Source organism: Macrotis lagotis, chromosome 5, assembly GCF_037893015.1.
Source record: "Macrotis lagotis isolate mMagLag1 chromosome 5, bilby.v1.9.chrom.fasta, whole genome shotgun sequence".
Lineage (NCBI taxonomy): Eukaryota > Metazoa > Chordata > Mammalia > Peramelemorphia > Peramelidae > Macrotis > Macrotis lagotis.
Window position 1 is genome coordinate 2,839,950 of NC_133662.1, and position 121,896 is coordinate 2,961,845.

A 121,896-nucleotide genomic window follows, 5' to 3' on the forward strand; every position below is an offset into this window, starting at 1 on the left:
AGCCTGTAATAATGGAATCAGGAGACCTCTGCAGACAGGGTGAGGATATCTGTTTCCAAATGCATTAATGGCAGCTCTGAGCAGACGAGAGGCTGAAGCTGTCAAGGAAAGAACCTGGGAAGAAGTAAAAACACAGAAAGAAATAAGATTAGGTATATCTGAAGACACTCTAGGTAGAGCATCTATCTTTAAGTTCCTTTAATGAAGGGATGGTGATTGTTGAGGGACTCAAATGAAGGTGAGGGACCCAAGTGAAGGCAAGGGACTATGGTAAGAGAAAGGCAGAGGATATTGCCCAGGAAGCAAGACAAACAAAATCATTCTTATCCATTAAATAGGAGAGAAGCAGGAATGCCAATCACCAGTCACCTTGCACTATGTACCAAATATACCCCTGCAAAGCCCCAAACTTCTCCAAATATCCTAAATCCCCATCACATACCTGTTCAAGAAAAATGTTCCTCACAAGTATGGTGGCACTGCTACAGCTGAGGTCTGGTGAGAGTGTCAGGAGTCGGTTGCAGAACTGCAGGAGGGCTGTATCTGAGAGCCGGGAGAGCTGCAGCTGTGAGCAAAGGTTCTCTAGCTGGAGTAGTGGGAAGATAGAGGGAGAGAATGATTAAGTAGGAAATCAGTACAAGGTTCAAGAATAACCTCAGCTGACCATCCCATAGGGCAAGATTGAGAGAACTGCCTACTCCCACCAAGTGAATCAGATGCAGAGGACCAAAGAATAACTCCATGTGCCTTCCAGTCCCGTTTATTTGATCCTTCTACAACAGATGAGAAACTGAGGTCTAGAAATAGGGATACTCATCACAGGAGAGATGGAGACAGACGAGATACAAATCCCAAGGTTCTCCTCACCTGGCTGGGGTTGCACTCATGGAGAAACTGCAGCTCAAGGGGAGGGGTTCCCTCTAGGCCCTAGAGGAAAAAGAATTATAGACTGTTAGTGCAGAAGAGATTTTAAAGTAATTTATTCCTTGTGTATACCCTTGGATCCAGCAATACTACTACTGGGTCCATACCCTGAAAAGATGATGAAAAAGGGTAAAAACATCACTTGTACAAAAATATTCATAACAGCCCTGTTTGTGGTGGTAAAGAATTGGAAATCAAGTAAACGTCCTTCAATTGGGGAATGGCTTAGCAAACTGTGGTATATGCATGTCATGGAACACTATTGTTCTATTAGAAACCAGGAGGGATGGGATTTCAGGGAAGCCTGGAGGGATTTTCATGAACTGATGCTGAGTGAGATGAGCAGAACCAGAAAAACACTGTATACCCTAACAGCAACATGGGGGGTGATGATCAACCTTGATGGACTTGCTCATTCCATCAGTACAACAATCAGGGATAATTTTGCGCTGTCTGTGATGGAGAATACCATCTGTATTCAGAGAAAGAACTGTGGAGTTTGAACAAAGACCAAGGAATATTAACTTTAATTTAGAAAAAAAACTGATATCTTATTGTCTGATCTTGTTATCTCTTATACTTTATGTTTCTTCCTTAAGAATAGGATTTATCTCTCATCACATTCAATTTGGATCAATATATACCATGGAAACAATGTAAAGACTGGCAAATTGCCTTCTGTGGGATGGGGGGCGGGAAGTAAGATTGGGGGGGAATTATAAAACTCAAAATAAATAAAATCTTTAAAAAATAATAATATAAATTTATTCTAATCTCTCAATTGACAGAGGAAGAAGAGAAGAGATAATCAGAGGCTAAGAGTCTTGCCCGGCCACAAAGCTTGTTGTGTTGAAAGTCCATTTCTCCTTGATTCTTGGTTTAGGGCTCTTTCCAATCAAGTACCTGTCTCCAGAATGTTAGACTTCTTATAATTCCCTGGGGCTTCATGCCCTTGTCTAATTTGATTTGGAGCTAGGGTCATGAGAGCAAAGGAATGGGGAAGATATCAAACACTTACTTCCCATTCAGTTTCCAGTAGTTCTAGCATTCGGGGCACCTGGTCCTAGGGAAAAGAGAAGTCAGTTTGGTTTCATTTGTTCCTACCTCCTTTCCTTGGGGCATCTCCCAGATCAAGCGGTCCCCAGAGACTAGCTTTTTTCTATCAATTATTGAATATTGAATATACACTCTTGGGAGAAACCTTGGATCAGTACTAGGGAAGAACAATCAAAAGAGAACAAATCAAGAAACCACGACCTTTTGAGAGAGGTCATGACATTTTAACTTGAAAACTGTAATTAGTATCTATGAAGTAAAGGATGTGCAAATAGGTTTCTGCTTTGCCTATCTCATGTATCTGTATGCAGTACCAAGAATGTATCTTGTAAAAACCCTTGATCCCCAAGGTTTCTATAATGGAAAGAATAATTGGATAATATCCTGGGTAGACATAAACTCACACAGTGAGACATGGAGGAGGTAGAACTCATTTTAGAGTTTAGATGAGGTGGGATCAGATCCTAGCTCTGTTGCTACTTATGACTTTATGCAGGTTACTTAAATGTCTCAGAGCCTCAGTTCCTTTATGGGTAAAAATAGAGGATTGAACCAGATGATCTCTGGCAATGTTTCTAGCACTAGATCTGTGGTTCCAGGTACCTGGGAGAGATTTCTCTCATTCTCCTGGCCTTCTCCAATCAATTTGTTCATAACCTTCATAATTCACCCTACTCTTTAATCCAAACAACACCCAAAGCCCCAAACCTAGCACCTTGATGATTTTGGGTAATTCCAGAACCTCAACCAGCTTCTCCTGCTGTCTGTCATCAGTCGGAATGCTTGCTGCTTCCAGAATGGGCTGGTCCCCACTGCCCTCAGTTCTTTGGGTTGGTTCCGGTACATCTGTGGCCCTCTCTTCAAGCTGCTCCTGCTCCTCCTCCTCTTTTTTTTCTCCTGTACCTTCTAGGGATCGAAGTCTCTTGGGGAACACTTCTCTCTCAGAGCCCTCAGGCTCTGGTTCAGGCTCCTTCCTGCGCTTACCAGGATGCTGAGTGCCCATATTCTGAGTCTCCCTGAGGTCCAGAGGATAGCTTGGCCTCAATCCTCTGCCTACATGTCCACAAAGTCTTTGGAGCTGTTCCTGGCACCCTTGTGTCAGTGGGGAGGCCCCCTTGATGATCTCATCTGTAGTCAGTTCCCTCTGAAGCAATTCTCCCAGGGCCCAAAGCCAGGCGTCCAGGTTAGGGTCACACTTGGCTGCCTGGAGTAAAAGAAGGAGTTCATTCTTGGGAAGCTCATTGTGTACAGTTAACAGCAAGCACAAGAGGTTCCTTTGGCATAGCTGGGGCAACTGCAGCAGCAGTGGCTTCCTAGGCAGGAGAGGGAAGAGAAAGCAGTGAGGGCATCACACTGAACAAGGGATCACAATGTGGGCAGAGGGTGGTGGGAGTACAAGGAAACTGATGGGCTGAGGTGTCTGGGGAGCAGACACTATAGAAGGAATGAGATTCATTCAACAAAGATACATAGAATACTTACTCTGTAAAAGGTCAGGGGGAACAGAAAAAATTCTAAGTCAGTATTTCTGCCCTTCTCTTTCAAGGACTCCCTATTTTATTACCTAACGGGGAGAATATGTGCCCATCATTATAACACAGGAAATAAGCTGTCCCACTCACAAATAGGTTTAATTCCAAAAGACTTTAGGCACATTGGTCATCTGAAACCCAGAATACATATTCATCCCTAAAGAATTATAAATTGTAAAGCATTATAAATGATACATTCCTTGGTTAACCGACAAAGAAGGACCACAGGGGAGTAGAACTACATATAGGATAAGCTCCGATTTTAGGTTCTAGGAGGAGAGGGCTAAATTAGACAGGAGAAAGAGAAACAAGAGATTTTCCTGCCCCTTTTCAGGGTTGGTTGGATTAGCCTATTATAAAGAATACAAAAGGCAAGTGAGCACTTACTACTAGCAAGGAATTCTAAGGGGAAAGACAAATCCATCTAAAACTACAGTATTAATATAAAATGAATAATCCAAGATCTTTGGTCTTCTTCCATTTCCTTCTGCAACAACCCCCCCCCCCCATTCCAGTGCCCAGGCTTCTCTACTATATTCAAGACTTGCCCTTCTACTCTTTCTCTCATTCAGGACTAACAACCTCCCCATCTCAAATTCCTGGATGACACCATTATTCTAATTCACTTCCCACCTAAATCTAATTTCAGAAAATTGTGGAAACTCCTGAACAAGCCTTTTAACTTGTTTTGTCTCAGTTTCCTCAATTGTAAAATGAGAATCATAATAACACCTACCTATAAGGGTGGTCATGAGAATCAAATGAGACATTCATAAAATGCAGTGTCTAGCAGATAGTTGTATGTCCTTCATTTTCAAAAAGGACCAATGACCTCATGGAATGAACTGGATTTAAATGAAGTAGAACTGCACAAATTCTTCAGCCTCACTGGCTCTTCCTTTGTCATCAAAGTCCAGTGGCAAGACAAGAGTCAGGATAACTGGTGAGAGCCCTGGATGCAGCATATGATCTTGGCCCCTTTGATGTCTGACCACACCACAGTATCTTGCTTCAGTTGCCCTCATGACTACTGGAACAAATTGTTCTCATTTACTCATTCCACTGAGGCAAATCATCACAAGTGTGGGGTAGACACTCCCTAACTCACCTATAGGTTTGTGGCATATCAGTTATCTTCAACCTAGTATCAACCATTTGCTAAGATATTTTTACCAGGAAGTAGCTGCTGGCCAGCCCCCCTTCCCCTTCGGAGTTCTGCTGATAAAAATAGGAAAGCAATCTGATTAAACCCTACTAACATTAATGTAGGAATGACTAAAAGTCCTTAGCTATCTTAAAAGATTACATTTTTTTTTCACTTTCACTCCTCTCCCCCTTCTTGTATACATTTAGAAAGAAGTCTTTTCCTGATTCTTGGGTTGTCATTGTTGCTGTTGCTACCTTTGCCTGCTTCATTTCCTCCTCCTGCATTTCTGTTTGGGGTGTTGGGATAGCAAATAAAATCTTCAGTTCTGGTTTTCTTTTTTTTTTTAGATTTTTTTCAAGGCAATGGGGTTAAGTGGCTTGCCCAAGGCCACACAGCTAGGTAATAATTATTAAGTGTTTGAGGCTGGATTTGAACTCAGGTACTCCTGACTCCAGGGCTGGTGCTCTATTCACTGCGCCACCTAGCCGCCCCTTCTGGTTTTCTTTCTAAAAAATATTTCATATTTTCTTTATTTTTGAATTCTATCTCTTGTCCATTTTTGGTTAGCTCACATTTGCAACATAGGTCACCCTGAGTTGCATTCTGAACTTCACTGCTCTTCAGAACACATTATTCCATTCCTCTTCCTTTTTCTAGTTGAGTACAAAATAATTTTGTATTATTTGAAAGTTCTTTCCTTTGTATTTGAAGGTCTTTCTCCTGATGGCCTCAAGAACTTGTTTCTGAACTGCATTGCAAATTAAGAGTTTGCAGTCTTGGGGTTTTTTCATTTTCTATGTTCAGAAGTTCTGGGCAGTTCTGATCTAATACTTTCTTTGTTATGTATTATGATTTTTTTGTCCTGATGTATTCTGGAAAAACCTATGATCCTGAGATTGTCTTTATGCATCCATTCAAGGTCAATATAATTTGCTCACGCAGTAAGTATACTTTTTTAAAAACTCTTTAGTTTTTAAATGTCCTTTTGTTTCTCATCTTCTAGATTGTTCTTCATTTCTGTATATCTGCATTCTCAATCTATTGCCATTTCTTTTGTTTCTTTGGTGAAGCTTCCCATTGCAAATTGTTTATTTAACTAAAAAAATTTTTCAATTGAAATTTTATTTTTCCAATTACAAGCAATGGTAATTTTTCAGCATTCATTCATTTGCAAATTTATGACTTTCACATTTTTCTACTACCTTCTCTTCCTCCCTATGGTGGCAAACAGCGAATAGTCTGGTAAAAGTTGTTCATGTATATTTGAGTTTAACATATTAACGTATTAGTCATGTTGTGAAAGAGGAATTAGAACTAAGGGGAAAGGAAAAAACCATGAGAAAAGAAGGAAAAACATAAAAGAAGTTTTAAAAAGTGAACATATGATTTCAGATTCTGTTTTTTTCCTCTGGAAGTGAATGGCATTGTCCACAGCAGGTCTCTTGGGATTATATTTAATCTCTTAATTGCTCAGAGGTGCTGCATCCATCATAGTTGATCATCTCATTATGTTGTTGTTAATAAATACAATGTTCTTTTGTGCTCACTTCACTCAGCTCAGTTCATGTAATTCTTTCCACTCATGATCTCATTGTAGATTCAAGTTTTTCTATTCCCATTATTTTTTGTTGTTCAGAACATAAATTCTGCTGATATTCTCTTCTCTCCTTTAAACCATTCAGGTACAATGTGTCATGACTCCATGCTCTCCTCAAATTTCACAGGAACTTCTGTCTTATCAAGTGTTAGGTCATCTTCCTTTATTTTGCTGCATTTATTCTGAAATGTCTCAACTCATTTACTAGATCTGGAGGTCAGATTTCCTTCTGATTTGTCAGTCTATGAGAGTTCTTTTTTTGGGAAATCTTTGCTACTTTTAGTCTCTCACTACCCCTGCCCCCCATATTCCTGATCACTTGCTTCCTGACTCCTTTCTCTCTGTAGCTTCTTGGAAGGAGGCTGAATCTCAAAGTGTCTCAATATCTTCCCATTACTGGGCAATTCATTGCTCTTCAACCTAAGTCTCTGCCCTGACAGATCTTTTAAGTGACTTGTCCAAGGTCACATAGCTAGGATTTGAACTCAGATCCTCCTGACTCCAGACCCAGTGCTCTATCCACTGGGCTACCTAGTTGCCTGCCCCCCCCAACAGACTTTTGAGTAATCAGAATAGGTCCCTGCAGGGGGATTGTGTTTTTCCTTCAGGCTTGGTGGTGTGTTGCACAGCCCCCAACATATATATAGTATTTTGTGCTGATGATCTGTCTTACTCCCTCTGTTCTTCAGTTCTCTGATCCAGTTCAGTCTATTTTCCTGATATAATTCAGCACTTTGTATTGCTGGTTACTGTGCTGTAGGCCCAAACAGTCTTTTGTTGTGGCCAAGCTACTGAGCCTGGGTAAACTTCTGGAGCCTAGAATCAGGGTCTCTCCATGGCATTCAAAAGTGGGAGGGGAGATGAGGTGTAGGACTGGGTTTTGCTGTAAAGTCTTTGGGTCTGCTAATGCAGCCTTATGTCCTGTACTATGGGATGTGGGTGAGCTCAGGTTCATGAAGTGCTTGGTTTGGGGAATTTTAGGGAATTCTGGTTGCTTTAGACCATGAGTGTCCAACCTTTTAGTTCTCCTGGACCACACTGCCCAACAAAAACTTGTAAAGGACTGCATAAAGAATGGTGTGATGCAAAGAATTTTCAAGATGCTTATATGAAATTTTTGTTTTATTTTTGCTTTTTGTATGCTTCATGTGGTAAAAAGTTGCTTATACAGATTCCCCAAAGGAGACATCATGAACAGTTCATGTTTGTGAAACGCCTAATATTTTTCTTTAGGTAGGTACAACTTGTAAAAGTCCAATAAAGATAATTTTTCTTTAAGTTGCATATCTGATTGCAACGATATACATTTTATCTGCAAGTTTGTAGGCAACATGTTGATGTCAACTGAGAATGGAATAGCAAAATACACTGAAATGCAGTTGATGTTTTCTAAAATCTTGAAATCTATTTTCAAAACCCCATAACAAAATAGTAATTAACATTGCATGCAATAAAGTTGTTTCATACAAAACGTCTTATGTCTTAAAATCATTATCTTTTATAACAAAAACAAAACTTCTGTACACTATGCTAGTTACAAGAAAAAGTCGAACCATGCTAGTTAAGGGTTAAGCTGGTCTGTGATGTTGCAATGTTGGTGCATACACTCACCCAATCATTTTCTGGTTACATGACATGCGCAGCATGAATGGACTTCGAGGCCTGCATATAGCCTGTGGGTTGGACACAGCTGTTCTAGACCATGTAAACAACTGAAATTGTTTTATCTGTGGCACATAATTTCTATTTTGAAGAGGTCTGACAGGTTGTGGGGATTGAAGAAAATGTCTAATCCATCATCTTGTTGCTCATGTGACCCAGGAATTCAAAAGCTTAATCCTACATGGTAGGATTTCTTATAATAGAATGAAGTGAAACATTCAGGTAGTATGCTGGAAGAGATTTTTAAGTATCTGGATATTTCCCTTCTACCACACTTCCTTTTTTAAGTCCCTTTTGCTCTTCCATATCTTTACATCTCCTTTTTGTGTCTTTTCCCAGTAACTTGTAAATTCCCTGAGGCCGTATCTGGCTTGCTTTCTTTTATTTTTTTTGTTTTGTTTTGATTTTTAGGTTTTTGCAAGGCAAATGGGGTTAAGTGGCTTGCCCAAGGCCACACAGCTAGGAAATTATTAAGTGTCTGAGACCAGATTTGAACCCAGGTACTCCTGACTCCAGGGCCAGTGCTTTATCCACTGCCATCTAGCAGCCCCTGGCTTTCTTTTTTTTTTTTAAATCTCCAATTTAGCCCAGGGTCTAGACTATAATAAGTGATTAATAAAAGTATATTGTAGTCTTCTCTTCCACCAATACTTCATCTACAGATTCTCCTAAATTTCCACATTTGTTTTACTCCTTAGGAATGAATATAAGACAAAGAGAAAAGGTTATATTGGGAACTGCCTGTATTTCTTCAGCATTGTCCAGTCAATTAGCATTGCTTATTAAGCTCCAAATGTGTGCAAACAGTATGTCTAATGTTTAGGCCAACAGGAAAGGCAAAAGACACCCTTCATTCTCACGTGAGAGAGATGATGATATGCAAACAGTAATGATGTTGTTCAGTCACTCTTCTTTTCTTGGCAAAGACACTGGAATCATATGAACTCAGGAAAATGAGTCTTCCTGACTCTATGCCTCAACACTCTATGCACTGATCCTGTACTCCAAAACTTATGTACCACATATAAATTTGTGTAATTGGAACAAATAAATGTTAATTGATTAGTCATTTTTCAGTTGTGATTCACTCTTTGTGACCCCATTTGGGGTTTTCTTGGCAAAGATATTGGTTTGTCATTTCCTTCTCCAGTTCATTTTACAGATGAAGAAACTGAGGCAAACAAGGCTAAGTGACTTGCTCAGGGTCACACAGCCACCTAGTTAGAAATTAGTGAAAATAAAGATGTAATTTTTTTTCCTGTCCAAGTTCACAGAGTTCCTGAAATCTATTCATAGTTTCAGGCATCCCTGGTTAAGAACTTCTGGTTTACCAATATGTACAAAAATATTTACAGCAGCTTTTTTCATAGTGGCAAAGATTTGGAAATTGAGGGGCTGCCCAGCAATTGGTGAATGGCTGAACAAGTTGTAGTATATGAATGTGATAGAACACTATGGTTCTATAAAACATCATTAGGGATGGTACTTGAGAATAGCCTGGAAAGATGTACATGAACTGTTGCTAACAGAAACATTGTTTGATGATCAAATAGGATGGACTTGTTCATTTCAGTAGTACAATAATCAAAGACAATCCTAAAAGACTTGTGATAGAAAACACCATCCATATCTAGAGAAGGAACTATGGAGTTTGAATGCAGACCAAAGTTTACTGTCTTCAATTTTTAAAATTTGTCTTATGTATTATTTTTTTTCACTCTAATGTTTTTTCTTCCATTTCGATTTGATTCTTCTTTCACAACATGTTTAACGTGGTAATATATGTAAAACCTACATTAGACTGATTTTTGTCAGGGGAAAAAAGCAGACAAGAAGAAAATGTGAAACTCAAAACATTGCAAAATATGATTGTTGAAAACTATCACTGCATATGGTTAGGAAAATAAAAAAAGAACTGAATTAGAGCATGCTTCGTACTTTTCCTCTGATACAACAGCTTCATAGATAAGTCATATTTATCTATGAACATGTCCTAACTCATTAAGGACAGGGGCACTTTTAATCTTTGAAGCCCAAATCTTTAGCAGAGAGATTTGTGAACTAGAGGTGCTTAATTAATAAACAGGCATTCCCTTGGGTTTTTTCCCAGGACTTTTTCTTTTCCGACTTTATGATTACCCTCTGGAGAGTTAATCAGTTCCTATAGGTTCAATGATCATCTTTAAGAAATTGGATGCAAGATTGATATATCCCTATTATGAATTCTAGTACTACTGTCACCAACTGCTAGGCATCTCCATCTGACTATCCAACAGACACCTTAAATTCAACATCTGCAAAACAGAACAAAATTCTCTTTCCCACCCCTCTTCAATGAAATATATTTTAACAGATTTGTATCTGGAAGGGAATTTTGATATCATTTAGCTCAACCTTTCTCATTTTACAAACGAAGAAACTGAGGCACAGAGAGATTTAATGATTTGCCCAAGTTCACTTAGGAAGTGGCTAAGCCAAAATTTGAACCTAAGTTCTCTTTCTCTAAAACTAGATCTATTTGCACTATATCAAATAAATGAAACATCACTAAAAATTTAATACTTCCCTATTTCTGTCAAAGATACTATAATCTGTATAATTACCTAGAATTGAAATCTCAAAATCTGGGATTTGTGTTGCTCAGTCTGTATATCCAATCAGTTGCCAAGTATTGTAGCTTTTAATCTGCTTTGCCTAGACTATTATGGTCTTTTCCAATTCGCCTTCTACCTAGCTGCAGCTTCCCACTCTTCTTGAAAAGCTTCACTATCTCTACCTCATAAAATCTCTGGTTTCCTACAAGGATAAGTTAGTGCAAGACTTTCTTGATCCCACACTTCAAATTACTTTGCACACATTTTGTATTACTTATTGGAATATTAGTGCAAGACTTTCTTGATCCTGTAGCCCAAAATTACTTTGCATGCATTTTGTATTACTTATTGGAATGTTGCTTCCATAGTGGAAACGCAGGTTAGGGGGATACTTCATTTTTGTAACCTGAGTGGCCTCTGCCGCAGCAGCTAAAAACAGGGCGTAAAAATGCCTGTTAAAATTGACTGCAGTTGTTAATAACCAAAATGATAAGCAGACATGCCATCTGGGGAAGGCCCTGAGGGCAGGGACTGTTTGTGCTTTTCTTTTATACTTTGTCCCCAATTTCAAACTGTGCCTTGCACACACAGTGAGCCTTTAATGAACACGTACTGAGTCACTGATTGGAGGGAAGAAAGGAAGCGAGGGGAGGCCCTGAGTGGTCTGGACAGGATAATTGCATCTCATTTTTTAGATGCTTCAAAGAAAGTTTGGAAAAAACTACCCACACGGACACACGGACACATGGATTCACGGGCGCAGACACGCAGACTCGCAGACACGCAGACGGACGCACGGGCCCACGAAGATCCCGCCTGATGGGCGCCTAGCTGGGGTGGGCCAGGTGGGGGGCTGCGCTACTTACAGCTCCAGGCGGTGATCGGGCCCCCGCAGCACCGGCTGCTCTTGGCTCAGCGCCTCCAGGAAGGGGCCCCAGCTGAAGGGCCTCTCGGAGCCCCCAGCCCGGAGCCTGTGCAGGGCTCTGAGCGCCCCCAGTGCCCCTCTGGGTCCGGACTGCAGCAGCTGCAGCAGGAGCAGGGCGGGCGGCTCCAGCCGGGCCCCGAGCCGCGCCGTCCACCCCTCGGCGGGCGGGCCGGGAGCGGGGCCGGGCCAGGCCGGCTGCCCGTGGGGCTGAGGGGGCGTCATGCCCCCACAAAAAGCATCTACCGCCAGGATCGGCGGCAGCGCGCGGTCAGAGGTCGAGGGTCAGCACCGCCCCCTTACCGGGTCACGAGACCACGAAGTCCCAGAAGCGGGAAGCCAGCTTTGCCGGCCTCAGGGTGATTGGTACTTCAGCCTCCTCCTCCTCTCCAATCTGCAATCATTTCCGGCCCCCTCGGCCCGCCCCCTACTCCGGAGGATGCGCGAAAAGGCGTGACTCGAAGCGAGGGCGTGGCTGTTACGCGTGTAATTCGAAACTCGCGACCGGTAGGAGCAGCACGGGGGAAAGGGGCGGAGCCACAAGGATTCGGGGCGGGGCCCTGGTAGAGCTCGGTGGTTCGGAACTGGGACCCGAACTGCACACCAGGGGCGGAGCTTCGGGGTCCAGCGGGCGCCTAAGGGGCGGGGCTAGCGCCGCGCGGGAGCGGGCGGGGGGCGGGGCCCCGGCTCCCGCGCGCGGAATGCTCCTGGGGGCGGAGCCCCGCTGGAGGCGGGGCTTTGCGTGCGCGGCGCCTGCGCCTGCGCCTGCGCCTGCGCCTGAGAGGAGAGCGAGGAGGACCAGCCGGCCCAGGGCCCAGAGCTGGGCAGCACCCACTTAGGGTTAGAAGGGACCATCCGCTCCCATCCTTTCATTTCACAGATGAGGAAACTGAGGCACGGGGAGATTTAAGCACCTGGGCAGCTGGCGGGTTGGGACCTAGGGCTTCCTGACTCTTGGATCCAACTCTTACAGCTGTGCTGCCATGGACCAAAGTCACTGCCACGGCCATTGAGAAGAGGGAATAGCTGCGAGGTGTTTAATTCGCATCCTCCTGACTCCCAGGCCAGTGCCCGCTGCGCCAGCTAGCTGCCCGCTGGAGTTAGAGTAACCCGGGGTGGGCAGTCCTTCCAGGCTTCCCTGAATTCCCATCCCTCCTGGTTAGCCCCAATTGATGGACGTTCACTCCACTTACCATTCTTTAGCAACATGGTAGAGAGTTGAGTGATTCTGGAAAGATTCCTGAGTGATGGTGGCCGACCTGCTGATAAGAGCAATGCCAGCTCCTCCTGAATGAGGAAAATTCAAGATGGAAAGAGTGAAAAGAAAAGATCAAGTATTAAGAGAAGTTTGTGGATGGTAAAGTCCTGGTGGAAAGTGAGAATAGAGGAGGAATGGGATAGGGAGAGTCGACCTCTGGCTCCATCTGGGGGCTGCGGAGCTGGGGAAAGAGGCCTGGGGAAAATATCAGTTGTTGGGGCCTTTGTTCCACAAGGCCTACTGCGTCATCTTTGTAGCTCCATCCCGGGATGGTGGGAAATGAGACAGGCCCAGAAGATAATGTCCCCTGGACACAAAACCTAGTGGTTTTCAAGAGCCACATTATGGAGTGTAGAAGAGTCAGGGTCATACATAGTATGTTTGATTGACCTTTAAAGTCTTCTTGCCTCTCAGGTTTCCTTTCCTTTTTTTTTTTTTTTGGATTTTTGTAAGGCAATGGGTTAAGTGACTTGCCTAAGATCACACAGCTAAGTAAGTATCAAGTACCCAAGGCCAGATTTCCTTTAAAGTTTTCTCATAGGAAATTGGGAGATGAATTAAGAGGTGGTATAAAAAAGAAAAAGAGTGTTTTAATATTACATCTTATTTATTCTACCTTTGATGTACAAGTGATATGCAAGTACATGATACTTTAAATTTTGAAGATAAATTTTAAAGAAGAGGAGGGGAAAGATAATCATTAAAATATAAGAACATGGAACATACTTGCCAGCTCTTCTTTCCCTAGTTTTAGTTCTTATGACTTGATGGAGAGAATTTGTGTCCCCCTTTTTTATTTTTATGCAAGGCAAATGGGGTTAAGTGGCTTGCCCAAGGCCACACAGCTAGGTTTCTGAGACCAGATTTGAAATCAGATACTCCTGACTCCAGGGCTGGTGCTTTATCCACTGTGCCACCTAGCCGCCCCTGTGTCCCCCCTTTTTTAAAAAATTTATTTTTGAATTTTATAATTTTCCCCCAATCTCACTTCCCTCCCCCCTCACCCCCACAGAAGGTAGTCTGATAGTTTTTACATTGTTTCTATGCTAAATATTAATCTAAATTGAATGTGTTGAGAGAGAAAATCATATCCTTAAGGAAAAAAATAAGAGATAGTAAAATTATATAATAAAATAATGGCTTTTTTAAAAAATTAAAGGTAATAGTCTTTGATCTTTGTTCAAACTCCACAATTCTTTTTCAGGATACAGATGGCATTCTTCATTGCAGATATTCCAAAATTGTCTCCAACTGTTGCACTGATGGAATAAGCAAGTCCATCAAAATTGATCATCAACCCCATGTTGCTGTTAGGGCATACAATGTTCTGCTTCTGTTCATCTGACTCGGCATCAGTTTGTGCAAATTCTTCCAGGCTTCTCTGAATTCCTATCTCTCCTGGTTTCTAATAGAACTATAGTGTTCCATAACATACATTTACCATAATTTGTTCAGCCATTCCCCAATTGATGGACATTCACTCAATTTCTAATTCTTTACCACCACAAACAGAGCTTCTCTGAATATTTTTGTACATGTGATGTTTTTACCCTTTTTATTGATTTCTTCAGTGTTTAGACCCAGTAGTGGTATTGCTGGATCAAAGGGTATGGCACATTTTTATTGCCCTTTGGGCCTAATTCCAAATTGCTTTCCAGAAAGGCTGGATGAGTTCACAGTTCCACCAACAATGTATCAGTGTCCCAGATTTCCTGAATCCCTTCCAACATTGTCCTTTCTGGGCACATTGGCCAGTCTGAGAGGTGTGAGGTGGTATCTCAGAGATGCTTTAATTTGCATTTTTCTAATAAGTAATGATTTAGAGCAATTTTTCATATGACTGGATTGCTTTGGATTTCCTCATCTGTAAATTGCCTCTGCATATCCTTTGACCATTTTGTGTCCCTTTAACTACTGCCCTACTTCCCCACCAAGGGTATTTACCTAAGGTAGAGCTTCAAGTTGCTTCTCTGGCAGCCACCTCTAGCTGAAGGAAAAGTTCTCACTACTGTTAGGGAAGGGACCCAACCTAACTTCTTCCTGGTTTACTTTAGGTCCTAACATTTAGGGCTTTCCCTAGAAATATGTCCTGGAAGCCTCTGGGATAATCTGGTCCTGATTCCAGTAGATCCTAAGGGGGAACAATTTCCCCTCCCTATACAAAGGCCCTCTGAGCTTCACCTGGAGCTGTGAAAACCAAGGAGTTCCTTTTTGCTCCTGTTTGTCCAAGCTTGAGCATTCTAGATACCTTCTCACTCTCTTAAGCCAGGTATTACACTGGGGTCCAAGAAATATTTACAAACCCAGAGGAAGGCCTCTGATACATATTAGAAGAACAAAGAAAAGGTTTTTAGAGCATGAGAAGCATGAATAATGAAAAATCTGAAAAACTGAAGGTAGTCACCATTGCAATATTGGAGACAGACAGAAACACAGACACTCCCTAGGAAGCTATAGCTGCTACTGATGTCCCACATCAGGGAGGCTGCCCTAAACCCAGTTCTTTGCTTCTCTATGCCATATAATAGAACCAGAATTAAATTCCTCAGACTTCTTTCTGGTTTCCCTGAGATCCATAGGAACACACATAGTCATTCTTGAAGAATTTTGTAGTTGACACTCCCTCAGTAAGGTAGCTAGGAGATTTTTCAAAAAAGGAATCCTATTTAGACTTTTAGAATCATTCCCTAATCAATTCATTTTAGAGATAGGATTGTCCTATGGCTATAATCAGATTTGCCTAAAGGGAAAGTTATTCTAATCATTCAGCCAAATACAGAAGACATTACTATGAAGGCTTCATGCTAGAACTTCAGAGGTAAGGGTTACAAATAAATAGTACTTTTTTTTTAGGTTTTTGCAAGGCAAATGGGGTTAAGTGGCTTGCCCAAGGCCACACAGCTAGGTAATTATTAAGTGTTTGAGACTAGATTTGAACCCTGGTACTTCTGACTCCAGGGCCGGTGCTTTATCCGCTGTGCCACCCAGCCGCCCCTGTAAATAGTACTCTTGAGAAGCACACTGGCTTTAGAATTTAGAACTAGGTTCTGCCACTCATTAGCAAGCAGAACATGAACAAATCACTTGCAACCTCTCTAACCTTAAAATGAATTTCCTCATTTGTAAAATGAGGCTAAGACTTTTACTATCTACTACATAAGCCTCCTTGGTTCATTTTAAGATCTAATGAATGCCATACTATTGACTGGCTAGAGAGGGCTTTACCTAATAGATGTTTGTGATGTTATTCATGCTGATATCAGAGACCTGTATTCCTGCTCTTCTTGTCTGAATATAGCAATAGGAGGGAGCTGAAAAGAAAACTGAATGAATTAACTGGAACTAACAAGTGGTGATCAAGCATAGTTGGTAGCACAAAGTCCTATTGCTGATTCCTGAGAGAAAGTTTGGAGTCAGTTCTCCTCCCTTTCATGTGAATTAGATTCAGCTATCAAAGCACTATCTATGTAAATGCAAGATTATAGAGATAGAAAAACTATTAAGTCACAGCAAGTCTAGGTAGGTAAAGGTAGTTCAGATAGGATTCCCATTTCTTAAGACAAGTCAAAAAGTCCCTGAAGGCAAGTGATTTACCCAAGGTCATATGGTTGGCAGAACCAGAAGGAAGGGCCAGGGGTCTTCTTCCTGACTTCCCAGTTCCTTGCACATTTCAATACCCTCTTTTTTTGGGGGGGGGGGGAGCAATCAGGTTAAAAGACTTGCTCAGGGTCACACAGCTAGTGAGATCAAATTTGAACTCAAAAGCTCAAAACTTCAAAGCCAGTACTTTATCTACTGAACCATTTAGCAGTGCCCACTCTACTTTTTCCTAGATTGTTGTGGTCCTTTGTTCTCGAGGAATCAATCTCACATTGTCAATGGAGGAGGGAAGGGGGGGGAAGGAGTCAGGGGAAAAAAACAAAGATGAGGTGCCACCTAATGGAGAGATAGGTAACACTATCCAACATCCTTGAGGACTTGATTGGGAGCTTATGAAGAGTCAGTGGAGCTAAACAGATGCCAGACATCAGCTCTATTGATTTAAACTAGTTTAATTTGTTTCAGAATCATTCCATAAAAAGTTAAAAACTGAGACCTGAAGAGAACAGCATGGTACATGACCTAGTCATTCATTTCTCCCACACTATCAATGTTGACCATAGATGACTTCCTTCTATAGAAAATGTTACTTATAGTCACCCTTCTCTGCCTCCGAAGAGCATCACTGGACACAGCCCATTTTATAATTCTCACAGGAGTCGTCAGAATCACTGGATACAGAATAGGTCATTTTCTTTATAGATATGGACATCCTGATGGTATGATCAAAGAAACAGATTTCTTCCTCATCTTCATCATCTGAGTTGTCTGATGGTTCCCTAGGAGTCAGCACCTGGAGGAGGAGACTGAACCGAGTTGACCCAAGCATCCCATTATTACCAGCCAATTTCCACCCTACAAATCCCCTTTCCCTGACCCAGCCTACTCACAGAATCCCAGTTCTTTGGCCAGGACTCAGGAAACTGGTGCTGGTAAATGCAGTCGGATTTGAAAGGACACCAGCCTCTTCCTTGGATGAAGAACTTACAAAGGATCTGGCTATGGAAGGGTATGAGTTGAGGAAGAGGACAGAGAGGGGATATAAAGGACAGCAGCATCAGTCTCGACCCCAACAGTCCCAGTGAAAACATTGAAAAAATCCTGTTCCATTTTTTTCTTGGGTAAAACTTGGTTCTATAGTTTAGGACTTGGAATGATTATTTGGGGAACTAAGGAATTGCTTTCTCCTGTTTAGCTTGGCAGAGTCAAATTCAGGACTCCATATTCCTGATTCAGCAACTCTCCCTAATACTGTAACATCCTTTGGATTTTGGAGTTCTAAAGTCCCAGTGCCACTGAGCCACTCGTGAAACAAAAGATTTAAAATAATTTCTCAGCTGTGACTAGACAGTAGATTCTGTGTTTATGTGTGAGTGTGGGTGTGGGGGGAAGAGAGGAAAAGAAACCCCTTCTCCACCTCCAAGGAACATGAGAAACTAAGGTTAAATGAGAGATGATTTGGAGTAGTGAGGGGATCAGCCCAGGGATACCATATGATAACAACCCCAGAGACAACCCTGAATCCTTGAGAATTGAACAGACGGGCAGCCCAGAGTAAAAGTAGGCTCCAAAGTGAACTAGAAATGTGGTATTAGACCTGTTCTCTAGGGTGCCAAAATTTGAAAGCCCCCCAGAAGGTTCTTAGTTCCTCCAGGGCAGGGATCAGTAAGACCACTTATTCATCTTTGAACTCTGCTGCTGTACTCTGGGACCTGAGCTGGTAGGTACCTTGGAACCAGCGGGGGCTTCTGAGCAGGGGGAGAATGGGTCAGAAACTGGACTCTCTCTAGGAAAATTATATAAGGGAGAAAATTATATAAGGCAAAAAATATATAATGGAGATTCAGAGGCAGCAAGATTGGCAAGAAGCCCTTATAACAGCCTAGGAAATGAAGCTGGAATGAGGTTGATTTGTTGCAGAAAGGTAGAAAATGAAATGAAGGGGTGGCTAGGTGGAGCAGTGGATAGAGCACCAGCCCTGGAGTCAGGAGTACCTGACCTCAGACACTTAATAATTACCTAGCTGTGTGGCCTTGAAAAAAATGATCAAAAAATGATCAAAAAGAATGAAAAAAAAATCAAAGAAACAGATCAAAGAAAAAAAATGAAAGAAATGACAGGATTTAGTGACTGGTTAGGTGTGAGGTGGTTCCTAAACTAGGTATGACTGCCACCTGGTGGCAATAATTATACTGCAGGGGACGTGCAAGTGTGTTGGATTTAAGTTGAGGGAGTCTGTGCAAAGTCACCAGCCTCATTTTTCTCCACTGCAGCCCTCTGGGTTCAGTGGCCAGATGACTGTAGATGACCCTGGATGCAATAGAAGACCTTGGTTTTAGAAAGCTAGTTCTTTCCTAGGTCACAGTTTGTCCATTCAGTTATTAAAGGTTGTGCAAGAGAGAGATAAGGCAAATATAAGGCAAAGAATGACCACTTCCAAAAAAGAAGAAAAAACTCAGAGTATATCACTGATTAAGGAAGGTGAAAAAGAAAAGAAACAAGGAGCCTCTTTTGCATAGTTCAAAAAAAGCAATCTTTGAGAAAAAGGCCCTCGGGTTTCTGGCCAAAACAGAAACTGCTTTTTAAATTCACTTTGAACTAATCAGGGCCCAAACAAGACCAAGTAGGCTAACCTATTGTTGACCAATCAGGGAGAGGCAGAGTGATTTGGGGGCCTGGAAACCGCAAGCAATCTTTAGTAGATCTTTGGGCAAAAGAAAAGGAAGAAAGGGAAGAGGGAGGGAAGGATGGAAAGTGGGGCTTGCTCCTTTTACTCACAGAGAATGTTCTAGGCAGAAGAAAACTTATCTAGCCCCAAACTCTTTATTTTAAAGAGGACAAACGAGTCCAGGTAGAGAGGGAGTTACCTAGAAAATTAGTGACAGAGGCAGGTCCAACCCAGGTCTCTGGATTCTCAATAGTGATATTTCTACTCTAAAGGAATCTAAGACATGATAGCTCATCAATGTATAAAGCAAGGGAGCCAGGTGGCACAGTGCCTATAATGTAAGGCCTAAAGTCAGGTCAAGTCAGGAAGACTTGAGTTTGAATCTTGTCTCAAAAATGCTCCCGGGAGCAGCTAGGTGGAGCAGTGGATATAGCACTGGCTCTGGAGTCAGAAGTACCCGAGTTCAAATCCAGCCTTAAGACTGTGTGGCCTTGGGCAAGCCACTTAATCCCATTTGCCTTGCAAAAAAAAATACCTAAAAAAAATACTCCCTGGCTGCATGACTTTGGGAAAGTTATTTTTATCTTTGTGCCTCTTCTGAAAAAATGGGGATAATAAAATAGCTTGTACCTTCCCCACAGTCATTGTGAGGGCTGAATTAATTAACATGTTAAGTGCTTCGCAAACTTTAAAGCAAAAATAGAAATGCTGATATTCCTTTTGTTTTTAAAAATTTTATCCATAATCCAGTTTACCTTGTTCTTTCCTTAAAGTTCTTGATGAGTTGTTCTTTCTTGGGCCCCTTGCTTACCCAGAATTTACAGGAGATAAAATAGTTGGACCTCACTCTACATTCTGGACAGGCCCTGCCAAGATAAGGAGATTGTTTTGGTGTGTATAGCACTATACTCTAAACCCCTTTTCTCAGCTTCCCCTCCATTTTCCATATTCTTTCCTTGGTTCTTTCTCTAGCTCCCCAGGGTCTTCAGCTTTGCCCTCCTTTTATCCTCCAAAGGCATTCTTCTACTCTTTGTTCCCCCCATGCCCAACCCCTCTTGCCATGGCACACTCACTTGGTGATATTTTGAGGGCAATCTCCTCGGCTTCTTCGCCAAGTGCGGAGACAGTTTACACAGTAGGCATGGGAACAGTTAGGCAGAATAGCAAAGAATCTGTCTGATGGGGGTTTGTCCCAAACCTTCTCCATACAGATGCCGCACACTACATCTTGGCTCTCCTCCTAGTTTAATAAAGCAACCACAACCCATGGTCAGCCCAACTACATTCTTAGCCTGCCTAGTCACCTTCTCACTGACCCCTCTAAAGAACTGAAGAGTACAGTTCCTTTCCCTTCTTTTTCCAAACTGAGTACAACTGGAAACTACTGAGTGGTGGCTAGATGGCACAGTGGATAGAGTACCTGAGTTCAAATCCAGCCTCAGACACTTAATAATTACCTAGCTGTGTGGCCTTGAGCAACCCACTTAACCCCATTGCCTTGGAAAAAAAAAACCCTCCTCCACTTTTCCTTTTTAATCCTACCTTTAGATCTGGAGTCTGGGTTCTTGGGAGCATAGAAACATGCAGATCTAGGAAGGAGTCTGGATGTGGTGTTGACTTGGGATCGAACTGGGGATCAGGCTCCAGGGTGGAATTAAGATTTAGATCACCAACTACAAGAAGAAAATGGCTTCAGTAGGTAAAGATGGGTCCAAGCCCTCTCCCCCATTTGAGGCTAAGGAAGGAAGCAGAATCTTATTGACCATAAATTCAAGTTCCCCTTTTCCAACCACTCTGAACTTTTGTTAACTCACATGGTATGTCCAGAGGGTGGGAGAAAGTGCTGTCAGTCTCTGCCTTTGTGCTCAGATGTTTTCCATTAGATCCCCTGCCATACTGGGCACAAGATGGGCTAAGCTCCTCAGGCACTGACTGCAGAGTGACCAGCTCAGAGGCAGACCTCAACTCTGGCCTGGACTCTGGCAGGGGAAGCTCTGGGGTGCATTCTGAGGAGCCTGGAGCCTGGGGGTGTTGATACCTATGGGAGAAAAAGAGGTAATCCTAGCTGTGGGGGCATCCCCCTGGGGAAAGGTGGGGAGGGGTTTCTTTCTGAATGCTTCCAGTGAGGCCAGCCAGTCTCATATTCTGAGTTTTGGGGAAAGCTGGGGAGCTAGTTGCCGTGACCCCAATGCTTCATTGGTTCAAGCTGGATAGGAGGGCAGGAATAAAGGAACCAGGGGTGGGGTAGGTGGCCAGCTCTTACCTGCACTGATTTCCATGAAAACAGAACCCCTGCTGAAAGTACCTGCAGACTGGAAGTGACTGTCTGTCATGGAAAAAGGGACAATTCCTTCCATAGTAACAGAATCCTCGGTTGAAATATCTGTGGAGGTAGATGGTACCCTTAGCACACAGGTCTGTAGCACCAAGCCTGGTCTATGCATCAAGGCAAAGTCCTGTCTCTCGCCTCCCAAATGTAATCATAATTCTCCATGACGTTAGAATGAATAAATAAGGATGAAAAAGGTCATAGAATGTTAATTAAATAATAAGTTGTAAGCAAAACTGAGATTTGAATCCAGGCCCTTTGATTCTTCATTTCTTGAATGACCATAGTTAAATCACTTTATCTGTCAAGACTTCAGGTTCCTTAATTATAAGAAAGGGGCCTCTTGAAACTATTTATAAAATAGTTTTTTCATTTGAGTGAACCCAAGTTCCCTTTAAATTCTAAATTTAAGATCCTATTGAATGAGAATCTTCTCCAGCTTCTCCAATTAGTAGTTATGAAACCGTGGTGACTTGGTTTTCTACCAATTGATGTGATATGTAATCTCAACTGGGCCCTCACTGCAACAAGGCAATCCTCTTACATGTCCCTAATTGATTCACTATGCCACTCACCTAATTGTCCCATTTCACCTTTTCCCCCTCCACCCTTTAAATAGAGAGGCAAGGGTCTCATTTTACATTAGAAAAAAACAAAACAAAAACCAGGGCTATTTTGTGAGATCTGGCTCCTCTCTCCTTATCTTATGTCACTCAAATGACTTTCCTCTACCATCTTCAATGGTTACCCTGTCTCACATGAAGAGAGGCCCCCCCAAGACAAACTGTCTTCATGTACAAGTGATCCCATTCCATCCTACATTCTTCCTACATATAGATTTCCCCCTCTGTCATTCCTATTCTCAAATCTAAAAAAAAAAAAAAAACTTATTTTGCTTGTTTGGAGGCATTGTGTGGTTAAGTAACTTGTCCAAGATCACACAGCTAGTAGGTACCTGATGCTGAATTTGGACTTAGGTCCTCTTAACTCTAGGGTCAGTGCCACCTAGTTGCCCAACCACTCTAATTTTGATCTTTAACTATTGGCTCATTCCTTATTTCCTATGCCTATAAACATGCTTCTGCTTCTTCTAACCTCAAAAAAAACTTCCTGCTAAATTAAAGAATCTCTGAGGTACCATCTCACACCTCTCAGACTGGCTAATATGATCAGAAAGGATAATGATCATTGTTGGAAGGGTTGTGGGAAATCTGGGACATTATTACACTGTTGGTGGAGCTGTGAACTCATACAACCTTTCTGGAAAGAAATTTATTTTGTTTTTTTGTGTTTGTTTTTTTTACTGTTCCTTCATATGATCTTTATTTGATTTTTTAACTAATTTATTTTTTATTAAAGATATTATTGAGGTGGCTAGGTGGCGCAGTGAATAGAGCACTGGCCCTGGAGTCAGGAGTCCCTGAGTTCAAATCCAGTCTCAGACACTTAATAATTACCTAGCTGTGTGGCCTTGGACAAGCCACTTAACCCCATTTGCCTTGCAAAAAAAATGAATGTTAAAACAAAAAAGTTCATTAAAATCAAATAAATAAAAATAAACATTTGTTAAAGATATTATTTGAGTTTTACAATTCCCCCCCATCTTACTTCCCTCCCCCCACCCCACCCCCCACAGAAAGCACTCTGTCAGTCTTTACTTTGTTTCCATGGTGTACCTTGATCCAAATTGAGTGTGATGAGAGAGAAATCATATCCTTAAGGAAGAGACAAGAAGTCTAAGAGGTAACAAGATCAGACAATAAGATATCTGTTTTTTTTTCCCCTAAATTAAAGGGAATAGTCCTTGAACTGTGTTCAAACTCCACATCTCCTTATCTGGATACAGATGGTATTCTCCATTGCAGACAGCCCAAAATTGCTCCAATTGCTTCAATTGCTCAAATTGCTTCAATTTGGAACTACACCCAAAGGGCAACAAAAATGTGCATACCCTTTGACCCAGCAATACTACTACTGGGTCTATACCCTGAAGATGATGAAAAGAGGGTAAAAACATCACTTGTACAAAAATATTCATAGCAGCCCTGTTTGTGGTGGCAAAGAACTGGAAATCAAATAAATGTCCTTCAATTGGGGAATGGCTTAGCAAACTGTGGTATATGCATGTCATGGAATACTATTGTTCTATTAGAAACCAGGAGGGATGGGATTTCAGGGAAGCCTGGAGGGATTTGCATGAACTGATGCTGAGCGAGATGAGCAGAACCAGAAAAACACTGTACACCCTAACAGCAGAATGGGGGTGGTGATCAACCTTGAGGGACTCACTTATTACATCAGTGCAACTATTGGGGACAATTTTGGGCTGTCTGCAAAGGAGAGGGCCATCTGTATCCAGATAAAGAGCAGTGTGGAGTTTGAGCAAAATTCAAGGATTATTCCCTTTAATTTAGGAAAAAAACCCAGTATCTTATTGTCTAATATTGTTATCTCTTATACTTTGTTTCTTCCTTAAAGATGTGATTTCTCTTATCACACTCAATTTGGATCAATGTATAACATGGAAACAAAGTAAAGACTGACATTGCTTTCTGTGAGGGGGTGGGGGGAGGTGGGGGAGGGAAATAAGATGGGGAAATTGTAAAACTCAAATAATATCTTTATTAAAAAAAAACCAAAATTTCCTGCTAGTTGTCATTCTTTTTTCCCTTTGTGGCTAATCTCCTTGTGAAGACTGTCTATGATGGATTTTGTCTCACTCTCTTCTTAACTTGCAGTCTGACTTTTGACCTCATTATTATCTGACTTCTCCAGTTATCAGTGAGATTTTAAACTGACAAATCTAATAATGTCCTTGTATCTTTATCTCTCTTCTACATGTCTGACCCCTCCTTCTCAGGGTTATTTGCTGGATCTTCTAACTGTGGGCTCTATTTTGGGTCCTCTTATCTGATTCTATATTATTTTATTTGGTTGTCTTGTCAGCTCCACCTTATCAGAATACCATCAATTCCATGAAGATGTTTCTCACATCTATTTATTTTTTTAGTTTTTGCAAGGCAATGGGGTTAAGTGGCTTGGCCAAGGCTGAACAGCTAGGTAATTATAAAGTATCTGAGGCCAGATTTGAACTCAGGTATTCCTGAATCCAGGGCCGGTGCTCTATCTACTGAGCCACCTAGCTGCCCCCCTCTCATATCTATTTATGTAACCTTTCTTGTCTCCAGCTGTCTACTGGATATATATCAAGCAGGATATCCCATAGAAATCCAACTTAGCAGGTCCAGAATTATCTCTCATTATCTCCCATTATCTCTCCCTTCCAAATTCTCTTCCTTTTCTAACTTTCCTGATGGGTCAAGGGCATCATCATCCTCCCAGTCATTCAAACACATACACTAGGGACACCTTGGCTTACTTTTCTTACTACTGCCACCCTCCCAGATCCAACTGCCAAGTCCTAATTATCGCTTTCACTTGCTGACTTTTCTTGATCCCTTAAGATAAGATGTATGTTCCACAAAGGTCTATGAGTAGCTCTCTCTCCTACCTCTCTCTCCCTTGACGATCTCATTGACTATCACAGATTCAACTACTTGCCTCTATTTAGATGCCTCCAAAAGCTTTACCTGTATCTCTGATATCCTTTTTGGGCCCGGAGTCTTCCACTTTCATTCAGTAGATCTTTTAGATACAGGTAGTACCAGCACCTCAAACTTATTCTGTCAAAAATCAAGCTTTTTTGCCCCACCTAAACTTATTCCTCCAGTGTAACTATTTATTACTGTTTTGTATATGTATATCCTATATTTGTATGTGTGTTTACATATGTATCTCCCACATTTATGAACTTTTTTATATTTATATATGAATTTTTTATATTTTCCCAAACATGTATAGTTTTAACAAGTCATAAATGAGCTTCCTAAAGAAAAAGTATTAGAATCATAGGGATTTGTAATTTAATTCTATCAAATATTTAAAGATCAACTAATTCCAAATCAACAATAAAGAATCTATGATGGGGGCAGCTAGGTGGCACAGTGAATAAAGCACCGGCCCTGGAATCAGTAGTACCTGGGTGCAAATCCGGTCTCAGACACTTAATTACCTAGCTGTGTGGTCTTGGGCAAGCCACTTAACCCCATTAGCCTTGCAAAAACCTCAAACAAACAAACAAACAATCTATGATGGAAGATGCTATCCACATCCAGAAAAAGAACTAATAAATATAAGTATGAATAGTACAGTTTTATATATATTTTGTGTCTAATGTTACTCTAATTTTGATATTACATATATATCAATATAAATCAAGTCATATCAGTTTGATATGATATAATAATGATAAATGATATCAGTATAAATGGGAGTCACCTCTAGGGCAGAGTGAGGAAGGAGAAAAACTAAAATAAAAAGCACATAGCAAAGAAAAGAAAAATTAGAAGGAACTACAAAAAAGCAGAGTAGCTTTGAAAATGATATGTAGTATTTACACAGGTTTTCCAAAAAAAAAAAGCAACTGTGAAATGGAAATTTGTGGTTTTATATTGAATCAATCCTCTTATGTGTTCTCTGTCTCTTTTTTTTGGTCTTTTGTCTTTAAGTTCAAAGTGATAAAAATAATTTTTAAAACCACCCATATATAGCATAGTAGTTACTTAAGTGTAGAATAAAGGAATCCAAGGTGAGGAAACCAAGGTGTAAAATTAGGAGGTGATAGTCAGCCAGAAAACTCCCAAGTCTTGGATTTTAGATTGAGGGTTTTAAGGCAGATTTTTTTTGAAGGGAGAGGAAGGGGGAAGAGGAAAGAGAAGAGATCGACAGAGCCAGAGAGACATGATTAAGGGCTCAAAGGCTTGACTGAAACCAAGAAATTATATCAGGAAATAATGAGAGAAGTTTGAATAGGTCTGTTAAAGTTAAGTTACGGAAGGTCATGAGAGCCATACAGTTTGTTCTGGATAGTTCACATCTCATTTCCTATGACTACACTCATTTTGACTTCTTTGGCTTTTCCACCATGCTCCCCTCAAAGGGAAATTTCATCATCTCATCAGATCCATCTGCCATGTTATTCATATCTTATTAGGAGGGTGGAGGCATAATCCTTTCTTTTAAGAAGAAACAGAATTAACACCTCATTGCCCACCAGGATGGACTTCTTTGGCCTCTTTACTATCATCTTCCCTATCTCCCTTAACTGGTCAAAACTTCTGCTCCACTTTTTCAGTTTTCTTTTGTGTTTTGTCTCCCCCTTCCATTATATTGTAAGCCCTTGGAGGTCAGGAACTGTCTTGTCTTTCATATTTGCATCTCCAGTACTTAGCATATTGACTAGAATATGGTAGGCTTAATAAATGTCTGTTGACTAAAAAGATATGAAAGAGAACCTGGGAGTTACTGAAAGCTGCTGAGTTTGGAGTCAATACTTGAATTAAAATCTCAGCTCTGGGACAGCTAAGTGGCACAGTGAATAGAGCACCAGACCTGGAGTCAGGAGGACCTGAGTTCAAATTTGGCCTTGGACATTTAATAATTACCTAGTGGTGTGACCTTGGGCAAGTCACTTAACCCCATTGCCTTGCAGAAAAAAAATTTCAGCTCAGCTATTTTTCTACATAAATAATCTTGACCTGATCACTCCCCCTTTCTGACCATGTTGCCTTATCAGTGAAATGAGATTGGAATCCAAGGAATCCTACTTGTTTGATGATTCCATGACCCTGTCATCATAAACATCCCCCCCAAAGTAGGAGTTCTTAATCTTTGTCCCACAGTATTCTTTTTAATTTATAAAATGTCTAGGAATATAAAGGGAACTAATTATACCAAAATGCAGTTAGCACAATATTTTATTTTTTTATTTTATTATTTTTTAAAGTACTCGACTTTTTTTTGGTTAATTTTTTGGTTTTTGCATGGCAAAGTCACACAGCTAAGTTAAATATTAAATATCTGAAGTTAGATTTGAACTCGGTCCAGGGTCACTGTACCATCTAACTTCCCCAAGCACAATATTTTAAAAAAAACTTAAGTTCACAGACCCCAGATTAGGAAATAGAATGTTAGGTGGGTTGGCAAGGGATGAAGTGGGGATGAGGTAGGTTATAGAGAAGGGAAACAGAAAAGCTCAGGATTTAGAATCCAAGGGGCAGCTTGGTAAGGAGCAGCTAGGTGCATAGAGTATCAGGCCTGAAATCAGGAAGACTTTTCTTTAGAGTTCAAATCTGATCTTAGACACTTGTGAGCTATGTGACCCTGGACAAGATATTTTACCCTATTTGCCTCAGTTTCCTCATCTTTAAAATGAGCTGGAGAAAAAAATAGCAAATCACTTCAATATCTTTGCAAAGAAAACTTCAAATGGGATCATGAAGAGTGTGGAAACAACAGAACAAACAACAAAACTTTTTGGTGATTATATGAGAGGGGAGGAAGGGCAGGGGGAGAAGACTAGAGGGTTTAAGGGGAGAAAAAAGGTCCAGGATAGCCAGGGAAACCAAGAGGGAATGGACAAATCCAGAATGCATTTCAGACTGTATACACAGCTCAGAAATATATACATTAATTAGGGATTCAGATATTGAATTAAATTCTAATTTCCCAGAGTCCTTAGGAAGGATTTTAGGGATCACCCAGGCCAACTCTTTTCATTTCATAGAATAGCTAAACTGAGAACCAAAGAAGGGGAAATGATTTAACCAAGGTTTCTTTATTGTTGGGAAAAGTACTTAGTATGCTTTGAGGAAATTTATAAACAGAAATTATTATTTGCTTGAGAAATGAGACTAACATAACTAGGTCTTCAAGCACCATTATGTGGATATTTGAGAATCACTGAACGATGAAAGGTGACTTTTTTTTTAAGGTTTTTGCAAGGCAAATGGGGTTAAGTGGCTTGCCCAAGGCCACACAGCCAGGTAATTATTAAATGTCTGAGACCGGATTTGAACCCAGGTACTCCTGACTCCAGGGCCGGTGCTTTATCCACTGCACCACCTAGCCACCCCAAAAGGGTGACTCTTAAAAAAGAAAAGGAAGAAAAAAAGACCTTTTCAATCTGCCAAGGTTTTCACCATTAAGTTCATCTTTGGGGTCAGGCACCATCTTCAGAAGGCTTCCATGAGAGTATATAGAAAAATTTTACTAGAAGCCTTTTCCAATCCTTTTTAAAGTCTTCTCTGTTAATTATTATTTCTTATTTATGCTGAATATAGCTTATTATATATATACATACATATATGTATATATCTTTACTAGCATGTAGTCTCCTTCATTAGATTATAAGCTTCTGGAGGGCAGAGATTGGCTTTTGCCTCTTGAATCTCTGGCATTTAGCACAATACACCTAATAGGGGCTTATTTTAGTAAGTTACTTTAAGGAGTTGTTGATTGATGGGATCAATTAGGTCAGGCTGTCAAGAAAGATCTTCCGAGGTGGTCCTTGACTAATTGACTTCTTACTCAGAAGGAGAGGAGTAAAATAAATAGACACGAAAGCCCTTTTTCAGTTCTAACAATGCATCTTTTCCATCTTCCCATTTTCTTTAGGCTACCCTACCCCAGTTATATTCTAGTAAGAGGCTTAACATCCAGCTACAAAGAATCCAAAATACCATCAGACATTTAACTAGGAGAGTCACTGAGTCTATTTTATAAAGGAAGAAATCGAAGCCCAGGGAAGTGATGGGCCTTGCCCGAAGGTCCCAAGAGGTTTTAAAATGGTTGAGCCAAGATTCTGACCCAGGTTCTGAACTAAAAATCCAGCTTGCTTTCCTTTATGGCCTGGCCCTCTCTCTCTCCCTCACTCCCCACCTCCTACCCCCAGAATAATTGGACTAATGCCTCTCAGTTGACTCTATTGAATTTCAAAAACTAAGGACTGAATCACTATTTGTATGCTCATGGATAAGTCACTTTACCCCTTTGAGTTTCACTCAATTGCTCTTGAAAAAGAGATTCAACTAAATGGAGGGTAGGTGTTGTGAGGAGATCAGTCCCTCTCAAATTTAAGGAACCCATCCCTACCCTTCATACCTGCACCGAGAACGAGAGTGAGGACCTTCATTGTTACTACTTGGACCACTGCTGCTGCTGTTGCTTCCACCACCAGAATCAGCCATCCAATCCGGCGTCACTGGAAAGAATGAATCCCAATTTTTTTGCCCACCAATTATTTATCCTGACCTAGCAAAGGCCAGACCAATGGGAAGAGGAGGTGCCTATCACTAATCAGCCTCAAGATTAAACAAAGGCCCTTCCCTTCCCCTAACCCACAAAGCAGCTAGGACCTGAACTAGATGGGATAGGATTGAGGAGGAAGCACTTGGAGATTCAATCAGTTAATATATTAAATTTGGCTTTAACATTAATTTGGGTTAACATGTCTAATTTGCGTTAGGAACTAGCCCAAAGTACCAGGGATACAAAAAAGACATCTGCTCTCAAGGTGCGCACAATCTGATGAGGCAGACATAATATATTTAAACAAGCTATATACAGGATGAATACAGAGGGACTTTAGAATTAAGAGGGATAAGGAAAGGCTTCCTGTAGAAAATAGTAAAGTCCAGCCTTCTCATTGGAATTTAGGAGCCAGGGAAGTCAGTAGGCACAGTTGAGCAACAGCCAAAGAAAATGCCCTGAGACAAGAAATCTTGTTCAAGGGAGAGCCAGGAGGCCAGTGTCACTGGCTTGAAGAATACCTATTGAGGAGCATGGCATAAGAAGACTGATAAGGTAAAGAGTGGGACTAGGCTCTGAAAGGCTCTGCCTAGCAGATTTGCTATTTGATCCTGGAGGCAAGAGAAGTCATCACAGCCCCCAATCCAGGCCTTTTTAAAAATGAGTCACCTGAGGATCAGACAAAGCAAACGTCTGACCCTTTTGAATGTGTGTATATGTGTGTTGTATGTGTTGTAATACGAAAAATTCTATGAAGTATCTTCTAGGTAGGAACCAAGTTCTCAGCATTCTCCTTATCCTGCCTCAGTATCTACTCCTAACACTGGGTGGGGCACTTGGTGAACTGTTCCCTAACCACGCAATCACAAGGTGAGTTCTTGTTGATTGGTGGAGATTGGAAGAAGCTGAGAAGAATAGTTTTTACACCTTGGGGATTTAACCCTATATGTGTCTTTGAATTCTAAATTCAATACAGGCTTTAGGGAGAAACTTGGGATTTTAAAAGACGCTATTTGAATTGAACTTGGAAAGGTGAGTTCTCCTAGGTCTTTTGAAAGAGGGGAGGAAGCAAGGAAGGTTCTATAATAAGAGGGGCTGGAATTTTAGCTGGGACTCGAAGGAACTCAGGGGAGACAGGAAGCAGAGACAAGGTGTAAATTCAATTTTAAAAAAAAAAGAATGATACTTTATGAATCACCCTTGGAGGTGCGATCAGGTAAAGGAGCAGAATCTGCAGAGCCCTTGAAGTCCAGATTTGGAACTATCACTATAAATGTTGGTGCCTTGGGATGACTCTTCATTGCCCTCCCAATTGCAGCCCTGACCTACACTAATAAATACAATTAATGAACAAATGTTCAAAATCTACTATGTTTGCCCTCATAAATTTCTATTGGGGGTGGGGTGTTGTGACATGTACATGGGATAGGGACTAGACCTGAATCTGATTTCACAGTTGGTTTTTTTTTAGTTGTTTGACTTTTTGTGCCTCCATTTGGGCAAAGATAGTGGAGTAATTTGCTAATTTCCTTCTCCAGCTCATTTTACAGATGAGGAAATAGAGGCAAAAGGGGTCAAGGGACTTCCTTGGGGGTCACACAGTAGGTAAATGTCTGAGGTTGGCTCTATTCACTGTACTACTAGCTGCCCTTTCATAGGTATGGGAAAACTCCAAAGCATGTTGGCATCTACAACCTTAGGAAGAGACTCAGACTCAAACAGAAATGAGGACCATTAATTGATGCCCTTTTAAAATGTAATATTATATTGTATCTTTATTTTGTTAACTATTTCCCAGTTGTGTTTTAATCAGGTTCAGGAGGCACTTAGAAGTATTGTTAGTGTTGACATCTCTGGCCTAGAGCACTGAGAGATGACCTGCCCTGACACATCCAGTATTTGCTAAAGGCATAAGTCTTCCTAGCTTTGGGGCTGGCACTCTATTTGCTTTTCTAACATGTACGGTTGCCAAACCTCATGAATTTTGGCCCTATTAAAGAATTAAACTATATATGTGAACTCCAAGGTTTGCCCTAATAAGGAACACATGGAATTAGACTTACTTGTGAGAGCCCCCAGGAGTTGGTCTTAAGAAAAAACAACAGAAATTTGGTTAACTTACATGTTTAATAGTTCTTCTAAGTTCTGCAGTCAAATGCCCATATGTGGAGGGGTCCAGCTAGGAACTAAGACCCTCAGAATGAGATCTTTGGACATACATTTATAAGAAATAGACAAAGGCTGATTAGCAATATCCAATGAAGTCACATCATATGTTATTGTTCCTTTCCTTAATTTCAGATGTCTGCCTCCTATCAGGTCATCAAGGCTCCCATCAGGGAGAAGAATTCTTTTAACTCAGGATGTCTGGGCCTAAGCACACAGCTGTCCATTAAGCATGAGATTCTCCTTTCCAGGATGTCATAACAGGGCACTTACAGTTGCTGTCTGAAAGATAATTAGGCAAGTCTCTTGTTTTCTAAGAACTTGGTCAACACAGATAAGCATTATACAAAGTAGGAAGTGAAGGGGGCAAAAGAGGGATCAAAGAATATTTGAGGAAGGAGAAGGTTCTGAGAGCCTAGCACCAGGCTATAAGGAAGAAAGTTCTTGTCTCTGCTTTCAAGCTTGGCTTGGGTAGGCCAGACAAGTACACATGAATTTCCAAATTTAAGACAACTATATGAGAGACAATACAAGACAGTATTGTCTCAATGAAAGGGCAAATAAGCAGTAGAGGAGTTCTGAGAATGGGAGGTCATTGAGGGCAGGAAAGGTGAGGGAAGTCTTCTCTGAGAGTGCTGGAGCTAAACCTGGTGAGGCAGCAAAAGTCTGTCTGCAAAGGCTCAGAAAATCTGGAGCAGATGTTGTCAGGGACACACAAGTCACCCTGAGGAAGTGACTTAACATCTTGTAACCTAATTTACAAAGGAAGACAACATGGCATTTTTTGCGCCCGAGTTAAGACCTTCATAAACCTGAAAAAAATTTTTCATTTATTTAAGGCAATGGGGTTGAGTGACTTGGCCAAGATTATATAGCTAGGCAATTAAGTGTCTGAGGTAGGATTTGAACTCGGGTCCTCCTGACTCCAGAGCCAGTGCTCTATCCACTGCACCACCTAGCTGCCCCCATTGCTCATTTCTACAGCCCTGTACCCTCTTCTGGTATCCAGTTCCCTGAAGCTGTATTGGACAATCCACTCACTATTGGGCCCTATTCAGGCCTGGCTTCCTCAGGAAGACTCTCATACATGAGGCCAACAAAGCTTATCTGTTCTGTGACCCACTGCCTCCTTGAAAAGTCCTGTGATTAAATATCAACCCCCACACCCCCTGTGACGATTGGGGTTCTTTAGCATATCATGGGTCCTATGATGGGGGGGGCATATTAGGGGCATATCATGGAATGGGTGGACCTCTTAGATTATAACTCAAACTCTGAGAGCCTATGAACATCCAAGAGGGAGGGGAAAGAGTTTCTGAAGGCCATAAATTACCTGACTTTGAAGGCTAATTTGTGCTTCACTATTTTTTTTTTTAGTTTTTGCAAGGCAATGGGGTTAAGTGGCTTGCCCAAGGCCACACAGCTAAGTAATTATTATGTGTCTGAGGCCAGATTTGAACTCAAGTACTCCTGACTCTAGGGCCAGTGCTCTATCCACTGTGCTACCTAGCTGCCCCTGTGCTTCACTATTAATATTCAATTACCTAATTGCACAATTTTCTCTCCCTCTAGCAGGTTTTTCTTTTCATTCATTTAGAACAATGTGGGGCTTGTGCTAGGATCTTCAGAACCCCTTGAGGAAGCCCCAGAAGAGACAGGGGAAGGAGTGCTCATAGCTTGATTTCAAGCCAGATCCTTGTTTCTTTTCCGGGGTTCCCTTGGGTGGATCTCTGAATGGACCTGAAACCCTGCCATTGACGGGGAAAGTGATGGAAAATTGTGGAAACGACCCAGAAAGGTAGGGAAACTTCAGTTTTTATCTTTCAAGGCTGATTCTAGACAATTCCAGGAAAGAAAGTCGTAGATGGGAGGCCAGAGGTTGAAAAGGCATGTCAGGGATGAGAGGAAGTGACTCCCCCATCCAATACCCAAGGAGAGGTCTTTGGGTAGGTTAGCTGGGACAGCGAAGATGCTGTCTAGGGTAAAGAGAAAACTAAGTTCATCAGATACTGCTATTCTGAATGGCCACAAATCCCCATCCAAAGACAGTCTGTCTGGTGGCCAAGGTTTAGGTCTGAGGAAGTGAACCATAACGTACCTTTAAATAAAGAGGAGGTGGAATAGGCAACATGCCAGATAATTGGGGATGCTAAATTATTTCTAAGCAAGTTAGAAAAAGATAAAAAAAAATAGGTGGGATCCTCTGGCTGCTCCTAGAGAGAAGGAGGCTAACAGCGGGCCCATGAGGAAAGGGAAAGTCTGGAGAGAGGAGAAAAAGAAATGCTTTCTAAATTATGGAAGCTGATTGGATCCAATGCTATGTGAGTGGGTTTGAATGTTCCCAAGGGAGTGTGTGTATTTGTTCTGTCCTGTCTTGTGTATGTGTCTCTTTTAGGCATTTCTGGTTCTGCAGACCCAGCTCAAGTTTTAAAAGAGGGCTAGCTGGGAGTTGGGCCCAGGAGTTTCAGAAGGTGGGGGAGAAGGAAATAGTGTAGTGTGCAGCGGCCCCACGTGGAAATGAGCCCCTCCCTCACCCTTTGGTACTGGGGTACTTTGCTAGGTGTGCAGAGTTTAAGGGGAGGGGGATTCTTAAAGGAAAAAAAAGCAAGTTGTGCTTTGGGGAAAGAGTTTAGAAGAAGTTCAAGAGAAGAAAGAACCTTTAAGGGGAAGAGTGAGAAGTTAGAGGAGGGAAGATTTCCTATCCTTATTGGTTTCTCCCCGGGTTGGGGGAAGGGGTGGTAGGTTGGACACGTGGTGGTCTCAACCCATCCGCCATCTTGTGAAGACATGAACCCCTAGACTGAGTCTACCTAAATTCCCCACCCACCTGTGGAGGGAGGGGGGATAAACAGGAGAGCTCAAGTGCTTAAGCCTTAAAGGGAAAGATCCCTCTACAGGTGGGCTATGTATTGGAAAGAAAAAAAATGTAAAAGATCCAGGGGTTAAGAGACTCCTTTATTGAAAGGAAATCACATTTAATGACTATCTGCTGGCCATGTGGTCAGAGTGATGACTCTCATTGTTTTTAAAGTTTCTGAACTAGAGTTTTAGGAAGTGCACTGAGGATTTTAAAAGAGGGATACTAGTGTTGTAACATTCTGACAAAATTTGTACAGAATGGGAGGAATTAAATAACCTAGATTCTTAAATTAGTTTGGGAATAAACTATTTTAACACTATTGTAACTTTTGCAAGTAGTTAAGTGGTTTGGGATTTTAAACTCTATTGTAACACCTTTGGTTAAAGAAAAGTGGTATTGGGTTACTAAGAAGAGAAATACCTAGGTTGTCAGGGATGTTTACCGATGTCTTTTGGGACAAGCTCTAATTGGTTTTAGATTTTTTTTTGTCTAATTGGTTTTAATGTTAAGTTTAATAATGCTAACAATTGTACTTTTATTTTGGATAGAGCCTTTGGAATATGAGTGCTGGATTCTCTGTATAAGGTACTCTAAAGTTTTTATCAAACTAAGCTGTTGGGAAGTTAGTTGAATTTTAATTACATTGGGGTTTTAAATGTGTCATATGTATGAGATTGGATTCTGAGAATCTGGGTAGAGACAAAGTGTAAAGAACATGGGATATTCATTTTGCTCTTGTTCTAAGGGAAATGAGATGTTTAAATAACAATCATAATGTTTAATGTATATTAACAATGCATGTTTAATTTTAAAGAAGTTAAGAATGTGGACTTCTCTCTTGGTAACTGCAGGTGGCTGATGGGGGGCTCTGAACAAATTGCAATTGTAGGCCCTATTGAAAGGTAACTTAATGATGAATAAGATGTTTTTATCAGTCATGTGATATTCTTTTGTAACTGCAAAGAGATTATATTTGCAGTATTTAGTTATTCTTGTGAATATGTTATTTAAATACTGTATTGTTAAAACCTGGGATTAATGTGATTGTTTTGAAGGGCAATAAGGAAAATATGGAAAAAAAATACGACCCTTTCTGGGATAGATCTGTGGGTTCATGAATAATGTAATTATGGAAGGATTGCTTGGTACAGTCTAGTAATTTGTGTGCTACTGTTACTCTTATTGCTGCTCTGTTATAATGAAATTAATAATGCATGTTGGAAATTTAAGGCTACCTAAGATTGTTTTAATGGTTTTAAAGAATTCTGAAAAGTAATTTGTATGTTAGGGGGCGGCTAGGTGGCTCAGTGGATAAAGCACCAGCCCCAGAGTCAGGGGACCTGGGTTCAGATACTTAGTGATTGCTTAGCTGTGTGACCTTGAACAAATCACTTAACCCAATTGGCGTGGAAAAAATAACCATTTGTATGTTGAAGTTGGTTAGTATGTAAACAAGTTTATGTATAGAAGTTTCTAGCTATGTATGTGAATTGGGAATATTTTGGATCTATATATGTATATTTAAAAGCAGTGCTTGTTTGCTTTGAAGTATAAAAGCACTCTATAATATAGGAAAGATAAACACAAGATAATTTGATATTTCTCTGTGCAATCTCCTGGACAAAGGAGGCATTTATTTGTTGTAAGAGATACAACAGGCTAGAAGGAGATTTCTCTAGCCAAGGTGAATCTGATATGTCATTCTTATAGAGGTGGAGTAGATATGATTTCAGATAAAGGGATGTCTCTAGTAAGAAGTGGGAGACAGGTCTGCAGGGCCAGTCATAGTTAGAATACCAGGTTTTAGGCAAAGACCCAGGAAGGATAATCTGAGCTTTAGGTAGGGGTTTCATTAATTGGGACTCCATTTAGATTATAATTGGAATTTAGTGAATTGCATTCACTGGAAGTTCTAACTAGGTAAAACAACGATTTTAGATCACAGAACTTTTAATTTTCTCTTATGTCAGAAACCAAGATGGTCAACAAAAGAAATTCTACTGGGTAAATGTCATGTTCTTGGAGCCAAGGAAGCCAATGGGACAAGGATGTCAGGTGACAGGGATGGGCAGCTGAAGGGGCAGCTTCTCAGTATGGCTAAGGTTGGGCCCCTTTGACTTGATTTCCCCAAAATGACATTTGGATAATATCTCACCTGGAAGAATAAATCTGGCCTGACATTTGACTTACCCATGTGACCTTTGTCTGGACACTGACATTCATTACCCATAAAGGAAATTTCCTTTAATATCCTGGAAAGTTTTAGGTAAATTAGATCTAATAGCTAGAGATGGGTTAAGTGTCTGGCTCTGACACCTGCTATCAGCTACATGCTAAGATAGGAATTAGGTTTCCTTAGTTTTTGTATTAGAGTTTTGTATTAGAGGGGATATTTAGGTAAGAAGAATGGGAAATTCTTAGGATGATTAGTTTCAAGTTCTAGTTTAAGGAAATGAGTGTGTCAGATAAGTATACCAGGAAAAGGAAAATATGGGAATATTTGGGAAAAAAATTCATTTTGGTTATGGATGTTTGACTCCTTACTGTAATGAAAGCAAAGGTTAAAATTGTTTTATTTTAAGCCAGATGCTGGGTACTCTTAGAACAAAGATGACTGTTGAATGTATGTGTATGGAGCAAACTCCCAGTGAGAATGATCACATTGACTGAAGCTTGTAAGTTTGCTCATGTAGTAAAATATTAATGGAAGTTTGTGTTAAAAGTGAACTATATGTCAATATGGCAATAAGGCAAAATGTAAATTGTAATAAGCTCCAGAATCTCATTGTTTAGTGATGGAAACGTGCTTTGATCTGAATAAGATGTTAAACAGTTTCTCTACCAGAAGACAAGGTATCAAGGCGTCAGAGCTGGAGAGGACTTTTTGGAACAGATTCAGAAGATGCTGAAGGACATTGGATGTCTCCAAGGGAGAAGAGAGGAGAGACACTGGACCAGTTATCTCCACCATCTCTCACCTACATTGTTTATCTGTAACTTCCCCTTGACTCTATAAGTGTGACACCCCTACTTATGCTCTTCTCCTTACAGGAAAGGAGGAGGGCAGTCAGGGTGAAAATGTTCTTCATTAAGAAAGAGGGACATTATTGGGTGGCATTATTATAGCTATGTGGGTCTGTATAGGGAATGAGTCCTATCTCTGATTCAGACAACAGGGTGTTAGTAAAGATGGGAGGAGAGTCTAGCTGGCAGAAGTCAATGCCCCGTCTTTTGGTGTGGCTGTTGGACTTGCCATAGTTCACAGCAGTTTGAGAATTGGTCTTGGGTACCCCTGGGTCTGGCTAGATTCTCAGTCCCTGGTCAGGGGTGCACTGTGGCACAGAATTCTGATCTAGAGGAGAGAGATACCAGTGGCATGTGGCCAAGTCAGTTCAGGGTGACTTGTTTATAAATGACTGGCCAGGATAATTGCCTGGGGAGTAGTAAATATCTGGACATGTCCAGAAGCAGGGCACATATATTCAGGACTCAACAAGATAGGTGGCCTTAGACTCATGTGAGATGAATGATGGTACCTGGATCCCTTGTGAAGATGCACAAACTGGGGCGTTTGTTAAGGGAAACTGATTATGAGTTAGTATGGACTTGCAAGAAAAGTGCTGAAATGGCCATTTGCAAGAAAGATAATTTAAGGAACATCACTAGGTATATTAGCTATTCTTGATTGATCCAATGACAGAAAATCAGGAATTTAGTTTGATTAGTTTTGGAGCTGGGAAGACGTTTCTAAAGACATTGGTATAAAAACTTGCAGTGGAAGGAAGTACAGCAACTTTGGAAATGTATCTATTATCATGATGATTATATGGCCTATTTAAGAGGGCCCCTTGGAAGTAAAGAAGAGGACCAGTATTATCCATTTGTTGGAAACTATTCCTGACAGACCAACTAGCACTAGAGGGACATTATTGGATTTGTAGGACTACTGCCTAGACCCAGTTGTCCAAAGAGTTGGTCAGGGAGTTATCTAGACTTAAGGGCAGGGGTGGCTAGGTGGCGTAGTGGCTAAAGTACCTGGGTTCAAATCCGGTCTCAGACACTTAATAATTACCTAGCTGTGTGGCCTTGGGCAAGCCACTTAACCCATCTGCCTTGCAAAAAAAATACACACAAAAAAACTAAACTTAAGGGCAGAGGATGAGAGTTGGGGCTATGGAACCCCAGTTTATCCTGAATAGACCAATAAGACTCCAAGTTGTAGTGGAAAAATTACCAATCACACAGCTAGGGCCTTGGACTTGTTGGCTGACCAAGTAAGAGAGGCGAGTATTCAACATAGATTGGTACTAGACTACCTGCTGACTGAGGAAGGAGGAGGCTGTGGTAAACTGAACTTGTCAAGCTGCTGCCTAAAGATAGATGACAATGGGCAGGTGATAAAGGAGATAACCAGGGATATTAGAAAGTTGGCACATGTTCCAGTCCAAACCTGGACAAGCCCATTTAGTACCTCTGAGATGAATTGGTTTACTGGTTCATGGTGGAAAGTTATTGGGTATCTTACTATTGGCCCTAAGTGGGAGAATCCTTATTAGCCATGTTTGTCTCCCATGTATGATCCAGTTACTAACTCAAATAGTACAAGATTCTATCAGCAAATTAGGACTGGTATATGGCTTTAATAAGGAAGAGGTAAAGATATTGATAGGGAAAGTCAGTCCTATCAAGGATGAGGATTGTGAATTAATTTGAGGAAGACGCTGCTGGTGAAGTGTGAAGACCAAGTTGTTGTTAGAAAAGGGGGAAGTTGTGAGAAATGTAGGGTGTTGGTCTTCACAGGTTGTAGAGGGGAGCCCTTAGGGAATCCATTATAAAGGGGGAATGACTCAGACAATCACAAGGCTAGAAGAGTTTTCCTAATTCCATTTCAGGGATAGGAAACCCCAAGTCTGTGCAATTAGGTAACTGAATATTAACCCACACACCCTCTGTGACGACTGGGGTTCTTTAGCATATCATGGGTCCTATGATGGGGGGGATCATATTAGGGGGATATCATGGAATGGGTGGACCTCTTAGATTGTAACTCAAACTGAGAGCCTATGAACATTCAAGAGGGAGGGGAAAGAGTTTCTGAAGACCATAAATTACCTGACTTTGAGGACTAATTCATGCTTCACGCCTATATGAAGTACCTGCACCTTGTAAGGTGTATCTTGCAAGGTTCATGAATAAAATGTACAATTTTCTCTCTAGCAGGTTTTTCTTTTCATTGATTTATAACACTCATCATCTTGAAAGATCCAATCAACCTTTGTTACTCATACTTCAGTCACCTTTGCCCCTTTCCTATTTTTCTGTGTTAGATTGTAAGCTCCTTAAGGAAGTGGGCTTCCTTCTCTTTCCTCCTCTGGCTTCATCAAATAATTAAAAAGCAGCATGGGCTCAAAAGTCAGTAAGATCTAGGTTTGAATCCTGCCTTTAAAACTAGCTGTGTGCCAGTTTGGATCAAGGTACAACATGGAAACAAAGTAAAGACTGATAGATTGCTTTCCGTGGGGGGTGGGGTGGGGGGAGGGAAGTAAGATTGGGGAAAAAATTGTAAAACTCAAATAATATCTTTAATAAAAGTAAATTAAAAAAACTAGCTGGGCAAGTCACATATCTGCTCTGAGTAGTCTCAGTTCCCTCATTTGTAAAATGAGGATAACTGTTTTGAGGTTCAAATGGGATAATGTATATAAAGTACTTTGAAAAATCTTAAAGCCTATATATTCTCTCTGATACCATACCTCAAAATCTATAGTCTTCCATTCTTTATCCCCTCCCTCAGTCTATGAGGAAGAGATAACTCTCTTTGCCAAGGCCAGTTTTTCTATTTTTCCCTTGGAATAATTTCTTTCCTCCTCTGGAAGCTTGCCCTTTCAAGATGTCCTTTTCAAGGCCTTCTGATCCACTGGCTTCTGAGATCCCTAAAATCAAAATATCCTCCCAGTTTTTCCCCAAATCTCCCACCAGCTCCACTGTTTTTGGACTTGTTACTCTCCATCATCCTGGCTCACTGTGTACTGTCTCTCCCTGGGTTAGTCCTCCCCTTTTCAGTTTCCTTTTGTTTTTTTCTTCTCAAAATAGATTCTAAATTCCTTGAGGGCAAGGGCTTTGTTTTCAGATTTGTATCCCTTGGGCTTATCAAGAACCAAAACAAAGTAAGGGCTTAATATTTATTTGTTTATTTATTAGTTTTTTTTTGCTAGGCAAATGAGGTTAAGTGGCTTGCCCAAGGCCACACAACTAGGTAACTAAGTGTCTGAGGTCACATTTGAACTCCTGACTCCAGGGCCGGTACTCTATCCACTATACCACCTAGCCACCCCAGTGCTTAATATTTGTTGATTGATGTCCCTCATTTTAAAAAATCTTTCACTTGACTCTGCCCCCCTCCCTTTAGCTCTAGTCCTCTCTAGCTTCCTAGATAGAGCTGGTTACACTCACTGAATCCATTCTGAATCCTTTGCGATCCAGCTTCTGAGGCCATCAGAAGGAAATTGCTTCCAAGGTTAACAGGGTTCTCTTCACTGCTAGATATGATGGGGTTTTTTCCATTCTCCTTCTCCTTGACTTCTCAGAAGCATTCGATCTGTTCTCTTCTTCCTTAGCTTCATGACAGTGTTCTCTTGAGGCTGTCATCTGACTGCTCCTTTGCTGGATAATTTATACAGTTCTTTAAATTTTGCCGAGTAATTTTAACATTTCAACTCCCTGGGAGGTGCTATTACCCTCACTGGACAGAGACAGAAGTCAAGTGATTAATATAGACTTACACAGCTACTAAGTATGAGGCTAAATTTGAACTCAGGTCTTTCCTTCTCCAGGTCCAATCAGCTCTCCATCTGCTTCTTGTTAATTGTCTTTAATCCACAAAACACAAACAACCTCTGTCTGTTTGTCCTGGGCCCTCTTCCCTCTCAGTGGTATCTTTTGGTTTATGAGGGTTCACTTGTCATTTTGTAGGCAACTCCTGTATTTTCTATTCAGCCCAAATTTCTCTTGAATTCTACTTCTACTTCTCTAGCTGCTTCCAGGACAACCCCACCAAGGATGTACAGTATTATGCTGAATTCAAATTCAAATGCAACATGGTCAAAATGAAATTAATTATTTCTGTAAAACTATCCTGGTTCTGTAGAGAGCACTATGTTCTTTTTTTAAATTAATTTTTATTAAAGATATTATTTGAGTTCTACAATTTTCCCCCCAATCCCACTTCCCTCCCCCACCCCACCACGGAAAGCAATCTGTCAGTCTCCACTTTGTTTCCATGTTGTACCTTGATCCAAATTGGGTGTGATGAGAGAGAAATCATATCCTTAGAGAAGGGACAAGAAGTCTAAGAGGTAACAAGATCAGACAATAAGTTGCGTTTTTCTAAATTGAAGGGAATAGTCCTTGAACTTTGTTCAGACTCCACAGCTCCTTATCTGGATACAGATGGCACTCTCCTTTGCAGACAGACCAAAATTGCTCCTGATTGTTGCACTGATGGAATGAGCAAGTCCTTCAAGGTTGATCATCACCCCCATGTTGCTGTTAGGGTATACAGTGTTTTTCTGGTTCTGCTCATCTCACTCAGCATCAGTTCATGCAAATCCCTCCAGGCTTCCCTGAAATCCCATCCCTCCTGGTTTCTAATAGAACAATAGTGTTCCATGACGTACATATACCACAGTTTGCTAAGCCATTCCCCAATTGAAGGACGTTTACTTGATTTCCAATTCTTTGCCACCACAAACAGGGCTGCTATCAATATTTTTGTACAAGTAATGTTTTTTACCCTTTTTCATCATTTCTTCAGGCTATAGACCCAGTAGTGGTATTGCTGGGCCAAAGGAGAGCACTATGTTCTAGCAGACAAGAACTACAACCTCAATCATCCTTCCTCCCTCACCATATATATAACCTGTTGCCAAGGCTTGTTGATACATTACCTAAAGTTCTCCAGCATTAAAGCCTTTTTTCTACACTCTGCCTTATTCACCTATTCTCACCCAGATTTCTGAAATGCCCCCCCACCCCAACTTGATCTATTTCCTTATCTTTCACACTGCTGCCATGACCTCTAATCAGACTATCCCATTTGTCTCCCTCTCAGGATCTCAAGTTTCCTTCAAAACTCAGCTCAAATATCATCTCCTATGAAAAGCCTTTCCTGATTTCCTCCCAACACTAACCCTAATTTCATTTAATTATTTGAGTCCTTAAAGGAGTGAGTTGCCCGAGGACAGGTCACAGCAGAATTAAGCAGAAGCAGAATTAAAAGTTGAACTTAGAGCCTCAGATGTTAATGGAATGCTCTTTCTAAATCAGGCTGCTTCTATTTCTTGCCTGGGCTTTCCTAAGAGTTGAAGAACTTGGCCAAAGGTCAGAAGAGGCATCCTGAGAACAAAGGGACCAGCTCCCCAAACCAGAAGAAATTGGGACAACAAAAGGAACTCATTTATTGTGGAGCTGCTGACAAGTATGGAAGGATGTAACATTCAAAGTCTCAGGAGGTGAGATTTATGATCTTGCCTAATTCTCTAGTTATCTTATAGGTGTTCATTCTGTATTTCTTACTCTAACACCTCTAACAGATATCCAGTGGAGCAAAATGTGGTAATGCTAAAATCAGCAAAGATAAGAAAAATCTTGAGCAAGTTATATGACCCCCCCCCCCCTGCATGGATGTTTACCCTCTGGGAGAGCTTTTAGCCGCCTTCTCCCCAGAAACCTGCAAAGGAAGAAAAGTGCCAAGGATCCTAATTTAACCCCGGGGGGGGGGGGACTACAAAGGACAAAGTCAGTTTAGGGTCAGTTAGCTCTTATATATTTAATTCCCATTTATTTAGAATTCCATCAATCTGTGTACACTATTTATATTAAAAACAAAGGAAGCTGGGGATCCTAGCAAAAATATACATTTCAATTTTGGAGATTGTTATGACACAAGGGAGAGCGGCAGCTTTGAGCATCTGCACAGTGGGGGCTGGGGGGGCAGAAGGTGGGATGATCAGGCACAGTGTCTTCCTTCACAGCATCAGGCAAGGGCAGGGCCCCCCACAGGGAGTGTGCAAAGCCTAGGGTACCTGCCCCAGCAGGGGGCTGTGGGGGAGGTGGGACTGGAGAACCTGCCTCAGGAACTTCTGACCTCAATACCAAGTCAGGGATGGACTTGGAGAAGACAGAATAAAAAAGGGATGAGGTGGTCTGCTTCCTCCTCCCCCCCAAAAAAAGCCTAAGAAATGGGAAGAGGTAAAGTAGCCAGGATTTCCTTTCTTCCTCTATTTCTCCCCCACCCCACTCCCACCCCATCAACCCAAGGCTGCCAGCAGCCTGAAAAGGCCCCCTAACGTGTGCTCCCACCTCTGTCTTTGAGGCTGCCAAGAGCCCAGCTTTGATCCCCCTGAACTGGGTTCCAGTCCCAGTCCCAGTTCTGCCTCTATGACCTTAGGCAAATAATTTCCTCCTCAAGGAATTGGAGTGGATGGTCTACTGTTTCTCTTAGGTATGACTTCCTAAGCATATTCCTAAACTGTGTCCCAGACCTTGGGGCCTACCTCAAAGGTGAGAAGCCAGTTTTAAAAATGGCCTGGCCCTCTCTCCTGGTGGTGGGAGTGTAAGAACAGGTCAGGCGTTCAGGAGGTGGTTCTCCGAAGCACCTAGATGCTAATCTGGGACAGATCAACCTGCCTGACCTCCTCAGAGCCCAGTGGCCTGTGGGCAAGATAGGTGGTAGTGGTAAGCTTTGAGGAAAAGGTTCATTATAGGCTACATTCCCACCCCCAATCCCCACCCTCCTTAAGCTAAACCCTTTTAATCAGGCTGTGGGCAGGCTCGGCAGCTGCTGAGTCCATAGAGGTGCCCTGTTCACTTGGACTTTCTTGTTTAAACTCTTTCAAGAAAAGGGAATGCAGCTCACCTAGTAGAAGAGCCTGGCAGTTTAGAGCCCTGTCCTGTTTGGGGAAGGGGAATGAAACCTGTGATTAAAGTGAATTCAGTGCTTGTAGTAGGTAGGTGCCAGCAGGGCGGCTCTTAGGAGTGCAATGGGGGTGGGGTGGGGGTAAAGACTTGGGTAGCAGCACCAGCTTCTCCATACTCTATGAAGAAGGGGGAAAGTTAAGCTCAAACTCGCTTCAAGACATCTAGGTACTAGTTAAGAGAGTCTGGGCAAGGTAGTGTATACTATGACTTAATAATGAAATGTGGGGGAGGAGATTGATAGGGCTGTATCTCAACAATTGTCACAGTGGGAGGGAGAACATCTGACCTAGTCTTCTGTCTTGGGACTCAGCCTTCAAAATGAGTTTAGCTCTAAGACCTGCTCCAGGCAGGACTGTGGCTCTCCTTTCAGTCCTCCCCCAAACACCATGATCCTTGCTGCTCTCAGAGATGCCCACCCACCATGCTCCTGGACATCAAGATGAAGGGACATGTTAGTATCCAGCTCCCATGTCAGCCAGCACCAGAGGCAGTACCAGCATGGAAGACCACGCTAAAAGAATAGAAATGATGCTAGGCATCAATGTGACCTGCTGCCAAAGCCCATATCTAACCCCAGGAAAGCTATTCACAAAGTCCAAGGCAGTGAAGGGAGCCCCACATGGATTTCTGCTGGGTGCCCTGTTTCTGGTCTGTGCATTTCTTCCATGTTCTAAGGGACACTACTCCCAATCTCATTCATCAAATTTCCAGGAGAACTGGAGAGGAAGCTGGAGACAGCTGGGGGAATGGCATAGTTGGGCTCCAAAGGAGAATGGAATCTGGTCAATCACTAAAGGCTTGAAGGAGAACAGGAGACCTAGAATCTACACGCAGCTTAGTGTTTCTTTGGGATGTCTCACACAAGTCTTACATTATGGAAATAGAGCCTGAGAAACTTGGCACCTCCTCCACCTTTCTGTCCCAGGAAAATGGAGGGAATAGATAGGCCTCATCCAGCAAATGGAAAAAAGGAGAGGCCCATTGTAGTTTCTTGCTGGTGAGATAATACAAACCTGGTTCTTAGAGACAAAAGAGGTATAAGGGGAGAGAGAGACTGACCGAGTGTGTATGCACACGCATGCACACAAGCCCAAGTGTAAGTCTGGACTACTCCAGGAGTAATGCCAAGTGCCTCTGGGCAAAGTCAACGGAATCAGGATGTGGACAGTGCTTCTTCAGGCCTGCCCACCATGTGTCCTTCAGCACCAGGGTAGTAAGTACCTGGATAGCTCACATATGGCCTAGACCAGCCCAGGCAACTCTTTTGTCTCAGGGCTTCAGTACATGTCCTTATAGATCTCCTGAAGGAGTGGATGCAGTGAGGTCTCAGTTTCAGTCTTTTTGATTTTCTGCATTATCTGGGCATGCTCTGTCACCAGCTGCCTTAGGTCAGCCATTTTCTGCAGCAGCTTAGGGAAGAGGTACTGTGCATCAGGATGATTGGCTTGTAGGTGAAACTCCAGGGCCCTTAGAATGTTGTCTTGGATCTCCTCCACTTGCTTGACATTCATGAGGCCAGGGCGATCTATGGGGAGAAGGAAGTGTTTGGGGAGGTGGACTTGGTGGCAACCTGGATGCTCTCCTGGGGTGTGGCCAATTACATGGTAACTATTCACCTTTCTCTGTGGCAAAACGCTTACTCTCTGTGTTCCTTAGATGACTGACAACTACTTGGCTGCCTTTTTAATATGGGATCTTAGGGGCAGGAGACAGGGGCTATCTATCCTCTTTCTGAATTGGATCTGAAGGCATCCCCTAAAATGTGTTCTGCAGGTAACGTCACTCACTTATAACTGAACTGATTCTTGTAGGGTGGAAGGCAACATGAGAGAGGGAAAGGGAAAGAGCATCAAAGTTGGAAATCTAGATTTGGAGTCTTTGATCTGTCCCTTACTCGCTATGGTAGCTTGGGCAAGTTACTTCGTGTCCCCAAGCCTATTTTTTCACCTCAAACATCACTAACCTTATAGGTCAGTTGTAAAGACTTCAGTGTTATAATACATAAATGCTTTAAAATTAGCGCTATTACTTATAATGCTCATCCCTTTTTCTAGAACAAAGCTGATAAGACTTATCCTGCAAGCAAGAATAGTATGGTCTGGGCACTTTGGACCCAGAAAGTACCACATAAACGTGATATCAGTATCATGATTATTACCTCTGATGAGAACAGTTCTATCCTTGAAATGAATAAAATGGACTTGGGAGGGAGGGATTAACATGGAATTCAGAGGGCCTGAGCTCAGATCATAGCTTCCCACCAGGGTGACTTAAGACAAAGCACTTTTACTTAATCATTGTGGACCCAAGTTTCCTGAACTGTAAAAAAAAGTGGGGGGGTTAGTCCATGACTGTTAAGGTCCTTTCCAGTTCTAGATCTATGATCTTATGCTCTCCATTCCGATAGTAAATCTAGGCTTGTTTGCTCACCTCCACAGAGGATGATGGCAGCGATGAAAAGGGCCAAGTCGCTGTCATCTAACTCCAGGGCGTTGAACTTGACAGCAAATTCAAACTTGGGCTCGATGATCTCACTGAAGGGTTTGCGAAGGCTTCGAAGAAACTCCCGGGTCACAAAGCCATTGCCATTAGCTACCAGGAGTCCATCCTTGTTCATAATGGAGGCCAGCATGGCAAAAATGGCCTCATGGACACCATACTTGAGCAGGGTCACCTGGTCATTCAGGAAGAGGCTGACAAAGCTGGGGATGCTCTTGGCGAATTCAGTGAGCTCTCGCACTGTTTCCACCGTGGTGCACTGGCAGCGGTAGAACACGTGCACACTCATCTCCTTGTACTGGGGAAGCCCATTCACCAGCTGCTTCCAGACTAGTCCCTTCTCTGCCTGCCATAGCGTGTCCATGTCGTGGATCACAAAGGGCTACAAAACCCCAGCAACCCCAACCCCCCCCAGCCTTAGTTAGAAGTGGAAACTTTGCGTGTGTGAGGTGGGGGTGCCCATGGGTACTCCCCACCTCCCCACTGCTTCCCCAATTTTTTTCATCCATACCCTGAAAAAGGGAAGAGAAAAGAAACCTCCTTGCAAAAGGGAGATGCAGGAAGCACAGGACCCCACTTTTCCCAGACATAAAGCCTCTCCCAGACTTTCCCAAATAGGTCCGATTTTGAGGCCACATGCCTTCATGTTATACTCACAGGTGTACTGCTGGCCTTGCCAGTCAGAATCCCCCGGGCCTTCTTTTTGGTCATGTTGAAGTTTTTCAGGTAGGCATTGTAGATGTGCTTGGAGAAAGCCTTTAGGTCAGCTCCTTGTGGATTTTGCCCGCTCACTTCACTAGCAGTCAATCCTTCTACCAACTTCCTCTTTTCTGCTTCTGGCATCCGGCCAAATCGAATTGCTGGTACATGAAATAAGACAGGGTCAATGGATGTGGTGCAGGGAGAAGAGGGAAATTCTATCTATAAATTGTCTCCTGGGCAGGTGCCTCACTGCCTAATCAGCCATCCAAGCACTATTTATTTGTTTTTAATTTAAGCACCTACTTAGGGTTTGCATAGCCCTGGGCCACATGTAGGTAGTTTTTTATGACTAACAGCTGGCTAGCCCTGGCTCTGCCCTATTCCTGATCTGGGTGTCCAGGGCAGATTATGAGGAGTCAGGCTACTATAACACAAAGAACCCAGACTAGGGGATTGGAAAACCTCTGCCATTTAACCCAACCTTTGGACAAATTACTTAGCCTCTATTAGTTTTGCTTTCCTCATCTATAAAGCAGGAACAATAATTCTTTCATAGCTATCACATGTGAAAGCACTTTGTAAATTGTAAAGCACCATATTATTAGTGTCAAAGGAGAAGATTTAACTACCTTCTATATCTAGGGCTCCTTTTAAGATCACAGAACAATTAATTTTAGGAGCTGGTTTCTTTTGATGGAGGCCAGAGGAGATTTAAGAATTGGGAAGGATACAGAGAAGGAATCAATTAATTTTCTAAAGTCTCTCAGGAAAACTCCTGTGGCATAAGATGTAGACCAGGCAAAAGATACTGAAAGAAAGGATTAGAGAGAAAACGAATGATCTTTATCACTCACATATTAAAATCAGAGTAGAGGAAGTTACTTTTAAAATACATAGTAAAAATCCAATTTGTTTCTGATACTGTTACTCTGGAAGACCTGAGGTTATATCTACCACTGAGATTCTGTGGCTTATCATCCCTTGCTTCAACCTGAGTACATGCTCTTTATGCCTGGAATAACACTCAGTCAGGAGGCCACTGCGTGAGCAACCCCATAGCTGCTGCATTATTCCCCCCACCCCCCACTGGACTTGTCCTCATTACTCCCCACTCTATCTCCGAGCTCTCACCATTGTGAGACATGCCCAATGACAGACATTTCTGAAAGCGGCAGTGCTGACATTTATTGCGATTCTTCTTCTGGACCTTGCAACTCCGATCACATTTCTCATACTCCAGCTTCATGCGGATGGTCCTGCGGAAGAAGCCCTGGAAGGCCAGAACAAAAAGAGAGAAAAGAGGAAAAGGGGGGAGGGAGAGCAAGAGGAGGGATGGGGGGGGGGGAGACAGACATTAAGGGTCTATTGACCTCAATCTGTTCATGCAGAGTTAGGAAGAGTGTTGAAGAAAGGCTTGTGAAAGAATCATTACCATTCTGCTAGCTGGCTAGTCCTCAGTCTCAGCCTTGCATTCTGTTGGATCGGTCCCCTGTATGGGTTATTTCATTTGCCCTCTTCATTCAAGGCCCAGCTCAGACAACCAATCCTCCAGAGTCACCTTCATTTATCCCAACCCTTTTATTAAAATGCTCAGGTGCTCTGAGAGCATGATCCTAGATTTCTCTCTTAATTGCGCATGTCTCAAACCATTTTTATCATTGCACTCTTAGCACCTACTATGGTGCTTGATACATGATAATAGATACTTAATGTCTGTGGAATTGAACTGAATGAATAGATTCATTGAGAATGCAATGTCTGCCTATTAAGACATGCTAAAGCCAGTGTAGGAATTGAAGTGTAAAATTTCTACAAATTTTGAAGTGGAGGAATTGGTTTAGAGTTTTTAGTTTTGTTTTTGGTGAGGGAGAATGGAATGTAAAAAAAAAAAATAAGGGTAACTTATTTTTTAAAATCTCAGCTCAAATTTACTTATTAATTTAGGAGTATAAAATGTATGTGTAACTTGTGCACATAAATGCATCATGTTTGGTATATGTAGTTTGCAAAAATCTCAGAAAAATGGAAAAACTAACATTTTCTACCCTTTTGAAGGCCAGAGAAGAGCTAAGGCAAACTTCAGAAAATAACACTCCTAGTTCTTTTCAATTTTTTCCAGGCTTTCAGATTTTGAGACAGAAGCTTTGAAACTCTTACTGGCTCAGCAAAGTAAGTGGTCACTCTCTCTGCCATCATTTCAGGTGAGGTCCCCAGGGGGCACTGGAAGCCCACAAGGAAGCGTAAAGGAGGAGCCAGCTCAGTGCCATACATGGCCAGCAGGGGGCAAGAGAGGGAGGAACAGGCCCAGGAGAACAGCGCCATCATGCCCCTTCCCCTGCTTGGCCTCAGTAGCCCCCCCTTGAGAAAAGTTTTGCCCAGAATTATAATTTTGAATCTGCCACAGAACCTGGCAAGGTGATCAGGGGTACTGTGGCTGGGGCAGGGGGGCCTGAAGGGCCAGCAAAAGCCAGCAGCAGTTGGAGCTTCCACTCATTCCTTAATAACCCCGGGCTTCTTCAGCTGCTCCATTTGAAGGGTTTGAAAACCCAGGCAGCTGCCCAGCCATACCTTGCAGCCCTCACACGCGTGAACGCCATAGTGGAACCCCGATGCCTTGTCTCCACAGACCCGGCATTCCATGTTAAGACTCCCGGAGGAAGCTCCATCGCAGCCCATCTGGAGTTGTTCTGACAGGGATGGAGAGGAGCTCTGAGAAAGGTCTAAAGGGGCAGGACACAAAACATACCATTTCATACTCTGCCTGCATGGCCTTGAAGGATGATGAATGTCCAGGACATACAACCTATTGTGTTGGTTTGAAGGGATGGGGGATGGATGGAAGCTATTGGTTGTGTTTGGGGAAGATGGGGAGAGCTTTCAGACAAGGGTACTGTTCCAGTGCTACAGCTGCATCCAACCCTTAGAATGGCTCCATCTCCTTTGGAGATGTGTTGCTGGCTTTATTGAAGCCTGAGTCTGATAGGGAAGATCAGTCACATGGTCTATAGGGTTTGGGGGAAGAGTTGATTTCAGGCTGCAGGTTGTGGCTCTTAAATCAAAATTAAACCCCAAACCAGAAGGGGTCTACTAACAATTTTCTGACTGTGCTTCTCCTCATCTCCTGCCACTCTGGTTGGGGTATTTTGATGAAGAGGACTCTGTTTATCAACAGTGGACCACAGCTAGTCAGTGCTAGGAAGAGTCTTAGAGATTAACTTACTTTATTTTTTATAGATAGGTACATGGCAGTTTATAGTTTATTCAAGAGTATGAAATATTCCATCAGTAGGTGACAGACATGTGTCTCACAATTCCACAGGTGATATAGGAGTATGTGTGTGTGTGTGTGTGTGTGTGTGTGTGTATATATAATTATATGTATAGCTACACCCATATGTATTGAGAGAGAGAGATGAGACAGAGACTGACTCCTACTAAGTAAGCTACATGATCCAGAACTTGAATAGATTATCACCTATCTTTTTTGGGGGGAATAATTTTGTTGCTACCACAGTCAACTCCAGGTCTTGCTTTAATAGGTTATATAGCTTCTTCACCCTAAGTTGTAAATTATATAATGAAAATGATTTTTAAATCGACCATCGCTCTGTGTAGAGTCATTTTTTGGGTTTTTGAAAAAGAGTGTTTGCTATGACAAAACTCTATTAGTCTCTGTCTTACTTCATTTTGAATTCCAAGGCCAAGCTTGCCTATTGTTCCAATTATTTTTTTGATTTCCTACTTTAACATTCCAATACCTTCTAATGATTGGGATATCTTTTTTTGGTGTTATTTCTTCTTGTAGTTCTTCCTTGAACTGATCAACTTTGACCTCTTCAGCATTAGTGGATGGATTAGTAGATGATTGATCACTGTGATATTGATGGTTTGCCTTGTATTTAAAAAGATATTCTGTCATTTTTGAGATTATACACTAGTTCTGCTTTTTCCACTCTCATATATTCTTGGGCTCAAAGATCATTGTCTAAATAGTGACTGCAGCCATAAAGGAAGAGAGATAAGCTATGAAAAATCTGGACAATATGCTAAAAAAAGTAGAGGCATTACCTTGCTTGTCAGCAAGCATCTTTGTCAAGATCTATAAAGTTATGGTTTTTCCAATAACAATGTATGGCTATGAGAATTGAACTATAAGGAAAACTGAAGGTCACAGAATCAGAGGTTTTGAATTGAGGGGTTGGAGAAGACTTTTGAGAATTTCCTGGACAGCAAAGTGGTCAAATCAGACAATACTTAAAGAGATGAATTCAGGCAATTCACTGGAAGACCACATGAGATGAGACTCTTGAGAAAGTCTGAAGGCTTGAAAAGTCTTTCAAAAGTCTGAACAGAGGGGCTGGCAGAGGATGATTTAGATAATGACTGAACTTGGATAGACTTCAGGAAAAAATGGAAGACAGAAAGATCTGGCATGCTATGGTCTTTGGGGTCACAAAAAGTTGGACAAGATTGAATTACTGAACAACCACCTTAACTACCTTATTGTACAGAGGAGATAACTGAGGCCCAGAGAGGAGATGCAATGGCAAGCTGAAACTAGAACTTGGGACTCCTGAGTCCACAGCACTACCTTAGGTTGTAGCAGCTTTCTAATTCTTTTGTATAGTCCACAGCACCTAATTAGAAGGGGCAGGCATGATAAATAGCCACTTTTGTTCCTTCTTCCATCAGACTCAACCCCTCCTCAGATCATCCTGTCCAGTTATGAATAGAATGCCCTTTATCTTGGCTCCAGAATGCTTATTAGCACCTGCCTAGGAAGATAGCCAGCTTTGCACACAGGTTTGTGTTTGTTGCTCTTGTCAATGCACCATGCCTGTTTCAACTCCCTCAAAAGAACCTAAGTTTTGCAAAGATAGGAGCCATGTAGCCTCCTTCCCCTTGACCACCCACAAAGCCTACTCTAAGAACTCTGCATCTAAAGATAAGGAGATCTCCCTCCTGATTTTCCTAGGATTAGATCCCTTTGGATCCACTTTGCTTCTTGACCCTTTAGTCTTGCTTTAGAGATTCTGTAGATATGAGGACATATCTCCAGGAAAGTAGGAAAGTACAAAAGGGGTTGAACTTGAGTGAGGAAGAAAGGGAGACTCTTGAGGGGTGAGAAGTGACTTAGTTCCCAATCATGGGAGGGAAGGGCAGATAAGATAAAAAGGGTATCATCACAGTATCATCACCTTATTTAGTCTGATTCTCTGATGATAAATCTTGCTAAAAGATAATGTCTATCCTTCATTTTTGAAGAAGACCATAATATCAGGGTGATGATATGACAAGTACAAGTTCATGAAATGAATTAGAGTAAGAGGGTGCTATGCTAAAGTCACCAGCCTCACTTTCTTCTCCAGAGCCATCTGGGTCAGGATGACTGGAGATAGCCCTGGATGCGAGGCAATCAGGGTTAAGTGACTTGCCCAGGGTTACATGGCTAGTAAGTGTCTGAGGCCAGTTTTGAATTCAGGTCCTCCTGACTTCAGGGTTGACACTCTACCCACTGTGCCATCTAGTTGTCCCTTGCCAAAGGATAGATGCTATGAGAGTGACAGAAGAGTGCCATGCTAAGCCATGATGGAGATGGTGGCACATTGCTATTTCATCTGTGAAGGTTTTACTTGATGTATATTTTGGTCTTGTCTGAGAAGCTAGAGGGGGGAGGGAGGGAGGCAAGGAGGAAAGGACAAGTCTAGTGCATTTTCTGAAGACAGATTTCCATTCTTTCTTCACTCACTGACCTAGCTTAATGGTTATGTTGTAGTGATAAAGGAATCCCACTCTAACACTCCAAGAGCTCTATGATTTTATCCACATGTATACTCCCTTCAACAATACAGAGTTCAGACCAAACATGCCCACTTATTCTGTAAGATTCTTATCCATGTCCAACCATAAATATGCTGGGGTCCCTCCTCTCATTCTTTTGACATTACATAGATATTCCATGGCTATCAATGAAGAACTTGGGCTGAAAATGAATTAATTGCTACTGACTTCTAAGTAAAGATAAAAATAACTAGAATCCTTAACTCCCCCCTTTTGAGTATGTGGGAGTATTGTGGGAAGATGGGCATAAAGAACTAAGGGATCAGGCTCTGAATGTCCTTGAACTGTGACCCTGCTGGTAAGGCTAGTTTTGGTCCAGGTTAAGTTCTGCTTTAATGATGGCCAATTCTCCAAATTTTTTATCTCCAATTAAAAAATGGGTCTCAAGTTTTATTATACTAATATCTATTCTTATGATGCTCTTGCATTCCAAATATGATCTATTTAGTATAAGGAAAGAGTGGATTTGGAATCAGAGTACTGGGTGTTGAGTTCCCCATTCTACTATTCACTTGACCTGTATAATCTTGGATAACTTAATTTCTCTGCCCTTCATTCCTTAAATGTAAAATAAGATCAGACCAGATAATCTCTACTCTTTTTTTTTTGAGGGGGTTTTTTGTTTGTTTTTTTACAAGGCAATGGGGTTAAGTGGCTTGCCCAAGACCACACAGCTAGGTAATTATTAAGTATCTGAGGCCGGATTTGAACTCAGGTACTCCTGACTCCAGGGCTGGTGCTCTATCCACTGTGCCACCTAGTCACCCCCAGATCAGATAAACTCTAAGGTCCCTTTCAGCTCTAAACACCCAGAATTAGATCTCCTTTGGATCCACTCTGCTCCTTGACTCTTTAGTCATTCTGGAGATAAGAGAACAGTAAAGCAAGAAAGGGGGCTGAACCTGAGTGAGCAGGAAAGGGAGACTGAGGACTGTGCAGTGTCTTAGTTCCCAGCCAGCTACCCAACTATAGGCACTGCTTAGCAGTGGCTGACTTATCTATGATCCTTAATCACTTTGCTTCCTACTATTATTCTGTCCTGTAGCTAGATGGCTCAGTGGATAGAGCACCAGGCCTAGAGTTAAAAAAAAACCTGAGTTCAAATCCAGCCTCAGACACTTACAAGTTGTGTGACCCTAGGCAAGTAACTTCACCCTCTCTGCCTCAGTTTCCTCAATTTAATATGACCTGGAGAAGGGAATGGCAAACATTCTAGTATCTCTGTCAAGAAAACCCCAAATTCAGGACAGCTAAGTGGCACAGTTGACAGAACATTGGCCCTGGAGTCAGAAGGACTTGAGTTCAAATCTGGCCTCAGACACTTAATAGTTACTTAGCTGTATGACCTTGGGCAAGTCACCTAACCACACAAAATAAAAAAAAAGAAAACCCTAAATGAGGTCAGGGAAGTGTCATGTCTCCTGTCCATTTATTTAATTTATTTTATAAAGCAATTTAGAAAGCAATTTGACTTCTTCCTCCGACTATTCAGTACAGACTCTAACACTGCTGATGTTGTGGACAGAGTGCTGGGCTGGGGGAGACCTGGGTTCTCTACAACCAACTAGCTTCTTATATGGGACCTGTAAAGCACTTTATAAATGTTGCCTAACTTCCTTCTCAATCAAACAAAGGGTTTGGAGCAGGTGATCTTGAAGGCTCCTCACAATTCTAACATTCTACACCTAAGTTTCATCATCATCATCATAATATCAGCAATAGTAATAGAAGTAATATAGTGCTTACTCTGAGTCAAGCACAGTGGTCAGGGTTTTACAAATATGAATGCCTTTAATCTTCCCAACCACACTGGGAGGGAGGGGCGGCTATTATGACCTTCAATTTACAGATTAGGAAAATGATGTAAATGGAAGGGAAGTTGAATTGCTCAGGGTCATACAATCAGTGAGTGTATGAGTCCACATTTGAACTCAGATCTTCCTGACTCCAGGCCCAAAGCTCTATCCACTGAACCACCCAGCCACTAAATTCCATGTCTGAATACCATCCTTGATCTTACCATACCTGCTTCCTAACTAAATCTAAAGATCCTACTTCTATAAGGAAGCCTTCTTTTAACTGAAAGAGCAGAATTTCTTTGTCCTGAAATGGCTTCAGTTTCTCTTATTTATTTAACCATATCACCAACTGCATAGACCCCTAAAAGTTAATTGTAAACATTTAAGTGAGTCACCAAGATAGGGACCATCATAAATAGCCTAATCCTAGATTGACTGCAAAGATCACATGGCTATTTACCACATCCTTTTAACTGATGTATTTGTTTAATATACTCCTAATTATCTCTCTCCCTATCAGAGATGGGAGGGTTGTTTGTTGTTCTAGCCTGGGAATATGGACAGGGAATTTCTACATTTACCTTGCCTTATACAATTTCACATCCAAGGGCACTGAATAAAGGCTTCTGAGATTGAGCTCAGATGCTGAGTTGAGGTCAGGACACGACACATCAGTATATACAGTTAGATTACAGAAAAGTATCCTTCCAATACCTGGACCCTTTATAAGACAGGGAAGAAGAATTGGAGAGAGATACCTGTGCCTCTTCAAACTTAGATTTAAACTGGTGAAAATATTCATCCACAGAGCTGGAAGGGACTTCCTTGTTTTGGGAGAAAACAGAAGTTTATAAAAGGTTCATCCAAATATAAATTCTTACCAATTTAGTTCTGAAGGGTAAGTCTGGAAAGATCTGAACTGATGCTGAGTGAAGTGAGCAGAACCAGGAGAATACTGTACATATTAACAGCAACACTGTCCACCTCTGATGGACTTAGCTCTTCTCTGAAGTACAATTTAAAGTCACTTTTTTTTGTTTTTTTAGGTTTTTGCAAGGCAAATGGGGTTAAGTGGTTTGCCTAAGGCCACACAGCTAGGTAATTATTAAGTGTCAGACCAGATTTGAACCCAGGTACTCCTGACTCCAAGGCTGGTGCTTTATCCACTACGCCACCTAGCTGCCCCCAGAGTCACTTCTAAAAGACTTGTGATGGAAAATAATATCCACATCCAGAGAAAGAACTAAGGAGTCTGAATGCAAACGAAAGCATGACATTTTCAATTTTTAAAATTTGTTTTGCTTTATTCCCTCTTATGGTTTTTTCCCTTTTGTTCCCTTTCACAACATGACTAATAAAGAAATATGTTTAACATAGTTGTACATGTATAACCTCTATTAGGTTACCTGCTGTCAAGAGGGGAAGTAAAGAAAGGAGAAAAATATGGAACTCAAAATCTAACAAAAAATGAGTGTTGAAAACTATCTTTACATGTAATTAGAAAAATAAAAAAGAAAGAGAAAGATCACAAATTAGTTCTGAAGGTTTTTAAGAACTGAGTGCATGGAGCTAAGGCTCAGCTTTACCCCTGCTAGCAAACTACACTTCCCCAGGCTGGAGCTGCTCTGGAAAGCCCCTTTTACTTCTTATAGTCAGCACATTCTGCTTCAACCACCTCCTGACCCAGGAAGGCCAATTCAGCTCCTTTGGCAAGGAAAGGAGACTATGTATGTGACAGAATGCTCATCACACCACATATGGGGCAGGGGGAGAAAGATCTATAAGAGGTAGAAGAGGAGAAGCCTGCAGGAACGGGCTTTGAATTCCCCACTAATGTTACCTGTACCATTGTACAGGAAGGTTTAGGTTTCACTTAGGCAGAGCAATCGAGCCCTTAGAGGAGAAAGTCAATATTTCCTGCCAATAGGCCAAATGAGGGCAACAGCCTATCTGTTAGTCTGAGACTGCCTGTAAGTAATATACAGAAAGCAGAGAAAACCTTCATCTTTGGATGGCTAGCCCTTATCACATAGCTGTAGCACTGACTGGGCTAGAAGGGGAAAGCAAGAGAGCCAACTGAGATCTTTTAGTAGCCACAGAAGCACAGACCTAGGATAGTTATCTAGGTGGCTTTTCCCATGTATGTTCCTTGTGCATTAAATTATGCTATGGCTGCCTGGGGCACAGAGATCTGGGTAAAGAGATGAATAATATCCCAATGGAAATGACTGTGCTCAGGTATAGAGTTGGTCAGACTGTAGGATAATAAAGTATTTTAGTCTTAGGCATTTTCCTTTTAATTTTCAATAAACACCTTCCTGTCTCTATTCTAAACTAAGAAAACATTTTACCTGTGCTATTCCCATTTCACTATAAATTCATTAACAAACAAAAACATTTATTAAATGTAGAGTACCATAGGAATAACCAAGAAAGAAACCATGGTTTGAGGTGGCATGCAACACTCCCTGTCCCAGTGGCTACCAGAAAAAAAAAACCCAACCCTGGAGATCCTTCATAACTATGCTTGTCAGGGCTCTCACCTTCCAGCCTTGACTTAGCTTAGCTTTTTGGCCTTCTCTTCTCAACCAATGCCAGCTCTAGCACAAACATGCCACTTTGGCTCACAAGTGGCAAGTTTGTCTTTTAAGGCCTAAGGGTGGTAGGCAACATTCCCACTTGGGTGCCAGTATGAACAGGAAATAACATACCTCTGAAGATCAATTACTGTTTGCCAGAGCAAAAATGAAGATAAACATGGCAAGCTCTAGGCAAAATTGAAAAAGTTGCTGAATTTGGTAGCCCTGGATATAATTTTTTTAGTTTTTTTTTTTTGTAAGGCAGTGGGGTTAAGTGGCTTGCCCAAGGCCACACAGCTAGGTAATTATTAAGGGTCTGAGGCCAGATTTGAACTCAGGTACTCCTGACTCCAAGGCCAATGAGCTATCCACTGTGCCACTTAGCCACCCCAGATATAATTTTTTTACTCCCCTTTCTAAGGGTGAGCACTGCCTCTACCCTACTCCAAGGGCATGATGTCTTCCTGCTTTTCTAGAGCACTCCTCTTTATCTAATGACAAAAGACTGCTGACTGAAACTCATTCATCACCCCCAAACCTCACCATATTTGTTTGAAAAGACCTATATAATTGTGAAATAGAAGGCTTGCTGTTCTTCAGTTAAAGGAGTTTAAGGAATCAGTCAGCAGGTTGGAGCAGGGGGCTTGTCTTTGCCCTTGAAATCCAGCTAGGCCTAAGGCTAGCCACACATAAGTCATTTTGGGATACTTGTGATGAGAGGCACTAGATTGGGAAGATTTGTAATTGGACCACCTCCAAACCAAATACTATTCCTACTTACATGGGGAGCAGGAGCAGTTACAATTAATGAATATCTAACCCTGGGGACATACTAGATGTAAAGAGAAGTATGCAATGGCATCAGTGATTTTTTTGCAGATTGGCCCCAGGAGTCTGCTCTACTTGGAACAGGTCTCCTAACTGGAGGTGGGGATCCTATTTTACCCTTCCTTTTCTAAATTTTTTAATTTAAATTTTTATTTTTTTAGGTTTTTGCAAGGCAAATGGGGTTAAGTGGCTTGCCCAAGGCCACAGAGCCAGGTAATTATTAAATGTCTGAGGCCGGATTTGAACTCAGGTACTCCTGACTCCAGAGCTGGTGCTTTATCCACTGCGCCACCTAGCCGCCCCTACCCTTCCTTTTACTAACATGTTTTCCCATTCTTATGCTCTAAGATTCTCAAATGATAGGAATCTAGAACCCATCCTAAACTGTACTTACCTCTTATGCCATTCTTCAATGGCCAGGATGTTCTATATCTATTCACAACAGAATGGTAATCATCCTGTCACCTTCCTTCCCCACACCTCAGAACCTTAAGAACTTCCTAGATGGTAGAACTCACAGTTCCTGCTGCTTCTACACCTTGGGCATCTCAGGGAAGAGAGCAAAAAGCAGGTGAATGTGGTACCCAATCACTCTTCAGATTTGGTGAACAAAAGGGAGACAACAGAAAGGAATGGCAGAAGAGGAGACTGAATGAATGGCCAGGAGTACTAGGGAGAAGGGCTGTGTGAGAAGCAAGTGAACTTAAACCAAGAAACTTTGCCTTTTAATTTAATTGATACTGTATCTCTGTGTCTGTGTGTAATAATAATGATTAAGAAATGCACTGCATCAGGGAGAACAAGACTGCCACTGATTACAAGGCCTTGAGAAATCAAGTAAAAAGAGAAAAGTATTTGTTTTGATTATGGTCAAATAGTACTGGATTGCTGTCACTGATCTGAAATCTCTGAACAACTGTGCACAATTGTCATACTGCAAGACCAAGTTATCAATGTGTCAGATTAGTCGCTATAAATTTTGTTTTTATTTGATTCTAACAATATACTTTTCTCATGCACAAGTTATCATATGTCCTTACTAAAGTAGCTCAGTTATCCACTCACAACTTTTAGGAAGGAGCACTCAATGGTAGTGTACACAGAAAGTGTTCAGAAAAGTTCTGTAGCTAGAAATCTTTTCTGTTAGACCTTTCCGAGAGAGAAGGACAGGACCAGGTTACCAGGCTGCTAGAACTGCTTGATAACTGATTTCTGGAAATGTCCAATTGTTCCAACCAGTAGAAAATTTGGTGGTAAGGCAAAGTAGTCTGATCTCCTAGCTCTTTTTCTGCATCACACCATTACTCCCTTCCCTCTTTTTGGTTCATCTATTGCCTCCTCCCCCTTACCTGTATAGCTGCTGGAAGGAAGTGAACTCTCCGGTCCCCCATTTTGGTCTGGAGCTCCTTCTGCCACTGTCACTGTCACTGCCACTGCCACTTCCTTTTTCTCCTCCTTTTCCCTGATCTCAGGTACTTCCTTTTGTAGCTGCTCCATGGTTGATCACCCCTCAGTGCCACGCCTGCCGGCCCTGTCATAATTCTGGCATCATCTGTAGCTGTTCACAGGTGGACCTCTACAGGGGGCTTCTTTTTAGCCTGGGGAAAGGAAAAAGGGGAACAAGGTTACCAAAAGTAAGGCGGGGGAATGGCAGATAGCCAGGGGACTGTACCTCAACTCTGGATTGCCTGAGAGACAGGGTAGACAGCTGAGGAAAATCAAAGTCATACTTCTTGCTCTCATTAAGGCAACACGACTAGTGAGTCCTCTTGAACTTATCCCCATGGGTAATACTCCCTCCATTCATACTCTCTGTAATTTTAATAACTGGGAACTGTGGGATTTAGAATAGCTTCACTGGCCAGAAAAATCTATCTATTAGCTCAGGAAGTCCTCCTTTTGCCTCTTCAGAAGCACCTTGCCCATCCATCAAACTAGGAAAAGTCAGTGTTCAATTCAGCCTTCAATGAAAGACTCATGGAATCATCTGCTTCCCAGGGATCAAGAGGAGGCATTTCAAAGAATGAATACAGGCTTATAAGACTCATGATACCATACCCTGAGAAGAAGAATTTGTGGGATTCAAGGTCATGATTATTATTTCAACCTATTCAATTTTTTTTTTAAGTTCTGAAGGAGATTTGGAAACAAACAGTATTGCCTTCACAACCAGTCTGTGAGGAAGGTAATATAAACATTACTATTCCCAGCTGACAAATGAGAAAAAAATATGCTCAAAGAGAAATAAGTGAGAGTCAGAATTTGAACCCAAGACTTTGCCAACACCAATTCCAGTGTTTCTTTCACTTTACTAAGCTCTCTCTCCACCTGGATACTCCACAAGACAGAAGTTCAAGTTTCTCAAGAAGAATCTATCCTGCATCAAAATGTACTTGCAAACAAAACAAGTACCATTGACAGACACTGCTCTGAAGCCAGTTACATACAGATGCAAAGCTGATCAGGATGGTGATAGGTGGCTGTTTGGTATAATCTAGAAAAAGAGCTAAAGATTTCTATCAGTTTATACTATGGAGTCTAATACTTAATTTTTGCCCCGCCCCCTGCAAACAATGGGGTTAAGTGACTTGCCCCATAGTGGCTCCTCCAGGGCCAGTGCTCTATTCTTTCCACCAACTAACTGCCCCTATTTCTTTGCATTTTTTTCTAAAGAGGGCTTTATGAAAACAATACTATAAGCAAATTAGAAGATCAAGGACTAGTTTACCTGTCAGATCTATGGAAAGGGGAGCAGTTTATGACTAAGGAAGAGTTGGAGAACATCACCAAAAACCGACTAGATGATTTCGATTACATTAAATTAAAAAGCTTTTGCACAGATAAAACCACTGTAACCAAGATCAAAAGAAATGTAGTAAACTGGGAAACAATCTTTACAACTAATGATTCTGACAAAGGACTCATTTCTAAAATATATACAGAACTGAGTCATTTTTTTTTTTTAGGTTTTTGCCATTCCCCAATTGACAAATGGTCAAAGGATATGCAAAGGCAATTTACAGATGAGGAGATCAAAGCAATCCATAGCCATATGAAAAAATGCTCTAAATCATTAATTATTAGAGAAATGCAAGTTAAAGCTTCTCTGAGGTACCACCTCACACCTCTCAGATTGGCCAATATGACCAGAAAGGATAATGATCATTGTTGGAAGGGTTGTGGAAAATCTGGGACACTATTACACTGTTGGTGGAGTTGTGAACTCATCCAACCCTTCTGGAGAGCTATTTGGAACTATGCCCAAAGGGCAACAAAAATGTGCATACCCTTTGACCCAGCAATATCACTACTGGGTCTATACCCTGAAGAGATGAGGAAAAAAGGGTAAAAACATCACTTGTACAAAAATATTTATAGCAGCCCTGTTTGTGGTGGCAAAGAACTGGAAATCAAGTAAATGTCCTTCAGTTGGGGAATGGCTTTAGCAAACTGTGGTATATGTATGTCATGGAACACTATTGTTCTATTAGAAACCAGGAGGGAGGGGACTTCAGGGAAGCCTGGAGGAATTTGCATGAACTGATGCTGAGTGAGATAAGCAGAACCAGAAAAACACTGTATACCCTAACAGCAACATGGGAGTGATGTTCAACCTTGAAGGACTGGCTCATTCCATCAGTGCAACAACTGGGAACAATTTTGGGCTGTCTGCAAAGGACAGTGCCATCTGTATCCAGATAAGGAGATGTGGAGTTGGAACAAAGTTCAAGGACTATTCCCTTTAATTTAGAAAAAAAGTTATCTTATTGTCTAATCTTGTTACTGCTTAGACTTCTTGTCTCTTCTTTAAGGATATGATTTCTCTCTCATCTTACCCAATTTGGATCAAGGTACACCATGGAAACAAAGTAAAGACTGACAGATTGCATTCCGTGGGGGGTAGGGATGGGGGAGGGAAGTAAGATTGGGGGGAAAATTGTAAAACTCAAATAATATCTTTTTTTTTAGGTTTTTGCAAGGCAAATGAGGTTAAGTGGCTTGCCCAAGGCCACACAGCTAGCTGATTATTAAGTGTCTGAGACCGGATTTGAACCCAGGTACTCCTGACTTCAGGGCTGGTGCTTTACCCACTGTGCCAACTAGCCGCCCCTAAATATCTTTAATAAAAATAAATTTAAAAATAAATAAATAAATAATTGCATTATAGGGGGCATCTAGGTGGCACAGTGGATAGAGGACCACCCTGGAGTCAGGAGTACCTGAGTTCAAATCCGACCTCAGACAATTAATAATCACCTAGTTGTGTGGCCTTGGGCAGGCCATTTAACCCCATTGCCTTGCAAAAAAAAAAAAAAAGAATTGCATTATAGCAAGAGCAATGAAGTATGCATAAGAATGTATAACTGTTTAACTAATGTGTAATGATCAACCAATATGTAATTTTTAATATGATTGGTGCTTAAGCTGGTAGCATGAGTTGTCCACAAGTAATAGAAGTAGACTATGATATAAGCAGCTGTGTGACCCTAATAAAATCTGGAGTGCTTTAAAAAAGAAAATCAATTCAGTAGTGGATTACAGGGATGGCTAGGTGGTACAGTGGATAGAGATCTGGCCCTGGAGTCAGGAGCACCTGAGTTCAAATTTGGCCTCAGATACTTATTAATTACCTAGTTGTGTGGCCTTGGGCAAGCCACTTAACCCCATTGCCTTGCAAAAAAAAAAAAAAGTATAAAAAAAAGAAGTGGACTACACAAGTGGAGCTGTGGAGTTCACTGGATTTTATCATAGTCTAAATGATATATCCCTCAAGACCATTCATTCTTTTGTTACAATTTCCTGATGGTTATCTCTCTCTCTCTCTTTCTCTCTCTCTCTCTCTCTCTCTCTCTCTCTCTCTCTCTCTCTCTCTCTCTCTCTCTCTCTCTCTAGGTTTTTGCAAGGCAAATAAGGTTAAGTGGCTTGCCCAAGGCCACACAGCTAGGTAATTATTTTTGTGTTTGAGACCAGATTTGAACCCAGGTACTCCTGACTCCAGGGCTGGTGCTTTATCCACTGCGCCACCTAGCCGCCCCTGTATATCTTTCTAATTACTAATTTAGTTCCTCAAGTATCTTGATACCGGAGAAAAGGGATACCCTGAATAGCAGGTTCATGTATACTGGTTCCTGCAAAGTTACACCCCCCACTTTCAACCACTATCACTTCAGTAAATTAATAAACTGGCTTTATAATTTATAACAAAGCTTCTTGTGAATTTGGCTAGTGTGAATCAACATTTAAGTTAATCAGCTGAGGTGAGCTTATTTTAGTAAACTAGATTTTCTGAACCTACAAAGTTGAGGGTCAGACCAGGATAGCGAAACCTTTGAGGTTCAGCTACTCCCAACAAAACCTATATTATAAAGAAGTTAGCAGGTCTAGACCAATGATGTCAAACTCTAATAGAAACAAATCCCTTTTGGCCATGTATTGATTTAGAAAACCACAAATTAACATTATATCTGTGTTGTATTGTATTTTTATTTACTTTGTTAAACATTTTTCAATTACATTTTAATCTGGTTTGTGCCTCACACTAGTTTTGCTCAGGTCATGAGGTCAATACCAGCTCTAGCTGATCTTGCTTGAATATTGAGCATATCAGGCTAGAACATCTTTTGGGTAAGGGCTTAAAATTCATACTTAGCAGTTTTAATCTGCTCTGAGAGTAATCTGAAAAGTAACTAAAGAAATAGAACTGGGATGGGATGGTTCTTGCTGTCTTGAATAGGATGAACTTAAAGTCTGAGAAGTCCCTGAGAAAGCTGTTGTGGCAATAAAGGTGTGAGGTAAATGGAGTATAAACTTGAGCAGTGGTTGTTGAATTGGAGAAGAATAACTGGAGAAAAGTAAGGAGGAAGAAGAAAATTGATTGGCATGGGCAACTGCTTGGATGTGGGTATGAACAAAGATGACTTATGATGTCATCTTACACACAGCTTCAAATTAATGTGATAAAGGGACAGCAGTGAGAGTAGAAATAATACCCTGGGCTTTTAGATCATTTCAGTGTTAGTGCTGGTGACTACTGAAGTGGAACTGTCTGGTACATAGGTAATTAAAGGCTTGCAGAAGTGAGGAAATTGGACTGAGCAATAAAGATTGCACATCCTGGGTACACACATGAGGTCCAGGAGGACACAGGTAATGCAGGCAAATAAAAGCAAGGCTCCCAGAACTTGGCCTGATGAAATAGCAAGACCATTAGGAGTTCCCTTTTTAAGGAATCACAAAGTAAACGTCAGCTTGCTATATGTTTTAGGGTGATGGCTTGATCTGTGCTCAGCTTTGTGGTGGGAAACCAATCCAACCCAGGTTCCTGCAGTGGTTCTGGGGCTCCCAGCTAAGAGTTTCGGCTAAGTGCTAGAACCACGAAAGCCTGTTTTTCTCTCCAGATGTGGGTATTTGTTACAGTTGTGAGAAGGTGGCTTCAGTCTGGTGGACAAAAACCCACAGACCTCGGGTTGCTTAATACTTATATTTAACTGTCATGTTGCAACCAATGTCTGGGTTTTGCCAGAAGCTATTCATTTTTATATCTCTTTATTATTGCTCCACCACTCAACAATCTACAGACAACGACAGTGTAAAACCAAGGCAAAATGTAGTGTACAATCTTCACTAGCATCTCCAGTTTGCTAAGCCTAAAGGAAAAATGATAACCTGAACAAAGTCCCTCAAACTACAAAGATCTGAAGCCTGTGTTTTCCGAAGTATCCCATCTTCCCTCTCCCACAACTGAACCCCTCCCTCAACTTCCTCTCTTCAGTACACTCACCAAAAATAACAGCTCTTGTTCGAGCTTCAGCATAGCATACCTGAAAAAGCCTTGGTGGCTGCAGCCTCCCATGATGGCTCAGTCCTGACTACACCTCCAATCTCATTCTGATTCAAGTTTCTACGCCCTCTCCCTGCCTCTTAGCACCACTCGTAGTCTGGTATCTCCTGATCACGCAAGCCCCACCCCCAGCAGAGGCTCCCTCCCTCCCTCAGAGTCGGGACAGGCCTGGGAGGACAGGCTGAGGGCTACCAGGCCCCTGGTCAGAACAGAGAGTTAATTCTCCAAGGAAGGAATTTCCTGCAAAACAAACTCCCAGGTTGCCCCATTCCCCAAATACAATGAGAAATGAGGAAGAGCCACTGCTCGGCCCAAGTTTATGCTTGCCTTTGCTTATCCTTATTCTTTCTCTAATCCCTTCCCTTCTGTCCTCTAGTCAAATTCTTTAAAGTTCCATTCTTTAAAACTGTGAGAAACTAATTATTTCTCTTTTAATAACTACTATTGAATCAGAATGAAGGGTTTCCCCCTTTTTTCTACTTCATCCAGAAAATCTCTCTTAAGAGATATACCTAGGTCAAGATCTGATCAGATAGTAAAAGAAATTCTAGGTTTAAGCTATTGGATGTAGCCCAGCTCATTGTGTTTGCTCTGATAGGTCTGAGAAAATGTTAATTCTCCCTATTCTCAAGACAGGTAAAATGGAAATTGATGTCTTTATGACCAAGATTCAAGTGACCCAAGATAACCCACAACTTATTAGAGTTGATTAGGCACCCCTCCCAACACCTATTCTTTGAAGCGTATATAAACTGTGAGCCCGCTGCCATTTAGGGGTCTTTGGTCTAAGACGGGGCTATTTAACCTTACTTTTAAATGTTTTTATTGTAACAACAGACAATATATTTTGATTTGCCATTTTAGTGAGAGCTCTGTGATAACTCTGCTTCATTTACTAAAGCATTTAGGAAACCTACAAGGAGCCACATAAAATCATACTGCATTTTGGACAGTCCTGGTCTAAGAGAAACAGCCAAATGACTATCCTTTTTATTAATAATGGGTTGGTCTTATTAATAAATTACCCAGAAACTCTGACTCTTGAACATTTTTAATAACTGTTTATGATATTCTGAATTATTTGTTACAATTATGTACAACATGTCACATTCCTCAATTAAACTATAAGCTCCCTGAGGAAAGGGACTTGATCTTATCTCCACTTTGTATCTTCTTAAAGCCTAGCAGTTTTCCACATACAGAATGGACTTAATAAATAGCTGTCAATAAAAGTGACCTAATCCTCTGAATGTTATGAAGGCAGATAAATGTCACAGACATAGCTTCCCTAAAATGCTCACTATGCTACAGAGAGAAGTTGAAAAGATTTTCTTCCTAGTCCCTCTCACATTCCACACCCTGGATTCATATATGTTATTATCCCTATCTCCCCCCGCTCCAAAATCTGGCTGTAAACTCGAGGCCAAGAAGTATTGTTTTTCTTCCTGGATATACATATATTGCTCATTCCTGCTTTCAAAAGGCTTTCTACCTTAAGTGACCTGAAGAAAGTCAGTTTCTGGATTTCAGTTTCCACATCTGTAAAGTCAAGAAGTCGGACTGGCTGATGAGGTCCCTTCTGGCTCTGCATTTAGGGTCCTATAAATTACCAAAGCCTAATCTGAAGGGCCCCAGTGCCAGGGAGAATAAGTAAACATAGGTGTGCAAGCACACAGACAAACAAACTTCCTGACTAGGAGAACATACAACCAACCAATGGCTGAGCCGGCCACCCTCCACTGAGGGCCAGTTGGTCTCACCTTGGGCAGGCAGCTCAGTACCTCCCTGCATCTGGCAAACCCCAAACTGTGAAGCAGGAAGCAGAGTTCCCAGCTCCCCAAGGGCAGACTGCAGACATAAGGAAAGTACAGCTTGAGCCTGTGAAGGGGAGGGAGGCCAGGGATGAATGAATGCAAGGACATAGCAACATGATGTGTCAGCAATCCAGGTCCTGCCAAAACATGTCCTGGGTTTTCCAGGAGGGGACTCTACCCCCAGGCATTCAGTTGGGACTGGCTAGGGGAGTGAGTCAGTACTAAAAATCTGAGGAAGGTTTGTAACTCTTGAAGAATGGAATAAGCTTCTATCCCCGGGGGACAATTTAATGTCAGTACTAAGGAATGAGTATCTATGGAATGGGGTTGGGAAGGCTGTATGGTTAGAAGGCAGCACAGAGAGAGAGAGGTGAACCTGGTCTTCAAGGATATGCAGAATATCTCTATCCAGGAGATGTGTGGAGGGTACTACAGGAAGGAGAGATGGCAGCTGGAATGACACTGAGATAAACAAAATGAAGTCATATTTTAACATCAGTCAAAAGACCTGTTTGGCTAGAATGGAGGCTCAGGTGAGAAGAATAGCAGGAGGTAAACTGGACAAGGAAGAAGGATATAGCTCCAGTTTTGTATCACAGGGTCAGAAGCAAGGATGTCCTTTAAGTCTAAAGTTAATGAAAAAATCCATATTTATTAAATGTCAACTACCTGCAAGGTTCTAGATTAGGTACTTGGTAGTACAAATATGAAACAAGACATAGTTCAAAGAGCTTATAATTAAAAATGATGAAAGATAAGATATGCACAATGCTAAAACTAAAGGAGAGGTCTAGACAATTCTAAGAGAAACATGAGAAGGAAGATATCACTTGTAGTTGGGGGCTGGGGAAAAAGAAAGTCTTCATGGAAACAGTAACACAGGTAAAAATCTGAGGAAAGGGAAAGACTTGAACAGATGCTAAGATGTCCATTCCAGATATGAAGGACATGTGAGCAAAGGACTGCGACAAGAGAAGGCAGGATAAGCTGTGGAAACAGTGGATGGTCCAGGTGGTAGCAACACAACATATGAAAAAAAGGAGGAGCCAAAACTGGAATTGTAGTCTGTGCAGGGCCTTAAATGCCAGATTCAATAATCAATGAGAAGCCAAAGATTCCTTATTACAAGGGTAAGGTAATATAGCGGAGTTGTGATGGGAGCACTATTCTGGGCACCACCCTCACTGCCAATCCAAGTAAAGAGGCAAAAATGACAACATTCAGCAATCTGGACTGGTTGACTGTGTTTCAAGGGATAGCTAGGAGGTGGAAGGGGAATTTTCACTTCATTAATAAAGGTGTTTTCATTCTTTGCTGGTGTTCAGTATTTGCTTTTCTTAGCTAATTGTAACAGCTGATATTTACATGTACAACTTGATCAGGGTGTTTTTACACAAGGTACTTCATTTGATCCTCATACTCTTGTGAAATATGAATTGCATTTTAAAGGGGAAACTGAGGCTCAGGGAGATGAAATAACTGCTCATAATTATATGGAGACAGGACTGTGACTTGAACTAGGTCTTTCTTGGCTGCTGCCTCTCTCCATAGATGTTCAAGTCAAGGACTTCAACTCAGGTAACCAAGGAGATGAGAGATTCCTTATCTCCTTGTCAGTCAAGGTAACCAGTCAGGAATCTGTCATCCAGAGCAAAGTTCCTCTGTAAGAGTAGGATCACAAATTCTCTTTCCTTGCCTAAGTTACTTTTCTTGAAGTTGACTTGTCACTGTCACTTTCTTCCTTAACTCAGCCCAACTCAATGGATATCCTTCAGCTTTTGGTGAAAAGATGGAATAAGAGGTGGCTCTTAGGAGATGGCACCAGCTCAATATTCCCACAGTCACTTTGTCCCTTCCCCCTCTTTCTTTCAATCATTAAACTAAGATGTTGGACCCAGCAGTCTCCATCTAAGAAATGTGTCCTAGTTTTTCCAGGTCAATAACTCTGAGTGCACTCTTCTCTTTATGTGCCAAATAAGGTCAATATCCTGCCATCTTATCAGAGGTATAAGGTGCCTGTGACCTTTCTACATTAAAGATGAATCCATACCAGTCTGGTGACATAGCTATTCACAATATCCTGGAAGCTTACATTCTGTAATACTGAAAGTAAATCCAGAGAGGATACAAAATATCAGCAGATTTAGAGTTGGTATGAATATTTAACCCATTTTACAGATGAAAAAGCTGAGAGCTGGAGAGGGACAATAACAATAACTTTCCCAAAATGATAAACATTTAAGTGTAAACACACACACATACACACACACACAGTTTTAGAATCAAAAAAATATTTGAGTAAGTTATTTCATCTGAACTTCACAACAATGCTGTAAGGTAGGTATTACAGATAGAGTAACTGAGGCTGAGAGAAAGGGTTTGTCTATGGTCACAAAGGTAGGCAGTAGCTGAGCCTAGGTCCCCAGGTTGCCATTTCTACTGCCTTTTTCTCTCCTTATCCAGGGAATATCCATACTAGACTAAAGATGACATATAGGAAGGCCTATGAAGAAAAGAAAAAAAGATAATTCTGGAAATTGAAGAATTCTTTGTAGAGGTGAGAAAAGATCTCTATTTAAAAAATAAAAATGGCCTTGATGATTAACTGTACCCCAAAAGAGACTGTTTCCCACTTTGCCCTGAAACAGCTGGAGGAGTACATTGTATCGTCATCTTACTGCACTAAATCCTCATGTGCAAACAGAACAATGTTCAAGCTCAAAACTCTGTCATAGCTAATCCTATATCCTGGGACCCTGACAGAGAAGTAAAAGTCATTATAGAGCTGGAGCCACCATTTTCTGGGGGGTGGAATTGGAAAATAAAACATACCCAACTCAGGATAGTATATCTGATACAAGACGCAGAGTAAATCTTGAGTGAGTTGCCAGATTTAGCCCTTGGGCTGCATGGAGTAAGTTACTGGCTCATGGGTCTTCTGGAGGGTGCTGAATAGACACAGAGATTGCTTACATGCTGAAGGACCAACTAGGAGTAACTTCTAAGAGACTCAGGAAGCCATACAGTGAATTCTGCAATCATCTGAAAAAAAGGCAGAGGTGATGAAGTGACAGGAGATAGGTATCCATTCCCAGGAATGGAAGGGAGAACAACACTAGGTTTTTTCCTACAGGAAACTGGAGGGGGTTTCTGCTTGGGGAGGATTACACTATACAGTGGGCTTCCCCTTTTCAAATACCTCTTCCTATATCTCAGGAGGCTATTTTTCACCCTTAGGTTTCTTCTTGTTTTCTACTAAGAATATATAAAAAAATAATTCACTATTGATTTCATGAACTGTTTTTTTTTTATCAATTTCCCTAAGAAGAGAGTTAAGAGGAAAAAAAACCCCAAAAAACCCAAATAAAACCTTTTCCACAGGATTAGTCTCAGTTATATTTGTTTTAGATGGGGGTTCCTGTAAGACAGATATCTAGTATGTTTGTTGTTATGAGAGATTCTCCCTTTGTACTTGGCATTGCTTAGACCCTGACTAGATTCTTGTGTCTCCATATTAAAGAGGGATAAATGAAACAACTTGTAGATATTAGGACAATGGGGGTGGAGGGTTGCTACAGAGATATATCAAAGTGCTAAGAAACTAGAAGTCTGAGCAAATGATAAAGAAACTGGGAAATTTCAGTTTAGAAAAGAGAAGGTTGGGAAGTTGTTGTTTTTTCACAGAGAGAAGGTAGAGGTTCAAATTAACTAAAAGAATAATATAAGATAGGGCATCTAGGTGGCACAGTGGTACTAGCCCTGGAGTCAGGAGGACCTGAGTTCAAATATGACCTCAGACATTTAAATAAATTACTTAGCTGTGTGACTTTGGGCAAGTCACTTAACCTCATTGCCTTGCTAAAAAAAAATAATATGTCATTGGTGGGTGATCAAGCTAGATTTGGAATTTCCTTTTCTGAAATATTTGAAAATAGAAAAAAAGTATTACTTTTCAGGAATGATTTATTAAGAATAATTCTACCTACAGGCAGAAAGGAAAAAGGACTTCTTGAGGGCATTTCCCTATCCTAAGATTCTAGTATGATGCTCCAGTTCCTAAAGGATATTATGCTGGTTATAATTTCACATTTCCTACCAGAGCTCTCTAGCTATGCCAATTGTATTCAGGATAGAAAACTGGAAAATTACAGAGTCATAACATTTCAGAGTCAGATGAGAATTCATCTATTGTCAGACCCAGTCCTAGGAAAAAATTCCCACTACAACCTACATGACAAGTAGTGGTCCAGTCCCTTGAAGACTTTCACTGAGAAGGCAGCAGCCTATTACTCTTTAGGACAGTTTCCATCTTTAAGAAAGTTTTTTCACTAGCAATAAGTATAAATTTGTCTATTCCAACTTTTACTCACTGCTTTTCCATGTGGCAATTTCTCAAATGCTTGGAGACAGTTAATAGTCTTCCTCCTTATAAACTCTTCTTTTTTTTTTAGATTTTGCAAGGCAATGGGGTTAAGTGGCTTGCCCAAGGCCACACGGCTAGGTCTGAGGCTGGATTTGAACTCAGGTACTCCTGACCAAGGCCAGTGCTCTATCCACTGTGCCACCTAGCCACCCCAACTCTCCTCTTTTTCAAGCAAAATACATTCAGTTCTTTCATTTGATCCTCATATCACAGCTCATCACCATTTGGGCTTCCCACTACTGCATGTTCTCCCATTTGCCAGCCTATTGATGCCTAAACTGTCACCCAGAACTGAATAGGATTCTCCACTTGTGTGTAGTCTGACCAGAGTAGAGCACAGTGAGGTCAAGAGCTCTGTCTCCCTCAATGCTGTCCAAGAGCATGTTTGGCATTTTTGGTGTCCCTATCACAGTACTTACACTGAACTTGCAGTCTACTAAACCCCAGGTTTTGTTTTTTGAAAAACTGTTGTTTGCATCTGCCTCTGACTTGTGAAGTTGTTGGTTTGTTTTTTGAACTAAAGAATTAAGGAATCAAAAATGTGAGGAAAGGGTAAAGAAATAGGAGAATTTTAGCTCTTCTTTATCTTGCTAATTAAATTCTATTTCATTGGTTTCAGCCCAATATTCTGGGCTGTCAAGATCTTTTGGGATTCCATTTCTGTCATCTACTCTACCTAACTAATCATCCTTCCCAATTTTGTTTCAATAGAAAATTTGATCAAGATGGAGTTCATGACTTTATACAAATATTGATAAAAATGCTAAACAGTATAGGGTTGAATAGATTCCTGGGCCACTGCACTCGAGATCTCTTTCTAGGAGGGGATGGAATCACTAAATACCATCCTCTGAGTTCAGACACTTAGTTCTAAATCCAAGAAAGACTCTGGCCATCTGTGACCCACTTACTCCTCTTGTTTGTCCTGAGCAGTCAGAAGGTTGAGGGATGGACACTGAGCAGGCTCCAAAAATTTATTCTGGGGAAGGGGTCAGAAAGCCCCAATTGGAAATAATATCATTAATTTGGAACTGAAAAAAAAATTGAACCTGAAAATTAAAAAGGAAAAAAAAGTGATATTATTTTTGAGGCATTGGCAGACCAAAGAGAGCTCTGCAGGCTGAGAAAAAGGCAGAGGGGGTGAGCTAAAACAAAAATTGGTATTTCTTAGAGGATTCTGTCAGAAGGCTGGTGAGGATGGTCGAGGATCTATTGAGCTGGAGAAGCCTGAGTGCCAGAGTGGCAAGAGACCCACACTTGGAGCCACTATTTGGTTGTAAAAGAGACACTGGTCCTGGCTTAGAGGGAGGCTCACTGGTTGTACCCACTAAAAAGCAAAGCATAGAGCATCTTAAAGGGACAAGAAACAATCAAGCCCATCTTAGAGAAACTGTGTCACAAAAGTAACACAAAGCTAAATGGTTTTGTTCTAAGAACAGTGTGGCACTTTTAAGAACACCAGAAGAATAAAGCAAGCTGTCTTGTGGATTTGAGACAGGAAGCAGACTGAGTATAACAACAACCTACAGGACTGAAACAGTACAGACTTTGGAATAAGTTATTCTATCTCCTACCAGGAAAAGTGAGCCCGAGGGGTAGTGGGAACAAAATCTGAAGAGAGATCCCTCTGAGACCTTTTCCCAATGGCCCACTAAAGAGTCATTCAGGTTTTCTGTTATCCTTGGCTTTCAGTTCCCAGAATGCTCAGAAAGGTAAAGCCAACTGAGAGGTTAAATTACTACCTGCCATCTTTACTCACTGACCTGAAACAGAAAGATGAAAGCAGGAGTCCTAGAAAAATTTGCCAAGAGAATAAGGGGAAGAGAAGAGGAAAATGCATTAGATAGAAGATAGACAGTATCACAAACTTACATACAATGGAACAAGACTGAAGCTGGGGTTGCCAGTCAAGACATAAAAGTGAAGATTATGTAATGTTGGGGAGAGAGCACTAGGCTGTAGAGTCACAACACTTGGGTTCTAGTCTCAGCTCTGCCACTATGTGGTCTTAGGCAAATCACTTCCCTTCTCTGGGCTTCATTTTCCTCTATGTAAAATGAAGGAATATGAGTAGATGGTTTTAGTTCATAAGCCATAAGGATCTATGGAAGAAAATGAAGAGGTTTAACCTTAAGAGGAAAAAGACTCCCAGAGACAAGTACTTGATGTCTTTCAAGAAGTTTTTTTTGTTGTTGTTCTCTTTAACTTCACAGAATAGAATCAGGAGCCATTGAAAGAGGCAAATTTAGGTTTAATGTCAGGAAACTTTCCTAACAATGACTAATCAAAAGTGGAATGGAATGCCCTAGGAGGTAATAGGTTTCCCCTCACTGAATGACCACTTGTGTGCTGTAGGAGAAATGTTTTCAGAAAGAGGATGACCAAAACAGTCACTGTGATCTTTTTCAACTCTGAATTTCTGTGACTTAATCCCCCTGAAGTTCCTTCTAGTTCCAGCATTCACAATTCTAAGTTTCCAGCATTTTCAAAAAAATATTTATCACATTTGAAGGCTAACCAGGGAGCTTACCTCTTTTCCCCATGTTCCCTAGGGCCTCTGATTCACTGGATAGAGTCCAGTTTTATTTGGACTTTAAATTCTCAGAGGCTGAAGAGATGTGGGATAGAAATTAGTACAATTAAGTGGATTCAGAATTGGCAGGTTCTTTTATACCATGTTTCCACCTATGACACCTACCCTTCTAGAGAAAAAGATGTTTCTTAAGATGCAAATCCCTCATTACTTGCTCTTCCCTGGAACTCATAAAGGTTTTTTCTTTCCCTATCTAATGTACTTACATAATATTGTACATCACTGTTATTTGTCTCAACATGTCATCCCTTTACTAGAGGGTTGAAATCATATCTTAATCTAAATTTTGGATTTTCCCCAGATCTGTTCTGCAGAAAGTAGGAGCTTAATAAATATAGTCTGAATACTGAAATAGCAATTTAAGCTGTATGGATATATTAACTCACTGAAAATTCAGTTCTCTTTGAAGTCATGGATATGGACTGAATGACCTAAGATCCAACCCTGCCCCACCAAACAACCCATTAACTCAGAACCATTTGTTTGCTTCATTCTTCAAGTCATAGCCTTCACTCTCCTCAAATGATATCATATCCCTTAAGATGTGGATTTCCAAGAAGTCCACTGCCACTGCCACTGCCACCCTAAAGTAACCAGTGAATAAAATGCAAGAGGGTGATAGTGGTAGGGACTGCTTCCTTTTCCCTAAGACAATACAAAACCATTTTCTTGAAATACTCACAAACATCTGGGAAGTAGGGGTCACAACTTAGAAATGTTAGCAATGGTAAGTATAGTCAGAAACTACCCACCACCAAGGCAGTAATGACTCGGTTTTTCTGAACTTTTTCATGCCCATCCAGTATTTCTGAACCTTTCCTTGAGCATATGAGAAGTACAGCATATGCTGCTTCTATTTTCGAGGTATTTACAAACTCATCTCCCAAAATTAGAGCCAGGTAAAGTCTGAGGGTGAAATCTCACCCTTATTATTAACAATAATAATATTATCTGACATTTAAGGTTTGAAAACCACTTTATATACTTTAATAGCACTAGGGAACTGAATCAAAACTATGAAATAGGTACCATCAACCCAATTTTTACAGATAAAGAAGCTGAGTATGAGAGATATTCAATGACTTGTCTAAAAAAATCACATACCTGCTAAATATCAAAGGCACAATTTGAACCCTAATCTTCCTGATTCTAAATCCAGGGCTCTTTCTACTATCATATTATCTTTCTGGGGTGGGTGGGGGATGGTGGCAGCATGAAATTAGGAAGCTCTTCACTGATGTGGTAGGAATCAGTGAAGTATTAAGGAAGAGGATATAAAGACTAATGGCAAAGGGAAAGAGCAAGGTCACAAGACTAGGCAGGATAACTGAGAGGAATGGCAGTACTCTGATCCTCCTATCCCACCCTTCATGGAAAAGATCATGAATGGGAACTTGGGTTAGAAATGGGAAAACATCAGTACTTCCTGACTTCTAGGGAAAAGGACAGGATATGAGACAAACCAAGAGCCAAACTAGGATCACTATGACAGAAGATAACAGCACAGAGAAAGAAAGAAAAGGGTTCAATAATTCAAGGTTGTATCTAGGGTAGCGAGGCAAGACCTGGACTAATTTGTCCCCAAGATTTCCTCATTAGGAGAAAAATGTTCTGTCAGACAAAACCAATGGAAAAGAAAGTTTTCAGAATGGAGGGGCTGGGCAACATGTTTCCAGAGAAGAATCTTTACATACAGGTTCTAAAGCTCTAGTTCCTCATTAAGGGCATGTTCAGTACACATGCAGAGGCAGCCTTTAAAGTTCCCATAACATTTTATTGATATTCATTCACAAACAATAACCTTACAGATGGGATAACACCATAGACCCTAAGAGATGAAATGGAATTTAGTCAATCCAGCCTCCCTCACAATGCAAGAACCTTTTCTGTATCATCTCTGATAGGAAACTATTAGGACTCTACCTGGAAATATCCAATAAGAGAGGTATCCTTCTGTCCATAGTAGGGCAGTTCTTAATTGTGGAAAAGTGTTCCCTTCTACTAATCAAAGTCTGCCTAACTTTTATCCATTGGTCCTAAATCTGTCCTTTTGTTGATAATCCCTTCCCAATTCTGTTACCGCAATGTTTTTGCTATCCTTCCAACTTTGTGCTGTCCCACCATACACTCTTGTTTCTGACAAAGCCACTGGTGATGAAAAAGACAAATCCAAGGGAAGAACCTTGCAAAAGGTGACTGTTTATATCCTCTTCTGTCTAACATGAATATTCTTCAGGGAAAAGTGACTATTCAGTTCTGATTAGTCCAATCAGTTTCCTCTCAGCCAGAAGCTGTGGTTTCTAACTATTCACAAAAAGACTTTAGCTTTTCTTAAGCACTTATAACTTAGTACTGCATGGTATAGTTATATATGAATAGCCAGTGATAGCATGGAATAGTATAAAAAGCATCAGGTTTGGAGTCAACAGATGTTTTCAAATTCTAGCTCTGACATATTAAAGCTTTGGAAATATAGGTGAGTCACTTAACTTAAAACTTAGTCTCCTCATCTAAAATGGAATGGCATTATATTTATCTTACAGAGCTGTTTAAGCTATAAACTTTCAAATGCTATTTAATACCATTAAAAATTTTGAACCAGGGGTGGCTAGGTGGTGCAGTGGGTAGAGCACCAACCCTGGAGTCAGGAGTACATGAGTTCAAATCTGACCTCAGTCACTTAATAATTACCTAGCCGTGTAGCCTCGGGCAAGCCACTTAACCCCAATTGCCTTGCAAAAACCTAAAAATTTTGAACCACAAAAAAGGAACTAGAATATCTCATCTAATTTAACCCTCATTTTTAGGTGAAGAGCTTGAAGTCAAAAAAGTTTTTTTAATCTTTCTGGTCATGTTCATCTTTATATTATCCTCAGATTACCTAGCACAGGACCTTCTAAATTAGGTGCTCAAGAAAGGTCTTGAACTGAATTTAAAACAGAATTCCTGAAGTTCATATAGGGGAAAATAGGTGATGAATTAAGGATAAATATTTACAATATGCTGGAAAGTTTTGCTGTACCCTGGGAGCTGATATATTTTCAAAAACATTTTAATGTTGGACTTCAGTTTTTTCATTTCCATATTGGCCCTCTCCTGGGTTGATTTTTAAGGTCCTAGATAGAGATTTTGGTCAACAAATATTTGAAAAACATAAACTCCTGAGGAAGGAAAGGGAAAACTAGGCTGGTACAATAGGAAAAAAGAAAAAGAAAACAGGATTTAATGGTGTCAAAGAAAGGGAAGTGTGAAAATCAAGGAGCCTTCTTCACTGTATGGGATGGGGTGGCTTTGAGAGGGGAAAATATTCTTTTTTTTTTTAATTTAAAGCAATGGGGTTAAGCAACTTGCCCGAGGTCACATGGCTAGGTAATTATTAAGTGTCTGAGGTTGGATTTGAACTCAGATCCTCCTGACTACAGGGCCGGTACTCTATCCATTGTGCCATCTAGCTGTCCTCAGAAAATATTCTTTCAGAGATGGTTGTGTTTTGGTTTTGCTGAACTACCTTTTTTTCTGGTCAATTTCTACGGCTTCACTGAGAAGAGGAGTGGTGAGAAGACATATTTGAAAATAAATGATATTAAAGAAAAAAATAATTGATAAAAAATGGTAAGAATTCAGGCATGAACAAAATCTCCAGGAGTCACAACAGAACCAGGATATCACATGGTCACCCTACACACATGTCATTTAAGTGACACTAAACTCAATAACTACTGGCATTTACACAGGTCTGACAACAGTGAATGAGGAGCAGCTGGCATATCTACTCAGTGACAGTGTTGGTAATTAAAATGATGATCTCATTCTGAGGAGGAAGATTTATACTAATATGAATGAACTGAAGAAACTCAAAGTAATGAAATGATTGAATGATTTATAAGCCTGAAATTTACCCTTCCCTAATTTCTTAATCATGAGGTCAAGGAAAAAAACTAAAACCCTTCTGAGGAACTGCTGATGTTTACTAAATGTTTTGATTAATCTTTAGAGTTTGTGCTTAACCTATTTTCTCTTTAGGGTTCTGTCACTCCTCAATGACACTTCATTCCTAAGTCCCACACTATCTTCAAAATTATTATCCATTTTGGCATCTAGAGTAGAAAACAAAGCTCAGCCACACTCATCTGCCTGATAACCAATTACACAAATGGAAACGAAAAGGCCAGAGCAGGAGGGCAGCAGGTCCCTCTAGAAGAGAGGAATGGGAACATCATTTCATCTCACTTCCTAAGAGCACAGCACACTCAGCACAGCTGCTTCCTTGTCCTGGGGCATGCTCCCCAACTGGGACCCTGGCTCTTGGCCTTTTAGAAAAGCCAGAAATTCTGATCTATTTCCTGGATATCTATGAGGAATGACTGACTGGTCAATTAAGGACTGAGAAAGCAAACTCTAGTGGTAGCCACCTTGAAAATGCCTTGTAAAGGAGCCCTGAGAGCTTCCTGGCCAGCTACTTCTCACCCACTAAAGACAACCTTTCTCCACACAGGCATACCTGAGAATAAACCCAGGCTCTCTTCTGGCCAGGCACCCAGTCCTAAGGTCCCTGTTATGAGGAAGAGTTAACAAGTATCTAACTTCTAAATCAGAAACAACCCAGCTGTGGAGACTGCTGGAGATAAGCCAAACTTGGCTTCCTCAGAAATGACTGAAGCAGTTATTCAAGAGTTCTCCTTGGGAGAATCCTTGCTCCAGAGGCTTTTCAGCACCCACCAGGAAGGACTTCCACCCACATAACCCAACTGCCTGGCTCAGTTCAGGCATTCTCTTCCCCCTCCCATCCTCCTTGGAGTACAGGTTGAGTGGATACCTTCCTCCATTCAGGCGGTCCTCCTGGGTCAACAGAGCCGAGTCTGAGATTCCCTGGGCTGCGTCCCAAGCACCACAAGGTTTGGCTATGGTTTGAGGAGGTGATTTCTAATGCTTCCCTGTTTGGGCAGGGCCAAGCACTGGCACATTGACAATTCACCTTTGTAACACAGTCAGCCAAGTAATTTATTCCAAAGGTGGCTGGAGAAAGCATAGTCTTCCAGAAGAGGCTAGTGGCTACCTAAGGGGACTAGTGACAGAAAACTGAGAGGAGGATAATTTTTTCCTCTTTCCATTTATCAGCTGAATCTCATATAGTTGGTGTAATTCTTCTTGGTTTTTAAGTGTAAGAAATATACAACAATCTAAGTGTGGGAGGAGATAAGCTAATTTATAAATATAATCCATGAAAATACTATCAGGTACTTTAAGAACCATATGCCTCCGATAAGACATTTAACAATTTCCCCCCCTCTAGAAAAATTATGGTAAGATTTACTAACTTTGGCACCTCACAAGCTCCTTAGATACTACCAAGATGTTCCCATCCCATAAGCCACAACTTCCACAGCTCTTCAATTTTACCATTAAGCAAAGCATACTAGACTTGGAGTTCAGCTTTCAGTTTAAGGCAGACAAATGAACTCAAATGAAGAAAGAAGTCCTTTCTAAACTTGTCCCCCCACCCCCAAATCCAGTGAGAAGGTTTCTTTAATACTCATATGTACAAAGTATTTATAACAGAAGCTGACATTTATATAGTGCTTATTCTGTGCTAACCCTGCGCTAAGCACTTTACCTCATCAACCTCACAACCCTGGGAGATAGATGATTTTACAGATGAGAAAACAGAAATTAAAAGGTGGTTAAGTGACTTGCCTAGAGTCATACAGCTAGGGTCTGAGGTCATATTTGAACTCAGGTCTTCCTGACTCCAGGTAGAATATTCCCACTAATCACTGTGACAACTAAATGGCCCTCTTAGCTCATTTTGTATCGGCAGAGAATTGGAAACTATGAGATTACTTATTCCCGAGGAATGGCTAAACAAATTATTACACACACACACACACACACACACACACACACACACACACACACACAAATATATGTGTATGTATATAAATATAATATATGGTATATAAATGTAATGTAATTAAGAAATTATTAAGAATTTGGTTTCAAAAAAACCTAGGAAAATATTGATTTAGAGTTTAGTGAGTAGAACCAGTAAAATGTTAGACAGTAAAAACAATATTGCAACAACAACCATGAAAGACTTAAGAACTTGACCAAACATGACCCAACTTAGCTTTTCCTATTCTATGTGAAATAGATATATAGTTAAAAGTAGATCATAAGCTCATTCAGTGCAGGGTCTGCAATTTATACTTTTTTGTTCTGTCCAAAATGTCAGTGCTATTTATAATCGTAGAAACTTAGTTCATATTTTCTGAATGAAAATAAGAACAGGATATGTGATATTGCCAAATAATAATCATATTTGTTTTGGAACAAATAACTTAAAAATAATAGTTTTTCAAGCCATTCCCCAACTGACAAATGGTCAAAGGATATGCAGAGGCAATTTACAGATGAGGAAATCAAAGTGATCCATAGTCATATGAAAAGTTGCTCTAAATCATTACTTATCAGAGAAATGCAAATTAAAGCATCTCTGAGATACCACCTCACACCTCTCAAACTGGCCAATATGACCAAAAAGGACAATGATCAATGTTGGAAGGGATGTAGGAAATCTGGGATACTGACACATTGCTGGTGGAGCTGTGAACTCATCCAACCTTTCTGGAGAGCAATTTGGAATTATGCCCAAAGGGCAATAAATATGTGCATACCCTTTGATCCAGCAATACCACTACTGAGGTCTATACCTTGAAGAGATGATGAAAAAGGGTAAAAACATCACTTGTACAAAGGTATTCACAGCAGCTCTGTTTGTGGAGGCAAAGAATTAGAAACTGAATGTCCATCAACTGAGGAATGGCTGAACCAATTGTGATATATGTACATTATGGAACACTGTTGTTCTATTAGAAACCAGGAGGGATGAGAATTCAGAGAAGCCTGGAAGGATTACATGAACTGATACTGTGCGGGATGAGCAGAACCAGAAGAACTGTACACCCTAACAGCACCATGGGGCTATGATCAGTCTTAATGGACTTGCTCATTTCATCAGTGAAACAATCAGGGACAATTTTAGAGTATCTGCAATGGAGAATAACATCTGTATCCAAAGAAAGAATTGTGGGGTTTAAACAAAGACTAAAGACCTTAAACTTAAAAAAAAAGTTATCTTAATACATAATTTTGCTAACTCTTATATTTTATTTTTTCCTTTAGGATATGATTTCTCTCAACACATTCAATTTTGATCAATGTATAGCATGGAAACAATGTAAAGACTATCAAACTGCCTTGAGGGGGTTGGGGGAGCAAGATTAGGGGAAAACTGTAAATTTCAATAAAAATAAAAAAAAAATAATCATTTTTGGCTTTTCAAAGAATGTTTGCATGTACTGTTTGAGAGCAGATAAATAGCCAAAGGAGGCTTAGTGACCTCGGATAAGTTACTTACACTACAGCTTCTTCAACTGTAGAAGGATATTAGAAAGGGAGAAGAAATTATCTAATAAATGTTTTTGGAACAACTGGAGATCAGTATAGAGAATAATTTATATTTATGCTTCATAGCATACAATGAACTACATTCCAGATAGATTATTTAAATTTGAAAAAAGAAAATGGAACAATATTATTTCAGCTGTGTAAAAAAGAAATATTTATGACTACTGAAGAAATGAAGGGTATCGACAGAAATAAGATGGCTGTGTGAATTGAATAATAATCATAGCTCATGTTTATAGAGTAGTGTGCAAAGCATTTTCTTCAGAACAACCCTTTGAGATAGGCTGTGCAAATATTATCTTCCTACTTTGCTTTTGAATTTTTAAATGTTTATTTTCAGTTCCAAATTCTCTTCCTCCCTCATTCCCTCCTTTTTTCCAGTGAGAAGGCAAGAAATAGGATATCTATTATGCATATGAAGTCCTACAAAACATTTCCATATAGGTTATACTATGGGGGAGGAAGCAAGAAAAAATGTATTCAATATGTATTCAGAATTCATCAGTTCTCTCTTTGGAGATGGATAGCATTTTTCATCATTGAGTCCTTTGGAACTGTTGGGGACCATTTTATTTAACAGAGTAGTTAAGCTGATTATCATAAAAATATTGCCATTACTATGTACAATGCCCTCCTAGTTCTGCCCTCTACCCTTTGTTACTGCTCACATAAGTCATCTCAGATTTTTCTGAAACCATCTCCTTTATCATTTCTTATAGCAAGACAAGACAGTGATTTCAATAACATACAACTTGTACAGCCATTCCCTATTTGATGGGCATTTCCCAAGTTTCCAATTCTCTGCCACCACAAAGAAGAGCTGCTATAAATATTTTTATACCCATGTGTCTTTCTCCTTTTCCTTTGAGCTCTCTAGGAGTATAGGTTTAGTAGACAGTATTGCTGGGTTAAAGTTTTTGACCATAGGTGTGGCTAGGTGGCATAGTGGATAAAGCACTGGCCTTGGAGTCAGGAGTACCTGGGTTCAAATCCAGTCTCAGACACTTAATAATTACCTAGTTGTGTGGCCTTGGGCAAGCCACTTAACCCCGTTTGCCTTGCAAAAAAAAAAAAACAAACCTAAAAAAAAGTTTTTGACCATAGTTCCAAATTGTTCTCCAGTATAGTTGGGTCAGTTCCAAGTTCCTCATGGTACATAAATATCCCTTTTGTTAGCCAATTTGATAGGTGTGAGAGGTGGAACCTCAAAGAGTTGTTTTAGTTTGTGTTTCTCTTATCAAATAGGGATTTAGAACAATTTTTTTCCAGGTAACTATGGATAACTTTGATTTCTTCTGAAAGTTGCCAGTTCATGTCCTTCAACCATTTGTCAATTGGGGAAAGGCTTTTTTTTTTTTGTGGGGGGGCAGTTTAAGTGAGACTTGCCCAGGGTTGCACAGTTAGGTAATTAAGTGTCTGAGGTCAAATTTGAACTCAGGTCCTCCTGATTCCAGGGTGGGTGCTCTATCCACTGTGACACCTAGCTGCCCCTGGGCTCTTATTTTTATAAATTTAGTTCAATTCACTATATATGCAAAATGAGACCTTCATCAGAGAAATTTGCTGTAAATTTTTTCTCTACTTTCCTTCTAATTTTGACTGCATTAATTTTTATTTGTTCAGAGACCTTTTAATTCATGTAATAAATTATAAATCATCTTATAAATCATAAATCAATATAAATTATAAAACGTAAATAACAAACATATAGACATGTAAAATAAATAAATGTAAATTATAAATAATTATAAACAAATGCAATAAAAACTATCCAGCTTCTCCTCCCATGAACCTTTCTATTTCTTGCTTGGTCATGCATTCCCTCCCATGGAAGGGAAAAGGAAGCTGGGCCAAGATGAAATGATTTGCCCAGAGACATAAAGACTGTAAATGCTAGAGCTGCATTCTAACTGGTCTGCTGTCATTAAATCTAGCTCTTTTTCCTCTACTTCATGCCTTCTATTTTCTTTCTTTCTTTCTTTCCTTCCTTCCTCTCTCCCTTCCTTGCAACAGGGTTAAGTGACTTAACCAATGTCACACAGCTAGGTAAGTGGTTGAGGCCATATTTGAACTCAGGTCCTCCTGACTCCAGGGCTGATGCTCCTGATCAGGGTTGATCCACTGAGTCAGCTAGCTGGCCCCTTCCTTCTATTTTCAAATATATATATAAACATAGGATAATTATAAATAGGTTGCAGAATATTCAACAATGACTTCTATGCTAGAAATGCCTAAAAGACCTTCTCAAGGACATACCTATAAGAACTAATGAGGGAAGAAAACGCCAGTAAAACAATAAGAATGTAAGTTAATACTAAAAAGCAAAAGAATTCAGACCAAATGCAATGATTTCAGATAACTAATGTAGAAAAACATTTCCTACTGGCTGCTTCCAAACACATTTTCATCCTCAGAAAAACCTAAACTTTATCCATACATTCTCATTAGTTATTATTCTATCTTTTCCATGATCATGGATAAATTTGAGAAAACCATCAACAATAGGTGCTTCCACTCTCAATCCTCATCCTCTTGATCTCTCTGGAACCTTTAAAGCTATTAATAACTCTTTTCTCCTGAATATTCTCTCTCTAGGTCTTGGCAGTATTCTAACTTGGATCTCACATCTTTCTATCCTTGGCTTCATTTTTTTAATGCTACTTTGCTTGGTGAAATAATCCTTTGATTCAATTATTTCTATGTTGGTGATTTCCAGACGTACTTTATCTATTATTAACCTCTCCTGTTTTCTATACTTACACCTCCATCTGCATATTGAAATCTCAACCTGGATATCACAAAAACATCTTAAACTCAGTATCTCCAAAACAAGTCATTATCTTTTTCTCAAAATTCTCCTCTTCCTAATTTCCCTATTACTATGAAGGATACTACCACTGCCTCAGTCATCTAGGCTCATTAACTAGATGGCCATCTTCCACTTTTACCCCACCTCCCATCCTAACTGCTGCCAAGTTCTTTGGATTCTCCCTTTATAACCTGTCCTCTCCACTCTTCTGACAATGACTTCCTTTTGAAGTACTTCATAACTTCACACCTGAACTATAGCAATAATCTGCCAGTTGGCTTCCCTGACTTAAATTTCTCCCCACTCCAATCAACCATCAAACTGCTATACACCTGACTATATCCCTGTCCCTATTCAATAAACTCCCTATTACCTTCAAGATTAACTACAAAACCATCATTTTGGCTTATAAAGAACTTTATTAGCTGGTCCTTTCTTACCCTTCCAGTCTTCTTACAATTTTATTCTTCTTTATATGTTTTATCATTCATGGCCTTTTTGCTGTCTTGAGAATATTTTCACTGGTTATCTCGCCCAAGCTGGAAGGGTCTTCTTACCTCATGTCTCAGTTAAAATTCCACTTTCTGCAAACAGCATAATGAACTGGGCTCTTTTTTTTAATTATAAATATTTTATTTATTTTGAGTTTTACAATTTTCCCCCCCTAATCTTACTTCCCTCCCCCCCATCCCCACCATCCACAGAAGGCAATTTGCCAGTCTTTACATTGTTTCCATGGTATATACATTGATTCAAACTGAATATGATGAGAGAGAAATCATATACTTAAGGAAGAAACAACGTATAAGAGTAGCAAAATCAGACAATAAGATGTCATAAACTGGGCTCTCTTGAAGCTAATGCCGTCCCCTTCCTACAAATAGCTTATTTGCTCGTAATTATTTGCATGTTGTCCTCTCCAGCAGATGGTAAGCTCCTTGAAGGCAGGGAACTTACCTAGCATATAGAAGATGCTTAACAAATGCTTGCTGACTTAATTTGATTCGGAAAGGAAACAAAGTATTTGCTGGGTGAAGCAATTTCCAGGTTTTTTGGTGGTGATTGATTTACAGAGTTTAAAATTTCTTAGAAATTAGGAATAGCCTATATCAGAGGCTGTTCTTTTCCCTTTCTATTTCCTGATGTCATTCCCCCCCCCCTTTTTTTGGTGTTATTTCATTTAAAAAGGATGGCTTGGGGTGGCTTGGTGGCATAGTGGACAGAGCACCGGCCTTGGAGTCAGGAGTACCTGAGTTTAAAAACACTTAATAATTACCTAGCTGTGTGGCCTTGGGCAAGCCTAGCAAAAACCTTAAAAAAAAAAAAGGACGGTTTATAAGTGCTGCCTAAATTACAAACTACCTTTCATTTTTCATTACTCTTTCAATTTGTTATTGACTTTGATCTTTGCTCTAATGACTCAATGATACCAAAAAAGCTGAGTGAGAAGTTATTTCCACACTGGTAACCATTTGTTCCCATATTATCTATTTCATTTTTTTAACATATTAGTTTCCCAAGTCCTACACCTTTTGACTCTTTTTGAACAAAGTATTCATACATGAAAAGGCTTCTGGGGTAATCTATAAGACTTTGGTCTCTTTCATTTCTTAGATTTTTGCCACCCCCCACCAAGTTCCAGTCCATTCTCTACTAAGTAGTTAAACTGATCTGAGCCTGACTGTGTTACCCCCTTTTCAATAAACTCCAAGTACTTCTTATTATCTGCAGGATAAAATATAAAATCCTTTGGCTTTCAAAGATCTCCCTACCTTCCCAGTCAGTCTTCTTGGACCTCCCTGAGGTGACAATGACTTTCACTGGCTATCCCCCAGGCCTGGAACTCTTTCCATCCTCATCTTCACCTCTTGGCTTTCTTTAAGTCTCAGCTAAAGTCCAACCTTCTCCAAGAAGCCTTTCTCACCCCTCTTGTGTCCCTCTGAGACTATCCCCAACTCTGTTTTTTGTTTTGTTTTAATTTTTTAAGGGATAATGGGGTTAAGTGACTTGCCCAAGTGAACATAGCTAGGCAATTATTAAGAATCTGAGGCCAGGATTTGAACTCTGGTCCTCCTGACTCCAAAGCCGGTGCTCTATCCACTATGCCACCTAGCTGCCCAACTATCCCCATTTCAACTGCATGCATCTAGTATACACACACACACACACACACACACGCACATATATAGTTATTGCTTCCCTCTTAGGCAGTGAACTCCTTGAGAGGAAGGGTTGTTTTTCCCCTTATTTTCATAGCCGCTGCTTTAGTCCAGCACATGGCAAAAATGCTTGTTGAGCTGACAACTTTACACCAAAGTCTGCCAGTATTAGAGTATATGTTGACTTAGAGGATCTTGTATAATTTCTTCTCTTCCCCATCTTCTGCAACTGATGTAAGCCCTTCACCTACCATGATGTTATTATTGATTGACCTTTTATTAATTCTCATCAGGGTCACTGTAATACAAAGTGACCAAATGTTCCATGTATTTATTTTTTTCTTGTTTTTAGACACGCTATAAAATCAACTCTTTCAACCCTTTTATGTGATCCTCAAAGAGTCTGTAAGCTATTCTATTTAATAGAAATTTCCTTTTGACCTTATGTTTTATTTATAGTGAGAATGAGAAGATTAATACAATTCAGTTTTTCCAGGAACACATTCACTCACTGAACATGGGACATGAATCTCACAATCATGCCATAATACTCATGGATAGTCTAAAAACTTTGATGCTGAGCACTCTCTTGCTCCTTTTCTGTTACTCTACTATTACTGCTGAAGAAGGAGACTATATGGGGCAAGCTGGGTGGTGACACAATGGATAGGGCACTTGCCCTGGAGTCAGGAGGACCCGAGTTCAAATTCGACCTCAGACACTTAATATTTACTTATCTGTGTGACCTTGGGCAAGTCATTTAACCCCATTGCCTTATTAAAAAAAAAAAGAAGGGGACCTGAGAACCAATTCATATTTACCTTTGTTTCATCAATTGCAATGGTCAAAGAATTCATCAGTAACCAGTCTCTCTTAGGTATTATTATTATACTGGTATTTTTATTTATTTTTTAATTCTTTTTTCATGCTTTAAGAGCATGTATGTTCAGGAAAAAAATGAGAGTTCATATGTGAAGGACAGCTCCATGTTGCACTGGTAATGTTGAAATATTAAGAGAATCAGAAGAACTCCAGTGCATTGAGTCAACTCTATAGAGGATTTGTGAACAAGATTTACATGAGATAAGAAGCAAACAGGTTATCATCAACACTGAAGGAGAATGTATGAGATAGTCTATGATTGTATATGTTATTTTTATATGTTAAAATAAAAGAAAAATTTAGAGGAAAGTACTACAGAAGCAAAATATTTGTGACAAACCTAAATGATAAAGTTTGTTATCCAAAATCTATGTAGTGGTACAATAACATGAGGTCAGTACTTAGATTCTACTGGTCAAGTGGTCAAAGGAAATGAACCAACAATTTACAGAGGATTAAATGTTCAGCCACTGTAATGCAAATTTATCACAATAATATGGCAGTATAATTAAGATGGTTAAAACAAACCAAAATCCAGTGTTGGCAGGATTTATGGAAATGGATACTCTTATTCATTGTTGGTACTACAGCAAGTTTGCTTGTCTTCCTGGAGAATGATTTGGCAATATGTAAGTGGTTTTCAGCTTATTCTCTTTAACCAGATAGACAAAATTTGGCAAATAACCCAAAAGAGGAAAAACATGAATTTGTTAAAATGTTCATAACAGCACCATCTATAATTTCTAAAAAATTAGGAACCTAAGTGTCCCATATTAGAGGAATGGCCAAGTAAACAACAGTATTAACAAAAACAATACTAAATATTAAATATATGAACTTTACTTATATATAATAAATGCAAATTAAAATATTAAGTAAATATATACATAAGATGATCATATCTTCACAAGATACATATATTTATATGTGTAAATATATAAAATTATAAGAGAATTTGGAATGTCAGGAGATTAATATTCAATAATTTTTTTGGCTTCATCACAATTTTTTAAATAATGAATAATAATCAGTGAGAAATAGTTTCTCTTCATGTCACTGATTATGCCTGAGTTCTGGATATCTAGTTTAACTTTTAACTTAGCTTTTTTCTTAATCAAGAGTTAGACTACAAATTTTTAAGCTTTCTTCCAGTTCTAACAGTCTATAATTCTATGATACTTAATTTAAGGATGAGTACATAAAAGCCCAAAGGTCAAACACAGAAAAACCAAACAGTAGCTTGCCTGACTCCTGGTGTGGTGATCTTTTCATTATATTACTAATAAAAGTTAGGCAAGAACCCCTCACACTCCTCCTAACTTTCTGCCTACTTTTCACTTGGCTAGATTCTTGTATTTCTTTATGTAGCTCAAAAGCAAATGATAAACAGGGACTCACAACAGAATCAGAATCCCAACAACCACCCAGGATAAGTGGGAAAGAGGTTACTGGCTATACCTTGAGTGGATGCTTACCCAGTCTGTGGCAAGGATGACACAAGTCAGTCTGAGAAAGAAACAGAGGCCAATGAGGAAGAGCCTGTACATCAGGTGGAAAGGATTCACGTTGAAACACTAAACTGGCTTCAGTTTTGACTGATATTAAATCAGTCCTAAAGAAAGCTGTGGCAAGTGTGGGAGACTTTCCATGGCATAGACAACAGGCCCAGGTGCAGCCCCCTGAAAGCCAGACACATTGCAAAAGAAACCAAGGCAGAATTTCAACATAAGACACTGGATATGAAAACAGCTTATTAGCATACCAGGAGCATACCCACCGGGGGACCTAGTGAGCAGTGGCAACTAACAGAGTTGCAAGTGATGCAACTCTATCTGCTAGTTTAATGAACCAAATACCAGGAGGGATTAATCTGGGAGTCTAAGAACACACAACAAGGCTCCTAGAATACAGTATGTTTCCAATCATAAACAGTGTGGCCCCAGAAACATTTCTATGCCATTCAGATGGAGGGACTGGAATAGAACATAAATACAGAAGAGGCAAAATACTGATAATGCTGTACCTTCCAAAACTAAGAGACTCACCAGCAAGGTTCCCTGAACAAAAATGACATATAACCTAATTCTTTTTCCCAAGGTTTCATAGTAAGGGGCTCAGAGGTCGATGAAAGACAAGAAATTAACAGGAAAGAACATCTAATAAAGTGGGAAAAGAGACTAATTGGGGAAGCACATGCTTACAAATCCCTCTCTCTTATTGACAGAGCTGCCCATCATGAACTGATAATGCTTCTTCAAAGTTAGGGGAGATGCTGGACATCAGGTGAAGCCAATTGTCAGGGTAAAACAGGTCCAAGACCAACAAGGACAAATGGGAGGGCAGAACTCTTGACCTGCTAGTGGGAATCTGGGAGGCATCATTTCAAATAGCTCCCTCTGTTAAGTCTCAGTATTTCTCAGGAGTCAAAGAAGCACCTCCCTCCTCCCACTCTGTAGGGAGCAACACAAGTTTAGACATAGTCTTAACTAACGACTTTTGGCATAGAGTAGGAAATAGATTAAAAGACACTTAATTTACTGAAGCTAAGTGCTGATGTGCAAAGAAGTTTAAGGCAAGGTCCCTGCCCTGAAGCTTACAGTCTGGTTGGGGAAATACAATCAAGATGTACACAAAAGAGTAAACTGATAATAAAACTGGTGCAGAGAAAAGTTTTGGTATTAAAAGACTGGGTGTTAAGTCCTGGTTCACCACTTACTAGTCTTTTGTTATTCTTGAGATGTAGAGCTAAAATAAATGTAGCCATGAGCCTGAGGCCCAGAAAGAGAAGGTAAAAATCATACAGGGAACAACTGATAGTAGGCAAGGGTCTTTAATTTCCCTGGGATGACATATACAATGCATTCAATCTCCAATTCTTAGTCAATTATAAAAAAAAGAATATTTGCACTACTTACCTCATACAGAATTCAATGAGATAACAATGCTTACAAATTTAGAGTTCTCTATAAATATGAGGCCTCGATAATATTATTACTAAGAAGCATAATACATATATTTAGGGTCAATTAAGTGGTACTTTTGGGCAGCTAGGTGATGCCATGGATAGAAAGCTGGACTTGAAGACAGGTAGACTTAAGTATATTCCTTCATAAATCTTTTTTCTGTTCTTCTTTGTGCATGAAAATGCTCATTTAACTGTGTTGTCAAGTTCAGAACAAAACAATAAAAATTACTTTTTAAAAACAGTAAGAACCTTAAATGTGGAGCTGGAAGCCCCAGATTTAAGTCCAGTTCTATGAGATTAGTAATATGTGTAATTCTGTGACTGTGAACAAGCAATATCACCTCTTTTGAACCTCAACGGGATAATCATCATAACTGAACTACATATCTGAAAGGCTTTACCTTACAGCAAATAAAGGAATCTGTGAACATCCTAGCTGTCTGTTCTAGCTGCCACTAGCTCCCTCTTCTTTAGATCTCCTATGGCCTTTAGTCTGCACCACAAAATTTAGGAACTGTAACTTTTTACAGTTTAGGAATTGTATTCTGCAATTTAGGAAAGTTGGCTGGGGCACTGAGGAATTAAGTGACTTGCCCAAGTTGTCAAAAGCAGTCTATAAGGTTATTTTCCTTAACTAGGTTATAAGAACCTTAAATACAGGCATCTACAACATGTAGGAGAGTTGATCACATTGAGTATGATAAATGCTCAATAAATTACAAGGGACAGATTGATATTATTGGTCTTACCTGGTTTCCCTCAAATAGACTTCTTTTAAGAGAATCTCAAGCTGAATGAAAATTCAGGAGAAAAGGAGAGCCCTAGTCCCATTTGCTCTTGATTTAAGGGCTTCCCACTCCTCTTTTTTTGGTTAATGAAATCTCAGTAGGTCATGTACTGTTTATTCCTACCCTTCACTCAGTTGGAAGTGTTTGGTACCTATATACAATACCGAGAAGGAAACTGTTGAAACCCATAGTTCTGAGCATAGTTTCTTTAAAGGTAGAACTTTTGGCTAAATCTCCCACATAGCATGTTGATATTGTCAACTACAAAAGTAGTTTTGCCTTTTAGAAAAATCTGACCTTATTCTAAAATTACAGGCTCTGGTTTACCTACAGGGAGCTAAAATCAGCTTGTGCTGGGCTTTCTGTCACTAAGGCCAAATTTCTGAACATAAAGGAACATGTGATTCTTGAGACCAGAAGTCACTTGAATGTGGCACTTCTTCATTGGGGAGGTTGGGTTCCTAGAGGTTTCTGGAGTTCTTGGTGGAGGTGATTGGGGTGGGGGTAGGGGGTCTTTCTCTGACATTGAGAGGCTCAGTGACTTTCTCAGGGTCACTGAGTCAGAATGCCGAGCAAGATAAAACTCAGGCATTCTTGACTTGGAGGCTAAATCCCTGTCCAGCTTATCATCCTCTAAAGGCCCTGCTGTGGCGAGAGAGGTGCCTGAGATGTGGTAATGACAATTCTTAAAAACCTATGGGGTATTTGGCCCCAAGGTATTGCCCAGGACATGGGCCTTGGGGATAAATACCCCACAGGTTTTTAAGAATTGTCATTACTTTCCCCGTGTGTCCATTTGATAAGCAGACAGAAATCTTAAGGCAGAAAGAATGGAAACAGGAAATGGAAGTGAAAGGGCATAGGGGCAAATACTCACACATACATGTACACAATACATGCACACACACACACACACACACACAAACACACATGTACCTGAGAGCTCTTCCTGCTCCCTACACACAGACACAAAACCTTGCCAAATCCTGGCCTTGAAATCTAACCCTAACTACAAGATATTAATATCTAAGTTAAAAAGAAAAATTTAAAGTCTCTCCAGACCACCCAAATCTCAGTGAGTACATAAGTACCAGGGGTGGCTAGGTGGCGCAGTAGATAAAGCACCAGCCCTGGAGTCAGGAGTACCTGGGTTCAAATCCAGTCTCACACACTTAATAATTACCTAGCTGTGTGGCCTTGGGCAAGCCACTTAACCCCGTTTGCCTTGCAAAAACCTAAAAAAATAAAAAATAAGTACCACACAGCCTTTTTTGAAAGGAGGGGAAGCTGCATTGTGAAATCTAACAGCAGGTGTCACAACACCCAAAAGATTGAGAGTCCTTGTCCTGGAAAGACTCATGTTCTCTGTCCTAGGGCAAGAGTTCACTCCAGGTCTTTGACTTTTTATTGAGCAGCAATTCTTTTCTATGGCTCCTGAAACTTCTGCCCAGCTGGGAAGATTTGAAAAGCAGTTATACTGAAGGTACCATAAGTTCTTCCACAGAGAGATTTACAAAAATGGATCAGCAATTCAGACTCATAGACTTAAGTTCTTTTTTTAGAGCTGGAAAAGAAGTGAAGTCCATAAAGGTTCCTGGAAACAATTCTTTATTTCTAATTTTAAAAAATAAACAGTCTTCAGAATAAGGAATACTGAGGGAATGAAAAGGAGTTCTATTGTCAGAAGGAAATAATTTTCTGCATAATATTTACTAGCAAGAAGTATCTTAAACCCACTGTGTACATCCTCCCCCTACCCCGAAATCTGGCTCCCAGATATACTGGCTCATCTTGAGTTGGGTTACCTAGTAAGAAAGAAGGTCTAAAAACAATATGTGAATCAGCAGTGTCAAGCAGCGACAACAACCTCAGAAAAGAGCACAGACCAAAGGATAATGGGGAATTCTTTTTTAAGGTAACCAGGCTAACCAAGGTTTCCAACTTCACCTCCTTAAGAACACCACAAGTTTGACAGAAACACAGAACTAAGAGAGTACAAATGATCTGGCTTCTTAGAAATCCTCTGGGATTTTATGTCAAACATCCAAGTCTGTAAAAGGCACAAGGGACTTAAAAGATTGTCTTTGAAAAGGAAAAGCAGGAACCTCTTAGGAAGAATTTCTAAAAAAGGTTGAAGAGTCTTTGCCCACTCCACAAATTACATATTTAGGAAAATAGATCAAATTTAATTTCTAGTAATCTAATCAGTATCAAATCTAATTAAACTAAAAGCTTAATAACAGATCCCATTTCTAGAATATATAGAATTTTACTAAATGCTTTCCTTACAACAATCCTATGGGGTTTATGAAATTTTGTTAGCCCTGATTTACATATGAAGAAACTGAGGTTCAGAGAGATTAAGAGATTATCATAATTATGCAGCTAAGGAGCGTAGAAGATCTGTGTAACTCAGTTGAATCAGACTGAGTCAGAGGTTTCCTAGAACCTACCTGAAACTATTTGGTGGCAGAAGGAATCACTCATGAGGGTTTAGCCACCAAGCACCTATCTAGAAAGGTCTGAATATAGTTTTTCTTTAAGTTAAGAGGATGCTTCTCAAAATCCCTTTTAGCTCTGCAACACTAAGAATAATTGAACATAGTTTCTGCTGAACCATATATATTATAAAGATCACTGAGAAGATTACTTGAGATGGGAAACTATGTAGACTTACATTTAGTGGGAATTAATTAGCAACATCCTAGTGAATCTTGAAGACAAGTCATATCTTGACATTTTAAGATGACAAATATGGTTTCATCTTTGGGAGAATGTATGGGAAAAATTCTAGAAAAGTTTAAGATCTAAGTGGAAGGGAACAGTCTTGAACATCATTTCAAACTGTAACTTGGATTCAGGGTCCCTAAAAGGAGTTATAGCTTTATAAGGAAGATTGAAGTGGTTGGCCTTGAGAGACCTCTAGCTCTTTTTTTTTGTTTTTGTTTTTGCAAGGCAATGGGATTAAGTGACTTGCCCAAAATCACACAGCTAGGTAATTATTAAGTTGTGGGGTTAAATTTGAACTCAAGTCCTCCTGACTCCAGGGCTGGTGCTCTATCCACTGCGCTACCTAGCTGCCCCAAGAAACCTCTCTTGAGAGATCTACCCCCCCCCAAAATAGCACTGTGCCTTGAATTTAATAGAACACATGCTTTTCTCCAGTAAGTTCAATGTGCCTTTTGGGTGCCAATTTTTCTCTCTCCTACTGAATCAGAACTCAATGCAGCAGGTTTCATCAATATGTTATTGGCTCAGGAGGTAAAAAAACGTTCTCTAAGTAAGGAGCCAGAAGTGAAATCAAGTCACCTTCATCTTCCAGTAATATTCTATCCCCTTACCAGTTTATAAAGAGGGTCTGGGTCTCCATCCTTAAGACAGAGTTCCTGGAGCCAATTCCTGGCTTATTCTAGTCCCAATTTTGTGTCCTCTAGAAATCAGGTGGAGGCCAGTTAGACTCCTGAGAAATAGCAATCATCTCAAATATAATTCTAGGGATTGTAGTTACAGAATGTGCCAGCTGAGGGATACAGTTTCATACAAGAACTTAATTATAGCTTGGGAGTGCCATAAGAGATCAGAACAGGGAAGGCAGCAAGCCTTTATAGCACCAACTTGGATCAGAAGTTTGATGCAAATTTGAATGTGGAAGGAGTGAGCTAAATGATGCTTCTGTACTCAAAAGGCAACTTATTCAGTACAGCTTTATAAACTAGGTCCTTAGGATATCAAGTAGCAATGCACTTTGTAATACTATTCCTTCCAGTGGATAAGCTAAGATGTAGTCACAGATAATACATATTGCAATCAAAGTCTGAAACACATCTGAATCAGAAAATGCATTAAATATCACCTGGTAGAGATGCGACATTTAGATGAGACATGCTTCTCACCCCTCAAAGTTTAGAGTTTGTAGGAGAATAAGACATAGGTGACTTTAATATATGACGACAGTATTTTTGTGAGGACAATGGAGAAAGGTTGCTCCTGACAAAGGCATCTAGTGAGGCTTCATGGAGAACCTAGAATCTGAGTTGGGCTTTAAAGTATGGATAGGAAGAAAAAAAACTTATTAAGTATTTTTTTATAGTAGCTAGGAAATGGAAATAAAGTAAAGGTTCATCAAATGGCAAATGGTTAAACAAATTCTGGACACAAAATAAATAGTATACTATCAGGAATAATAAATATGAAGGAAACAGAAAAACTGGAAGATTTATATGAGCCATTGCAAAGAGAAGTAAGCAGAACCAGAAAAACAAGTTAATCAAGAATTACAATAATGTAAATGGAAAGAACAATTAAAAAAAAAACACAAAACTAACAACACTGGGTGAATAAGTTTGACCTAGAAGACAATTTATAGGAATGGACCTTCCTTTCTTCTTTGCAGAAGTATCAAACTTGGAATAGGATGTGTAGCCTCCTTTTCTTTCTCTGGGTCAGCTCATGTGCTCAATCTGCTCTCATACCGGTAGGTCTGAATTTCCCAAAGATAGACCATTAACACAAAGCTAGGACTCCAACTCTCTCAGGATTCTATCAGGGAAAACTCTGTTAGAGTAGTAATACATTCTTACTTCTCATCACTGTAGCTCCTAAGTCTCCAGCAACATGCTCCTCATTTATGCAAACTCAATGACCATGACATCATTAACTCAAACATAAAACATTGACATAACAATATAATGAAATCAATAATAGTTAAACATTAATTACTAAAGATAAGGTAAATGCAATAAGAATCAAAATAACACAGCTCAAACATAATCTAGGTCACATACTTCCACAAATACATTGATTACAATAAAAACCTAGTAGGGAAGTGCATGAGATAGGAAAATTTATTTGCATGGGACAAGCCACAACTCTAGAGTGTAGTTCTTTTATATACTTGATCCCTCTGTGACAAATCTAATTCACCCAAAACAGCCCTAATTGCTTGAATGGTTAGTAAATCTGTTGTTCTACTTTCAAACTGATGAAATAGTGACAAATTATTTTAAGTCACAATTACCCTAAAAGGGTACTGAGAAAGTGTTAATATTATTTCAGTGACAAGCAATTCCTGTAATCCAAAGATCTGCAAAGTTTCTCAGGGTGGCTATCTGTGAAAGGCAGAGAAGCCCGACCAATTCTTCACTCCAAAAGACTTTACATCAAATCAATCAGCTTTCAGTCTATATTTATGACAAAGCAACTGCCAGGCCTGCTTTTCCTCCTCTGCTTTTCCCTCTCAATAGAGTGGGGACAGGAAGTGGTAAGGAGAGAACAACCAGGAATAGACTCTGAAAGGCTGTACCTCTCTCAAACTAGAGAGAACACTGAAGGACAACAGTTGAAACTGTATTAGAGTTCCACTTTTGTCCAATCAGAAACTATCATAAACGAATGCTTCTTTTTCTTTTTTTTTTAGTTTTTGCAAGGCAATGGGGTTAAGTGATTTGCCAAAGGTCACACAGCTAGGTAATTATTAAATGTCTGATCTGGATTTGAAGTCAGGTAGTCCTGACTCCAGAGCTGGTTGCTCTATCCACTGCACCACCTAGCTCCTAATACTTGTTTTTCAATCATCAGGTTTCCCAAGTACAGCAGCTAAAGTCTTCCTGTCATCTGATTGCTCCTTCTAGCATTTGTTACTAGATTCTTTACCATTCCTAACAGCTAAAATAAGAACTTCCTGTTGGACAGGGACCCATCTTTCCTTTAGGTAAAACTCCCAATACCCAATTTTTAGTCACTCATGAAACCAACAGTCCTTTTTAAATCTTCCTCTTGTCTGGAAATAATTTGATATTCACCACATGCAAATGAGCTGAGGGACCATAATGCTTCAGTAATTCTTCTGCCCCCAAACGGGTCCTCAAATTCCTCTATTCAGTCCTCTTATGTCTATGCTCATATTTTAATAGAAAAACTATTTCTTCACATAGGAATTTTAAGTTTCATGTACAAAAGTTATTTTTCTGACCTTCTAGGTCAAACCAAAGTTGCTTTTTAATCTTTTTCTTTATACAACAAAGTACAATTACATTTAGATTTGTTGAACTGCTTTTTTTCCCCTTTTTTGATTCTATCTTATTATGGGTAGCTCTTTGAGTGGGGGAAGAAGGACTCTCTCTATATATATGAAAATGAAATAAAACTATCAAAAACAATTTTAAAAATGTTTTGGATAGGTATTTAATGATAATGCAATATCATGCCTCAAAGTAATTTAATTTTCCATCATAAACTTTAGAGGAAAACAGCAGTCTAGAACAGAGACTAGTTTCTGAGGGAAGGTGAGCCATTCCCTTGGGGAAAAAACCCACCCCCCAAAACCCCAACTAAATAGCATGCTTCATATTCATACTTTCTTTTTAACTGAAAGCCACATCTTCCAGGAATGAGAATTAAGATGAGATGCCAAGATTCGATCATCCGTGCAATATACCCAGCAGAGAAAGTCCTGCAATTTGTTAACTCATCTCTTACAGGCTATGTACCTCTCCCCTTCTTCCTCCCCCATTCCTACTTCCCAACTTCTTAGTGGGCTTGACACTAAGCCAGGAATCTAGAACAGTGTAGAGATTGCCAAATAACTTAGCCCCTTGGTTTTATTCAACACAAGGAACTATCATTAGGGACTGCCAGGTTAAAAAAAACAAAACAAATTAATACTTATAAGATTCTAAGTTCCGATCTGAAAGGGACCTCAGCGATCATCTAGTCCAACCCTCTCATTTTACCGAGGAGGAAACTGAAGCCCAGAAAGGTTATCCAACTTGTCCAATGTCTCATAAGCAATAAAAGTCAGAGAAGAGATTTGAACCCAGGACCTTAGACTCCAGTGATACCACCCTTTCCTCTTTCTGGTGAACCATGCTGAATCTCTAATGAGATAGAGAAAGCCTCATGGAGAGAAGAGTGAAAAGAACAGAGAAAAGAAGATCAATCACATCTCTAAAATTATCAAACTTCGCACTGAAAGATCTAATTTCCCCAGCTGTTTTCATCACATTTCTAATTTCTTAACTCCAATTCTGATTCAATCTTATCTACTCTTTAACATTTCCAATCAGCTGTTCAACATTTTCTGCAAAATAATACTGTATCAACCTGTACTGTCCTTCAGCTTTGGTCTCAAGAGTCTTCTGACCCTTACTGCCTCTTTTCTCATTGCTCTCCAGGCCAGAGTCAATGGCCAATCTCCTAACAAATTCTATTCTTTCTCATTCTTCAAAGTATTACCATAATCTGCAGCATATGGCCACATGTCTGATAACTTTAAACATATGATAAAAGAGAAAGAACCCTTGGCAAGTTTCAAATCCTAGCTTTTCTGATTGCTACCAGTGTAACTTGACAGTGAATGACTTCAAAAGACTGTTAATAAGGCAGGTCTCCCTGCGCTAGGCATTCTAAAGACACTCCAAGAGTCTGACAGGAGTGGAATGAGGCATATATTGTCAGACATAAACAAGGTGTTGTCTATTTGTTTTTCTCGATGGTATTTTTTGTTACAGGAGAAAGATCTACTGGAGATTGGGAGGGGAGTTAATGAGAAGCAAGAGTAATAAAAAGAGCATAAAAATTTTTTTAAAGTGATAAAACAAATTGGAGTGTGTGAACTGCTGAGGAAAATCTACCTTTACAACTTCTTCTACTATAGGGCTATTCTCTTCTCAAACAAGACATTATGCTACAATAATTTTTCAGGATGCCAGGTAAGAAAAGTCTAAACTTAAAACCTCATGTCAAAAAGGGAAAATGAGGAACACAAGAAACTGGTATGACAAAGAATCTCCCTCCTTTGTCAAAGTATACATGGGATCAACTGGCATCCAATTCCTGCTGCCAATTTCTTATCTCAGAAAAGATGAGTTCTCCTATTATGATTACATAAATCTTTTTAGTGTAAACGCTAAGTAGAAATTTGGGGATCAACACTTGATCCTTTGTCTAGTTGAAAGAAGCTCTATGCTTTCACAGACACCTTGCCTTGCCTTACTTGGGAAGTATTTGTACTGGTGTTTCTCCTTCCTCCTCTCAGAGGTGGCACAAAGAATTTAAGAAACCTCCTTGGAGATATTACCACATCACCTCATTTTTACAAAATGAAACCGAGAGGCTAAGATGCCAAAGAGAATTCAAGCTGGGATGTATCACAGCTCCTCAGATTCTTCTAAGCATCCTAGCCAAAGGCAGAGGTGGATGACACACAGTACAGTCTAGAAGCAATTTTTCAGGATTCAGCAAAAAACATCTTAGCCTCAGATTGAACACAAACTAGAGTTGATTAAGCAAAATATAAATAATAAACCAGGGAGTGGGGAGCAAGAGAGAAGAGGACATGTAGTAAAATTACTAATTCCTTTCCTTTAATAGCGAAAGCTCATTTCAATCTAGAAAATAAAAGTATAGAACTCTCTCCAAAATTACACTTCTAGTTTTGGAAACCCTGATTCCTTGGAATTTAGCCTGAGAAAAAATAGGTGAGGAAGGATAGTAGGCTGCCCTGGTTCTTACCAAAAGGAATGCCTGTCCCCAGCTGAAGCTCCCATGTCACACACTAGCTCCTCTGTATCATCCAAGCAGCACCCTAGTCAGGAAATGGAAACAGAAATAGAAAACATGCTAAAAATAAAACCAAAGATTGCAAGGTTCAAAGAAAAAAAGAAAATATAACAGAATTGTGGGTCTGATTGGAGAGAACAGATAATACTAATAAGGGTAAATATAGTACTAGTGATGTTTCAGATGCGAGCTCAAGGTCACAAGACATTAGAACCCAAGAATCCTAACCCTTTTTCAGTCACTGCTCACCACTGAGTAGACTACTATATTGACAAAATATAACAGGACACCCCCACTCCATCCCAAATTAAAAAGTAAAAGACAGGATTGCTTGGGGATAGAAATCAATTTTCAAAAACATTCTTGTTTTTATTTTTTCTCAATTACATGTAAATTTTTTTTAACATTTAAAAAACAAGTTTGAGTTCCAAATTCTCTCCCTCCCGCCCTGAAGAAGGCAAGCAATTTGAGAGATTATACATGTGCAATCATGCAAAATATTTCCATATTAGACATGCTGCAAAAGAAATGACAAAAAAAAAAATCCCAAAGTATGCTTCAATCTGCACTCAAACTCCATCAAGTTCTTTCACCAGAGGTGGGTAGCATTTTTTTCTCATTAAGTCCTTCAGAATTGTCTTGGTTCACTAAATTGTTGAAAATAACTAAGTCATTCACAGCGGATCATCATACAATATTGTTATTATTGTGAAACAATGCTCTCCTGGTTCTGCACACTTCACTCTGCAATGGCGCATGTAAATCTTCCTAGGTTTCCTGAAAGCATCTTGCTCATCATCAATAATATTCCATCACAAACATATACTGCAACTTATTCAGCCACTTCCCAATTGATGGACATCCCCTGAATTTTCAATTCTTTGCCACCACAAAAAGAGTTGCTATAAATATTTTTGTACATATATGTCCTCTTCCTTTTATCTCTCTGAGATCAAAGGCTGGTATTCCACTCTAGATCAATGGATATACAGTTTTTTATAGTTTTGTAGGCATAGTTCAAATTGCTTTCCAGAATGATTAGATCATTTCACAACTTCACCAACTGTGCATCAGTGTCCCTATTTTTCCACATCCCCTCCAACACTTTTCATTTTCTTTTTCTGTTATATTCGCCAACTTGATAGATGAGTTGATATGAGTTGTTTTAATCTGCATTTCTCTAGCTGAAAATGATTTGATACATTTTTTCCATTCACTATAGATTATCTTTGATTTCTTCTTCTGAAAACTGCCTGTTCATATCCTTTGACAATTTATCAATTGGAGTATTCATATTCTTATAAATTTGACTCAGTTCTCTATGTATTTGAGAAATGAAGCCTTTCTCAGAGAAACTATAAATTCAGTTTCCTGCTTTTCTTCTAGTGCTGGTTGCATTGGTTTTGTCTGTGTAGAACTTTTTAAATTTAATATAATCAAAATTATTAATTTTATATCATGTAATACTCTCTATCTCTTGTAATAAATGCTTCCCTTATTCATAGTTCTGACAGGTAAAATTTTCCATTCTCCCCTAATTTGCCTATATATCACCTTTGATGTCTAAATCATGAACTCATTTTGACATTATCTTGGTACACAGTGTGAGACATTGGTCTATACTTAATTTCTACCAAAATGTTTTCCTGTTTTCCCAGAAATCTTTGTCAAATAATGAGTTCTTGTTCCAAAAGTTTGAATTTTTTGTTTGTCAAACACTAGACTGCTATGGTTATTTACTACTGTGCATTGTGTAACAGTCTTTCCCACTCATCTACCGCTCTTATTTCTTAGCCAGTAACAGATTATTTGGATGATTACAATTTTATAATATAGTTTGAGATCTGATACTGAAAGGTCACCTTCCTTCACATTTTTTCATTTATTCCCTTGATATTCTTGACCTTCTGCCCTTCCAGATGAAATTTTGTTATTATTTTTTCTAGCTCTCAAAAATAATTTTTTAGTAATTTGATTGATATGGCTGAGTTCAAAACTGGTCTCAGATATTTACTAGTTGTGTGACCCTGGGCAAGTCTCTTACCCCTGATTCCCTCAGTTTCCTCATCTGTAAAGTAAGCTAAAGAAGGAAATGGCAAACCACCACCGTAGTATCTTTGACAAGAAAACCCCAAATGGGGTCACAAAGAGTAGAACATCACTGAAAAAAAAAAAGTTGGAACCATGACAAATAGCAAGGAATATATATAAATTAATTTAGGTAGAATTGTGATTTTTATTATACTGGCTCAGTCTACCCATGAACAATTAAAATTTCCCCACATGTTTAGATCTGACTTTGTGTGAAAAATGTTTTGTAATTATGTTCATATGGTCCCTTAAATCTGTCTTGGCAGATAAGACTAACAAATATTTTATGTTGTAAATGGAATTTCTCTTTCTATCTCTTCTTGCTGGACTTTGTTGGTAATATATAAAAATGATGATTCAAAACACTTTTGAAATAGTCTTTTACTATTTAATTTTTAGGTGGCCCTGAGCTCTTAAAAGATAGGATAGTGAAGGCCAAGTTCATTCTGACATTTAATGATAGATTACATGTAGGTTGGCAGAATCCCAGCCTGATACCAGGTTGATTGAAGGGTAATGAATTTTTTGGTCATAACTCAAGAAAAATAGTGATAAAGGCATTAAGGGACAGCCATCTGCATGCTGGGATTATCCACACTGACAAAATACTGGAACTTTTAAGTAACTTGTTTAATTTTTCATATTTGTGTGTATGTGTGTGTGTGTGTATGTATATATACATACACACACACACACACACACACACACATACATGTCTATCCCTTTCAACCACATTTTTTTGGTCTATATCTGTGATTTCATTGATATGGGAACTTTCTCTACCAATGAAGGAAACTATCCTCTGCCCTGTCATTTACAGTCTTAAACAATTTCTGAGGGCTCTGAGGTGTTAAGTGACCTGATCAGGATAAAAGAATCTGTATATGGCAGAAATGAGTTTTGAATCAAGATCTTCCTGACTTAAGGTCATCAAGATCTGGGTACTTTGTCTCTTTTCTCTCTACAACTACACAATGGATGTGAAATATATAGCAGTTGGTTAATTGTTACCCATTTTAAGGAACCATTCTCTATTGAGTCAGAATGTTATTACTGATTATTATTCATAATTAATAACAATAAATAACAGTAAAACAATAATTATAATTAACATTCAGTTATAGCTCTTTAAAAGTTTTTAAATCATAGGTCCACTTCTCTCTACTCATCCGGCAACTTTCCAAGCTGAGGACTTTTCATCTGGCTAGAGCAATAGTCTTTTTGGTCTCCTTGCCTCAAATTGCTCCCCAAATCAAATCACCTTCCATTCAACTTCCAAAGTGATTTCCTAAATTATAGATTTGTCATATTATCCCCCTTTTCAATCACCTCCAGTGGCTCCCTAGTGCCTCTACAGGCAAAAAATAGAAAGCTTTCTATATGTATTTAAAGCTCTTCACAAGCTATTCCTGTCTTCTTACACATTTACTTCCCTCTACCAACTTGCTTTCCTCCTTTATGATGCTCCATCAGTCACCACTCTGCTTTGCTGTCCTCCCTTCTTTTTTTCAAAATCTTAGATCCAAAGCCCCCTTCTGAAGGATGTTTTCCCTCTGAGGTTATACCTTATTTCTAGCTGCATGTATCTTCTATATACCTCCACTCTTTCTATATCTACATACTGTCTTCTCCGTTAGATTGTATGTTCACTTAAGATAGAACATCTCTACTCTTCTTTGTCTCCCCAGTCCTTAGCAGAGACCTGCCAGAGTAAGCACTAAAAGTGGTCTTTTCAAACCTCCAAGAGATATGTATTATACCTGCATTACAAAAGAAAAAACAGATTCTCACAGCTATTGACATTCAAGCCCAGCTCCCTTGGCTCTAAGGTTGGTATTTTTTCTCTACTTTTTATGACTAGAGTTTTTTTTCCTCCTTTTATGATCTGGAATTAAATTTCCTGAGTAAAAAAGAATCTTCCAGGCCTACCCAACTCTTAGCTTCTGTACAGAGACCAGCAAGAGGTCCTGATAAATTATACAGCTTTCTTTGAAAGAAAGACTAGTCTAGTCAAACAGGTACTTTGCAAAATAGAACAGTTAATAAAAGACTGTAAAACTGTTTCTTTGAAAGTTAATAGGGCGGCTAGGTGGAGCAGTAGATAGAGCACTGGCCTTGGAGTCAGGAGTACCTGAGTTCAAATCCGGCCTCAGACACCTAGCCGTGTGGCCTTGGGCAAGCCACTTAACCCCACTGCCTTGCAAAAAAAAAAGTTAATAAGCCAAATTCTGCGAATCTCCTGCTTATAGGCAATTTTCACAAAATCTCAAATTAGAAAAGGGGTCAAAACAAATTAGAATTATACAATAGTGGAAGAAAAGTAAACTCTACAAATATTAGAATGACAATGATTGTCTAATGTAATAAAAGAAAACTCAAGAATCACAGTAAATCAAAACAATGTGAAGTAGCAATGTAAATCCATAAAAAAAATAACTAATACAAATGATAAAAATGGATAGAATGCTCTAAGGGGGCAGCTAGATGGCACAGTGAATAGTGTGCAAGGACTGGAGTCAGGAAGGTCATCTTGCCAAATTAAAATCTGGTCTCAGACCTTTACAAACTATGTGACGCTGGGCAAGTCACTTAACCCTGTTTGCCTCAGTTTCCTCATCTGAAATGTTCTGGAGAAGGAAATGGCAAAGCCACTCCAGTATCTTTGTCAAGAAAACCCCAAACAGAATCATGAAAAATCAGATGTGACTGAAAAAAATGACACAATGAGATAATGATGATGATAACATTCTAACTCATACTGCACCTTTATACGGTTTTGACATATGTGATTTACAGGATGTAAAGAATTACAAATAATTTAAAAAAAAAAACCAGGTGAAATAGTGTTAGAAAACAGATCCAGGGGCGGCTAGGTGGCGCAGTGGATAAAGCACCAGCCCTGGAGTCAGGAGTACCTGGGTTCAAATCTGGCCTCAGACACTTGATAATTACCTAGCTGTGTGGCCTTGGGCAAACCACTTAACACCATTTGCCTTGCAAAAACCTAAAAAACAAAAAACAAAAACAAAACAAAACAAAACAGATCCAGATTTAAAAACTAAAGAATATGGCTTTAGATTAACACAGGATCATGACACCCAAATTATTTAATGATGGCCAACTATTTCAGTCAGAGAACCTGGGTTAAATCCTTCTGACACTTCCCAGTGTCAGAGAACCTCCCCCAGGTCTTAGTTTTTTCATTTGTATAAAAGTTGAACTAAATAGTTTCTAAGGTCCCTTCCAGTATTAGATCTATGATCCCAAGACATCTTCTCCAGAGAATAATTTATCCTTTTAAGGGAAATTGTCCCCTTCAGAAAAGAACTTGAATTAATTTTACTTTCAAAGGTCAAAGAATAGAACCCTAGGAGCTCAGAGCCCAAGAAAACAAACAGTAGGGTAAGAAAATCTAGCTAGCCTAGGTTCTTCCATCATTCCCCCTACCCAAGGCTCATTCTCTTCCAGGTTCACTTCTTACCTTTTTGTCTCTTTTCCAATTTCCTTTTCTTTCAGGAGTTGCTATCTCAGGAGCCCACTGAGGTTAGGTCTGGGTTTGGTTGGATCTGGGAAAGGGGAAGAGAAAAAGCTAATTGTAAGGTCCATAGTACTTTCACCTCCTCCTGGCTTCACAGAACTCAACATTATCACTTACCAGGAGATTAGGTTTTGAGGGAGGATTCTGAGAAGTCGAAATACCAGTCTCCCTCAATGATAAATGCATAATTGTTCTGAACTCATCTACAATGGCTAGTATGATGCCACCCATTATATTATGCCCACCCTAATGATCCTGAACTCCCACTCCCATCATTATATATAAACCTATTCCCCATCTCCAATACCCAATTTCTTTCTTTCCTTTTTTTTAAATTTTTTGAAAGGCAATGGAGTTAAATGACTCCAAGGTCACACAGCTAAGCATTAAGTGTCTGAGGCCAGATTGAAATTCAGGTCCTCCTGACTCCAGGGCTGGTGCACTATCCACTGCGCCACCTAGCTACCCCCCAATTTCTTACTCTTGTCCCCTCAATTGCCCACTCCAGATTTACCTTTACTAGCAAACTTACTTTCATCTTAAATCTTTTCTTTTCTCTATCCTTCCACCTTCGAGCACTCACCGGGACAAGGCTCCCTCCCAATGACCCCAGATCCCTGGGTACCCTTTCTGGCACTGGTTGCACTTTAACTCATATTATCCACCCCTCCCCCAATCCACTTGCTCCTCATTGCTTGCTATGTTCAGATTCTCCTTTTATCATTAGGAAATGATCTCTCCTATAAGGTTCATTTAATCCAATCAATCAATTCTATCTCAACTATTATCTATTTTTGGGGTTTTTTTAAAGAGACTTGCACAAGGTCACACAACTAGGCAATTATTAAGTGTCTTCGGCTACATTTGAACTCAGGCCCTCCTGACTCCAGAGCCAGTGCTCTATCTACTACACCACCTAGCTGCCCCCACAAGTATTATCTATTAATCCCAAGACTGCTCTCCTTTGCTACGTCAATGAGTTCAATGCCTGACTGACATCTCTCCATGTCAAGTTCTATTCTCATGCTAGAGAATCTGAACATACATACTTACGCTTCTTCCAACAACCCAACTTCTCAGTGTTTTAATTTACTCTACTCTCACCTGGGGATGTTTAGCCTAGAAAAGAGACAATGGGACAAAAGGGAGGAATGGGGCAAGATAGTTCTCAAGAATCTGAAGAACTGTCATGTGAAAGATAAGAGTGGCTCTGCTTACTCCAGAGGGCAGAATTAGAGAAGCTGCAGAGGACTTGATTTGAAGAAAAAATTCCTAAAAAAGTCAAAAAATAAAATGGGCAGAGAAGGGAGCTCTAAAGCTCCCTTTTCCTTAGGTTTTTTCCCCCTTTTCAAATGTTTTACTGATGCTCTCTTTTTAAAAATCACTATCATTTTCCAATGATTTCTATCCCAACAGAACCTTCCCTAGTAACAAATGTATAGTCAATCAAAAAAAAAGATCAACAAATAGGCTGTCTATGCAAATTTATCCTTCATTCCTATTTGCTAAGGAGAGGCAGATAGGTATGGAATGAGGATGAGGAATGCTTTGCCCTCAATTCTTTTTTTTTTTTTAGGTTTTTGCAAGGCAAATGGGGTTAAGTGGCTTGCCCAAGGCCACACGGCTAGGTAATTATTAAGAATTATTAAGTGTTGGGGGCGGCTAGGTGGTGCAGTGGACAGAGCACTGGCCTTGGAGTCAGGAGTACCTGAGTTCAAATCCGGCCTCAGACACTTAATAATTACCTAGCCGTGTGGCCTTGGGCAAGCCACTTAACCCCATTGCCTTGAAAAAACCTAAAAAAAAAAAAGAATTATTAAGAGTCTGAGACCAGATTTGAACCTAGGTATCCTGACTCCAAGGGCTGGTGCTTTATCCACTGCGCCACCTAGGCACCCCTTTTGCCCTCAATTCTAAAGCCACATCTGGTCATTAGTTCTTCACTACTTCTGTCTTCAAGCAGTTGCCTGATGACCACTTATTTTGGGAGTTGTTAGGTAACTTTAGCTCATATATTGGTTGGATTGGATAAAATCTGAAGTCTCTTTCCCAAGTGACTCCATGAAATAAGCTTAAATTATGGCAGAAGGGTAGTCTTTTTCGGGTCACCTATGAATGGAGTCTCCCCTCATAAGAAAGTAAGCCCTTAAAGGGAAGGAAATGTCTTTGCTCTTTGATTTGTTCTCAGCAAAATGCTGGGTCCACAAGAAGCACTTAATAAAAGATTTTTCACTCTTTTATCTTATCTGGAATTATTTATACCTGATTTACTAAAATACTACAATTTCCTAACTAATCCCTGCTTCTAAATTGTCTCTACCCACACTCTTTTTTGCATATACCACCATAATCTTTTTATGACTCTGCTTTCATCATATCTTGTCCCTCTTCCATGTTTTAAACAAGTCTCCACCTTCCATGGTCATTGGATCCTCACTCATAAATTTTTCAGCCTTCCATAAACCCAATCTGGATTTACCTTATCCTCATCAATAACCAAAGGAGTTCATATTTCTACTGGAATTTAGAGTTTACAAAGTTTTTTATACTCATAACACTAACAGGCAGTGCAAGAATTATCCCTATTTCATGGATGAGGAAACAGAGGTGATATGACATGACCCAAGTGATAATCAATGGGAAAAAAGGGATTTGAATTCAAGCGTTATGATGCTAGTCTAATAATCTTTCTACTACATTCAACTAAGATCTTACGAATGTTTTCAAAATGATATAGCCATCTAGTGATAGAGTGAGCTCCTTGTCATTTAAAGCATTCAGAGAATGAATGTCTATCCAAGGTACCAAAGAAGGAATAAGAAATTGTTCTGGATCCCTCCTAAGTCTATTCTATTTCTCTAACTTCATTTTCCATGACTAATGAATCTTACTCATAGTTCCACATCAAAGATAACCTATTTCCGTTGCTTACAAAACACTTGTAGTTATATCATAGTCATTTGACCAGTTTTCCAAAAGAGAAGCAGTTTAGGACAGCAATAATAGTAACGAGATTAGTAATATAAACATAAATAAATTTGAAATTTTAATTTGAAGTCAGTGTTTTATATGGCGACTAAGCATATTCAGACTCACTTACCTTCTCCCTGACAGCATCCTCTTCATTTTTCAATTTCCTTCAAGGCCCTACCCTTCTTCAAATATTACCTTACCCACAATCAGTAGACACTCTGGCAATTACTCTCTCCTTGTAAGTACCTACAATTTTTGTCTATATTACTTATTTCACATTTAGTGTATATTATTCTGATCAGTAGTGTCATAGCAAAAAAAAAAAAAAAAAAAAAAAAGGAGTTGAAGCTAAAACAGTCCAAATTCTTCATTCCACAAATGAGAAACATGGAGGGGAAGTGATCTGTCCAAGGTCATACAGGTAATAAGTCACAAGCTATGAGTCAAACCTTGTGATTAAATTCAGGGCTCTATTATTCTAGCTGCCACTACTAGTTTTTTTTTTTAAGTTTTTTTGTAAGGCAAACAGGGTTAAGTGGCTTGCCCAAGGCCACATGGCTAGGTAATTATTAAGTGTCTGAGACCGGATTTGAATCCAGGTACTCCTGACTTCAGGGCCAGTGCTTTATCCACTATGCCACCTAGCCACCCCCCCCCACTACTAGTTTTTTAATCTTTTAACTTGCATGTTCTATCTCCTAGCTAGATTGCACAACATTCAAGGCAAGGCTGACAAGAACTTTTTTTTTTTTTTACAAACTCAGTGTCAGGCTTAATAGTTATTTGTTATTTTGATTATGGGAGGACAACATCACTTCCCTAAGACAAATTAGAAAGGCTGATTAAGAGATATTGCAGACTACTTCCCTTTTCAAAAAAATCTAGGATTTCATTCATCCAGGCAGAATTGAAGATATGAAGCTACATGAGTATTCCTAGAATATCAAAAATTACCTCCACTGTCCAACTGATGATGATTCTAATAAAAAAATTAATAACAACCACAACCACTGAGTAGCCTAATGAAAAAAGATAAAAATCCTATCTCAATCCTTCTTAATAAGTCTCATTCACCCAAAGACCCCTTCCCTTCCCCACTCCCACACTCCAGTCCAATAATTCCAAATTTCCTTTCATGAAGACAGTATGAATATGAGAACAAGTTAGATCCTGGATTATGGTCTTTCTTTCTTTCTTTTTGGTTTTCTTTTTTTAGGTTTTTTTGCAAGGCAAATGGGGTTAAGTGGCTTGCCCAAGGCCACACAGCTAGGTAATTAGTCAGGTACTCCTGACTCCAAGGCTGGTGCTTTATCCACTACACCACCTAGCCACCCCGATTATGGTCTTTCTGCAAGCTCTCTAAACAATTCCCCCAAGGCCATCTGACCAAAAGACACACTAGGCTCATTACCCTATTTGGCAACAGAAAAATCCAAAAAATCTTCAAGATAGAAAAAGCCTATGAAGAGACAGCATTTCAGAGAAGCTACTGATGAACCTTTGATAGTGAAACAACATAAGCAAAAACTCCCCCTTGTCCCCAGCTAGAACCAGTCACTGCAACCAGATCTTCTGCACATATTCTCCCTCCTGTTTGCAGACAGAGAGCAGGACAATGAATATTACCTACCCAAAACTCACTTGCTAGGCTGTCATAAAACATTAAGTATCCTGAGAACAAACACTGTAAAATGAAAGGATTGTTTGCTTTACAGGGAGGTGGCTCAAAAAAAAGATGGAGTAAACAGTTTTGCAGATCACAGCCTGGAAGTTGTGTGGACTTCAGACATTTAGATCTTCATGACAGCAGGGATATTGGAAGGAGAGAGGATGGAAGCCTCAGTTCTCCCAACAAAAAAGCAGTGGCATTGACGTTCACTTATTTGATAAATAAATATTTATTAAGCATCTACTCTGTGTAAGGAACTGTGCACAAATAATAGTAGACAGTAGTAACTATGAAGTTGTGTCATTTGGGGCTTTGTCCCATCTGAATATCACCTGAATCCCCTTACGTGCTTCTATATCTGAAGTAATGGGAAATTCTAAGTTTACAAAAATGAGGTTACCTCTTTGGAGAATACGTCCTCATGTGTCAGTGAGCAGCAACAGTCTTAGAAGTGTCATATGCATGCCAAACACACCACAGAAAACTGGAAGGAGAAAAACAAAACTCAAAACCTTCATCTAAAAGGAGTTAAAAGTCAGGCAAGGAACTTTCTTTTTTCCTTTATTTTTTTTTAGGTTTTTTTTTTTTTTGCAAGGCAAATGGGGTTAAGTGGCTTGCCCAAGGCCACACAGCTAGGTAATTATTAAGTGTCTGAGACCAGATTTGAACCCAGGTACTCCTGACTCCAAGGCCGGTGTTTTATCCACTACGCCACCTAGCCGCCCTTTTTTTAGGTTCTTGCAAGGCAAATGGGTTAAATGCTTGCCCAAGGCCACACAGCTAGGTAATTATTAAGTGTCTGAGATCGGATTTGAACTCGAGTACTCCTGACTCCATGGCCGGTGCTCTATTCAGTGCGCCACCTAGCTGCCCCTGCAAGGAACTTTCAAAAGAATTTAAACCTAAAAGCAAAGCACCCAATATACCAATGTAGGCTAGCTCCTTCTATATCCCCCTTTTCTAACCTGAAATGCCATCATTCTCTTGGTCTGAGTCAGTAAATGTGTCTCATTTTTAAAAGCAACCTGCTACTTCCAAGCAAGCAGACATGCGCTGCTTCACAAGAGTGTGCCAGGGCCGAGGGGAGAGAAGAAGGACCAGGGAATAGGGAAGACCAACAAGGTAAAGAATCAAGTCTAGGCATCTATTATCTAAAAAGAAAAAATTAAGGGATGAGAAAAGACCCAAGAGATTTTACAGTGGTGGAAAAGATGAGAGGGAAAGGGGATAGAAGGAAGGAAGGAGAACATGAACAATACTCTCTTCAGAATTGGTTCAAAGAAGAAATAACATATATATATATGTTCAAGTTGGGTGTAGATATTTTACCATACAGGAAAGTAGGATGGGAAGAGGATGAGAGAAGCAAGAGGGGGAGCTGACTGAAGGGAGGGAGGATTGGGAGAGGTAAAAATCAAAAGCAAAAGACTTTTGAGAATGAACAGGGTAAAAGGAGAGAGAGAACAGGATAAACAGGAGGAAATAGGATAGAAATACATAGTAATCATAAATGTGAAAAAAAAGTTTTACATCAAGTTTCTCTGATAAAAATTTCATTTCTCAAATTTATAGAAATAAGTCATTTCTCAACTGATAAATGGTCAAAAGACATGAACAGTTTTCAGACAAAATAATCAAAGCTATCTATAGTCCTATCAAAATACTTTAAATCACTAATGATTAGTGAATTATTAAAATAACTCTAAAGTACCACCATACACATATCAGATTGGCTAATATGACAGAAAAGGAAAATGACAAATGGTAGATGAGATGTGGGGAAAATTAAAATAATAATGAACTGTTGATAAAGCTGTAAACTGATTCAACCATTCTGGAGAGCAATTTGGAACTATGCCCAAAGGGCTAAAAAGCATGTATTCCCTTTGATCAAGCAGACCATTACTAGGTCTATTTCCCAAAGAGATAAAAACAAAAAAGAAAAGGATCTATATGTAAAAAACATTTACAAATAGCTTTTTTAGCGGTGGTAAAGAATTGGAAATTGAGGGGAGATTCATCATTTGGAGAATTGGCTGAACAAACTGTGTATAATTGTAAAGGAATGCAATGTGCTTTAAGAAATGACGAGAAGGATGCTCTCAGAAAAACATGAAAAGACTTACTTGAACTAATGCAAAGTGAAATGAGCAGAACTGGAGAATACTGTACATACTAACTATATTATATGATGATCTACTGTGAATGAACTATTCCCAGCAATACAATGAATGATTCAAGACAGTTATGAAGGATTTATGATGAAAGGTACTGTCCATCTTCAGAGAAAAAACTGGAGGAGCTTGAATGCAGATTGAGGATTCTTTTTTATTTCACTTAATTTTTCTTGAGGTTTTTTTGGTCTTTGTTTTCTTTCATTGCATGACTTACATGGAAATGTGTTTTACGTGACTACAGATGTATAATCTATGTCAAAATTAGTTATCTTCTCATTGGGGGGAGAGGAGGAAGGAGAGAATTTGGAACTCAAAATTTGAAAAAAGAATGCAAAATTGTTCCTACATGTAATTGGGGGGGAAAATAAAATATTTAATAAAAAAAAAAGACTAGACATTCAACACACAGCAATCCTACAAAATGCTAACATCCAGAGTCCATTTCATAAACCCAAAGCTGCTTGGGGATAAATCCTAAGTCATATTCTAAGTGCACATTCCTTATCATTATCAAAGCTAGGAATCACCTGCCAATAGAACACGATTCATATTTCTGAAACTCTATGAGAGAAGAAATTAACTTCATCTTATTCTTAGATTATATGTTCATCCCAGGCTCTGATATACTATAACCTAGTCTGATTGAATCAACTCCTAAAAATCTCAGGATACCAAGGGTTCGTTTTTTGTCTTCTACACTGTAGGCACTTAATAAATGACTGTTGACTAATTAAATGGCATTATAAGACATGTGTAGGACATCATCAATCACCTAAAGTATTTCTGTGTGACAAGTAAGGATAAGACAAGGTGCTGGGAAGATGTTAGAAGTTGTCAATTAGGAGATTCCACAATCTGGGCAGAACAGGGTACTATGACCTGGCAGGAGGAGCTCCTGGAGAGCAAATGGTTTAACTGAATAGCTTTCCAGTCAATAGATGGTAAGCAAGACAGTCTTCTTCCTCTTCTACAAGTATGTGGATTCTGGGAAAGGGACAGGTCCCAACTCATCCTGGTTTGAGGAGTAAGGAGAGGGAAGGAGAAGGGACCCAGGGGCTTCTAGTGCTCAAAAACATGCTGGGATATGTAGGCCCTAAGGACTGTTGCATAAAGAAAAGGACAACTGCATTCTTGTCTAAATCATGCCAAATGAGAGTACCTGACAGGTCCCTGGCCATAATTAATACTGGTGCTGCTTGGGTCTATTCAGATGACCTAGGGCAAGAGGTTTAAGTGCCTAGAATATTGGACAGGAAGGCTTTAAAAAAGCAAGTCTCTGATAGTGGATTCAGAAAGTGAATTAAAAATGATGGGACTAGGGCAAATACAGGAGTATCAGCTCAATAAACTAGGTCAGGATTATGTAGTTAGACATAAGATACCAATATGAGCAAATAACCTAATCTAGGAAAGTGTGAGGTACTTGTCAATCCCATGCTTTTTAATGACCAAAAAGAAAACACATTTTTGAAATGAACTATTAAATGTTAGATTTAAAATTTTAATATACTACTAGTACTCCTTGATCAGAAGAAATAGAAGTAAGCAAAATATAAGATATTCACCTGGTTGCAGTAGTCGGAGCCTGAATCAGCTGCAGTACAACCAATTCCCACTTGGATTATTAAGCAGCTTTAAGCCTTCCGATATAATGTCCTTCTGTCAGTTTAAATGACAGAATTGGCAAACAATGGAGCAGATTGGTGAACATTAGAATAAGGTAGATCTTAACTGTTTTGGACTGTATAAGCCAAGTCTTGTTTTAAGATTAGGAGTTGGAAATGACCACCAAAGGCACTTCTACAACCTCATTAAAATAACCTAATACAAACATGCCAGGGATATTCTTCATAAAGATGCTAATTGACTTCAAAGGATCAATGGTGAAGCACATCTCCTGACTCTTGGCATAAAGGTGACAGATTATCAATGCAAAATAGCATGATATATATTTCAGTCATGACCAGTATGTAAATCTGCTTGCTTGACTGGACTTTATTACAAGGAAAGGATTTTTTTTGGGGGGGGGGGAGGCAAAAATCGTTGGGAAACTTTGAATTCTCTCTCTCTCTCTCTTTTTTTTAAGGTCTTTGCAAGATAAATGGGGTTAAGTGGCTTGCCCAAGGCCACACAGCTAGGTAATTATTAAGTGTCTGAGGCTGGATTTGAACCTACGTACTCCTGACTCCAGGGCTGGTGCTTTATCCACTGCCACCTAGCCACCCCTGAATTCCCTTTTTCAATCCACTATTGGAGAGTTGCTCTTAATCCTTCCTGTCCAGTATTGTAGGCACTTAAGAACTATTCCCCAGGGCATTTGAATAGACTCAAGCAGCACCAGTATTAATTATGGTGATGTGAAAAAAGGTGCATTGAAAAAAATATTTGAAAAGAAAAACAAGAGGGAGAGTCCATCCTTCAAGGTTTATAAAAAGGAGAGGGGAGAATCACCTATCTCCATCTATATCCTACAAGTTCACAAAGTAGGAAGACCCTCAGAAAAGACCAAAGACAAGTAGTCATTCAGTCTGTCAGTAGATTCACTTGTGAACCCAGCTTGCTACTTGTTGAAATTTTTTCCTTACGATCAACTTTAAAATTACCTCCCCTTTGTGAGGATACTAAATCAAACCTCAGAAACTGATTTCAAATCTTGGAGAATTTTGTTCCCCTTATATTTGCTAAGTGCATCCAAATCAACCTCTAAGATAAAAGTCAAACAATTGTATAAAACCAAACATCTAAAAACTGAGGCCTGATAGAAAAATAGTTTTACTCTGAAATTAAAGAAAGCTAATCAAATTTTCAGGACTCTCCAAAATAAACAAAGAAATACATGAAAATAGAGGGTATTTTATATCTAAATCAAGATTTTCCAGAAGACAAGACCAGAATAAATATTAATAAACTGCCTTCAGAGAAATTAAATGACAAGCTACCAAAATAGTTGCATCTCTCATTTTTAAGAACGGGGTCATGGGGGGCATTGTGGAGCAGTGGATAGATAGAGCATCAGTTCTGGAGTCAGGAGGACCTGAGATCAAATGCGATTTCAGATACTTAATACTTACTTAGCTGTGTGACCTTGAGCAAAAACAAAAAAAAACCAAAAAAAAATGGGGTCATACTCGTATAGTTTAGGAACGGTACTGTATAAAAGGAGATAACTTCTGGTTTCTCTATAAACTTTTGGTTGACTGCTGCATACCTCATGATGCAAGCAGACCAGTAGTCAATCAGTCACACAGTTGTGTCTGAGAGTCCCTATAGTGTGGAGAAAGAAACTAGTTTTAGGCTCTTTGATTTCTACCTAGATCTCAGCAAGTGTGAAATAAGACTTATGGAAATAAGACTATGGAAAAAAGATAATGATACTGAATCATAAAGGATGAATGAGGTTTGTATTTTTTAAAAAAAACATTGTAAAAGAACTGATTTCTAAACTATATAGAGGCCTGAATCAAATTTACAAAAAAACAAGTCATTCCCCAATTGATAAATAGTCAAAGGATATGGAAAGGCAATTCTCAGGAGAAGAAATCAAAGCAACTTCAGTCATATGAAAAATTGCTCTAAATTATTATTGATTAGAGAAATGCAAATTAAAATATCTCTGAGGTACCACCCCACACCTATCAGATTAGCCAATATGACTAGAAAGGAAAATGATCAATGTTGGAAGGGTTGTGGGAAAACTGGGACACTAATACATTGTTGGTGGAGCTGTCAACTGATCCATCCTTTCTGAGGAGCAATCTGAAATTATGCCCAAAGGGCAATAAAACTGTGCATACCCTTTGATCCAACAATACCATTACTGGGTCTATATCCTGAAGAGATCATGAAAACAAAGAATGTACAAATTGTACATAAATACTCATAGAAGCTTTTTTTGTAGTGGCAAAGAATTGGAAATTGAGGGATGTCCATTAATTGAGGAAAAGTTGAACAAACTGTGGTATATGTATGTGATGGAACACTACTGTTCTTTAAGAAATCATGAGGGGTTGTATCATGGCCTAGAGGAAAGCGCTCTGGCTTTGGCGCTGGGGAAGCCAAGGTTTTAGAATCCCACCTCTGATCTATGAAGATCAGGACTCAATCCCGCAAGTTTTGGGGCAGCTACATGGCGCAGTGGATAGAGCACCAGCCCTGGAATCAGGAGTACCTGAGTTCAAATCCAGCCTCAGACACTTAATAATTACCTAGCTGTGTGGCCTTGGGCAAGCCACTTTAACCCCACTGCCATGCAAAAACCTAAAAAAAATAGCTCTAAGAAATCATGAGGGACAAGATTTCGGAAAAAGCTTGGAATGATTTGCATGAATTCAGAGCAAAATGAGCAGGACCAGAAAACATTGTACACACTAACAACAACATGGGATGATGATGAACTATGATGGACTTTTTCATTTCAGCAGTACATAAATCAAAGACAAATTTAAAAGACTTGTGATGGAAAATACTATCTATATCCAGAGAAAGAATTGGAATTTAAATGAAGAGTAAAGATTATTATCTTCAGTTTTTAAAAATTGTCATTTTTTTCTCCAATGTTTTCTTTCTTCCATTTGGATTTGATCATTCTTTCATAACATGATCAATATGGATCTATGCTTAGCATGGTTATAAACATGGAGTCTTTCTGTATAGGGGAAGGGGAAGGGAAGGGAGGGAGGGAGAAAATGTAAAACTCAAAATCTTGCCAAAAAAAAATTGGTAAAAAAACTCAACAATATTGCAGGGAATTTCAATAGTGGAAACTCCTTTCATATGGAATACAAATCATCTATAACTTGCAACTAGAAAGAGGGAATAGCGTAGGAGGAGGAAGAGGGGAGGAAGAGAATGTCATTAAGAGGTTAAATGATTGGCTCAGTCACAGTGCTAATATGTTCAGAAGCCAGACTTGAATCCAGGTCTTCCAGACTCAAAAAAATGTCTATTATTGACTTTACTCCACTATCTCTCATCTAAAAGGGATGATTATCTGCAAATTCCAGGGCTCATCAGACAAGAAATCTGATCCTAAAACTAGAATTGGAGAATAATCTTCTTAGGCTAAGAGATAGCAGGAGCAAGCCTGAGGGTCAAGTGATGTTATGGAAACATCCTTATTTTCTGAAATGGAGCAAGATGAAGGGAAGGGAAACATGAAACAGAGCTAGGGAATCATCCTGTAGTGACTGATCCTACTCAGTCACTACATTCATACACATTCTCATTCTCTCTCTCTCTCTCTCTCTCATTCTCTCTCTCTCTCTCTCTCGTTTTCTCTCTCCCAATGTCTTTCTCTCCCAATCTGTCTCTCTCTCTCTCTCTGTCTCTGTCGCTGTCTCTCTCTTTCTCTCCCTGAAAGGGAAAAGCTGGAGTTGGCCTCTAGCAACCCTTGGCCCGTACCCAGTTCAGCTGCTCTTCATTCTTTGATAGTTCCTGGAAGTCATCTGCTTTAAAGAGGGAAATTTTACAGTATTGAGATACAAAAATTTTCCCACTAATTGGAATACCACACTCATTATCTCTGTTCTCCTTGCCCCTATTCTGCATATTCACATTCCTACCCATCTTCTTCATGTTTGGCTCTTCAGGCACTCAAGCTGTGACTTTAAAATTCCTAAGGTGAATGGGGAAGACAATGTGTAGAGTAAAGGTTACTTCCTTGGGGCAAGGGGACAAGGATCCAGGAACTGAATTGCAGGGATTTGAATTAAATAAAAAATTAAGGGTAAGGATGAAGAAGAGAGAAGTAGACAGGATCTTAAAAATTGATGAAAAGCAACAAGGACCTAGGACAGTAAGTAAAGATATGTGCTGAGGAAGACAACTGAGATGTAGATTAGGTCACTGGGGTGTGAAATTAAGTTGACAGAATATTGAGACTCACTGGGTGATTTAAACCAGGGAAGAGAAAGCCACAGATACCCTAGGTGGAGACCTGCATTGAAAATGAAAACTGAGGATACAGAAGGGAACACAAGGATGGAGAATGGAACATGGGAAGTTTGGAAAAGATACTGGAAAGGACAGAAGACAATATAGGGAAATTGGAAGAAGGGATAAGGTCTCTAGAATAATGGAGGGATTGGGATCAGAAAGGAAGAGTCACGGGGCAAGGTGATAAGAGAACAGAATGGGGAAAAGGATAATAAGAAGATGGGCAGGTGGTGTGGACAATGAGCTCAGAGGGAACAGTGATACACTAATCTAAGAAGTGTAGACTAGGAAGGTGGCATGAAGACAGGGCTGGGATAACCCTTTGGGGACTGGAAGTATGGTGAAAACATTCAGTTTCAGAGGACTCAGTAGTAAGATTTGGGGGGATGTGGATGGTGTTTAAACAAATTGCACAATGAAGGGTGAGGAATGAGGTGGAGGGGGTGGACAGGGACAAAGAAATGGAATAATGATACAAAGACATAAAACAGAAATAGCTCTGACACAGTGGAGACTTGGGGGGAAGAAGAATATGGAAATGGTGATAGAGGGAAACAAGGTAGTGATCTGGAAGGATTAAGGGCAGGGAGAAGAAAAAGCAAGAAAAGAAATGGGGGAGTTAGAGAGGGATAAGACTAAGGAGATGAGGAAGGAGAACACATGGGGAGATAAAGGAGAAAAGCTGGAAAGGGAAGAGAAGGGAAGGGAAAGGGATAGAATAGAAAACTGGGAGGGAAGAAATGAGGAAGGGAAAGGAGATGGAGAAGGAAAAGAAGAAATAGAAAAGGAGATGGGGAGAGAGAGGAGATGAGCAAGAGGGAGAATGGGTGACAAAAAGGGAAGGGAGAAGGAATGGGAGAGATGGGGCAGGAGAAGGGGTGGAAAGAAAGGGAAGTGATGGAATGGAGAAGAGAAGGAGAAAGAATGGGGAAAAGGAACAGGAAGTAGAAATGGGGAGAAGATGTGTAAGGAGAAGAAAGAAACGCAGAGGTAGGCTGGAAGAGGGTCAGGGAGGGAGAGATGGGAAGGAAGGAGAGAGGAAGAGGGGGGATGGAAAGAAGGACGGAATTGTAGGAAGGAAGAGAAAAGGAACGGGCTGGGGGGGCGGGGGCGTGAGGAAGGGCAAGTCGGGGGGGGCGAGAAGCCGGAGAAGAGCCTGGAGGGGACCGGGTGATGGAGGGAGCGGCGAGAAACGGGCGAGATGGCCGAGGAGAGAGGCGGGAGCGAGGGGAGACAGAGGCAGATGCTGGGGGCGACGCGCGGGACGAGGGGCCGGGCAGGCGGCAGGGGCGCCGCGGGGCGAGGGGGAGCCGGGGCCTGGCCGGCGGCCTGCGCTCCGGTGCCCGCCCGGGCTGCCCCCGGCCCGCCGCGGTCTCCTCGGGCGCCCTCCCGCGGGGCGCCCTCCCGCGGGGCCCTCCCTCCGGCCTACCTGCCCGCGCCGCCGCCCGCTCCGACCCCGGGCCCGACTGCGGCCGGAAGCGAGCCTCGGCCTCCGCCGCCGCCTCCCGCGCTCCGGGGCTCCTCGGTCCGGCCAAAACTTTTCCCATTAACCCCGGCTCGGCGGCGGCGGCGGCCGCGTCACGCGCTGCGCCGTCCCGGAAGGCCCCGCCCCGGGTCCGCCCCCTCCGCCCGGCCCCGCAGGCCCCGCCCCTCCGCCCGGCCCCGCAGGCCCCGCCCCTCCGCCCGGCCCCTCCGCCCGGCCCCGCAGGCCTCGCCCCTCCGCCCGGCCCCGCAGGCCCCGCCCCTCCGCCCGGCCCCTCCGCCCGGCCCCGCAGGCCCCGCCCCTCCGCCCGGCCCCGCAGGCCTCGCCCCTCCGCCCGGCCCCGCAGGCCCCGCCCCTCCGCCCGGCCCCGCAGGCCCCGCCCCTCCACCCGGCCCGCAGGCCCCGCCCCTCCGCCCGGCCCCGCAGGCCCCGCCCCTCCGCCCGGCCCCGCAGGCCTCGCCCCTCCGCCCGGCCCCGCAGGCCCCGCCCCTCCGCCCGGCCCCGCAGGCCCCGCCCCTCCGCCCGGCCCCGCAGGCCCCGCCTCTCCGCCCGGCCCCGCAGGCCCCGCCCCTCCCGCCTCCCACGTCGCCCCACCCCCGCGGTAGGCCGTGACCAATTGCGGCTCCTCCAGTCCCGCCTCCGCGGCGTGCCGGGCCTGCGGCGCTGGGCATCCCCGCGGTGCCCCCTGGTGCCCGGCTGCGGCCATTAGAAACGAATGGCAGCGACGCCGGCGGGTAACGGGGTTTGGGGACAGCCTCTCCGCCAAACCATTTGCTTAACGTCTCCTTCAGACCGGGAACTGCCCAGCTGCGGGGCCCAGGGTGGGAATGGGCCCTTGGCATCCATGGGCCCCCGCTCCGGACTCATGCCAGTCTGGCTTCAGTAGGCCGCATGCATTGATCAATCACTCACTACAGTAACCCAGGCGCCGTGCTCGGCCCTTCACGGATATTATTGCATTTGAGTGAAAGGAAGGCGCTTCACTGGATGGGGGGGAGGATAAAGCTGAAGATGATTTAGGTTCAGAGAATTTAAGTGAAGTCACTCAAGGTCAAACAACTAGTTAGTGGCGAAACCCTTGAACTCAGACCTTCCAACACGGCCACTCAATTATCCGAGCCAAGAAAACTCCAAATAGGGTTGTGAAGAGTCAAACACTATTGACTGAACAACAGCAACAATAACACTCAAACACATCACCACCATCACCACCACCACCACCACCACCATCAACACCACCACCATCACTCCTCCACCAATCATTTTCATCCAGGGACACTGACCTCCTGGCTGTTCCATAGGCAAGAAGCCCGCTCCAGGCATTTTCTCTGGTTGTCCTGTAAGCTAAGAATGATCTTTACCTTCATCTGTCTCCTGGCTTCTCTGGTTTTCTCTTGGTTGATTCTTGACCCCTGTTTTTGAAGAAGACCAAAATAAGATCACTATATTTGAGACAATGTGTGTCCAACTGTAGCTGATCAAACTGATGAGCTCAGAATGCTCTACTGCTGGTCACACAAGTAGTCCATGTGAACACTCACATTTTCTATGAGCTGCTTCAATTCTGCCTTGCTCTCTTTGATAAGGGCACATCATGCTGGGTGGTCCTATGCCAGTGTCTCCCAAGCTGCACAATCAGTTCCAAAGTCCTTAACTGAGACCTTCAGAGTGTCCTTGTATTGCTTCTTTTGACCCCGCCTGGTGAGCACTTGTCCTGAGTGAGTTCTCCGTAAAACAGACTTTTTTGGCAAGGGTATGTTTGGCATTCAAACAACATGGCCAGGCCATCTCTCCATAATAATGTTTGAATGCTTGGCAGTTTAGCTCTATAAAGGACCTCAGTGTCTGGTATCTTATCCTGCCAGGTGATTTTTCAGAATCTTCCCAGGATAATTTAAATGGAAGCAATTTAGTTTCCTGTCATGCCACTGTAGACCATCCAGGTTTCACAGGCAATGAGGTCAGGACAAGTCTGTGGACATTTAGTTTGGTGGTTAGTCTAATACCTCTTCTCCATCACACTTGGGACCTCCCAAATACTG

General features: G+C 40.5%; 3 protein-coding genes across 14 annotated transcripts in view; all 3 read right to left on the reverse strand.

The window, feature by feature from the left end:
* Positions 1-11,711, reverse strand: part of FANCE (FA complementation group E) — a 17,467-nt gene extending 5,756 nt beyond the window's left edge. The window contains exons 1-6 of one of the 2 annotated variants that reach the window (XR_012478463.1): positions 11,379-11,711; positions 2,696-3,293; positions 1,943-1,987; positions 868-927; positions 443-586; positions 1-114 (exon numbers count right to left, since the gene is read on the reverse strand). The exon at positions 1-114 is cut by the window's left edge and continues 10 nt beyond it. Coding sequence is in view for 1 of the 2 variants with exons in the window: in XM_074236458.1 (XP_074092559.1) it covers positions 1-114; positions 443-586; positions 868-927; positions 1,943-1,987; positions 2,696-3,293; positions 11,379-11,659 (1,242 nt within the window). In the remaining variant the exon portion in view is untranslated. The remainder of the gene's footprint in view (positions 115-442; positions 587-867; positions 928-1,942; positions 1,988-2,695; positions 3,294-11,378) is intronic. The other variant, XM_074236458.1, reaches the window with a different exon arrangement.
* Positions 11,712-16,384: 4,673 nt separating this feature from the next.
* LOC141523349 (E3 ubiquitin-protein ligase makorin-3-like) lies at positions 16,385-21,892 on the reverse strand. 5 transcript variants are annotated; one of them, XM_074236462.1, is made up of 7 exons: positions 21,266-21,892; positions 20,775-20,998; positions 20,503-20,633; positions 20,034-20,200; positions 19,716-19,826; positions 17,183-17,291; positions 16,385-17,085 (listed from the first exon to the last, which is right to left on the reverse strand). In XM_074236462.1, exons 3-7 carry the CDS (start codon positions 20,533-20,535, stop codon positions 16,915-16,917), a joined length of 591 nt encoding a protein of 196 aa, XP_074092563.1. In that variant the 5' UTR covers positions 20,536-20,633; positions 20,775-20,998; positions 21,266-21,892; the 3' UTR covers positions 16,385-16,914. The 5 variants fall into 5 exon arrangements, with proteins under 5 accessions (XP_074092563.1, XP_074092562.1, XP_074092561.1 ...); XM_074236461.1 differs by having other exon boundaries at positions 21,224-21,892; XM_074236460.1 differs by having other exon boundaries at positions 20,775-21,892.
* A 19,812-nt stretch (positions 21,893-41,704) lies between these two features.
* Positions 41,705-119,949, reverse strand: PPARD (peroxisome proliferator activated receptor delta). 7 transcript variants are annotated; one of them, XM_074236466.1, is made up of 11 exons: positions 119,801-119,948; positions 110,661-110,744; positions 105,562-105,646; positions 99,942-100,014; positions 70,318-70,386; positions 60,039-60,287; positions 50,211-50,362; positions 48,774-48,912; positions 47,598-47,800; positions 46,872-47,322; positions 41,705-45,966 (listed from the first exon to the last, which is right to left on the reverse strand). In XM_074236466.1, the coding sequence occupies exons 6-11, from the start codon at positions 60,184-60,186 to the stop codon at positions 45,719-45,721; spliced, it is 1,341 nt and encodes a 446-aa protein (XP_074092567.1). In that variant the 5' UTR covers positions 60,187-60,287; positions 70,318-70,386; positions 99,942-100,014; positions 105,562-105,646; positions 110,661-110,744; positions 119,801-119,948; the 3' UTR covers positions 41,705-45,718. The 7 variants fall into 7 exon arrangements, with proteins under 7 accessions (XP_074092567.1, XP_074092572.1, XP_074092566.1 ...); XM_074236471.1 differs by lacking the exon at positions 70,318-70,386 and having other exon boundaries at positions 50,211-50,329; positions 119,801-119,949; XM_074236465.1 differs by lacking the exon at positions 70,318-70,386.
* Positions 119,950-121,896: the final 1,947 nt, after the last annotated feature.

Excerpts from the sequence above, each read along its gene's own strand:
- LOC141523349 (XM_074236462.1), bottom strand. The coding sequence starts at position 20,535 with ATGCTCCCAAGAACCCAGACTCCAGATCTAAAG. Across the intron at positions 20,201-20,502 it reads CCCAGACTCCAGATCTAAAG|GAGGAGAGCCAAGATGTAGT; the intron begins GTAGGATTAAAA and ends TTATTAAACTAG. Across the intron at positions 19,827-20,033 it reads TGCCCTCAAAATATCACCAA|GGCCTGTCCAGAATGTAGAG; the intron begins GTGAGTGTGCCA and ends TTATCTTGGCAG.
- PPARD (XM_074236467.1), bottom strand. The coding sequence starts at position 60,186 with ATGGAGCAGCTACAAAAGGAAGTACCTGAGATCAGGGAAAAGGAGGAG. Across the intron at positions 47,801-48,773 it reads ATTGGGCATGTCTCACAATG|CAATTCGATTTGGCCGGATG; the intron begins GTGAGAGCTCGG and ends TTCATGTACCAG. Across the intron at positions 47,323-47,597 it reads GCAAGGCCAGCAGTACACCT|CCCTTTGTGATCCACGACAT; the intron begins GTGAGTATAACA and ends GGGGTTTTGTAG.